Consider the following 144,179-nt stretch of genomic DNA (forward strand, 5'->3'; position numbering starts at 1 on the left):
TGTTCTTTATGTGGATGATCTAATTTTGACAGGTGATGATTAGTTGATCAAGTCTTTCAAGGAGGACCTTGCAAGAGAGTTCGAGATGAAAGACATGGGTCTTATGCACTACTTTCTAGGCATGGAGGTGTGGCAGAAATATGGGGAAGTATTTGTGTCTCAAGGCAAGTATGCCAATGAGATACTCAGGTGCTTCCACATGGAGAAGTGCAAGCCCATGCAGACTCCTCTAGCTGGGAACTGGAGGAAGGAGGATGCTACTTCAGGTGAGGTAGTAGTTGCTACTGTTTATCGGCAGCTTGTGGGTTCACTTATGTATCTAGTGAACACATGACCAGACTTATGCTTTGCAGTGAACCAGCTGAGTCAAGCTATGGTTCAGCCTACCAAGTTGTTTTGGAAGGCAGCGAAGCATGTGCTGAGATACCTCAGAGGCACATCTCAGTATGGATTGTGGTACAAACAGACAGAGGGAGTGAAGCTTCAGGGCTTCACAGATGCGGATTGGGCAGGGAGTCCATCAGATCGGAAGAGCACTTCTAGAGGAATCTTCAACCTTGGTTTAGCTGCAGTTTCCTGGTACAGCAGGAAACAAAGGTCAGTTGCACTTAGCTCAGCAGAGGCTGAATACATGGCTGCTAGTCAGGCAGCATGCGAGGCCATTTGGATGCGGAAGATTCTAGTGGGATTGTTTGGTTAGAGGATGGATCCAACTATGATCTACTGCGATAATCTGAGTTGTATCAAACTCTCTAAGAATTCAGTTTTTCATGACAGGTCCAAGCACATTGATATCCGACATCACCATCTTCGAGACTATGTGGTCAAGAGGATCATGTTGTTGCTGTATGTTTCAACCGAGGACCAGGATGAAGATATTTTGACTAAGGAATTGTCAAAATGCAAGTTCGAGTTCCACAGAGACAGGATTGGGGTTACTGATAATCCCTTTCTTGTTGAGAGGGAGTGTTGAAAATAGCAACAAGAAAATCTAAATATAGAATTGCTAAAAATAGCACTGCCATAAATAGAATTTCGAGATACCTTCCTATTTTAGTTAGTCCCTGAACTAAAATTGAGAAGTAAAATTCGAATTTGTTTTTAGCAGTTGTTTGATTAATAATTAATTAATTCATCTTGATTTAATTAGTTGGAGAAAATCAAACATGAAGTCTATGTGAGGACATGCAACAGTTATCCCATTGATTGAGGGATTTATCCCTTAGTTAAAGAGATAAGGATGAATTGTAATTTGAGTTGTAATTAGTTAGCTCGGTTAACTGAGTTAAGTCCGGTTAGATTAGTTCAAATAGTTTGTTGAACTAATTGTGAGTTTAGTTAGTTAATGCATGCATGCATGTAACTGCTGCACTTCAGATAACTGAATATTCTCTCATAAATAACTCATGCATGTCAGTTCAGACAGAGACCGAGTTGAGATCATATGATGGGACAGTGTACTATCAGTTGCAGGAATATTCCATGGAGGATGTATCTTGCATGCAAAAGGAATTCATTCCTTGGAGATTGTGCAGTTACTTTTGGGTTTGGTGAGTGTGTGATGAGGCCAATTCACACAGGTGGCAACATTGGACCCCAAGGAAAACTACGCAAGGAAATAGGAGGCTTGGAGGGCTGAGGGAAGGCATATCTTGTGTCTATTCAGTCTGTGAGTTGTATTGTTCGATTGTACTGAGAGTAGGATAGCTTGTGAGCTGATTCTTTGTGTAATCTAAACATATTTCCACTTGTATGATAATACAGAGATCAGGGTTTTTAGCTAAGGCTTTCCCCAGAGTATTCTTCTGTGTTCATGTGTGATTGATTTCTCATTCTTAGTTATATGTGTTCTATTTGATCTTTCTCAATTCGATTAAGCTTCCGCAAGTTTTTTGTAGAAGTAGATCTTGTATTTTGCTTTAGTATATTGCATAATCTATTGATCTACAGTAGGAAATTCTACAAATTTTGTCAAATACTTTCGGGCATATGCAAAATGTAGTTTTGTTCCTTCGTTTTTAGGTTAAATAAAATTATGATTTTTTTTGTAAAAAGAAAAGAAAACAAAGATTGATACCTATTGTTTCTCAACAATGAAATATTCCTCTTTCCAATATCTAGTGAGGACACCTATTTATATTGTATACAAATGTATTGCATTATTCCACCCAAAAACACATGGGTAGATCTATGTCATGAACCATAGATTTTGTTGTCTTATTGATGGAATTTTCCTTCCTCTTTGTAACCTCATTTCTCTGCAGGTTGTAACATATTGCCAACTCCATCTTGTTCCCTCTTATGTAAAAGGAATCAAAGTCCTTGGAGGTTACTCTCCTTCATTTTTAGATCTCAACACCTTAATCTTCTTACCTTAGTAGTCCTCCACATGAGCTTTGAACCCTTGAATCCTCTCGAAGAATGCATCCTTGGTCCTCATGAAATATATCTAGGTTTTCCTATATGATTGATCAATAAATGGAACATAATAAATGTTATTTATTAAATAAATTGATTACATAGGTGTTCGAACATATGAAGGGATTAGATAAAAAAAATCCCTCTTAATTTGTGCTCACTACTTAGAAAAGCAAGCTTGGCACCCTTGTTAAGTGCACCTCCCTTGCACACCCATGTTTTCTTAATGTTGAAGTATGGCATTCGTTGCACCATTCACTATATCAAGTCCTTCAAGAGAGATAAAGTTCCATAGTTAAAATGACCTAATTGTTAGGTAAAACTTGACTTGATGAAAGAGTCAAAGTTACTCGGTCTACAATGGTGGTTTTGGGCACATGATTTTGGTTTTCCATGGTTTTGTGCCAGTGGAACACATTTAACGAAGCCTTTAAAGGCTTGGGAAAACTTCATTGTCATGGGATAGGGAGATGAGGGGCGAAGGTTCATTTGGTTGGCTTGGTTGGTTTTGGGAAAGGGGTTAATAGAATTATGTAAGATGGTTTTTCCTTGGAAAGGGTTTTACCAGGATAAAACATTGTGTTTATGTCTTATGAAATGTTGTTGGTTTTTTAAATGTTTCTCTTAGTAAATTTAATTTTCTCTCCAGTAAATTTAACATGGTATTAGAGTTTAAGGTTTATTTATGGCTCAACTACTTGAATTGAATGAGTATACCAGAGCCAAAGAGTTAGCTTTAGAGGGAAGCCTTTGTTGCCAATGGTTTCTTTGGATCGGTGAGTGTGAGAGTGGCACATGAGTATGGAAATAAGAAAGTGAATTCAATAGAAGAACTGAAAGAGAATGAATTCCTAAGAAATGGAAATGTAGAGCATGTGGAGTCTATATCAATGTCTTTTCTCTCACCTTAACACCTCACCAATAGATAAAATAAGAGAAGGAAAGAAAGGAATCTAGAAACACACTTGAGATAACAACTATATCCCAAGATGTGAAATACATAAAGGTGGTATACTAGGAATTCATGATTATATAGGGTAAGAGGCTAACATTCCCTCCAACCATAAGTCTGAACAATAATACTACCAATGCAACATAAATTGATATCATTACAAAATCTTTATGTTGAAACTCTTGAGTTGAGCCTCAATAAAACATTGCCTAAAAGCCGCCAAAAATAGATGTTGAATTCCAATTTGATGAGAGCAAACCAATGTAAGTGAATCAATTGCAATTCTAACACATCCTTAAAGAATTATTGACATCTCAATCAAATTCAAAGATGCAATCCAAAAGGTTCCATCTATTCTTTACTAGGTCAAATGACCACAATTTTTCTCTCAATCAGCATCTCAATCTTATATCTATATATGATTCAATTGTAAAAATTTGATCCATAATTCTTTTAGAGTCTTCTCGTTGGAAATTGTGGTTTCCCATCTGGCAATTTTTTATGACCATCTAGCAATTTGATTTTGTTGCCGAAACTTTCATATTGACAATCATCTTCAATTCCATCATAAGTTCCCCCCTTTGTCAGTTGAAAGGAGAGATCATAGGTTTTTTTTAGTTTACGACTAACTGTCTTTACTTGATTTTTGAACTCCCCCCTCAAGTGCATAAGAGTTTCATCCTTGTAATCCCCCTTTTAGGCACATGAAAGTATCATTTTCTTTTTACTATCAGCTGCAATATTAGCTCGTACATGATATTGAATTATTAGATAAGAATAATATATCCATTTGGCTATTGATGACCACTGCCAAGGATTGATCATCTCAGTGCATATTTAATCTTGCAATTTTTCTTTTTCCTTTGGAACCTCTATCAATTGCATGATTCTTCTTGCCATAATGTTGGCAAGGATGGAAATGAAAACAATGATCTTTCACGTGACCAATGTGATTGCAATGTTTGCAACAATATTTCATATGACTAGTGTGATTGCAATGTTTGCAATGATCTTCCATATGACTAATGTGATTACAATGTTTGCACTTTGATTTTTCTTCATTAGATTTTGATGTCTCTTTATCCAAATATCTTCCACTCATAAACTTTATTGATTTTGAATAATTTGGAATATGCAAGTTGTTGTCATATTTCTTATATCATAATCCATGTCGATTTTTGTGGCATTGGATTTCTTCCAATGGCTTGATAATTGGCTTCGAAAGAGAAGGATGAATTTGATCACATACAACTTCATCATCATGTACAATTGAAGTTATTTTGTTAAGTGGCTCATGAGTGGATTGATGAACTGAATCATCCTTGTATTCTTCCTCTTTATTATCTTCATCGTCATTAATATCCTTAAAAACTTGGTTGTTATGAACGATTACTATTCCAAAATTCTTTTGTTGAAGTTCATCATGAAGAAGCTAAGTTTGAGTTTGGAGAAGATTGACTTGAGCTTGCATTGCTTGCAAACAAGTTATGAATGACCAAAGAGTATTTTTGTGAATGATAATTGTGTGGTCTTTAGCTGTGATTATCAAAGTATTCAATAACTCTAACAATTCAATACTTCACTCCATTAAACTCATTTGATTGAACTTGCCTCCTTGAAAATGCTTGCTTGAACTTATTCAATTGAATTCATTGTCTTGAACTTCACACTTGTTTGTACTCTTGAACTCCCTTGCTTGCATTTGGCACTCGCTTAAATTTTGCTTCAACACATTGTGGGTGTTAGATATCACCAAAAATGCACCCAAACTTGCGATACTTACAATGAGATGAGTTTAAACCTTGCTAATTTTCACTCAACTATTTCAACCACATAATCGTGTCTTGGGTGTCAAGTCCAACCAAGAATACACCCAAAAATTATAGAGTTTAACACCTATAAAAAGAACTATTGTAAGTAGAATTCAAATTGATCAAGTAACCTTACGAAAAACATTATCTGTAAGTTACATTTGAGCTTCAAATGCTACACAATGTGCTGAGTTCATTAAATTATCCTTTCATTATTAGTTTAATTCATCCATTAGTGATGTGGTCAACAACTTAAATGCTTAATTATGTGTTGTAGTTGTGCAATTGCATATACTTGATTGGCATTAATTGTACTTCAATCAACTTACTTTGAACTTTATGTGTTATATTAAATGGTGATAATGTCAAAATAAGACATAAAACAACACACATATATATGAAAAATTTAACATCCCACATTACTTGAGGTGTAGCTAAGATTCCCTTATTCAATTTCATATGGATCTAAAACACAATCACAGAAAAAAAAAATGCTATCTTTATAATAAAATCCTTTATATAATGATATTATAATTTACTTTTCTCATTTCTATACATTGACAAAACTTCAACTAACGTTCTAAACTATATTTACTTTAGAATAAATTGAAATCCAAATATACCTTTCAACATGTGTTGATGCTAAAGTAAAACATGATCATTTTCTCCTCTTTACAAATTAAAGATATACTCCATATACCTTTTACAATCCTATTAAGAATGTTTTACTTTTTCTCAAAATGTAAAAACATATAAGATGTTTTTTTTAATTTTATTATTTTTTGAAAAATTAATAAAATATTAATTCAAATGCTATATCATTGAAGCGAGATTTATAAAATAAAATGGGGAATTTCTTTAATATGCACTATCTGCTTTCAAATTTGAACCAAAGTGAAGTGGGCCATTGATGTAGAAGAAAATAGAAAGAACTGTTGTGCAAATCTTGAACAAGCAATGCAACAACTTTTAGTTTCTCTCCTCTGCTTCGAACACAGATTGCTAGGAATACCGAGATCTACAATTCATTCATATGAACTGCTAATTGTTTGACATGTTGTTTTAGGAATCTAGAAAAATGATCTCTCTCTCCCAGTGGTCCTGTGGGATACATTCACAACTCCACAATTTTTAATCAAAAAATGAAAATGCTACCACTGGAGGCTGTATTACTATTCCAATGAACAAAGCCATGAGAGAAGAAAAAATGTTTCTTCCTTTGCCTTTTGCGACCTGCAATTTTACTTTGAGCCCAATTCATGGCACCGATCTACGAGCAAAACCAGAGATTGAAATCCAGGTGAACAGGGCTTCTTGGACAAACATTTGCGACATTGGGCAGATAGATCCGTAATTGATAGTCAATATCATAGACATTTGATAGCGGGATTTGCATTTTATGAGCTCAAGATGACAAGACCATCAGACAAACAACACAAGGGAAGAGACATTGTAGTGGGTACTTGTGCGAGACTGGTTGCAGCTCTATTAATTACACAAATTTTATGGGCATGAACATCAGACAAACAACACATGGGGAGACACATTGTGGTGGGTAGTTGTGCGATACTGCTTGCAGTTCTATTAATTACACAGATTTTATGGGCATCTCCTTATTCTCTTAGTTGTAATTTAACTAGTCTGTAAATTTGATTGTAAAATTATGGAAATTCTGGTTAGGTTTTGATAAAATTTCACATGGATTTTTGTAAATTTAAGTTATAGCTGTCGAATTTTAAAGCCTCAGGTGCCGAATCTATTTCCAATATCAAAAACATGATTCAAACATTACTGTAAGATTTTTTGGAATTTTTTTAACCTGATTTCAACTCCTCCTTAGACTACCCCATTTTCTTCATTCATATTTACTCATAAAAAAGAAATGTTATTACTCCAAAACTTTTTGATTCAATTAAAAAAACAGTGTTAATGTGGTTGTCCTAATATAAATATAAATAACAAGGTTGAATCAAATATCTCATTGAATATGTACCGTAAAACACACTTGAAGAGATAATGACCTATACTTGAGAAATTACATCATTCCCCTGGTAAGGGAATGAAGTTTTTAACTTTAGATCATTATCATATGAAAGAAGTTAATTAAGATTTTAACTTTAGATCATTATCACATGAAAGAAGTTAATTATTTAGTCGAGTTTTATAAAATTTAAAGTTAATTATCTAGTTGAGTTTTATAAAATTTTAAGCAGTAAGGATTAAGGATTTTGAATTAATGATTAGGTAGTTGTGTGAAAAAGATTTTTTATTTAAAAATTAAAAATATAATATAAATAAATAATTTTTAATTAAATTTAGTTGAAAATTAAATTATTACACAACATTTTTTTAATTTGTGATTATGAATATTGTTTTTCATTGTTCTAATAAATTAGTATACAATAAAGTTGAAGAGATTTGATATGATTGTGGTATTATTTTTTATTTTTTCTAAACTTTTCAAAAGATAAATTAATATTTTTTTATAAACTCAATCATAACTCAATATTATTATTCTTAAGGATGATAAAAGGAATACTATTGTTGTTATGAATACCTCTGGCTCTAAATATAAAATCCTATACTTTGTTTACTCTTCATGGTAATAGACCTCTTTCCAAGAACTTAATTACCACCATCACTAACTCAGCCATTAAAGTGATATCCTCTTCTTTGTACCCCTCAGCTAAAAAACGACTTGTTCTCCATAATCCTCAAACCCTCAAACCAAATTCCCATTCCTAAAGCTTTTGAACTTATCTTCAAATTAGATGAAGCAATAGACTAATCAATATCACTTGAAATGTCATTTTGAAGAAGGGGATTAGGTGTTTCTTTATCTCTAACCATAGAAGAAAATTTCTCTCAAAGCATTAGGGGATTTTTGAGGTCTAAAATGGGCCTCCTAAGGAAATTATAAAATAATAGTGGAAATAATAAAATAAGATTAGATAACATCATCAAATTTTAGAGGGAAAAAAGAAAAAATTATTTTTTCAACTCATATATTCAACTTATCTCCCTATGGGTTTACTCAAATTTCGATTGGAAACACTCGGTCGATGCATAATTTGATTCCTCATCCAAGGAGTACCCATGTTTCATACTTATGATGGACACTGCTACATGAAAACTGATAAATACACGAAAAATGTGATTGCAATCACGTTTTTTCATGTATTTCTCATTTTTTGTGTAGCAGGGTCCATCAAAAGTATGCAACATGGGTACTCTTTAGATGAGGAACTAAAAGTTGCATCCAACGAATACTCCTGCTCGAAATTTGAGTAAAACCTTAGGGAAATAAGTTGAAAATTTGAGTTGAAAAAGTAGTTTTATTATTTTAATATTTTTTAATCTTTTTACTTTTTTACTCCAAAAATGGTGAATCATCCCCATGGTTGACATCATCATCTTGAATCCTATTCGTTCTTATAAAATTTATTTTGGTTGTACATTTTTCTTAGGTGACCCATTTTAGACGTCAAAAGTTCCCTAATGACAATCTCCACTACAAGCTTGCTCCCAAGTTTTATGGCCCCTATAAGGTCATCAAATGTATTGGGCAAATCTTGCTCCCAAGTTTTATGGCCCCTATAAGGTCATCAAATGTATTGGGCAAATGACTAACAAATTAGAACTTCGAAACAACTTCAATATCCATCCCATCTTTTATGCCTCATGCTTGAAGAAAGTGGTTTGATTGAATTACTCTATTCAAACTAGTTTACTTGAATCATATCAAGGTTCTATTTGGTTATACCTAACCATTATCCTTGATTAAATTAAAAATACAACAACAACAACAAAAACTTATCTTGCAACACACTATCCAATAATTTTTAATATAGTAGATGAAGGCACAACCAAAAGATGCCACATGGGAAGTCACGACTATTCTACACCATTTTCAACATCTCCAGTCTTGAGGAAAATGATGCCTTTTAAGGGAGAGGGTATGTTAGGGTCCTAACCTCCCTAACCCCCTAATTAAATAAATTACTATATATCACTATGTATGGAATCCATCATTACAATATGAGGCCCAAGTTGTAGTGTATACACAACTATTGTAAGAAGGATTACTAGTAGGTTCTACCTAGTAGAAACTTCCTTCTATGGAACATTATTTCAAGATAGAAAATATTGTGTAAATATGTAAAAATATTGTAAAAGGTGTCTTCGAAATCATTGTAATCTAAGTTTTTCTCTATTGAAGGTTTCCCTTTAAAGAGGCAAGTGAACATTGATTCCATATCAATAAAGGTATAATGTTTTGGTTCATATTGTCAGTTGTGTTTACTATTCTATTTCTTTTTGTGATATATGTAGGTAATATTTGAAATTTTTGCTATGAATATTTCTATTGGTGCATCACAGAATAAGAGGCATGGGGAATGGTCCCTCTTAGTAGCTTTGTTGATCTCTCTATATTACAAGCATACTCTCTAGTTTCCATTATTTTTAGGTACATAAACCAAGGGTGAGAAGCAAACACTATTAGGAAAAGGTTAAATGAATCTTACATCTAAAATTATTACAATTCTTCTCTGAAAATGTCCTTTAGGGAAAGGTTCATACTCCTTTTAGGTTGCCTAATGGGTTTGTAGTCTTCCTTGATGTATATATGATCTCTATAGATGTTTGGGTGGATTCATTTTATGTGACTATATTCTATGTGACTATTCAGGTTGTTCATTATTATATACAAGAGGGAGTGGCTATTCATTTCATCTCCCGATGACTCTCCATTTTTTCTATTATTTATTTACACTAATTACATTTGTTCACCCAATCCCTATGATTAGGTGTCAACATTCCCCCCCTTAATCTGAAGGGATGTTGGTGAGTCCAAGCATCGTTTTGAATCTTTCAATCTTTTCTCTTCCAAGCGCTTTGGTGAAGATGTTTGCAATCTGCTCATTAGTGGAACAACGGTAAAGATGGATTGTTTTGGCCTCAAAATGATGTCGAATGAGATGATATTTTGTATTGATGTGCTTCGTTCGATAATGGAACTTTGGGTTCTTGGCCAACTTTATTGCCGAGGTATTGTCAATCATGAGTGGAGTCAATTGTACTTGTTTTATGTTAAATTGGCAACTAGGGCAAAAATCCATGTAGGTCAGCTTATTTATGGCAGCTGATAATTTTATTGGATCCCTCTCGTCGAGAGGTGTAGGATTGATCCAAAGATCATCCGATTCCGATAAGTATTTATGGAGATACGAATTTATTTTGTTTATGAAATTATTATCAAGCCAACCAACTATTATGTAGGCTCTAGAAGCCCACCAACGTGTCTATTCATCATCCTCGCTTTAGTATAAATAGAAGATGATTTGATGTCATTTGTAGACGCATTCTTGAGCTGATCTCCTCCTCTCCACGTCTTGGATTTTTGGAATAGGAGAGAGACACCATGAGAATGAACGCTGGCTTATGATGCCTTAGTTCTAACGCATAACAATACACCATAAACATGATGCCATATACTCAGCCTCGAAAGCACCTGTACATATGATATATATATATGTTGCTCTTTATGTGCAAGGTATAGAAGCTGTAGTGGAGCCGCAGTCATTCATGGGCAATGACACAACGCAACATGTAGAGATAATACATACAGGTGGATACACAGCAAATATACGCACAGAATTACATGCAGGTTTTCATGGGCTGTCATAGTTACATATGTATTTACGCTGGAAATGAGCCGCAGTAATAAAGTAGTATTTACACGATGTTCTTGATCAGGACATCTATCCACACGACAGATGGTGACCATATCCACGCAGTCATGAAGTCCTATCACGCAGATCATGGAATCACATAACGCAGTCAATGGAAGAAGTCTCAACGCTGTCAGCATGAGGAGACATATACGCAGCGAAAGGATGATCCACGCAGGCATATGAGGATTCCACGCAGCAGCAAAGGATGATCCACGTAGGCATATCCACGCAGCAGATGAGGCTGTAATATTCTCGGATCTGGCAGCGTACTTATAACGCAGTCAAAGTATATGGAACTACACTGCTCAATGAAGGAGACCTAGCCACAGTCCTAAATGAAGGATCTGGCCGCAATTAAGAGGAGAACTAATACGCAGTCAAGGAGGCATCATACACAGCACTAGGGAAGGTCTAATACGCAGTCCTAAGAAGAGCCCTATACCCTGTCCTAAAGGAGATCTAGCCGCTGTGAAGAGAAGCTCTAATCCGCATCAAAGGGAAGGCTCCATACGCAGTTAAGGTAGGCTCTATATGTTGTTAAGAAGAGCTCTAATCTACACTCAAAGGGAGGCCCTAATCTACCGTCCAAGAGGCCCTTATACACAGTCATAAAGGAGCCCTAATTCACTGTCAAGAGAGCGCTAAATCCGCAGTGATAAAGAAGCCTAAAGCCGGAATCTATGAAGGCCTAATTCGCAGCTAAGGAAGCAGTATAAGCAGCAGATCTGAGGAGCCATAATACACAGTCATCGACTGACCCTAAGCCACTGCAAAAGGGGCCCTAAACGCAGCAAGAACAATTATGTTGATAGCATGAGGTAAGGGACTGTTTAGGCATCATTTTGTGACTGTGTTTTCTTCTTGTAGGAGGGCCGAGTTAGAGAAGCTCTAGATCATATCTGTTGGGGTATCTTTGAAGGATCAAGGATAACGTTCTGCTGCCTGGAAGCTACAGGAAGACTGTGTGTTAGGACACAGGCCATAACACCACAGTCAAGGTTTGTTCATGAGTGTTTAAGGGTTCATATATGCCCATATCATCAGCATAATCTAGGAGTTGTCTTGTGAGTTAATACTACTAAGGCTAAAGGCTGTTTTGATGACTGTTGGAGGACTGGTGTTGTAATGTTTGGTGCCCTAACTGCTGAAGCAGTGACAGCTAGTGCAGCGAAAGACATCAGAGTTCTGGGAGATGTTTTGGGTCAAAGGTTGATCATGATTGGCTTAGTTTGCTGAACATCCTGTTGATACCAGATGTATGATCTTCAGAGGAAAATTTTGTCCTGTACGACTAGCATTGTCTTCTCTGGTCACGTCTTTTCTACTGCTGTCATAAATATCAGTCTTGTAAATGTACTATCTCTCTCACTTTCTCTGCTAAACTTTGAAAAACATAAAAGAAGAATTGATCAAGGGTTTCCCCACACATTGTGGGGTTTGTCCCTGGCTCGCGCCACATCTTGTGTCCTCTTGTCTTGGCTTGTCTTCTGCATATTATATTTATGTTCTATCTGCAGTTTATCGTAATGCTAATGTGATTGCTAACTGTGAAAATTTAAATAAATTTATCTAGCATAGAACATACCAAAAATTTACATGGTATCAGAGTTGAGGTGAAGACAATGCCCAAGCAAGAGTGAAAGAGCAATCACCAAATACAGTTGGGACAAGACAGAAGGATCAATGGGTTCCTCATAATTCACCTAGGGTGAAGTTGAAGCAGAGAATGTTATTAGAATGGTGCAACAAAACTTCTGATGGCATCACTTCATTAGGAAGTTCATATCTAAGGGTAGGAAGGAAAGGTAGATGTGTTGGTTATGAGTTCAGCCCTTATGCGAAGGAGTGCCCGAATGACAAAGATGCGGGTCATCAAAGACAATGGTCGACTCTTCCACAAAAGCAAGGAACCCCAAAATCTATTTTATGTACCTGATCACAAGAAGAACCTGATGTCCATCTCGGAAATGGAAGTCAAAGGTTACAAGATGGAACTTATCAATGGAAAGGTACGTGTTTGAAAATATTTCAAAGATGTTTTTGAGTTCAGGTTTGTATCAAGTTGCAGGAAGTCCACTGGGGACCATGTCCATTGACTCAGCACTGGAGGTCTGTGAGTCAGATGGTGACTTGGATGCCTGAATTCAAAAAGGAGCATGAAGGTACATGTCTGAAATGTACCGAAGGAAAATATTATAAGGGGACCATTCCCCTCATGCAAAAGGTCCACAAGTTTGGAACAACTTGAGGAGTTTGAGAATCATGATTAGGGAATCTCTTGTATACAGGTGGAAGAAATCCCTCTATGGCTTGAAGAAAAACACCTCGGGCATAGTATGAAAGGATTGATAACTGTCTAATGCAGCTGAGATTCACTAGGAGTGAAACCGATCCAAACCATTACTCGAAGGTTGTGGATGATAAAACTCTCGTACCAGCACCTATGTCTGACAAGTGCAAACCCTCTCATTTATAGGAGACAGAGGGAGTTGGATTCGGAATGTGGGAAGATAAGCTGCAAGCTTGTGACTGCCTCGAGGATCTTAACTTTCAGAAGTTATATGGTAATGATGTCGGACCGGATTTGGGAAATGCCTTTGAGTTTCATAAACTCATTCGCATTGATGTTCTTGGAGAACCTCCGTTCGAACATATGTGTTGCAGTTAGCATGGTGAGCTCATATTTGGTTGAGCCTCACTGGATTGGTACCAAGAATCTTCTGAGATATCTTCAAGGGCACAATCTCTCATGGATTGAGATACACTGCCGAAAATATGAAACCACATGATTATTCAAATGATGAGTGGGCAGGCAGTGTAGAGGATCACTAGAGCACTTTTCAGTGTTGGTTCTCTTTGGATTCTGCTTCGATGCAGGAAGCAGGAGTCGGTCATTATAAGCACCGCCAAGACCGAATACATGGCTACGAGTATGATCTTGTATGAAGCTGCATGGTTGCAGAATTTCTTAGCTGTTTTCGATTATTGAGGAATCCTGTATTCAACAATTGCTCCAGCAGACAGACATCAGATATTGCCTTATCTGGGATATGGAAAGTCGATGAGCAAGGAGGCTCCATCGCACTGAGATGATATACAGGTCGCTAAAGCCCCGGGGGAAAGATCAAATTTGTGATTTTCCCGAATGACTTGGAGTCATCAAGAGACCTCTGTAAAAGGGTCCTGCATGTTGCATACATTGAGCTCTAGGAGCTCTGTGGGGCTTACAGGTTCTACTGGAGCAACATACGACCACAGGGTGACTCACCCTCCCCTGGTGGTGCGCACTGGAACAAGATGATTCGCTCTCTTGTGGGACAAGATGATTCGCTCTCTTGTGGAACAGGATGATTTGCTCTCCTGTGTAGCAGGATTGATGTGTTCTCCTGTGAGGCCTGGATTGATGTGTTCTCCATGGCGGCCTGGATTGATGTGTTCTCCATGGCGATTGTAGCAGGATTGATGTGTTCTCCTATGAGGACAAGATTGATTAAGTTCTCCTGTTGAGGCATCATACCCATGCAATATGGGACTCATGGGAAGTACCTCTCATCTGATCAATGAGCAGGGAAATGAAGTTAGGGACCATAGTAGTACCGATGGACGCATCGTTGTATCTACCGTACTCCCTATGCTAGGATGTCCTCCATTGATCTGGGATCAATAGTACTGGTCTGGGACCAGTGGTAGGAGTTGTACATACTATGACGCTGACTTCGGGTCGGCTGAGACTGGTCTGGGACAAGTGGTACATAATCCGAGATTGACTTCGTGTCAGTGAAAGACTGGTCTGGAACCAGTGAGAGTGGTACATACTATGACGCTGACTTCGGGTCGGTTGAGACTGGTCTGGGACCAGTGGTAAGCACTCTGAGTCTGACTTCGGGTCAGTGGAGAATGCTATGAGATATTCTCGATCAATTCTTCTTCTTCATAGTTCAGCAGAGCTGAGCAAAGTAGAGCTAGCAGAACCAGCAGTGCTGAGCTGAGTTGAGCAGAGCAGAGCTAGCAGAGCCAGCAGAGCTGAGCAGAGCTAAGCAAAGCCAGCAGAGTTGAGTAGAGTAGAGCAGAGCAGCAGAGCTGAGCAAAGATGGGCAGAGCAGTGCAGGGCACTGATGGCAGAGATAGTACAGTCGGACATATGGATCAGCAGATGGAGTTCCCCCTAGTTGAGAGGGAGTGTTAAATTGGCAACTAGGGCAAAACTCCATGTGGGTCAGCTTATTTATGGCAGCTGATAATTTTATTGGATCCCTCTCGTCGAGAGGTGTAGGATTGATCCAAAGATCATCCGATTCCGATAAGTATTTATGGAGATACAAATTTATTTTGTTTATGAAATTATTATCAAGCCGACCAACTATTATGTAGGCTCTAGAAGCCCACCGACGTGTCTATTCATCATCCTCGCTTTAGTATAAATAGAAGATGATTTGATGTCATTCGTAGACGCATTCTTGAGGTGATCTCCTCCTCTCCACGTCTTGGGTTTTTGGAACAGGAGAGAGACACCATGAGAATGAACGCTGGCTTATGATGCCCTAGTTCTAACGCATAGCAATACACCATAAACATGATGCCATATTCTCAGCCACGAAAGCACCTGTACATATGATATATACATATGCTGCTCTTTATGTGCAGGGTATAGGGAATGAAGCTGTAGTGGAGCCGCAGTCATTCACGGGCAATGACACAACGCAACATGTAGAGATAATACATGCAGGTGTATACACAACAAATATACACACAGAATTACATGCAGGTTTTCATGGGCTGTCATAGTTACATATGTATTTACGCTGGAAATGAGCCACAATAATAAAGTAGTATTTACACGATGTTCTTGATCAGGACATCTATCCACACGACAGATGGTGACCATATCCATGCAGTCATGAAGTCCTATCATGCAGATCATGGACATAACGCAGTCAATGGAAGAAGTCTCAACGCTGTCAGCATGAGGAGACATATACGCAGCGAAAGGATGATCCACGTAGGCATATCCACGCAGCAGATGAGGCTGTAATATTCTCGGATCTGGCAGCGTACTTATAACGCAGTCAAAGTATATGGAACTACACTACTCAATGAAGGAGACCTAGCCACAGTCCTAAATGAAGGATCTGGCTGCAATTAAGAGGAGAACTAATACGCAGTCAAGGAGGCATCATACACAGCACTAGGGAAGGTCTAATACACAGTCCTAAGAAGATCCCTATGTCCTGTCCTAAAGGAGATCTAGCCGCTGTGAAGAGAAGCTCTAATCCGCATCAAAGGGGAGGCTCCATATGCAGTTAAGGTAGGCTCTATATGTTGTTAAGAAGAGCTCTAATCTACACTCAAAGGGAGGCCCTAATCTACCGTCCAAGAGGCCCTTATACACAGTCATAAAGGAGCCCTAATTCACTGTCAAGAGAGCGCTAAATCCGCAGTGATAAAGAAGCCTAAAGCCAGAATCTATGAAGGCCTAATTTGCAGCTAAGGAAGCAGTATAAGCAGCAGATCTGAGGAGCCATAATACACAGTCATCGACTGACCCTAAGCCGCAGCAAAAGGAGCCCTAAACGCAGCAAGAACAATTTTGTTGACAGCATGAGGTAAGGGACTGTTTAGGCATCATTTTGTGACTGTGTTTTCTTCTTGTAGGAGGGCCGAGTTAGAGAAGCTCTAGATCAGATCTGTTGGGGTATCTTTGAAGGATCAAGGATAACGTTTTGCTGCCTGGAAGCTACAGGAAGACTGTGTGTTAGGCCACAGGCCATAACACCACAGTCAAGGTTTGTTCATGAGTGTTTAAGGGCTCATATATGCCCAGATCATCAGCATAATCTAGGAGTTGTCTTGTGAGTTAATACTACTAAGGTTAAAGGCTGTTTTGATGACTGTTGGAGGACTAGTGCTGTAATGTTTGGTGCCCTAACTGCTGAAGCAGTGACAGCTAGTGTAGCGAAAGACATCAGAGTTCTGGGAGATGTTTTGGGTCAAAGGTTGATCATGATTGGCTTAGTTTGCTGAACATCCTGTTGATACCAGATGTATGATCTTCAGAGGAAAATTCTGTCCTGTACGACCAACATTGTCTTCTCTGGTCACGTCTTTTCTACTACTGTCATAAATATCAGTCTTGTAAATGTACTATCTCTCTCACTTTCTCTGCTGAACTTTGAAGAACATAAAAGAAGAATTGATCAAGGGTTTCCCCACACATTGTGGGGTTTGTCCCTGGCTCGCGCCACATCTTGTGTCCTCTTGTCTTGGCTTGTCTTCTGCATATTATATTTATGTTCTATCTGCAGTTTATCGTAATGCTGATGTGATTGCTAACTGTGAAAATTTAAATAAATTGCTCTAGCATAGAACATACCAAAAATTTACATTTTACCTGCAAATCTTCCAGAATTTTCTTGAGCCACATAATTTCATTTTTTGCCTCAGCTGCTTCCACATATTCTACCTTTGTTGTGGAATATGCTGGAATTGATTGTTTGCGTGATCTCCAGGAGACAGTTCTTGATCCAAGACTCATAGCATAACCCGAAGTAGATATCCCAGTTTATTTGTCTCCATCGATATCTGAATTAGAGTATCCAATCAAGCTGAAGTCGCCCACCTGTGTATACTTGATTCCAAAGTCTTGAGTTCCCTTTAGGTACTTTAGAACTCTTTTTGGAGTAGATCAATGTCCCTGGAGAGGATTCCAACAGCAAACGAAATGTTTGGTCTGGTAGTAGTTAGGTAGTTGAGACTTCCTACAAACTGTCTATACTTTGTTGCATCCTTAAATTCTTTTCCTTCAATGGATGTGAGCTTTAAGTTTTGTTCCATTGGAGTAGTCAGAGGATTGCATTCAGTCATGCCAAACCTATTCAACAGATCTCCAATGTACTTCTTTTGAGAAAGGAATATGGACTTCAGATGTTGAGTTACTTCAATACCAAGATAGTAATGAACATAGCCCAAATCATTCATTTCAAAACCTTTCCTCAATTCCTTCTTTATGGATGCAATGTAGCTCTCCTTGTTCCTTGTCATCAAAAGGTCATCTACATATACCATAAGATATACAACTATTTTGCCGAACTTCTTGACAAACAAAGTTGCATCATCAAGATCATAATGTTTGAAATTGAGTTTCATAAGATTCTCAGTTAGTTTTTCATATTAGGCTCATGGTGCTTGTTTGAGGCCATACAAGGATTTCACAAGTTTGCATACTTTATGTTCATTTCCTTTTATAGCAAATCCTTATGACAAGCTGGGACATAAAAACATTTTCTTTTAGATCTCCATTCAAGAAAGCAGTTTTTACATCCATTTGATGGACTTTCCAACCGTTCTGAGCTGCTATGGAAAAGAGTGTCCGAATGGTAAGCCATTTTGTTGTGGGGGCAAAAGTATCCTCATAATCGACTCCTTCCTTCTGTGCAAAACCTTTTGCCACAAGCCTGCCTTTGTGCTTTTCAAGTAAGCCATCAGCTTTATACTTGTTCTTGTAGACCCACTTGCAGCCAATTGGTTTGGTTCCCAATGGAGGATCAACTAGCTTCCAAGTGTCATTCTTTATCAAGGCATCATACTTCTTTTGCATTGCTTATTTCCATTCATCATGAGAATCAGCTTCTTTGAAGGAAGTTGGTTCAAAATCTGTAGACAAATTCAATTCACAATCATAAGAAACATCCATATCAACAGGTGAATCATAGTCATCTACATCACCTCTATTTTTGCCGGGTTGAATTTCTAGTTCCTGTCTTTCCAACCCCATCAGGATGAAAACTTTCAAGTGTCTTTGTCAACCACTTTGGGGGACCTTTTTGAGATGGTCTAGGCTGCTCCGTTGATTGAGTTGGGACTGAATCAAGATTGAGTCTCCCAATTCTTTCAATCACATCACTCGAAGTATCATCCGTTGTTGGAGTTTCATGCGGGGGAGAGAGTGCTTCGAAAGAAGATTCCACGGGTTGATCTAGTATAGGAATCCCCCCTTCAAGATGTGGAATTTGATTATCAAATTCTTGAAATGATTTTGCATTTGCGAATCTATCCAAGCGATCAAGTTGTCGCTCAACAACACTGTCAGTTTTGGATGATTCAAGAAAGATTACATCTCTAGATACAATAAACTTTTTATTGACTTCATCATAGAGACGGTATGCTTTGGAGGTGTTTGAATACCCCAGGAAGATACACTTACGAATTCTTGCCCCAAGTTTGTTTCTATGTACCTTTGGTATCAAGGCATAACATGTGGAACCAAATACCCTGAGATGCTTTACCGAAGGAATGTTCCCATACCACATTTCATAAGGAGTCTTGTTTCTAATAGCATTACATGGACATCTATTCTCTACATATACATCACATAGAACTGCATCAGCCCAAAACATCATTTTTACGTTTTTGAAAACATCACGGGGCACACCATATTTAAGAATGTCCTATTCATTCTTTCAGCTACTCCATTCTGTTAGGGATTATAAGGCACAATTTTTTTATGTTTGATCCCATGTTGGCGAAGATAGTTTTCAAATTCATTTGAAGTGTATTCTTTTCCATTATCAGTGCGAATAGAGCCAATATGAGATTGTGCATCATTTTAAATCCATGTATGAAAGTTCTTGAATGTTTGAAAAGCATCAGATTTGTCCTTCAATAAATAAACCCAACACATTCTGTTGTAGTCATCAATAAATGTCATCATATATTTATTTCCATTTGCAGATGGAACAGGCATTGGACCACATAAATCTGAATGAATGAGCTCAAGTTTTCTATGTGCTCTAAAATGTGAATCATGAAAAGATTGTTTGCTATGCTTTCCTAGAATGCAAGCATCACATTGCTTAAGTTTCCTAGGAATTGTAGGCAAACCAGTAACACCATTTTTCTTCAACAAGCAGAGGTTGTCATAGTTCAAATGTCCAAATCTAGCATGCCATAATAAACTTGATGGAAATGTACCTTCTTCATAATGAGAATTGTATGAGAAATTTTGTGCACGAGCAGAGGTACCCTGTAGCTTGAGAAGCCTTTCTTCTTCTATCCCCGTCATGACAAGTGAGTGGTCTGATGCTTTTCTCACCTCAAGCTTGCCATCAAACATATGAATGGAGTGTCCTTGCTGGCGGATGTGGACCAAGGACAAAAAGTTTCTCCTCAACTATGGGAGATATAAAACATGATGCAAAAGAAAGTCTGGAAGACCAGGCAATTTAAGCCTAATTGTACCAAGCCCTGATGGCTTGAGTTTTGATTTGTCTACAAAGTATACTGCTCCATCAAAATTTTCAGTAATTTCTTCAAAAAACTCTCTTCTAAAATTCATGTGGCAAGTTGCTCCTGAATCAAGCAACAAATCATTTTTCCAGGAAGCAAGTGAAGCATTAAATAAGTCTTCATTTACTCCAATATTACAGTGTGCCACAACATAGTGAGTGTATTCAGGTGATATACCTTTCTTTTTCATTATTTTTACCTTTGGGTTAGTTTCTTTCATGCTCAATTCTATCCCAAGGAAACTTGCATGTGGATGCATCATGTGATTCATCTCTTTTGCAGCGTATGCAGTGCAAATCTGACTTTTCTCCTTGAGAGTGTCTGCGCCCCCTGCCTTTGGAATTTCTTCCTCTTCGACCACCTCTTCCTCTTGAAGAATCTTGAGCAAGATTCTTCTCTCTATGTGCAAGGCACACAACCTCTTCAGAAAACTGAAGAGTTGTCTTCTTCCCAAAAGCTTTCTCTCTTTCAACAAATTTTTTCACAAGGGAGTCCAAGGTAATATCTTTGAGGTTTCCATTTGCTTGCAATGACTCAAGATAATTTGAGTAAGTGGGATAAAGTGCCTTGAGAAAAGCTATCAGAGGAATGTCCAGTCAACATTAGTGACTTTGATATCATGCATAATAGATTTTACTTATGATGCAAGAGCAAGAGGATCATCATTTTGTAATTCAAGGGTGAACAATTTAATCATGAGTTGAACAACTTCAAGTGCAGAGTGTGAGTCAAAGAGTTCCTTCAATTTTTGTAAGGATTCAAAAGCATTTGAAAATGGAAAAATATGGCGACTCACCTCTTCATTTACTGATGCTGCAATCAATGAATAAGCCTTGCTGTTCTTATTTTCCCAAATGGCGAATTCCTTGTCTGAGGTAGGTTGTTCTAGCTCTTTGTCTATGTTTCCAACACACACTCCTTTCCACAACTCATTAAAAATGAGAGTGTGTTTGATTTTCCGAGACCACTCAGGATAGTTCTCCTTCCCATTGAGAACCACTCCCACAACAGATATCAATGAGTGCATTTTAAAAATATGTATTGTGTAAAAAAATCGCTCTTCTATTGGTAAAAAAAATGATGCAAGAGGTTGGCGAAAATGAGGTGGTAGTCTGTAATTTGACTGCTGGGTAACTTTGTAACCAATCATCTACGCTTAATTTCGGTTTTGTACATGGATTTTCCCCCTGAGGGTCTCGCTTACCTTTTATCAAGCGCTTCAATCCGTGCCATTGATCTCACTTCTCCAGATCTAACGGATATCGCTTCGTCTGCTCACCAACTAACCCAGACGATCTCCATCGTCGATGTGACCCGCCCAATCAAACAGTTGTCGCACAATATCTTGTGAAATCTTGCACGACCGATATCAGGTCGAGAACGCGCAAGAAAAGTGGTTTTCCTGTGCTACATGTCGTCTACTAAGGTTAATAGCATGAATTTTAGGAATACTATTTACAGCCTTTAGGGCGCGCGAGATACCGCTTCCCACTTATCAATACCACCCACGTGTTTAAATCATACTTTTAATAAAGGTGCTTAAGGAAAGGTTTAGCACTCAAAATCAGTATTAACGCTTAACACTAATTGACTGTGATTTATAAATAAAATGTATGAATAGAGAAAAATACCCTATTAGGGTCCAGAACGCAAATACACAGTCATAAGAGAATTTCATTCATCGCACCCATGTTTAACACTATGAAACCAAGAGTGATGAAACCATGAGAGGTATATCGGTAGGCAGCATGCATGCAGGTGTGGGAGTGATACCTCAACTGCACTTGTGGAGCAGTTGCCTCACATAACCAGCCGAACGTCTGCAGCAGTTGCCAAAGAGGGGCAGCAGTTGCCTCACATAACCAGCCGAACGTCTGCAGCAGTTGCCAGAGAGGGGAAAACCTGTAGAACGGTTATCAAATTCTTGAGGCACACCTATGGAGTGGTTGCAAGAATTTAGTTCTGCAAAATAGGAAGAACATAGGCAGAAGGGAGTTACAAAGCAGAGAGGGAAGCCAAACATGGCGTTGGCTTTGATACCATGTCAGACCAAGAGGTAACTCCTCAAATGTAATCGTATTATTCATTCAAATTTTTCATTATTATATACAAGAGGGAGTGACAGTTCAGTTCATCTATCGATGAGTCTCCATTTTCTTTATTATTTATTTACACTAATTACAGTTTTTCACCCAATCCCTATGATTAAATGTCAACAATGAATAATCTCTACTTTTATTCATCAATAAAACTATTGATGATTTTCATAGCTTTTACAACAATAGAGTACAAAGTTTGTATAAAATTAGAAATGAAGGTGTCCTCATTTGAGCTTTTGCTAGGAAAGGCTATCTCAAAGCTTAAGATAATATAAATAAAGGTATAAGGTATATCTTCCTCTTCTTATCCTCTATAAAGTAGGAACTTCTCTTACAACCAATGGCTTGGTAGAGGTGTAGAGGACACGCTACTTTTGAGATTAACCATTAATTATAGTCATGTTTCATACCTTGAAGTTAACATACATATAAAATAACCATCCATACTCAATTTAGTTTGGGCTTGGTTTGAAGGATAATAAAATTAGTTCGATACTCACAAGAATTAATAAAAGCCATTCTATCCTCTAGTACTCCAAGACTCATTCTCTCCTTCGATCATTTTGAAGGTGTCACCTAGCTTTGTTGTGGTTCATGTATTTGTCAATGAATATTTACCTCATTTGTTCCCAACTATTCCTTCTATGATCATGAACCATCTCAAGATTGGTTCCTTTAATGTAAAGGGAAAGAAATTGAGCTTCTATTCATATGAGGCATAATCATAAGTCTTACAAACTCAAATAAAAGGATATTTGGCTCCTCTAACCTACAAACAACTACATGCTCAAATAAAAGAATGTTTGGCTCCTCTATAATAAGACAATGAAGTGAAGAAGGAAAGAGGAGTTAATGTTTTCATCTTTGCTTCTCCATTGGTTCCCAAATGGAGAATTAAAAGGCCTCTAATTTCTCTTCATTATCAATGAGTGTGTGGTGGAATGTGGAACCTACTTCCAAAATATTTCCAAAATCTTTGGTTTCATCTAAGAATTCAAGAAAATATAATCCTCCCTCTTGTTGTGTTGTCTTGGATAACTTACTATTGTTCTTAATCATTTGGAATTGGTTCAGTAGTGAGCATTTTAAATAAAAATTTCAATTTATCTTAAATAAAGACATGTACCATTTAACCCAAAAAAAAAAAAAAAAAATATCTCCAAGAATAAACAAAATATATATAATCTACTTAATTTTTTTTCCATAAAATGATAAAACACATTTTACTCTACATATTTTTTCCGTAGAATGACAAAACACATGCAATCCATTTTTATATTTTTTTAAATAAATCATAACTTCCAAAACCATCCTTTTTTTCGTATCTTAATGCTAAATATTGCAAAGCGATCACTACTTCAAAAAATTTCACACGTTAAGATTCAATTTTGAGAAGCGAAATATCGGAAGCATTTTGGAACGCGGGACTAGTCAAAATCTCCACACCGTAACTTTTAACGCCATCGTTCTTGTTCAGCGTCCAACATCCATACCTTGCCCACAGACCATGCTCAACCACACGAGAGTGCAGAACAACAACGAATATATCGTGATCGTTTATTTCCCAACACTTCATTTTGGTATCCAGACGGATTTTCCGTCCGGGTTTCCCCGGAGGCTCAGGCAATCTGAACGGATGGACTTTTAGGGTGTACGCGCTTTTCCGGCACTGAAGTCGAGTCCACCCAATTTTCAGGTCATCCATGGCATAAATATCCCCCATGGCAATCCGAATGAATGTGCTGTAAGACACTGCATAAAGTGTTCCAGACTTGGAGGAAATTATATTTCTCCTAGCTTTCACCTTACCCATTCTATAAAGATAGTGATGGGAAAAACAATTTTGGGGCAAGTCCTTTAAACGCCGGCCAAAAGCTGCGTTCTCATCGCCTCCCTGAACCCAATTGTTCCTCTGAAAGTCGAAGTGCATTGGAACGACATTAGTGCGCTGTGATTCGAAATTTCTCAGATTCACTACATACAGCTTTTCATTCCAGGGAATCAGTATATGATCTCTCTGCAACCGCGGACACTCTGGAAGAATTGACCAGCTCTCTGTGTTTAAGTCTAGGGACAACATTGGTGCAGCACCTTCTCTAAAAGAACCCAACAACACGATCAGCCGATCCCCCACTATTTCCTTCGAAATCCAAGACACAGAATTGCGCTGGTGTTCTGGAACTTGTGCCGGAAAATCTTCCACAGCCCGGAAAACCCAATCGGAGTTTCTGTTATTTCCCACATTCATGATGTAACAAAAGGGCCGCGAGGGTTCGAACCCTGTCCACAAAATCACTTTATTTCCGATGGCTTCCACAAAGGTTTCTTCCCGGTCGTCTTCGAATTTCACCCACCTGTACGGTACAGTTGACACCCGTCTTTGCAATTCAGGGAAGGGGGGCAACCTCAGGTCTCGGATGGCGCAGTCCACAAATTTGGTGTAGCTCTGGTCTGGATACTTTTCGATCACGCGGAACAGAAGACTGCAATATTTTTTTGGCGACGGGGGCGCAGAGTCCACCAAATCTCGGAGGCTGTTCGCAATTGCTCCCGGGCGAGCGTTGGGAATAAAGGGCCGCAGGCGGCTGTGAAGGGCGGGAATAATTCGACTGCTTATCAGATCTTCGTTGATGAAATTGAAACGCTCGAGGGCCCTTGAATTGGCATTAATTTGTCGAAATCTTGGAGGCAGGACATCAAGAAGCTCTACTGACTCGTAGTCATCATCTTTTGACTCGTGATTTTTGCCTGCTCCCATGTTATCACACAAATTTATTTCCTTCACTTATAAACACATAAATTAATCCCTTCACACATAAATAAATTTTACATCTTAACACATAAATTAATCTTTTCACAGTTTTGCTGTTGAAAGGTTCTTCTCACAAAAATTTCCAAGTTTGTTGTGATCCAGTATTGTGAAATCTGTTTTCAATTTATGTAGGGTTTTAATATGTAGATCAAGCATGGACGCAGAAAGGGTCTGAGTGCGTTGAGAGAGACATGTCGTTTCATTGTTTTTCATGCAATAAATAAATTTAAGTTATTATAACATGATATTTATGCAGCCAACTAGCTTAGTCTTTGACCCTTTTTTTTAAGTAAAAAACATTCATTTTTCACTAACAAAATGAGAAATTACATATTGCGAAGCATCGCAGAAGCCCAAGAGGAAAAGACAAACAAACTAGAACAGTCCAGAACATGATTAAAGAGGCATAGGGAAAGATCACTAAGAACAACATTGACAGCCCATATAAACCAGACAAAGCCTAAACTGAGGAGCAGAGAAGATAGACCAGACAGAAACAGAAACAGGCCCAAATGAAAAACAGGGGATCAGAAACCAAAGGAACCAGATTCCTGCAATATTCCATCAATCCGAAGTTCAAAAAACACAATACTAGGACAGAGAGGGATCCCTCTCTTGGTCTCGGTACACATGCATGAAGGATATTTCATTGGAGGAACAAAAAGCCTCGATGTTGACCATCCAGGGAGTTCTGTCCTTGCAGCCAATTAATGACCACTTTAGAGTCACCAGTGACCCTAATGGAATCTACAGCGAGCCAATCAGTGTTCTGGAATAATCCCCACAACGCCATAGCAATCTCAGCCCGACTGTTAGTACCTCTGCCATTATTCCAAAAGAAATGAAGTTCAAAACCACATGAACCCTCTGCAGAGACCCCATCGAAGAAGCCGAAAGGAAAATGTTGACCCAGATCCCTAAAAAGAGCAGAGCACCCGGAGAGAGGGGAGAACCATGGGCCAGTGTCAAGGAAATGGCCGACAATTTTAATGCTGGTGGAATAGCAATCAAAGAAAATGTTTAAAAAATAGAGCTTTTTCTGTAACGCCAGACAGGCCTGGAATTTCAAATTTTTTCTACCCATCAAATGAAAATTTGATGACGTTTTTGTATTTTTCATGCCTTTCATTTTACGTTTTATTCAAATTTATGAGTGTCAATCTTTTTTATCATTTTTATTTTGGCATTTTTTAATGAAGAATTTATTTAACATACACTTTTTAATAGAAGTTCAATTTTTTTATAATCTTTCATGGTTTGATGAATATAAGACTAGTATCAAATTTTGAAAAGTTTCCCTATTTATTTTCTCATCTAATTTGTCTATGATTCAGTAGAGATTCATTGAAATCACAAATTTGATGGGTGAATTCTTCACAATTGAAGTGCACTAGAAATTTTTAAGTATGTTGAATCTATATAAATAGTTAAAAACACCAATTTAAACGAAGCAAATCAAAATTTAACAACAATGTGTAAATAATATTTATCTTTGTCTCATATGAATTCACTTCTGTAAAGAGTATTATTAAAATTCTATATCAAAAATGTCTGCCTCTCGACCCAATAAACAAAGAACAGAAAATAAAGTAATAAACAGTAGGTTAAGTTAAGAGCAGCAGCTAGTAACTGGACTTACTTGCAGCGTGCAATCTGTATACTAAACCATTGTCTCGATACTTGCTCTACAACAGCAAGCTCTTCCATTCATTCGAATTCTAGGAGAGATTGGGATTTCGCTGATACGCAAATGGTTCCATCTCTAATCCTGCTTCTACAGACTCCTGCACAATGTTGGACTAACCCCACAATCATGCTTCCTACTTCGGATGGACCATGCTTGCTATTTTAGATGATTTATGCTGGGTGAATAGCGCGAATATGCTTTCCCCATTTCAATTTTCAAATTTTGAATTCACCAACTTCAGTTAAATTCTAACCGTGAGTTAACGATACCATAACCGTGAGTTAACGAAATTGGGTTAGGCGCATTGGAATTTGGAACATCAAGTGACTCACCCGTGGTTGTGAACTGGAATATATGTCAAAACATTTGATGGCAGGGTAACCATGTTTTAGGAATAACTATACGCATAGGTTGACAGGGTACTGTCAAGATAGCCTGGTACTGATAGGGTACTGTCTGGAGTTGTATTAAACGCTAGACTGTTGAAAATATTGGTTGCCAATTTAGAGGCGCTTGTAGGTTAAGACAGGTATTATAGATTTTGACGGGTTGAATTTGAAATGGGCCGTCATTTTGACAGGTTATCGATTTCTAACACACGTCAGATTTGACGGGAAAAAATTTCTGATAACAGTCAAATACGTTCTGAAATGCCAAATACGTCCTGTGGGACGTCAAATTCCAGGCCTGACGCCAGACACCCCAAATAACATATAAGGGCAGAGCACAGAAAGATCTCTGATCCATTTTCCAATACATAAAGCATTCCAAGATGGTAGACCACCATTTTTCCAATAAATGAAGCATTCCAAGATGGTAGACCAAACCCTGTCAATTCTAATTTTCCAATACATAAAGCATTCCAAGACGGTAGACCACCATTCTTCCAATGCATGAAGCATTCCAAGATGGTAGACCAAACCCTGTCAATTCTAATGTTCAGCAAAACCGCCTCTTGGTTCCAAATAGACTTTGGCACGAAGGCAATCCAGACATAGATGTGTGATATCCTCCAACGCAGATTAACAAAATGGGCATCAACTCGGTCCATTAAAACACCAAAAACAGGTGGTCTTCCCAACTCCACATAGACACAGTCCACCCCTCGTTAGGGCAGGAAACTGGGGAACCAGAAATATAAATATATAAATATAAACATCACTAGCAGCAAGATTGCCAACCATCCGCAAGTCCACCCAGGGCAGAGAATCTGACCTTTAGTATAGAAAAATCCTTGTCTCTATGAGCTTCAGCCTGTAATACTCCCATTCAACTTCAAATTCAGAGTTGAGCCCCCCAATCTTGAGCCCCCAATCCTAGGGATGAGGCCAGGCAGAGGAGGGAAGTGGATTAGGGAATCAATGCTTCAGATCTCCAAGATGGAGAATACCCTTCTCGTGCAAGGAAAATATGATTTGCGGGGGCAGGTTATGATCTCCATGTATATCCTTGATAGCATCCAATCTAATAAGGATCTTGTCACCTTTGCCAACATGCCACCTGAGATTTCCACAAAACCATAATCCGGCAGACATCAAATTGCTCCGAATATAAGATTTCCACCGCTTATATGGGGCTTTAGCCAGGATCTTGTCACCTTTGCCCACATGCCACCTGAGATTTCCACAAAACCATAATCCGGCAGACAAACTGCTCCAAATATAAGATTTCATAATGGCACTATAGTGTTGGGAGTGAGATTGTTTCTTACATGTGTTGGGAGTGAGATTGTTTCTTACATTTAAAATTACATGATGAAATTAATCAGGGAGGTATTGAATCTAAATTTAAAAAATATATAATTATAATTATGGTATTTAAATTAAAGGGTTAGTAAATGTAAATATACATCAAAATATTTTTTTATAGTATATTTTATAAAATCAACATAGATCTATTTTAAGTATGGATTTAACATGAGCCAATCAAATTTCTTCACGTAGAGTGTAAAATTTCATTATTTAAATTGTATTTTTAAATGCTAAATAGAATATATATAGGATAAAATAAATGTTTTAACCATAAAACATAATTTTTTCATGATATATATACATAATTTTTTTATAATAATACATATTTGACATTAAAATATCTTCTATAACATGTACATCAAAATTAAAATAATTTTTTTATTATTAATATTTTTTTAAGTATATGTCAATATTAATTTGTATTGAAATATTTTATTGATAACCCACATTGAATATTTTTTTATATAACATTAACAAATTTTATTTTAACAATTTTTTTTTCTATATATGAAATTGATATCGACATAAATACTTTTGAAAAGTATAAGATTTAACCATCTTACAAGACACATTTTTGTATTACAATATATTCATTTTATTATTATTATTATAGCCGACATTATTTTTCAATTTAGAACATAATTTTTATTTTTTATTTTTATTTTAAAGGGAACAGACACATCTCTCATATTGGGTTGTAGAATGAGCCTCTAGACTCAATAAGTATAAAATTTAATTATATTTTAATTTTAATTATATTTTTTTTGGGTTGTTTGTATAGTGTAACATATAATGGCACTATGGTGTTAGGAGTCTGTGTGTTTTGTAAATTTAAAATTACATGATGAGATTAAAGGGAGGAGATGATTGAATGCATTGAATCTAAATTCAAAAAATATATAATTATAATTAAAGTATTTAAATTAAATAGTTGGTAAATGTAAATATACATCAAAATACTTCTTTATTGTACATTTCATAAATTAATTATAAAATTGAATTAAATTATAATTGTATTTAAAATTATTATTTTTATTGTTAACTATATCAATAGGTATGTTGATTTTTATGCTTATAAGTATGTTTATTTTGGAATAAGACTTCATTAATTATAAAAAATCAATTTAACTTTCATCATAGTTAACCATATTTGATAATGTATGAGCATGTTACATAATGGTTGACTATGTTAAACATAGTTGGCCATATTTTATTGTGGTTAAGTACGGTTACCTATGAAAGACTGTAGTTGACTATGACTATAATAAAAAACATTTATTGTTGTTGATCAGGTTTCCCTTGTTAACGATGGTTGATAATGGAAAACCATGGTTTTTCATGTTTGACCATGGTTGGTTATTGTTGGTTATGGTTAATTGGGGTAAATCATGCTCAATTATGGCTAACAATGTTGAGCATGCTTCACAATGGTTGACTATGCATGACCATAATTAAATATGGTTGACAATGGCCATCCATATAATTGAATATGATAGATTATGGTTCATTATGGTTGACCATGGTGACCATGTTGTCTATAGTTCACCATGGTTGAGTATAGTTGACTACGAAAGACTATAGTTAACTATGTTTGGATATGGTGGACAATGATTCACCATGCTTGAGTATGATTGACCTTATTGACCATGTTCAGCATGGGAGAGCATGATTTGTTATGGTCCACTTTGGTTGAATATGGTTGAATATGGTTAATGTATGGTTGATACAAGTTTGCTATGATTAAGATATGGATGAGTATGCTTCAATATGTTCAACTACATTTGATGATGCTGATTACGTTCAACCATGTTTGATAATAGTTGAACACTTTTGACGACAAGTGACCACGTTTGAACATGCTGAGCATGATTGTCCATATGTGTCCACATTTAAGCAGGGACCATGGTTCATTATGATTGCCTGTGGATGCCAATGAAGAGTTATAGTGAATTGTGGATAACTGTGGTTGAAAATGTGTGACTATTATGACCATATTGCCCTTCTTGACCATGGATAACTATGGTTAACCATGGATGGCTATAGTTGATTATGGTTGACTAAGGCAGGTCATTGTCAACTTTTAAACAACGTTGACCGTGGTTGAACATTGTTTACTATATATGACCACGTGTGGCTATTTTTTACCATGGTTGGCTATTGTTGACCATACGAGACTATGGTTAACCATGTTTTGCCATGGTTGACTATAGTTTTCTATGGTTGGATTGCATCACAATGTAACATTGGTGAAGGGTTATGTTCGATTGCAATGAAAAGATATGTTTGTCACATTGTGACATGAGGTGTTGTTTATACAACACATGGTAATGTTTGTCAGGTTGCAACATCAAGTAATGTTATTAAATTTAAGGGAATGGGCTATGTTTATCAATGTGACATTGGGTTACAATGTTTGTCAATGTAACATTGGGTTACAATGTTCATAAATTTGACATTAGGTTACAATGTTCATTGATGTTTGATTACAATATGACGTTAAGTTACAATGTGATGTTGGGTTAAAATTTTCAATTACAATGTGGCATTTAGTTATAATGTGACATAGGGTTACAATGTTGACCAATGCGTTGTCAACTGTTGTTTGAGACATTATGATCTCTAGTAATGTTTGCCACATTATAACATTAGGTAATATTTGTCAGATTATAACATTAGGTAATATTTGTCACATTATGATGTTAGGATATGCTCATCACATGGAAACAATGGGTAATTCATGATAATGTGTAGGGTTATGTTGTCACTTTGTGAGGTCAAGATATGTTCATCACATAGGACACCAATAAATGTTTTTGATAAAAGAATGTTTCAACCATACTTTTTGAAATGAAAAAATATGAAAAACAAATGTCACATTACTATGTGCATTAAGGATTTCATTTCAGAAAGTATGAATGTCACATTACGATGTTCATTAAGGGATATGTTACCTTGTGACATTCATTAAGGGTTATCTTTCAATGTGATATTCTTAAATAGTAATGATTTAATGTGATATTCATCTTGGTTATGTTGGATTGTGATGTAAGGTTATATTGGATTATGATTACTGATGTCAGGGGTTTAATGTTACATTATGATGTTAAGGGTTACTTTCATCTAAAACTTAGATATTGGTTTCAATTTTGTGATGATATATATTATTTGGCATCATAACCTTCATTCTTTGAATTTTTTCTAACCATCTTAATAACATTTACCCCCACATCCAATTCATGATGGAAACCCAAATGAAGAAATATATTCCCTTTCTTCATGTCCTTGTCTCCCACCAACCTAAGATTGTTCCTGTCTTCATATGGTTCATGAATTCCATGCCCATATTAATAAAATTTCTTCCCATATTCAATTCACCATGGAAATATAACTAGATAAATCCCTTCCTTTTCTCGATATCCATGTAACTTGCCTCCCGAATGGTTCCCTAACCCACCACATTTATAGGAAGAAGACCCTTAGTAATAGATATATTTATGTCCTTTCTCATCGTCACCCTTCCCAAAAAAAATTTGTCCTTAAGATCCTTATTTCCAGATCCCTTACAGTTTTTGATCCTCAGTTGTTTAATAAAGAAAAATCCCACCCAGTGCAAGCCTTCAAAACCAATGGATACACTGCCTCCCAAATAAATAAAACTTTTCGTAATGTAAAAAACTATAAACCTAAATACTTGGAATCATCTCCCCCTAATGTCATCATTACTTTACCTTATATTAAAGGGACAACAAATCAAATTGCTAAGATTTTATCTTATATATATAAGGTGTTTTTAAACCCTACAAAACCCTTAAACACTTATTCCAGACAACTAAGGATAAATCAGACACCTTTCAATCTCCTGGTTTAGGTTCCTTGTTCTTGTGGTAAATCGTACATCAGTCAAACTGGTTTATCCTTTTGAGCCCACCTTCAAAGAGCACATAGTAGATACTTCCCATAGTCACATATCAAAGTTTGCCTTTGTCAATATCATTTGAAACTCAACATATTATCTGTTTCGATCAAGCTAAGATCTTAGCATATGTTCCTTGTCATAATCCTCATATCATTTAGGAAGCTCTCAAATTTGAAAAACACCCTAACAATTTCAATAGAGAAGATGGTTATAGGTTAAGCCAGTCTGGGAAGCTTGTTGTCCATCACTTATCCCAATAATTCTTCTCCTTGGTTTGTCACCTTTTTGTTTTCCCCTTCTTTGTGTGAACCTAATTATCTTTCTCTTTAATTTTTTTTTTATATCTCGCTGAATCAGCAATGGCGAAGGTATCGTACTTGCGTTACACAAAGTCGAATCCCACCGGCTACCAGCTAGGAGGAACCGTCCAGCCCACAAGGAATGGCCCCTAAGGGTAAGACGAGACTTGAACCCGTGACCTACACAGCGGCATGAACGACTTAGCAGACCGTTCGCTGACCACGAGACCAAACCCTTGCAGGCTATCTTTCTCTTTAATTTCAATTGTTAATCATTATTCGTTTTCCTTTTAACTTTATATTCATTATCTTAATCCTTTTTGTCCTCTTTTATTTTTATTTTTATTTTTTCCATAGAAAAAGACACATAATTTTATTCATTTGAAAGGAAAAATAAAATTACATTTTGCATATGTTAAAATCACTCTTGATAAATTCACCTCACAACAAAGAGCTAGAAAGAGAGTATAACAACTTTGAGAAAACTTACAACATAAGCAGTAATAAGATTAAGACTGACACAGTTAGCTTTTCTTTTTTGCCTTTCTTTTTTTTTCACTTTGTGCCAACCATATGAAGTTGGTTCAACAAGAACCAATGCCAATTCTCGATTTATTTTCATACGAGAGACTTCTTTGTCTGAATCTGAGCTCTATAAGAGCTCTTTTTGTGTCCCCATTCCCATCTTATGCCTAAGAAACTTCATGATTCGTTCCCTTCTGAAGAAGGGTGATTGTTCCTGGCTAAACCAGAGCATCCACATCTGGTTGGTCCCCATGTTGGGCCATAACATTTACTTCTTTGTCAGGTTGACTTTCCTTGATATCTTCTTCTTTATCTTTTGTAAGATGGTGCTCTGAGAATTGCATCCTTTTGGCCTATTAGGCTGTCGCTTCTTTTTTCCTGTGGACATGTATTCTTTAAATTTCTTGTTCGGAAACATACACCACATAGAAATGTTTTATTCTATCTAACACGTGAGACTAGTGAAATTTTTTGTGTCTCAGTATTATGTGATTTGGGAGCCCTTTGCTAAGGTTAATATCCACACATATTATGGCGAAAGTGAAAAGTCATTTCTTTGTTCTATCTAGATCCATTTTTATAATTTGCTCAAAGTGTTTCCAATATCCTCAAGGACTTTGTGGTGCCTGAAAGGAAGGGGGAGATTTGGATAGTTGAGACCACCATGGTTGTGGCATCAAACTCAGGGAACCATGGAGTGATGAAAATCCCAACTCTACCCCATAACCAAGGCCCTTCATTTAGAACAAAATCCAGATCCTTATGTGTTTCAAATTAGACTATGAAGAATCTCTTAGAACATAGGTAAATGTCATAGTTGGGTGTTTGAAAAGAGAAAACTCACTAGAATAAAGCTTCGGGTTTTGGCCAAAATCCATCATATTTGCATATAATTGCTTTGGAATGGAGGAGAGAGAAGAGGGAAGATACCTCAGAAATATTGACTTCCATAGTTGGAGCTTTCTACAGTTGATCTACAATATAGGGGTATGTAATGTTTTGGCTTTATTCTGCGGGGGCCAAAATCTTCCCTTGCACTGCCTTCTTGAAAGAGACAGAAGTTCCTTTTGAAGTCTTGACTCCATTAGCACCCCAACACAACCTTGAGTTTAGGATGATGGTTGATTTTCTTATGATACGATAGCCTTTGAGCTGAAAACAGTCTTAGGATACCTTCCCCATGACCTTCCCTTTGAATTGGAAACATTGGAAATTTGAAGGCAGGCCCCATTTATCTTGAATAGGTTGCTTGACAAAAGAGACCAAGGCTTAATCTCTTCAAAAAGTAGAAGTCTTCCCACTAATATTTTCAATAAATATATGGAAAGAATTCATTAGGGGAATTTTGAGGTATTAAATGGGTCTCCTAAGGAAACTATGAAATAATATTGGAAATAATAAAATAATATTAGATTACATCATCAAATTTTAGAGAGAGAGAGAGAGAAGAAAAAAAAAACAACAACAACTATATTTTCAACTTATCTCTGTAAGATTTTACTCAAATTTCAAGCGGAAACATTTGTTGGATGCAAAATTTAATTCCCCATCCAAGGAGTACCCATGTTGCATACTTTTGAGGGACCCTGCTACACGGAAAATGAGAAATACATGAAACAACGTGATTGCAATCACGTTTTTTCATGTATTTCTCATTTTTTGTGTAGCAAGGTCCATCAAAAGTATGCAACATGGGTACACCTTGGATAAGGAATTAAATTTTGCATCCAACAAATATTCTCACTCGAAATTTGAGTAGAACCTTACGGAGATAAGTTGAAAATACGAGTTAAAAAATAGTTTTATTCTTTTATTATTGTTTAATCTTTTTACCTTTTTACTCCAAAAATGGTGAATCATCCCCCATGGTTGACATAATCATCTTGAATCCTATTGGTTCTTATAAAGTTCATTTTGGTTGTACATTTTTCTTAGGAGGCCCATTTTAGACTTCAAAATTTCCCTAATGTTTCAAGTCTTTCTTTGTCTAAGGGGAAGGGATCTTAGATCGAGGAGGAGAGAAAGGGGCTCTTTGTTGTGAGGCCTTCAGAGAATGCACAAAGGGCAAAGCCACCCCCATCTTCGATGTCCTTAAGTTGAAACATATAGGATAAAATAATTTTAGGAGAACAAGGGCCGAGAAAAGCCCCCCTATTATGCGCTTCCATTCCTCAAACACATACGCCTCATACATCTATAAAAAAAGAGAAAAAAATGAAACAAGGTAACATATGAGTGTTAATAATGATCGAAGAGGACATTGCCAACATTTTAATTGTCTACTTGCTCCCTCGATGGTCATACGAACATCACAATCAATGATAAAACCATTCCCTGAAGACAAACGCAACAAAAGAAACTAGTCCTTGCGCAAGGGATAACCTAGAAACCTTTTGCCGCACCATGGCACTAACACTAGGTTTGAAGTGAAGCCTTGGATCGCAGCGGCCGGAAGAAGAGAGCCACAAAATAAAGAAACCCCAATCTCCATCACATCCCCTATTATCCTACCTTTTTCAATCCTTGTCCCCCTTTTTTATTATTGCTATAATAATTATTATTATTATAATATTTAATTCTAAGTTCCAATTTTATTTGTCATTTAAAAAAAATGTTTGTCAAGTTGTCTGTGATTCTCCAAACTTGACTCGTGGCTTGATGAGTTGCGACCCAGGGGCATCTAATCCATCAAAGTCACCTGGGGATCACACCCGGTCTAGGCCACACTAGCCCTAAGCTGATAGGATTTTTTAGCATGTCTCCTCCCCCCTAGCACAGGGCACAACCAGCCCCCGTGAGGTTTGATCTTGGGTCGCCTTGCTAACAAGATCCATCCTCAATCGGTTGTGCTAATTAAACTTGAGGTCATTTAAAATTTTATTTTAATTCTACATTCTAATTTTAATTATCAATTTAAAATTTCTTAAATTATAAATCTCAATTTCTCTATTTAAATATTATTCACTATTATTCCTGGATTGTTCTCTTTAACTTTTTTATCTTAATTAAATTAAAAGTTTAATTTTTAATGTGTAAAAGTTTTTAAAATTAAATTAAAATTTTATTTTTTAATACTTAAAGTTTCTTTAAAATTTTATCTTTTAGGCCCTTTTACCTTGTTCTATTATATATTCAATATTTTTTTTCTCCAATAAATCTTGACATATAATTTTCTCTTATTTCTTTGATTTTTAGTTTTTTCTCAAGAAATTTGACTTATTTTTAATAATTTTAATAATAAATTAAATTTTTTCATGACTTCTAATTTCCTCCACATTTTATATATTATCCTCACATCATCCATCTATATCATTTCAAAGCTTTTTTGAATTCCAGTTCTCTATTTAAATATTTTAAATTCCCTATTATTTTCTAATTCTTCTTTTCAAATTAATTTATAAATTTTAATTTCAATTTGTATAAGTTTTTTTTAATTAAATTAAAAATTTAATATTTTATAGATCTCTTTAAAATCTTGATTTTAAGACTTTTCATTGTCCTATCATATTTTTAGTATTTTCTTCAATTTCCCTTTTTCATTTTCTTTCTTTTCTTCAAGAAATTTGACTAAATTTAATAATTAATTCAATTTTATTTTATAGCTGCTAGTTTCCTTCCTATTCTATTTATTCTCCTAGTCACACTCATTCACATCATAGTAAAGATTTTATGTTGCAAATGATGGGTGGAGTGTCCACCCTAAATGTAGAACAAACTAAATTCACAAACACAATTCTTTTTCAAAAATTCATTTTACAATATGACTCCTTGTAAAAATATGCATAATAATATCTTTATTTGTTCTATTCTATGCTCTCATTTTATTTTTTCAATTTAATAATTAATCTAATCCATTTCATAACTGATTTATACCTTATCTATTTTTCTTCCTTCTATATTTAATATTCCACATGCTCATGGACATTATACATTATTCAAACCCTAAACATTCTTAATAATTTAAACAAATAAATTTGTTTTTATATTATACTCTCAATGGTTCGTTATTTCAAAAAGTTTTTAAAATTATTTACCAAAGTTTTATATAATTTATTTTCTAAATTTTATTTATTATTTTTAACTTTTACCTATTTATTTATAAATTATTCCTTATAATTATTTTTTATTTGGTTTTTCAATAAATTTCATTTTATCAAATATTATATTATATATTCACATTATAATTTTTTTTGTCCCCCACACATATATATAATCAATATTTATACTATTAAAAAAAAAAAAAATATTACAAATTAATTATAAATATTTTATTTTATAAATAAAATAATTTTATTTTAATATTAAATTTATAAATCAAATTAATTATTATTATTATTAAATTTAATATTTTAATTACGCCGTAAGGCGTTCCCCTCTGAAACCAACTCTCCTCTGAGGTTACGTGTCCATTTGTGAGCGCTTGATTTAATGGTTAGACGATTAAAATTGTTTGAGTTGTCGGATTGTCCACCGAAACGTTATCAACTGCTTCCTTTACTCGCCTGCTTCGTTATAAATTCTAACTTTACTCGCCTGCCATTCCATATTAATTCCTTTGTAAAATCCATTGATGAAACCTGTTGCATGCAGGCATTGAAACGAAAGTGGAATTGGGTGGGGAAAACTAGCTGCCATAGCAGATCTTGAGATCACTGCTTTGGGATTTCGACTTCTTCGGCTACATCTGTACAAAGTAACTCCAGGTATGTTTATATTTAAAGCCATTTTGTTAAATACTAAAACATCATTGAGTATTGAACAAGAGATAAGATAAGAAAGGCTTCCATCCCCTTCATACCTACCCTGAATGCCATCGCCCAATATTAAGCACGTACAAATCTTGTAGGTGCATGGGCATAGATTCTCACTGATTTCAGAGATTATTCTTTTCCCTTTGGCATTATTTTCCATTCACACAGTTTCCTTTGCTTTGTTTGGTTGTGTGTTGTTCATGAAATTGTGTTTTGCAATCAGCAAAAGTCTTGAAAGTTGTCTATCAACTGGAAAAAATATCAGAAACAAACTATCACAACATTCACAGGAATATATAGCGAACAGATCATATATCCGACATTAACTTATCAAGAAATAAGATTCAGAACATATACTGTTTCCACAGAAATGGCAGTACTCTTCTATTACTTTGCTTCAAGGATAGGGCATTGTTTCAGAGAATATCCCTAATGAAATCCATTGAATTAATATATGAATTTAGGGTATCATGGTTCAGAACAACATAATGTTCAAATGTGAAGCCAATGAAATTATATAAGATTGCCCTGCTCCTTTCTTGCTAATTTTCCACCATTCCTTCAAATTTTTCAGTGGCATGTTTATTTCCCAAGTTAATGAAGTTGCCATATTACTCTGCAAATTGTTTTAGCAGATATGGATAATTTAGGCCTTATGATTTGTAAGTCAAAGTTATTTTCACATAAAAAAATCGTTGTTGATATGGCACTGGTTGTCTTCCTTCCCTTTTGTTCTAATGTCTTCTCTCTCAATTTGACAGTCTTCCTTGATTGAAAGAGTTGTGGGTACATCTGATCCCTGACAATCATTCAGTTCAATATTTGATGGCCTTGAAGCTCCTAAACCCCATTTCATGTTGTTCTTGCCTGTACAATAAAAATGGTCCCATACCAGTCACTATTTCTTTGACAACGGCAGTGTAAACACAAGAAGTAGCATAGAGAAAATGACTTAAATTCAAGATATTAAAAGGAATGAATGCAAGGTTTTAGAGACAATTCAGATCGATCCAAAGAAAGATGCAGGAAAATGTAATATTTTATGTTGTTGGAAAAATGACTCTTGAGTTTTCATAGAAATTGGATTGATCAGACACTGATGTCTAATCCTCAAGTAGACCAGTTTCATCTCTGGCTCACGGTGAGACATGTGAAAATTAATATTATGAAGTTACCACCTACTATACAATTTCTAATTATTTTGGCCTCCTAGGTTTACATATATTCCCTCTATATATTTGTTTCAGTTCAATATTTGATGGCCTTGAAGCTCCTAAACCCAATTTCATGTTGTTCTTGCCTGTACAATAAAAATGGTCCCATACCAGTCACTATTTCTTTGACAACGGCAGTGTAAACACATGAAGGAGCACAGAGAAAATGTCTTAAATTCAAGATATTAAAAGGAATGAATGCAAGGTTTTAGAGACAATTCAGATCGATCCAAAGAAAGATGCAGGAAAATGTAATATTTTCAAAGGAAAATGGATCATGGCCCAAAAGGGCCTCTATACAGAGACAAGACCTATCATATATTCAATGGATAGCTGCTCTAACATGGAATACTTGTAATAGAGATGGAAACCAAATGGTTGCACCCTGCGTTGTTTCAATTTTAACATCATTCTTAGAATTCATAAGAAGTTGTGCACTTTTGTGCACAATTCTGCAGCACAACAATTATTTGATAGAATGCCTGAAAGAGATGTGGTGTCATGGACTAATCTTGTAAAGGGATATGGTCAGACTGAGTTGGAAAAGGTTATAAGATATTTTACAATCTTAAGCCCAATGCATGCCTTCTCATATAACAATCACATTGTCTAAGATAAATCAGTTTGTCAGATAAATTTTGTATCTTTTGGGTGAATTATGTTAGGGCAGGTAGAATCTGCCATGCATAGCTTCTCTTGAAATCTTCTACACGCAGCCTTAAATAACTATGCTCTTCTGACATTGTTTTTGTGAATATCCTAGCAAAGGAACATTTGCACATCTTATCTTGATATAGATAGAGTTCCAGTGTTAAATATCTGCTAATTGATCTGATTGCAGGTTGCAGAGATTAAGGATCAAGATATAGTGTGTTGTGTCAAAAACAATGCAACTCTTGTTGGTCCATTGTTTAGAATGCATGCCACTCAAGTTCATATTGATCTTCCGACACTGAGTGATACAGATAAGCACGTAAGTAATTGCAAGCATGGATATTACTGTGTTAGTTGCCAATATAGTTATAATTATTTTAGACAGAGGGTCCATGGTCATGACTGACTGGAATTGTTTTAATGCTGCAATTTCATTTTTAGCACATAGAACTGCAATTGGGTAATGTCGAATGGTTTAGTTTTTTTTGCAGTTGATGGGTCAAAATTCACTGTTTTTTTCTAGGTTTTCAAGTCAGATATTAATGAATACTGGCCAGGGAAGAGTCATCAATGAAGATTTCGGAAATGTAAGAGTTACCTAAATATGGGTTGAGAAAAATGGTCTATGTGAAGCCCAATTGGTGTAGAATTTATGCCAATATTAAGCACGTACAAATCTTGTAGGTTGCATGGGCATAGATTCTCACTGATTTCAGAGATTATTCTTTTCCCTTTGGCATTATTTGCCATTCACACAGTTTGCTTTGCTTTGTTTGGTTGTGTGTTGTTCATGAAATTGTGTTTTGCAGTCAGCAAAAGTCTTGAAAGTTGTCTATCAACTGGAAAAAATATCAGAAGCAAACTGTGACAGCATTTACAGAAATAAATAGCCAACAGATCATATATCCGACATTAACTTATCAAGAAAGAAGGTTCAGAACATATACTGTTTCCACAGAAATGGCAGTACTCTTCTATTACTTTGCTTCAAGGATAGGGCATTGTTTCAAAGAATATCCCTAATGAAATCCATTGAATTAATATATGAATTTAGGGTATCATGGTTCAGAACAACATAATGTTCAAATGTGAAGCCAATGAAATTATATAAGATTACCCTGCTCCTTTCTTCCTTATTTTCCACCGTTCTTTTAATTTTTCAGTGGCATGTTTATTTCCCAAGTTAATGAAGCTGCCATATTGCTCTGCAAATTGCTTTTAATTTTTCAGTGGCATGTTTATTTCCCAAGTTAATGAAGCTGCCATATTACTCTGCAAATTGTTTTAGCAGATATGGATAATTTAGGCCTTATGATTTGTAAGTCAAAGTTATTTTCACATAAAAAAATCGTTGTGGATATGGCACTGGTTATCTTCCTTCCCTTTTGTTCTAATGTCTTCTCTCTCAATTTGACAGTCTTCCTTGATTGAAAGAGTTGTGGGTACATCTGATCCCTGAAAATCATTCAGTTCAATATTTGATGGCCTTGAAGCTCCTAAACCCAATTTCATGTTGTTCTTGCCTGTACAATAAAAATGGTCCCATACCAGTCACTATTTCTTTGACAACGACAGTGTAAACACAAGAAGTAGCATAGAGAAAATGACTTAAATTCAAGATATTAAAAGGAATGAATGCAAGGTTTTAGAGACAATTCAGATCGATCCAAAGAAAGATGCAGGAAAATGTAATATTTTATGTTGTTGGAAAAATGACTCTTGAGTTTTCATAGAAATTGGATCGATCAGACATTGATGTCTAATCCTCAAGTATACCAGTTTCGTCTCTAGCTCACAGTGAGACATGTGAAAATTAATATTATGAAGCTACCACCTACTATACAATTTCTAATGATTTTGGCCTCCTAGGTTTACATATATTCCCTCTATATATTTGTGTTACCCAAATTGGGTAGCCCTGCACAAATTTTCTTCTCCTGCAATTTTACCCATGTTCGAGAGATCTTTCAATCTTTGTTGCAACCCTTATGTAACTTTAAGACTCTTGTAGATCATCTGTGTACTTGCTTGAACTCTATACTTTTGAACAGTGACTTTTGTATGATTTTGTAGAAAGTTAAGATCTTGATGAACACTTGGATATGTTATTTTCTCTTATTGATAAAGGAAAGTGTTTGATGAAAATGGGGGTTTCATGCTAAGTCAGTCCCTCTATCTTCAGGTAGACAGAGTATTTTCTCAATAATGTGTAAAGCTTCCCTTGTTTCAAAATCAGAAGTCAACATGAAGGCATTGTCCATTCCTTTAATTTTTCAGTGGCATGTTTATTTCCCAAGTTAATGAAGCTGCCATATTACTCTGCAAATTGTTTTAGCAGATATGTATAATTTAGGCCTTATGATTTGTAAGTCAAAGTTATTTTCACATAAAGAAATCGTTGTTGATATGGCACTAGTTGTCTTCCTTCCCTTTTGTTCTAATGTCTTCTCTCTCAATTTAACAGTCTTCCTTGATTGAAAGAGTTGTGGGTACATATGATCCCTGACGATCATTCAATTCAATATTTGATGGCCTTGAAGCTCCTAAACCCAATTTCATGTTGTTCTTGCCTGTACAATAAAAATGGTCCCATACCAGTCACTATTTCTTTGACAACGGTAGTGTAAACACAAGAAGTAGCATAGAGAAAATGTCTTAAATTCAAGATATTAAAAGGAATGAATGCAAGGTTTTAGAGACAATTCAGATCGATCCAAAGAAAGATGCAGGAAAATGTAATATTTTCAAAGGAAAATGGATCATGGCCCAAAAGGGCCTCTATACAGAGGCAAGACCTATCATATATTCAATGGATAGCTGCTCTGACATGGAATACTTGTAACAGAGATGGAAACCAAATGGTTGCACCCTGCCTTGTTTCAATTTTAACATCATTCTTAGAATTCGTAAGAATTTGTGCACTTTTGTGCACAATTCTGCAGCACAACAATTATTCGATAGAATGCCTGAAAGAGATGTGGTGTCATGGACTAATCTTGTAAAGGGATATGGTCAGACTGAGTTGGAAAAGGTTATAAGATATTTTACAATCTTAAGCCCAATGCATGCCTTCTCATATAACAATCACATTGTCTAAGATAATTCAGTTTGTCAGATAAATTTTGTATCTTTTGGGTGAAATGGCAGTACTCTTCTATTACTTTGCTTCAAGGATAGGGCATTGTTTAATGAAATCCATTGAATTAATATATGAATTTAGGGTATCATGGTTCAGAACAACATAATGTTCAAATGTGAAGCCAATGAAACTATATAAGATTACCCTGCTCCTTTCTTACTAATTTTCTCTTTATAAACTAGCCATTTGGAACTTTGATGTTACACATTCAAATTCTAGTATCATCCACCTGTTTAGTTTGTCTATGCTCATTATGGTAAATTCGATCTTACACCTTGAATAGGATTTACTTGTAGTTTACTAAATCCAATGGCTGATTTTTTGGGTATCCGACACTTGATTAATTCTCACCTCGGGCAATCTTTGACAACATAATGCCCTCTAGAAGCTTATAGAATCCAATTTTTAACATATTTTCACTCTTTTTATCACTAGGAGTGCTTAATTCAAACAATGGTGAGACCATTTGGATGTTAGAAACCTAATGCTAATTTTATATTTGTCCCTAACCTAATGAATATTAATATTGGTGATAGCATATCTTTAAAATGAACATATTGAGTTAATTTCCCTTATATAAAGGTCTTCCTTATTTATTCATAATCTTTGAATTTCAATTACATCATTGTTCTCATCCTTTGTCAAATGTTCATCAAGCAATGTCAGAAGACAGTATTGGCATCCATCAAGGACCTTAGGATAAACCTTATAAACTGAAAGCATGCAGTCTGTAACTAACATGAAATCAAAGTGTCAAATAAATTAATTTGTGCATTTGCTAATTGTGGTAACCCTCGCTCTTCAAATATTAGATAGTTCAAGCTTTGATCTCATGAAATAAATGTAACCTTACAAATTGCAGGGCACTAGTCTATTTTTGTGCTAAAGTTTATTGTGCATCATGTGATTTGATTATGACAAGGTTTGTAATTTGATTTATTTCTGTTGTTTGTACTTTGAAGGTTATTGCATCTTGGGGAGTTCGCAACAACATTGACTTTCTTTCTTTGTCTTATACACGACATGCTGAAGACATTATACAAGTAAGAAATATGACATAAAATCTACATTCTTGCTCATGTTCTGAGCTTGTGATGTTACTTCTAGCAACTATGATGGATCTCACATAAAATTTTCTGTCAAGCTGTTTTTCTGGAAACAAGTTATAGCAACACTGTCCATGCTTTTCAACAGATTGTGCGCCAAGAGGGCATCCATGCCCTCTTCAGAGGAGTAACAACTAATATTATGTTAAGAGTAGTAAGGGTTGGAGTTCTTGCACTATATGATCAACTTCAGTGACTAGTTCTGAGTAAGTCGAACAAGTCAATATTGATATGTAGCGGATGCATGGACAGTGTTTGACAAAATGCCTGAACAGGATGTGGTGTCATGGAATACTATGATTGTTGGATATACTAAAAATGGGTATTGTCAGGAGGCATTAAGGCTTTATGGCTGGATGCAATGGATAGCTATAGAGGCGGATCATGTTACCTTTTCTAGTGTACTTGGTGTGTGTGCTGGCCTAGAAGCTCCGCAACAAGGAAACGAGGTGCATGGCCATGTAATTAGAAATGGGTTTGACCTAGAGGACCCCATAGGGAATGCTCTTCTTACTATGTTATGAATGTCCTAGCTTCTACGCATGTTTATCATTCCCTACATTAGTGTTCCTTGGCCTTGATTTATAGTATATTGGAAAAGGTTATGAGATATTTTACAATCTTAAGCCCAATGCACGCCTTCTCATGTAACAATCACATTGTCCAAGATAAATCAGTTTGTCAGATAAATTTTGTATCTTTTGGGTGAATTATGTTAGGGCAGTTAGAACCTGCCATGCATATCTTCTCTTGAAATCTTCTACACGTAACCTTAAATAATTATGCTCGAAATACCATCTATATCAATGAAATATGATCACATGACGTGTCACCATTGGCATACCACCCAACAACACTGCATTATGCAAATTTCTAGCAATACTATACTCAATGTAACCCCTATTCGACATTTTTTGTAAAATTATGGCCGATATGAAGAAATGAATCAGGTAGAAATTCAATCTGTCTTATGAAAATGTCACTAACTATCCAGGTATGTTTTTGCTATGTATGCACCCTAGATTACACCGATGCTATGTATGCACCCTAGATTAGACATCAAATATTTTACTAATCCCCTCTGCTTTTGCATTTTTCCATTTTTCTCTATCAAACATATGCTTGTCACAAAAGGCAAGTAATTGCTTATGCTTGCAGTCACACTATTTTTTATGAGACGATTTGCAATTAGCATTACAATAATCAGTGCAAGAACAGAGTCCATTCGAGAAACAATGGAAACAATTTGCATCTCTCACAACAATTCCCTTCCCGGTAATCATCAGAATGAGCTTTGTGGCATTGCGGCAATGCCCTCAAACGTGAAGGTTCTTGGTAATATGAATAGATGATCTAGTCATTTGTTGATGATAAAAAATAAACACCGGTAAAGAAACAAAATTGCATAAAATTTGACTTCTTTCTTCTATGCTGTTGTTTCTTATGTCATTTGCATAAAATTTTGACTTCTTTCTTCTATGTTGTTGTTTTTTATATCATTGCCTTACGGCGTTTCCTTTGCAACATGTGGTGCAAATACTAGTATAAACCTTTTAAATACCAACTCAGAATAAGAGAGATTTAAACGAAAAAATATATTTGTAAACATTTAGCTTTGTTAATTTTTTAGTATACGTATATTACTTATATATTTTTTTAAATGAAATTAAAAATAAATAAATTATAATATATTTATTAAAAAAAATCATACTATATTTATTTATTTAATAATTTATTAGTTTTAAAAGTCTTTCCCTGCCATTTAAATATAGATATAGATTAACCGCTTCATTTCACCACATTTTATTTTTATTTCAATGTAACATGAGGGAAATGTAACCAGGGAGAAATATTCTTCAATGATATCCTAACTTACTTGAGAAATCTAATTCAGGTAAATCTTTCAACTTCATGAATAAATCAAGCCTAACATACGAAAAGAATTGGGTGTCATGATTAAGAAAATTTCTCAACTTCTTACATTTTTTTTATTCCTTTAAGAGCCTTTCTTCCTTTGTTCTACTTCCTGAAACTTTGATTTGTTTAATTTTTTTTTAACTGCGTTTTCTCTTTGTTCAGTTCCTAAAATTTTGATTCATCTTGATTACAGGATTCACATAGCTGCAACTCCTCAATACGGATAATGAAGGTGTTAAAGAACTATACAACAACCACATGTGATAAGTGGTCACCATGAATGTCAAAGTGACCTTGTCAGAATTGACAATAAGTACTCAAAGGGCAATTTACAACCTAGTAATAGTAATAAGGTGATTCGTGACCCTTTTAAAATTAAAATTAAATATATTTTAAATATAAATAATAATATTTTTTTATAAAAGTAAAGGGATATATTTGATTAGTTTTAATTAAAAATGTTATAAAACAAAAATAATCTTATTTTCATTGTGTTTGTGTTTCTTATAATTTATTTGGTTATTAATATTACAACTCTATTATGAATAAGATGGGATAAAAAGAAAATCAGTTTCACTCTCGGAGCTACAAATAAAATATTTAGATGTCTATATTAAGTAATATAATTTAAAAATATATATATATTCCAATACAAGATTTACCAACTAATTGAATATGCACTCTAACAAATATATTTCAATATAAACTTCATATATGTGTATATATAGGGAAAAAGAATGTGTGTAAATGTGTTGAACATGTTAAAATATTTCAATGCCAAGAAAGAAGAAATAATTAAAAGTAATAAAATTTAGTTAGTTCTTAATAAGAAGGAGATGTGTAATTCATTCAATTCTTTATAGATATATATATATATATATATATATATATATATATATATATATATATATATTCCACTATGGAAGAATAAGTAATATTTAAAAATAAAAATAAAAACCATTTTAATATATAAATGTAAGGCATAAATAAAACATTTCAATGGTCATATTGAGTCAAAAATTAGTTTTTATGGTTAAGATATTTTAAAACATTTCAAGTACTCTTATTATAATCTACACAAATGCTAGAGGGGACTTTCAAGGCATTGCCTCTATTTATGCATTTAAAAATACAATTTAAATAATGAAAAAATACACATGGTGCATGGGCATTTAAAAATGCAATTTAAATAACGAAAAATCACACATGGTGTATGTCTCTAATGGATTTATCATCATCCAAGAAATATTAAATTTGTTGAGGCACAAATCTTTTTCAAATTTTCAACTTGAAAAAAAAAAGTTTAAGAAATTTAGTCCATCCATAATTAAGATAGATCTTTATGTCATCTTCGTATTTCAACAATATCTTCGGATGGACTGGTCCTATTCAGAATGGCAGTGGCAATTATATATATTGGTATACACAGGACTACAATAACAAATAGCACTGTGATTGGGACAGCAGGGAGACTCCTGGACTCAGAAAAATTGGAAATGGGATATCCGGTATCCCCAACAAAATGAAGTGTTTCAATTAGCTGGCTATAAAGCACAGAGTATTAACATGGAATAACTTACTAAACAGAGGATTCATAGGGCTGGGGATATGCCTCCTCTATAAGGTAAGTAGTGAGGATAATGCACATTTATTTCTGCATTGCCCATATGCGATGGTTGTTTGGGAAGGAGTAATGGACTCATTTGGCATCAAGCCGATGGAGCAATTCACTACATTAAGAAGCTGCATTAGGAAGTGGTTTAAAACTCATGACAAATTTCGTTTTCTCTCTCTATACCTCATATGGATCATTTGGAGGAGAAGAAATGCATTCATATTTGAGAACAGGAATCCCACTGTTAGGGAGGACATAATCAAAACTGACATATTTCTTGGAGATAGGACCAGCCCAAATTGCAAGCAAACACAGAAGAATCATCTGGAAAAACATATGGGATACACTCCCAATGGGATTCTTCGATGGTGCTTGCAGTGGGCGGAAATGTGGATGTGGGGTGTACATAGTCACAGAGCCGGGAAAAAGCTATCATTTTTTGTGACGAGGACAGGGCACGAACAGTAAGGCAGAGATTATGGCACTATGGGGAGTGCTGATAGCAGGGAAATGGTTGGGATTGGAGAACCTACAAGGCTATGGGGATGCAAAAGGCATTATCGACTGGACTAAGGCACTGAACAATTTCAACCCTCCAATCTTGAACAATTGGATGAAGCACATCAAGACTATGGTGAGTACATATCAAATCATCAACATCGATCACATATATAGAAAACAGAACTGGAGAGCAGATTTACTGTCCAAAAGAGGTATTGGGAAAGATGGGAAAGATTCTGGTAAGTTTTATTTTACAGCACTTGAACATGGGGTTAAGGTAAATTCTGGAAATATCAACTTCTCAAAGAGTTAGATGCCAATCCCACGGGGTAAGAAAGGACAAAAGGGATTTTAGACACTGTAAGAAGATGAGTTTTCTTTTTATCATAAAAGATTTGTGGACGAAGTATGTTGGATAGTGAACTAAGGAGATTAGGATTATAGAACTAGGGGTTAAGACTAGCAAGAAAAAGACCTCACTGTTTTTTTTAATGAATACTGTGGAAGCAAGCTGTAATCAAGAAATTTGTTATATGTGCTATCTGTTTTTTTTATTAATACAGAAGCGTTTTTTTCATTAAAAAAAATATACTGGTAGCGTGTGATAATGCTAAGCTCCATAAGGTTCCAAGGGCATTGGTCAGATCAAGTTTCCATTTCAAAATACAAGGCCAGTTCTGTAATTGTGGACTCCATTAATAGCCTTATTTATTCGCCTATGGTTAAAGCCTCGGATGTTTTCAGTTCCAGATCTATTATTTCAGAACTGAAAAACCTAGAAAGCAACTTGTGAAAATGGAAAATAGAAAAGCAAAAAGTCTATGTAACTTGCATCACCGTCTATTCTAATCTGCAAACAGAAACATTAATTGTGAGCTACAGGGAAATGTCTACTATTCAATCCATTCAATTTGACATTTATGAGATGTATGTGCTAAATACCAGAGAATCAATAAAATCAAATTCATCGTGCTAAATACCAGAGAATGAATACAACCAAATTCAAGATGAAGATGGATACTGAGTGAAACAATCTCCTATCTAAACTATGAGTTGTTGAAAGAAAGATTATATTAGTTACCTACATGCAAATCAAGAGTCTTTTCCATCCGTAAGGAAGTTGCAGAGAGATCTCTCGTTATTGGGTCAGCCTTCTGGCTATCAAAAAAAGCAGCCATTCAAATTTTCAGAGAAAGCCCAGCGACATCAGCGTTTTAGTGATGAAGAATTTAAAATTTTCTATTGAGATTGTAAAATCCATCTTGAGGATTGTGCTTGAACTATATCACTTTATTATTTTTTATTTAGATATATTTTCAGAGTTCTTTTCAAATGTTTAAGAAGTCTTATAAGAAAGGTGTGAAACTGATATACTTATTTTTTTGGTAATGTGGTCTTGGTATGAGTGTAATTTGATGGTAGGCTTTGAAATATTTTAAAAATTTAATGGCCAGGAGAGATCAAATATTTGATTCGGCTTATATTCAGCAGAATTTTTGAAATATTTCAAATTTACAATAAATATAAAGGTTTTTTTTTGAGTTAATGTGAAACCCTGTGGTTCATTATAATATGTGATATATATCGATTATAAATAGATGTAGATGACATATATATTTAAGTAGCACAATCATATAAATGATTAGTAAATGCCAATGAGCATTAATCCATCATATGCATCAAAACAATTATCTCGTAATACATCTCACATTGCCAAGATTAAAAAAATCAAATCCTCAAGTACAAAATGCAGCCACAATAGAGGAGCCCCTTCAATCCAAAAACTATTATGAGGTACATCCCAAAGAAGAGCAGAAAATGTCATATTGGGTACATCCTCAAGAAAAGGATCAAGAGAAGGGCAATGAAAAACTAGAGGTGGAAGCTCATAAGAGAAAAGTACCAAAGGAATTCACAAAGAACACACAAATAGAGGAACTGTACAAAGAACAGGGAATGCTTATGGGTTGGAGGACATGTTTATGGATGAAATCACACTTTCAAACTTCATTGAAGAATTGACAGGTAAGGACCTGGAAAAAATACCAAATTAGCAAAAATGTCGTTTAGATAGATATATCTATAGCTAAAAAATCAAAGGAATGTGACTTAGAAGGGAGCAAGCTCATCCCAACAAGTCTTGCCATCTAAATGCAAACCTTCAAAGATACTCCCAAACACGCGAAGGAACAAAAAAAAAAAGAGGAACAAAAAGCAAAAAATAGTTAATATAGGAGATGTGGGAGGCACTTGACAATTCTAGACGAGTGGATCTCTTATCGGAGGTGTTTTCTTCTACTCAACATCATTTTTGTTGGAAATAATTTTAGTGATTTTTTTATTTCACTTGGAATTCACCAAAACTGTGGTATAATGTATTGTATAATGAAGTATTGGTATATATATATAGAAAGAGAGATATCTTAGCCATCATGTGTGAAGTCCCTAGAGGAATGCAATCTTTGGATGTGCAATTTTGTTTTACATGTTGCACTATAAAAAGAATTTTAACCTCAAATAATGTGATCTCTGTGTCTCTTGCTAGATCCGTGATTAAGATGAATCTATAATATTAATTTAACAAAGAAAACAAAAAACAAAAACATTTATATAATTAAATATAAAATGTATATCTTCTACTTAACTAGCTGTTGGGTATGGATTTGATCTAAGTCATCATTCGCCATTCAAATTTTTATTTTAAAATCTGTAATAATGTTTCTTCAACTTTCTAGATCGATGGATTGAAATTCAAGCAGAAAATAAACCGTCAAAACTCATCCCAATAAAAATGGAGGTTAACCATCAATTAGATTAAGAATAAAATAAACTAGTTCAAAGGGATTATTGGATACTAGAGAGTAAGAAGTCATTACTGAAGCAACTCGATAGAATCAGAGTAACATCAAGGTTGTACTAAGTGTCTGAAAGAAAAGAAAAAAAGATTGCTTATAGAGATGGAACTTGAAGCTCTAAATTCAAGAAAAGTTGCAGCAATGGACTAAAATGAAATGGGAAAAGGAATGAGATTTGTGTTTCCAGCTGTTTCTGAAGCAAGACTGAAACAAGTCTTATATCCCATGCCTTGGAAAATTCTTCTGGAGAAACAAGGCTTATATCCTATAGCATATGGTAATAAATGTGTGTCAGCATATGTTATTCGGTATTACCATCTCACTTTCAACTTAACCCAAACACATTGTAGGGCGTTGACTAAATTCACAGCATCCCATCATTCAAAAGGATTAGCACATAAAAGATAATACATAATGCAACAAACATTGATACTATTATTTAATTGCAAACTTACTAAAAATCAAAGTGACATAGCATTTTGTTCTACATTAATGTGACTATTTCCTGTTTAAATTACGACTTTCTAAATCAAACAAATCAACTGAGCGTATTATTTAGTCACAAATGTGGAAGGAAAGAATATATCATTTAATCACTGATGCCGAAGTCCAGGCTAGCCATTTGCCAGAGATCCCAGATTCTCAATATATGTATAGAAAATTTTAGTTACAATTTCTGAGTTAGACAATCATTTGACATATAATTATTATATTTCAGACTGCATCTCTTCAAGTTCATTAATCTCGTTACCATTACACCCCACGGTAAAGCTAGATAGTTTAATTTTGATTTTGAGCCGAGTCTCTCCCAAACATAACCCTGTACCGTGTCCATGCTCTCTCTATGGATTGAGAGGTCCACACTGATAAGCCAGCAGTGAGAACAGAGGAACACATGCTTGCACAAAGAAGAGGAAGATGATGAAACTGACAAGCCTTAAATTACATACAGTCATTCGTTATTCAAACATTCCTTTTCCAACCAATTTATTCATGAACCAAACTCTCTATGTTTCATCCTGCTTGGGAATAATAGTAGTTGAAAACACAATCAGCTCAGAGTATCTTCCTGTCACAGATTTTTGATTCTTATACCACCTCCAATGAGGATTACTTTTCATCAGATAGGTACATATTGACCTGATTGAATGAGAAATATTATCACATGACATGACATTTGAGAAAGGTATCGATTAATATTAGTGCATTCACTACACTGAGCTAAACCAAGATTTCTGGAAAGAGGAGGAAGAATTATTGCAAGCATTTAACTTGAATGTATTTGCCCCTCAGAATTGCAAGGAATTTTATAGGACATTTCACTTTGATTTTATGGGCCATCGTCCCCATCTTTAATCAAGTTACAGATATCAGAGCATTCTACCAGACTGCCAAAAGAAAGGTAAAGTCATCAGTTCAGTATGAAACTGCAGATGCATAAAAATAAATTATTAAGATGAAAATTTACTTGTGTAAAATTTCCATCCTTAAAATTGTAACCAAAGTCAATATTCATTCAAGACAGCCATGTAGCTATATTTATATTAATCAGTAATAAAACCATACCATACCAGTATTGCCGACTGCGAAAACCATTCTTGAAAACAACCAGAGGTCTGCATTCCATTGCAATGAATTTCCATTAGATCGAGCAACACACATTTTAGCTCTAAATATACTAAGGAACAACTTGTGGCTTTCCTCGAGGGTACATTGTGCCATTGTCGCTATGCAAGCCAGTAGACAGAATGTTTTTTTGGTAGCTGATGGGAATTATTCAACATTTATTAGGAGTTGTTCCATGAAGTTCGCAAATATTGTGCACAGTCCAAACAAGGATGGTTCCAATGGAAGTTAAATTGATATCTGATTTTTTATCCTACAGCATAGGAATAACTTGTAACGAAGATGAAAAAAGACACAATACCATATCTATTACTGAGAAAAAGTAAAAGGAAAATGGACTAAACTAATAGTGGACTACAAATAAATGGTTGACCAAATGAGAAAAAGCAGATTATCATCATGGTGATTAAACTAAAAATAATGTCTAGGGATAGAAGTAGAGAATGTTTGTAATGGTTAGGGTTAGAAAAAGAGAGTTTTTGGAGCCCCAAGGTGAAATGCAGGGCTGTAATTCCACACTTATTGGCCACCTACATTTTCAGCATGGTTTGTATTCTGGAAGGACCAGTGTGAAAAAGTATGGTGGCTGGTCCCAATAGCCTAGTGCATACTCTAAATTGAATCCTCCAAGAGGAGGTGATAAAATCTATTACTATGCTTTTCATGCCCTATAGAGAGGACAAGGCCTATCCATATGGGTACAAACAATCAAAGGTCATATTACAATAAGACTTACAAAATCCAGAATATTAACCACACCTCGAACCATTCTCAAATGGAACAGAAAAACATTAAAAGACCGACAAATGTGCACAACCTACAAGGTGGAATAGGAAGATGAATAAACTCAAAGACATCATTAGAAGAGCATATATGAAAAAAGTATGCACTACAAAGCTTAATTGAAAATGAAGGATGTAAACAACTCAAATTCCCTGCTTATGAAAATATACACACAAAATATTCTACAAACTTTTAACTCTTAACAATTATAACCCTGGGTTGGCAGGGGCAGGAGGGGTAATCTTACACCCCAACACTCAAAAAGAGTTACAATTTGCGTGGAGGTTGGGTATTACAACCAACAACCAAAGAGAATACTTGGCTTTATGGCAAGGACTAGAAATAGCTATAGCGAGAAAAAATTGCAGGCTAATGGTCTCTGGTTGTTAATTTTCCACCAAATTCTGCAACTACTTAGTGAATAGCTGAAAACTAATGCAACTGCAAACTTTTCTTTCACAAAGAGACCAAATTTATTGACGGATAAGAAGTGGAATAAAACACAATCACACCAATTCAACACAATTATTTTTTTGGGAAATCAACTGGGAAAACCCTCTTCTTTGTTGTAGTATTTTATTGATAGAGTTTGAGCAATAAAATCTCTTACAAAGCAAACTGTCACCCTGAGAACAATCTTGTCCTCCCATTGTACTAGCTGGACTCAGCCTGCAAACACACAGACCCTGCTATTTCCTATCGCAAAGGACTCCCTATTCTTTAGGGCTTGGCTCCTATTTCCTAGTGCAGAATTTCCCTATTTCCGAGCGCAATTCTGCCACAATAAAGGCTCCCTTCAATGCTGCGTATTGGATCCTCTAAGATACACACTCACAACAAAGATCTCTCACACAACCTTGTGCTCTCTCTCACAATCCCGTGAGCTGTGTCTTGTCACAGTGCTTTGTGCACAAAATAACTACTAAACTTGGTGCCCTCGTCCTCCTTTTATTGATTTGATCCATGCCAAAATTGGCATGTTACAAATTTAGAACATGAGTTGTGATTGACTAGTTAAATGAGTCTAATTGGTTCTCTATGTTGAAATATGTAACTAGGTTCGGTCTTCATAAATATGAATTGTACTCTTGATTCTTATATATTGTAAAAAGAAAGAAAAATTATTATTATTATTATTGTAGCATGGGTTTCATCCTCAAGGTCAATTTTATTTGTAGGTCAATCATCCATTGAATGCTTCTAGGGTTTGTCATAAAGTCAAGAAGTCAATTGAGTCATTGTCATATATGAAAGACCCCAATGGGTACTTTGTATCATGTAAAAGAAATTTGTTTGAGTCAAAGTATGTCAAAGATCCCTCCAGGGCAAGTCAGCCTGCAAGCTGTGACAAGTCAGCCTATTAGGGCTCCCAAGAAGCCTATAAATAGGAGGCACTCGACCTCATTTGAGACCCATCCAAGAAGTTCGTTCAAGAGGAGAAAGACCTAGAAGGTGAGTGAAAAAGAGAACGAAAAGGAGAGCGAAACCGAACTTTTGAAGGACTGTTTTCGGCTATATCTTCCCACACATGCAAGATTTAGGGCATCATCATTATTGCAGCAAGACGAAATTTCAGACCTGCCAAAGTGAAGCCGAAGTTTGGAGCCAAAGAATCAAGGAAAGAAGCCGAGTTGCTAAGGAAGTGGAAGCACCCCAAGCAAAGGAGGAAAATATTCAAATTCTGCCCTAAAACAGTCACACGTGCAAAATTACAGTGAGTGCAGAAGGGCCAAAAATTGCAGACCTGTTGCAGTGACCGAAATCCTGAAGTGAGGCTGAAATCAGAAAGTTTGAAGTAGCATTGACTTGGGTTGACTTTGTAAAGGACAAGTTGATCAAAGAAGAGATTGACTTGGTCTTGGAGGGGTCTTTGACACGTCAGAAGAGAAGAATTCTTGTGGGTTTTCCTCTCAAGAGGAGAGGTTTTGGCCCTGGCTTGCAGCCTACATTTTGTGTCCTCGTGTCATTGACCTTCATTGTTTGGTAGTTGTTCGATGACTAAAGAACAATATAACAATCAAATAAAGAAGAACTAACTACAAGTACATCAAGTTAAGTAAAAGAACATCACAAGCAATCATCAAAGTAAGAGAAATCACCCTAATCTAGCTGCCCTAGATTTCTCAACACTCTAACTCGTCCTTGCTTCAATCAAGGACTATATCTCCCAACTTATCTTCTTCTAAATTTATAACTGCTTGTCAAACCTGAATTCAAACCAAAGAAGGTCCACATTGTTATACGAGATTTCACTCCTGCGGACAAAAATGAATTCCCTTGATCTAGTGGTCTGATCTAGAACAACAGAGGACAACAGAATCAATGCTTTCCTTAAAGAAATTGAAGTATGGAAAAGAAGCCTACCTGGAATCTATAGCAAGCCCTTCTCTCTTCTTCACTTGTAAGTTCCAATCCTAGCTCCACGCACTATAAATGGAACCTACAACAATGGCTAAAACAAGCAGAGAAACTACAGCATCCACATAGCATAATCCAATATCTTCATTCAATGAGTCAACATGGCATTGAAATATAAGAGCATAAGCATAACACAAGTATAGGAAACAGGGCACCTTTTGTATTAATAATAAAGAAGAGAGTTACAACCATAAATAGAAGTTGACTTTGTAAATTTGTCTCCCTACTTGACTTGTCCTTCTTTCTCACAAAACGCATCTTCACACTCAACTCTAATGCAAATGAATGATGACTCCTTAAGCTCATAGCAGCAGCATGAGGGCCCTAGCAATATCCAAAAGCCAACCTAGACTCCATGGGAGGCAATAAATTTATAGGGTGAACATGGTAGTTTAGGATTTACCAATCTAGGCTTGAGATCCACTTATGAGGGAGGATAAGCTCAAGGGATAAGAGATAAGGTCTCCAAGATAGGATCAAAGAGGAATTCAAGATCTCTATCTGTTGTAAATAGTTAAAACCACCTTAGAAGCTTCTACAAGAGGAAGCTTCGAAAGTAATTTTTAATTTTCCCGAATTTCTAGAATCAACACACCTGCAAAAGGGAGCACTAATACTTAGGTATGCAGCTTGCACCCAATGTTGGTAAACAAAAAGACAGGGTACACTGGCCCTAAAAAGATGGTTTTTTAGCATATAGACCTAGAAACTCAGACTGTTTGGAGAATTGACGCTTAAGGCTTTGTAAAGGGATTATGACAAAGTGTCCAAGGATATTGATTGATCCAGCTTGTAGGCCTTTTGGGTTGATGTGACAAAATGGTCTGTAACAGATTGCCCCCTAAAGTACAAAGTCAGAAGCAGTGGCTAAGGACTGAAGTGCTTTACAATGTGACAAGTTCAGATCAAGAACAAATTGGTCGAGATCGTCATCTGTTATAATACATATTGTCATCATGATATCATTGTTGAGGGAGGCATACCTATGCTCAACACATAAGCCAATATTACATGTACAACGATCAAGAAGTCTTGTCTACTGATGACAGAGAGTGGACCCATGCTTGGATGACTATCTAGATGATCATAGCCATCATACTTCATAAACTTGTATGAATCCTGAAATCGCACCCCGGATGGATGGAACTAGATCTGGGGCCTTCTATCTCGTTCACTCAATCGTTCAAGGTACGAGTCTAACCATGCAAATAAATGAGCTGGAGTCGAACATGTTAGACACAATCTGATTATCGGCCAATGATGTAAGTCATTAACAGATGCGAGAGAAACCATCAATAATGTTAATGGCTCTCAAGGTACCATAGTACAATCTATGCGGTGTGAATGAATGAGCTAGTGTCGAACACCACACAAAATCTTTTGGTCGAAGGCCAATGATGAGGACTTGTCACCGAGAGCGAGAAAACTTGCCATTGATGTATGCAAGCTCCAAGGTACCAAAGGGAGTTTCTAAGTCAACTCCCTGCATCATGAGCTGTTGTCAACAAAAAGCGACCCGTCGCAACAGGGCCTTGATGTATCCCCCATCAAGGACACGAAATGGGCATCAAGAGTTGAGACAGAATGAAGCTAATGAAGAATTGGTTCGGAACAACATACATGAATGAAGGCTTAAGAGTATCGTTGCAAATATCAACTGAAGGACTTCTCTTGAACATATCGATGACACTTTATGGAGTTGGCAGCATTGACCCAAAACCGAATGCGGAGGCTTTTGGTATGGTGTGACCATAGTTTTTAAAACCGTTTTTGAAAATCGGTTACCGGTCAAACCAGCCGGTTAGCAAGGCTGCCGGTTTGAACCGGCCAAAAAACCCGGTTTGACTGGGCCTTTCGCCATTTTTCAGCCCTAACCGGTGAAAATCGGCCGGTTTAGGACAAAACCGGCCGGTTTGTATCAAACCGACCGGTTTTGTCCTAAACCGGCCGGTTTTAGGCATGCCCACCGAAACATGGAAAAAGGCAGATTTTTTACTGTGGTTTAGGGATTTTTGACTGTGGTTTAGGGTTTTTTGACTGTGGTTGAGGCTGATTTTGATTCTGATTTGATAAGAAGAGAATGATCTTGTAAATAGTATGTCCAAGAAGGAAAAACATCAGTGTGGAAGAGAACGATCCACACAAAAAGCTAATCCAGTTCAACAAAAGGTCAGTCTTTGTGAAGACTTCAAGAGAGCCTGGTAAAAGGGCCAGAAAGAGGGTTTGAAACCCTACAATAAAGACAATCTAGAAAGCCTAGTTGCACAACCATTAGGGAAAATGCCATTAGTCAATAGTGTCTTGGGTCAATTGTATAACACAAAAAATTATGCTGCCAAACAATCCATCAGATCAAATATCAGAGGTGGACCCACCTAGTGGCTCTAAAGAAGAAATTTTAGCTGTGACTGTTGGCTTAAACAGAAAGAAAGATATGGTGCACCTTAGAAGAGCAGCAAAAGAATACTTGTAGATTCCAACAGTACCCATAACTGTATAGACATCAACTAAGCTAAGCAACTGAACCTAATTGTGTACCCCACTCCATAGTTAAAATCATTGATCGATAAAAGGTCAAGACAGTAAAAAGATTCCATAAAGTCATGGTTCAAATACAAGAATTGGAACATTTAACACAACTCTATGCTCTTCAGCTCAATGATATGGGTAGGGTACTAGCCTCTAGGTGTTGAATAGTTGATGCAGTGGGGTGCTTATAACATTAACCTTGAAGAATAGTTCAAGTAATTTAACTAGAAAAGACAACATTATGAACTATATGGGTTGAAACTTGAAAGTTCCCATCACAAATGATCTACAACTAATAGAAAGGGGGCAAGAAACACAGACAAACATATAACCGCAATGAAAGTATGTTACCATGGATTATCAAGGTTTCACATTGAATATATAGGCCAAAAGACTTTAGAATAGTAATAGACAATAGAATACTCTATCAATCTTAGTAATAGACAAGGACTATTTATTCCAGTCTCCATCCATGAGGTGGTTATGGGACCCCAAATCAGTGCTTACAGCAACCTTAGTCACCTAAACTAATTTAAAATAATGGTCAGCTCTTAAACCATAGCAATACAAGTAATGACGGTGCAAAAAGGCGGATTTTGACTGTGGTTTAGGGGTTTTGGGGGGGAAGTAAAGGTGTTTTGATATATTCACCTTTACATGGTATATAAATGAGCAAACTTTGCATATTTTGTCTCTATTGGCTTGGAATCATGGTTTTACATCTTAAAAATAGTTTTGTTTCATTAAAAATTAATTATTTAATGTATTTTTTTAAAACCGGTTCATTTAGACCAAACCAGTCCCGGTTAGACCGGTTCCGGTCGGTAAACCGATTCATTAGGTGGACCGGTCCGGTCGCCGGTTCCGGTTTTAAAAACATTGGGTGTGACTAACCAAAGAGACAAGCAGATTTCCAACCCAATAGTCACGGAGATGAAGTGGAATGTCATGTTCAAGAGCAACTCGTTGCCATTAAAAGGTTAAGTACCTTGTTTTCCCAATTTCCCCAACCATTTCTGGTCAGTACCTCTTTATTTTTGACAAGCTTGAGGAGGATAACATATGCTTGATCTATAAGTTCATCCTTCGCATGAATCCTTCTAAGTATTTTTAACGAACCCTAAGGAGTGGTTCGGTCCCGTCATGTTCGACGAGCCCAATGTTGTTTGATGTTTTTACGAGTCTAGCGAAGGTGTAGCTCGACTTCTTTTTCATGTTTAGAGAGTTTGAAAAGGAGGCAAAAAAGAAAACTCCAAAGGTTCATTTTCGTAAATTTAGTTTCCAATCAAAATCAAAGCCCTATATGCAATGCAAATAATTATTTTTCTTTTTTTTTATCTTAATCTTCAAATGCAATGAAAACTAGGATGGAGCTAGATCACTGATAAGAGAAATCACACAAAATATGACTGTAATATAAATTTCTTCAAGCAATCAACGATCAAGCAAAAAGTTTGCAAAATACCCAATTGATAAGAACAAAGAAAAAATCCAAAGAAATTCTCACCAAATGCTAATAAAATCAAAAGCAAACATAATGAAAGCTTTCAGAGACAAGGACAAAATCAGAGACACAAGGAAAACATGTTGGACCAAAGCAAATCAAAGAGCAAGGCAAAGGAATGCAATTTTTTGCATCCTACAAGATGAACGCAGGTGCAGAACAGGAACCAGTGCTCTACAATGCAGGTACAGAGAAGGAGCATATGCGCTTGGCGCTCTGTCTCAGAACATGGAAAGCGCTGAAGCTATTTTGGTCAAAATACAACACAAAAACCAAACCAAGCTCGAAAAAATGTTTTCCTAAGCTCAATCACAGTTTGAATGAGTCGATCAAGGTCACTTTAAAAGGTGCAAAGGTGCTAAGGTCAAGAAAACCACTAAGGGAAAATATTGTTCCCCAGTGGAGTCGCCAATTTGTTATATGGAATTTCACTTCTGCAGACAAAAACGAATTCCCTAGATCTAGTGGTCTTATCTAGAACGATAGAGGACAAAAGAATCAATGCTTTTCTTAAAGAAATTGGAGTATGGAAAAGAAGCCTACCTGGAATCTGTAACAAGCCCTTCTCTCTTCTTCGCTTGAAGTTCCAATCCTAACTCCACGCGCTACAAATGGAACTTGCAACAATGACTAAAACAACCAAATTAACTACAACATCCACATAGCATAATCCAATATCTTCATTCAATGAGTCAACATGGCATTGAAATACAAGAGCATAAGCATAACACAAGTATAGGAAAACAGGATGCCTTTTGTATTAATAATAAATGAGAGAGTTACAACCATAAATAGAAGCTAAATTTGTAGATGTGTCTCCCCACTTGACTTGTCCTTCCTTGTCACAAAGCACACCTTCACACTCAACCCTAATGCAAATGAATGATGACTCCTTAAGCTCACAGCGATAGCATGAGGGCACTAGCAATCTCCAAAAGACAACCTAGACTCCATGGGAGGCAGTAAATTTATAGGGTGAACATGGTAATTTAGGATTTACCAATCTAGGTTTGAGATCCACTTATGAGGGAGGATAAGCTTGAGGGATAAGAGATAAGGTCACCATCAAATAGGAATTCGAGATCTCTATCTGTGGTAAATAGTTAAAACCACCTTAGAAGCTTATGGAAGAGGAAGCTTCAGAAATATTTTTTAATTTTCCCAAAGTGCTAGAATCGGTGCACTTGCAGAAGGGCACACCATGCACTAGTCAGCGCTAATGGTCAAGTATGCAACTTGCACCCAACACTGGTAAAAAAAATACAGGGTGCACTAGCCCTAAAAATATGGTTTTTTAGCAGATAGACCAAGAAACTCAAGCTTTTCGGAGAATTGATGCTTAGGGCTTTGTAAAGGGATTATGACAAAGTGTCCAAGGATGTTAATTAATTCAGTTTGTAGGCCTTTTGGGCTGATGTGACAAAATGGCCTATAACACACGTAATTGATCCTCCAACACTATGCATGAATTCACCATCTCCACGAACTTGTCCATGGTCAAAGGAAGACAAATAGTGGTCTTTCTGGCAAGGCATGCACTAAAGAAGACCTTCTCTCGCTACATTTTTCAACACTCCCTCTTAGCGAGGAAGGTACTTCTAGAACTTTGTCCACCTGGATTTGTCTTCAACACTACCACATTCTCTGTTGTTGCAACTAGTCCCTTTGAACTAGAATACTTCCCTGCTTCCTGCTGCGAAATCTGATCTGAAGACCTATTCTTTCCAACCATGCTCTGTGAGTCTATCACTTTAGTCATAAGTGCCATGTACTCCAATACCTATGTGGTTGCTTCCTTTGGCTAAAGGTGATACTAGAAGATCCAACTCTCTCATGATCTCCCTTAAAAAACACTTTTTCCCACTTGGCTCGAACTTTCCCTATACTAGCAGTCACTGACTGAGTCCTTGCCTCCACTCGCCATGGGCTAAGTTCCTCATCATCCTTTAAGATAGAGGAGGAATGACCTATTATAGAGTTTTATGAACCTAACGTTTCGGACTACCAAGTGAGTCCATCATCAGGGGTGCTTCAATAGATATTCTAAAGATATTAATGATGTATCCATGAGCTATATTTAGGGTATATATATAGGTTATGAAATAGTTAATCTAGGAAATTAGGTCGGCCCTCATCCTGTTATTTTGTTAAAATTCAATTTTTTTTTTAATTATTTATTATTATATAATTTGTTTAGTTAATTTTCTTAATTAAGTTTTTTAATTAATTAATTAATTTGTTTAATTGATTAATTAATTATCTACTTAATAATTTAATTTGTTTAATTAATTAATTCTCTAATTAATTAATTAATTAGTTTAATCTATTGATTTGTTTGATTAATTAATTAATTTGTTTAAGATAGAGGAGGAATGACCTGTTATAGAGTTTTATGAACCCAACATTTCGGACTACCAAGTGAGTCCATCATCAGGGGTGCTTCAATAGATATTCTAAAGATATTAATGATGTATCCATGAGATATATTTAGGGTATATATAGGTTATGAAATAGTTAATCTAGGAAATTAGGTCAGCCCTCATCCTGTTATTTTGTTAAAATTCAGTTTTTTTTTTAATTACTTAATTATTTATTATTATATAATTAATTTGTTTAGTTAATTTTCTTAATTAATTAATTAAGTTTTTTAATTAATTAATTAATTTGTTTAATTGATTAATTAATTATCTACTTAATTATTTAATTTGTTTAATTAATTCCTTAATTATCAAGACTCAAACTGAGATACTGGCTGAGGCTCCATCTTGAGAGCTTTATCTTGCTCTTGCTAAACCATCACTTCTCTACTCTAAGAGCTTCCTGCCTTGCTGCTCAAGGCTGAACCTGTTTCAACCTGTAGTAAGTACAAATTCTTCTTCTTCCTTACACCTATCTACCTCTTACATCTAGAAGCTAAGTGCTAGAGGTAAGCCTAACCTCTGTTGAAGATGACATCATAGCCCTTTGTCCTCAAGGGTAGCTACCGAAACAAGATTTTTCTTAAGGTCTGGAACATAGAGGACATCTCTGAGATGGAGAGGATTACCTAAATCCCTCTAAAAACTGACAGTACCAACTCCTCTAGCTGCATAAATACCATCATCTCCTGGCTCAATCTGAAACTGCATGTCGTTCTCCTTCAAGTGGTTGAAATACTTCTTGTTCCTGGTCATGTGGAAGGATGCTCTTGAATCAATATACCATACACTGTTATCTACTAAGCTTGCCATGCAAGCAATCAATGAGAAATATTTCTCGAACTAGGTAGAAAATGCATCTAGTGTTGGAAAATCAAGGATCTTGTATATTACAGTTGACTTTCCTTGATAATTACTTGTGATGTTAGTTGGCCTTTTATTACTTTTTATTTCTTGTTCATCAAGCAATTACCAAAATAATGAAGATCACAAAGAGACAAAGTACACAAGATATAGGCTCCAAGCCAGGGCAAAACCCCTCCAAGGGGAAAACCAAGAAAGAATACTTCTCTTCTTATATGATCAATTCAAAATGAGAATTCCAAGCCCCAAAGACAAAAACCAAAGTTCCTCCCAAGCATGAAGTCGGCCCACCAACAAGATCTCTTCCAAACGATCCAAATTCTTCCAAGGTCAGCGAGAGTCAAACTTGGTCCAAGCATCTTCAACTTAGAATCTCGGCCATGCAACTTGAGTCTGCAATTTCAGCCTGCAACTTTGGCCCTTGCAACTTGCACAGAAACCCTAGACAGCTTCGCACGTGCGGACAAAAGAAGGTTTTCTCCAAGAGGTCTTCCTTCGTTCGACTCCTTCTTGTCTTCATCGCTCTTCTTCCTTCTTCTCTATTGCAGAGCGAACTTGATTGATTGTGTACTTCAAGTGAGTTGAAGTCCCTCTTATTTATAGCCTTCTTGAGAGGTCGAATAGCCCTTCTTAAGACCGAATTTGTCATAATTGGGGCGACTTGTTCTTGGAGGGTAAATTAGCTTTCGTGACTCAAAAATAATTATTTTGTCTTGTTACAATGAGTCCAAATCGGATTGCAATACATGACAAAAATTCTTCTTTGACCTAGAAAGCCCTGGAGGCATGAAGAACATGCTTTGACCTAGAATTGAGCATGAAACCCATTCTTTGACAAATAAAATTTAAATTTCTCTTTTTATAAAAAACATACAATGACATGTTTACAAAGGTCATTATGAAGACCGAATCTAGTTACATTCTCCAACACCCCTTCTTAACTAGGGAGTTATTCATAATCCCATCATGAAGTACAAGGAATCTCAAATTTGAAGTCTTCTCATAAGAAGAGTTGGCTTGATAAGCCATATTTTAAGCATCTATATTATAACCAGCATTGTCAACAAGGTCTTAACTTGACAAGCTCAACTTATATGAGAGCATCATGTTGGGAGGCTTTACATGAGATACCACACTACCTCTAAAGGCACATACTATGAAAAATTGGTAACCCAATTCCTACTACAGCAAAATAATAGTATTTCTCCTACTTGTTAAATTACTTGAACAAGTTACTTGCAGTTTTCTACGGAAAATAATGAAATACATACACTGCAGCCTACACTAAATAAAATATTGCGGAAACTAAATACTGCACTGGAGAGAAATAAACACATATATACACTATTGTTTTTGGAGAAATATCCCCGGAAAAAACCAATGTGGGAAAATCGGTGCAACAGTTGACGGTTTTATTTTATTATGCAGTAGTAATCTGAGTACAAATCATTTAGATGCTCAACTGGAAATTTGATACAGAGAAATACTGACAAGGAGATAGTGAGAAAAATCTCACACTGTCTGGTGATCCAAATCTAATCCAAGTTCTGGATGGCTGGCCCCACGCTAGCTCTGTGCAACTTCTACATCAACCTATCTGGAGTTTGCATCACCTCCTCCTCTAATCTCTTGTTGTCTGGAACTTCACTCCTCAGGCCCTCCGGACTCACACCCCGACTTCTGGCTCAGGAATTCGACTTCCCAGCTAAATCTCAGACTCCCTCTTAAGCTCTGTGTGGCACTACACTACCTCTTTGAACCTCTCTGTCTTCTTTGCCTTGCACTCCCCGAATCTGGAAAAACTCTCCTCCGATCTACTATCCCTGCCCCCCTCTCACTGCTTCGATTTTACTAAGTCACTTCTGGAAACTCACCATTGTTACTTAGGAAATCGACCTCCCAACAAAATCGAACTACACAAGTGTGCTCACCAAGTGCCCATCGAACTCCTTATAATCTTTCGTTGGAGCACCAACGACCAAAATTAAAAACATAATCAATGACTAAGATTAACTGGGAATTGATCCTCGTCTTCTTCTAGAAGATTCACACCAGATTTAATTAATACCCTTTAATTAACCAAATTTCCTAAGTTTAGACTTAGGGAACCATTAAAAAAAGATAATTATTTTAATTAAATCATCTCTAGGTGGAATTTTCCCAAACAATTTATGGGTATTGGAGAATGCATGTGTCTTAGCCTCTCTGCAAAATCTTGAGGCTAGAGGACATCTGATGCTACAGAAAACAACACTCCCTCTTAGCGAGTAATGTGCTCTAGCGCTGCAACCCACTGAAGCATCACTTTGTCTCTGCTCCATCTCCTGCTATGTTGCTGATGTCTGCTACTGTTGCCCACCAACCACTGCATAGCTTTGATTGTTGCATCTGTGTTGTTGTTGGCCTTGCTGAACTGCTGCCAACACTGCAACCTTCTCCATTTGTTGTTGCTACAACTGCAACAACTACAATGGAAAAGCATCCAATATACTGAACCAACTATGGTCAGTATGATGCATCTATCGTTTGAGTTATGATTGTTGCTAGCCTCTGCATTGTCACTGAAGCCTCTACGCTGCTATTGACTCTACACTGTGCCAACTGCACTGCTACCAACTCTGCTCTGCGTTGCTCAGTCTCTGACTTGCTACTAGCTACTGCATCTGTCACTTTGGCACCTGATTGCACCAACTACCATTGATCCATCCTTATTGCATGTCTTGGGCTCCCGTGTCAAGGTACTGATTCATGAGGTGGGCCTCCCCAAGAATCATGCCCATCCTATAGCTCTTTGGGGCTACAACTCCATATCGGCCCACCTCACCCCTGGAGACATCTCGTAAATCATGGCAAACTCTTCCTCCAGCTTGGAGTATAGCATGTCAATCTCTGCAAATGCAGCTTGTTGATCTTGCATCTCCTCCTTGTCCTTTTTTCTAAGAGGAAACTGAGTGTTGTAGTGGCCCATCTCACCACAACTGAAGCACTTGATCTTAGAAATATCCTCTCTTTTGCGTTGCTCCTGCTACCCCTTTGATGCAAGGGCCACATCCTCCTCTTCCTTCACTGCTTTCATCCCACTGCCGCTACTGCCACTGATGGTGACCTTCACCAAATCACACTTCATTTCCTCTTGTTGCAGATCATCCCATACACATTCCCAATCTCGCAGTTTTTCTTTGCCCGGGATGCTCTGGACGAAGACTTGCCAATCTTCAGAAACGCTAATCGTACAGACTCTGAGAGTTGGGGTGTTGATCCTATTGAAGCCAACTGGTCCCGGACATCCTGAAGCCTCGTAAGGAAGGGATCTACACGCTCCCCTTTCTGCATCCTTGTGCATCTCAGCTTCTCCTCTAAGTACATCTTCCACTGCTCGGAAGATCCTTCGTACAACGTAGCTAATGCTTCCCACATCTATCGAGCAGTGTCCTTGCCAGCTATATGGGATACCACATGATCTCGAACTCCGTCAAGAATGATCCTCTTAGCTCTCGCCATCTCAACCTTGTACTTCTTGAGCGGATCTGCATCGGCGGGTACAACTACCACACTATCGACATAAGTTTTGAGATCATGCTCATCTAGAAGGTAGGAGATCCTAGCCTTCCAGATCACATAGTTGGAGGCTCCATCCAACCGATCTTGATCTCTCAACCCAGCTGATGCCATCTCTCCTGAAAAAGTCGAACTGCTTCCTCTTCTCCTCTACGCAGTTGCTGCCCAGCTATTCGCACTCCCTTCTGGAGTGAGAAATCCCGCACACAGCTACTGCTTCTCTGCTAAGAAAAGTTGAACTTCTTGCCTAGACATCCTCTTAGGAAGGAATTCCTTCAGTATGTGCTCTTCTCTCCCTCTAATGCTATTCTGCCAGCAACTGCTGCAAAATATCTGCGTCCCAGCTGAAGATCTTCTCTACAAGGAAAAATACGCAGCTCCCTTTTGCCTCTGGAAAGCTTCAATCTAGAGATCGAATTTCTCTGTCGACTCACTCAGAGAAATCGATTTCTCCTCAAAACTTCGATCTCCTTGGCCCAAGGATTGCACTGCCTCTGCAGTAATTTTGAACTCCCTCTTCCTTTTTGCAACTGATCTCTTCTACTCATGATATGTGCTCTGAAACCATGTGAAAAATCGGTAACCCAATTCCTACTGCAGCAAACTGATAATATTTCTCCTACTTGTTAAATTACATGAACAAGTTACTTGTAGTTTTCTACAACAAATATTGAAATACATACACTACAGCCTACACAAAATAAAATACTACAGAAACTAAATACTGCACTGGAGAGAAATAAACATACACATATACGTTGTTGTTTTTGGACAAATGTCCCCGAAAAAACCCAATGTGGGAAAACCGTGTAGCAACTGAGGGTTTTATTTTATTATGCAGTAGTAATCTGAGTACAAATCATTAGATGCCCAACTGGAAATCTGATACAGAGAAATACTAACAAGGAGATAGTGAGAAAAATCTCATACTGTCTGGCGATCTAAATCTGATCCAGGCTTTGGATGGTTGGCCCCATGTTGGCTTTGTGCAGCCTCTACGTCAACCTACAAAGATCTGCATCAACCTCTCTAGGGTTTGCATCACCTCCTCCTCTATTCTCCTGTTGCCTGGAACTTCGCTCCTCTGGCCCTCTGGTCTCACACCCCGTCTTCTGGCTCAGGAATTCGACTTCCCAGCTGAATCTCAAACTCCCTCTGAAGCTCTGCGCTGCCTCTCTGAACATCTCTTTGTCTTCTCTGCCTTGCACTCCTCAGATCTGGAAAAACTCTCCTCCGATCTACTATCCCTGCCCCTCTCTCACTACTTTGACTTTACTAAGTCACTTCCGGCACTCACAACTGTTACTTAGGAAATCAACCTCCCAACAAAATCGAACTGCACAAGTGTGTTCTCCAAGTGCCCATCGAACTCCTTATAATCTCAAGTTGGAGCACCAACGGCCAAGATTAAAAACATAATCAATGGCTACGACTAAATGGGAGTTGATTCTCGTCTTCTTCTAGAAGATTCACAACAGATTTAATTAATAGCCTTTAATTAACCAAATTTCCTAAGTTTAGACTTAGGGAACCATTTAAAAAAGTTAATTATTTAATTAAATCATCTCTAGGTGGAATTTTCCCAAACAATTTCTAGGTATTGGAGAATGCATGTGTCTTAGCCTCTGTGCAAAATCTCGAGGTTAGAGCACATTTGATGCTACAGAAATCAACACATACCCCATCCGAATGTTCACTAGGTATGTCCTTTTAGGACTATTCTTATCTTGGATTCCCAATCCTCAAAGAATATCAATCCTCTTCGACTACTCTTATTTTGGATGCCCTACCTCATCCTCAAAGAGTATCGGTCTATAGGTTCACTTCTATCTTGGATTTTCTAATCCTAAAGAAGTTCCAATCTCATATGATTATCCAATCCTCTGGACACCATTCTTTATTTATGGCCTTCACTAAGACTTACGACTGTTAGTCCTGGTCTAGTGCATGACACATAAAGAAAAGAATATATTGTCCATCATCACTCCCTCTCAATCAAGGAAGAGATATCTACCAAACCAAGCTTGCTTCTTAAGTACTCAAGCTTCTTGTTTGGTAATGCCTTTGTCAGAATATCAACTACCTGTTCATCTGTAGGAATATAATGTAGCTCCACGACCCCATCTCGTACCAGGCTTCTGATGTAGTGGTACTTGTTATTTATATTCTTTTTCCTAACATGAAACACTGGGTCCTCTGTCAATCTTATACAACTTTCATTGTCACAATGTATACATGTAGGGCTTAGTGGTCCTTCAAATAAATCTGATAGCAACTTTCTAAGCCAAAAAACTTCTTTGTAAACTTCACTTGCAACAACATACTTGGCTTCAGCACTACTCAAAGCAATTGTATCTTGCTTCTTTCTCATCCATGAGATCATGGAAGATCCCAAACTAAAGCATCCACCTATAGTGCTTCTTCCATCTGTCTCACTGCCACCACAATCAGAATTTGTATATCCCACGAGTTGGATTTCATTACCAGCATATCGAAGGCAGTGATGTATGGTTCCACATAAATATCTGAGTGGTTGCTATCCAATGGTCATGCTTTGGCTCCATCTAAAAATTGACTAAGGACATTTACTGCAAAACAAATGTTAGGCCTAGTATTCACGAGATAAATTAAGGATCCAATCAACTATCTATAGCAAGTAGGATCCAACGGACTAGAATCTAAACTCATCAACTTCTTTAGGTTAGTGATCATAGGAGTTGTCATTGGCTTGCTATCCATCATGCCAATTTTCTGTAGAATCTTGATCACATATTTTCCTTGACCAAGATATATTTCACCTGGTTTCTGCCAAACTTCTAGTCCCAAATAGTAATGCATAATCCCAAGATCCTTCATGTCAAATTTGGCTGCTAACTACTTCTTGCATTCTTGAATTCGATGTTCCACACCTGTAACAAGTAGATCATCCACATAAAAAAGTATGATGACTGGTTCATCCTTGACCACTTTGATGTAGATGTTGGGATCTGTAGAACTCTTGACAAATCCAAGTCTCGATAGATATGCATCCATCCTAGCATACCATGCTTTAGGTGTCTGCTTTAAGCCATATAGAGCTTCTTCAATTTGCAAACATGTGTCTTCACCTGATGGACTTCAAATCCTTGAGGTTGCTCAATGTAAACCTCCTCATCAATGGTCCCATTCAGAAAAGTTGCTTTAACATCCATTTGATAGATGTTCCATCCCATAGTAGTAGCCAAAGAGACAAGTGATCTGATTGTTGTATATCTAGTTATAAGAGCAAAGGTGTCTTCATAATCAATACCTTCCTTCTGTGAGAAGCCTTTGTTGGAAAACACTGAGAAGGGGGGGTGAATCAGTATTCCTTAGCAATTAGCACTTTTAAATCTTTTCAAAGCATTAGTTAATCTTCAATTATTATTAATGTTTATGCAGTAATAAAAGTAAATAAAAGAACCCAAGAGACACAAAGATTTTAGGTGGAAAACCCCCTCCAGGTCAAAAACCAATGAACGCTTTTCTAATAAATTCTTTAATCTTTAGTGTCAACTGAAATGAAAGCAACAACTTCCTAGAATGCTAAAAAAGCATTCTTCTCCAGCTCCCACTAGATGGATGCTCCAATGCCCGAGATTCTTTAGTAGTCAACGGAATGGATGCCCCAACACCCAATGAGCTACAACTCACCCTAGCACCACCCTACCGCCCTAAAGTTTTTACAGGCTTGAACCTGTTGGTGACTTCATGCACTAGCCTAGCACCACCCTACCACCCTATAGAAGAATAAAAGGAGAATGGACTCCCGTACCAGGAAAAATGGTCCACTTTAGAATGATATAGAATGATGTAGAAGAAGATGACACACTAGACCACAACCCCAACTATGACACAACCACCTAATGATGATCCTAGACCTCCCGACACTACCTCTTCGACTCTTGGCAGATAGACACTTGTACAACTTTTACAAAGATGCTTTTAGAATGACTCTGTACAATGATACTTTTACAATGTCTGTATGTAGTGCTGCCCACTTGAAGACTTCATGTGGTGAATTTCTTGTTGTTGTTTTGCACCTTGATTGCTGCTCTTGTCATGCTACCCTTTCTCATTCTTCAGAACATTAGATTATGCATTGAGTCTTCAAGGAAATGCCCATGACATGATAATAGCAAAACTTACCTCATCCTATAGAGCATATGTCAGTGTTAAACAAAACAACAAATTAGAATACAAAGAACCTAATGCAATTAAGAGATGAACATGCATATATAGAAAATACTTACCTGTAGCTTACCTCTGTTGCATCATTTTGCTGCACCTTTGTTAAAATTGGCAACCAGGGCAAAACTTTATGTGGGTCATCTTATTCATGGCTAATAATATTTTTATTATATTCCTCTCGTCGAGAGGTGTAGAATTGATATAAAGATCATCCAATTCCGATAAGTATTCATGGAGATATGAATTTATTTTGATTATGGAATTATTATCAAACCGACCTACAACTCATGTAGGCTCAGAAGCCCAACAGTCGCATCTATTCACCCACCAAAGTTGTGTATAAATATAAGAGGACTTTTCCTCATTTGGACCCATCTCATCACATCTCTCTCTCTCTACTGCGCAGATATGAGTCTCTTCTCTACTGCGCTGAAATGGGTCTCTCTCTCTCACACATGTGAAGCCGGAAGCTGTTGAATTTGACGCTGCAACTGCAGAAGTAAAGATTGACTTGCGTGGCCTAGAAGAACTCCTCTTTGGAACTGCGTTGTAGGTTCATCTGAACCTCCTTTGAAAGCCGCAACTTTTGGTAGTGGAATGAAGTCAATCCGACGAACGGTTTGCAAGATATCGACTGCCCTAGTTTGAAGCCGGAAACTGCTGAAACTGAAGCTGCAACTGCAAAAGTAAAGATTGCCTTGCGTGGCCTAGAAGATCTCCTCTTTGGAACTGTGTTGTAGGTTCATCTGAACCTCCTTTGAAAGCCGCAACTTTTGGTGGTGGAATGAAGTCAATCCGACAAACGGTTTGCAAGATATCGACTGCCCTAGTTTGAAACCGGAAACTGCTGAAACTGAAACTGCAACTACAAAAGTAAAGATTGACTTGCGTGGCCTAGAAGATATCCTCATCTGAACTGCGTTGTAGGTTCATCTGAACCTCCTCTGGAAGCCGAAACTTTTGGTGGTGGAATGAAGTCAATCTGACTGTCGGTTTGTGAGATATGGTCTGCCCTAGTTTGATAATGAAGCCGCTAATGCTGATGCTACTGATCTAGGGTTTGCTACTGCTGATATGAATCAGATTTATTGTAATATTTCTCTTTGCTGAATTATTGAAGATAAAAGAAGATTTGATCAAAGGGTTTCCCCACACATTGTGGGGTTTGTCCCTGGCTAGCCGCCACATCTTGTGTCTCTTGTCTTGGCTTGTTTTCTGTCGATCATTTAATGTTCTATCTGCACTTTACTTTATGTACATGTGATTGCTAATCGGTGGAATATAATAAGAAAAAGAAGTAAACTGTTATAAGTATAGAACATACAATAACTTAACATGGTATTGGAGCTGAGGTGAAGACAAAGCCCGAGCAAGAGCAAGAGCAATCATCGAAGAGAATATTGGCAAGGCTATCCTAAAAGAACTATGGGGTCCTCAACACTCTTTCCTGCTGAAGACAAGCTCCGTGAGAAAGCTGACTATCACGGATGGAAGATGTCTATCGATCTAACCCTTGAGAATCAAGGAGTGTTGGATCATGTGAGAGGCAATATTGTTGAGCCTCCATCAAATGCATCCGCTGCTGCCTGGAACAAATGGAAAAATGGAGAAGTCAAAACAAAGAAGATCATCTGGGACTCTATCGACAAGCGCTTGGTGGCCTACATCTCTGATCTAGACACCTCCAAGGAAATCTACGACAGACTGGTGAGTTTATTTAAAGTTAATGATGCAAATCAAGTTTTGTTTCTTAGAAATAAGTTGAGGGAAATCAAGAAGGGTAAAGATGAAAGTATGCAAGCATACTTCTTAAGAATCACCGAGATCAAGAACGATCTCCTATCTATTGGGGAAACTATTACTGACAGAGAAATGACACTCACAACTCTTGGAGGATTGCCATTTGAATGGTACGTGTTCAAGACTACTCTTCTGAACTATAATGTAATTCCTGGTTTCAAGGAATTAATGGCTAGATGCATTCGAGAAGAAACAAGGGAAGAAGTGCAAGAAATGCCCATGCCTAAAGGTCCTCCTGCTGCCTTTTCTTCTCATGCAAAGAGAAGAAAGGACTCACACCGAGACGATGATCAAAATCCCTCTGATGGCAAATCAAAGGAATGACAAATTCAACAGCAAAGGTAAGAGGAGAGCTGGAGATCGAGGAAGAGGACTACCATTCAAGAAGGCTAGAAAGTCCAGGATGTATTAAATGCACCTGACCTCAAAAGGAACCTAGTGTCCATCTTGGCAATGGAAGACAGAGGCTACAAAGTAACCTTCAGCAATGGCAAGGTATGTATATGGAAAAATAATGTTAAAGATGCCTTTACTCTTGGGTTTAGTGTTGATTCATTATATCAGGTCGATGGAAGTCCGCTAGGTGTCATGTCTTGTGACACAACTCTTTAGTCCGAACTTTGGCATCGGAGGTTTGCCCACCTTCATTACAAAGCTCTACCCGATGTAAGACAGATGGTAACAGGGATGCCCAAATTCCAAGTAGAGAAAGAATGTGTATGTCCGGGATGTGCCAAAGGAAAGCTCAAAAGGGGACCATTCCCCTCAAGCCAAAGCAAGACCTCCGATATATTACAATTGGTTTACTCAGGCATACCTGAGGTTGGCATTAAGAGGGAGACTACTACACCACATACTCCTGAGCAGAATGGTGTGGTGGGAAGGAATAACCACACGATGATGGAAGTTGTCCGGGCCATGCTACATGATCAAAGACTTCCAAAGTTTCTATGGGCTGAAACTACAATCACCGCCGTATACGTACAAAATCGATGCCCTCATCAAGCATTGGGCTCCTAAACTCCTGAAGAAATGTTCACCACCGGTCAAAGGGAAGTCGTGATTAGTCATGATGTCACCTTTGACAAAGATATGGCTCTCAGCAAGGTGGACAATCTGCTGACTTTGAGTAGCTCTCAAGAAGCCGACACCAGGGAACCGAAAGAAAAGGATGATGAATCAATTCCTGATGTAGAAGAACCCATGGATCCGATTGATCCGCATCCACATGAGCCTTCCTCTTCTAGGAAGAGGCCTTCATGGCTTAGGGGGATACTTGATGATGCTGAAGGACATGCTGCACCCTGAGGAACCTTCCATCAAAGTAAGAAACTTAACAGGTATCAGGGATACCTGACCATCATGAGCACGATCATACAAAATGAACCTTCATCATTCTCAGATGTCATCAAGCATTAACTATGGAAGTATGCTATGACCATAGAATATGAGTCTATTATGGAGAATGATGTCTGGGAAGTAGTTCCCAGACCCTGGACAAGACAGTTGTTACTTCAAAATGGCTTTACAAGATAAAGCATGCAGCAAATGGAAGTATGGAAAAGTATAAGGTTCATTTTGTTGCTCGTGGTTTATCCCAGAAGGGAGGTATAGACTATGATATTTGCACCTGTTGCCAGATATACGACCATCTGCTTGATCATAGCCCTTCTGGCTTCACAAGGATGGAACCTACATTAGATGGATGTTAAGACCACGTTCTTGCATGGTTCTATCAAAGAAGAGGTCTATGTGGAGCAACCTGAAGGATTTGAGATTTATGATTGAAAATCTCATGTATGCAGGTTGAAGAAGGCTCTCTATGGGCTGAAGCAAGCACCCCGAGCATGGTATGAGAGGATCGTAGCTACTTGATGAAGCTGGGATTCACTAGGAGTGAAGCTGATCCTAACCTTTACTTTAAGGTTGAAAATGACAAGCCTCTCATACTAGTGTTGTATGTGGATGACCTCTTTCTAACAGGTGCAAACCCTCTCATTCACAAATGTAAGAGGGAGATGGCTTCTGAATTTTAAATGAAGGACCAAGGACTTGAAGTGTGGTAGAAGCCAAGGGAAATTTTCCTATCTCTAGGAAAATATGTGGTAAATATATTGGAAAGATTCGGTATGATGGACTGCAAGCCTGTGACTACCTCGAGGATCTTAACTTTTAGAAGTTATATGGTAGTGATGTCGGACCAGACTTGGGAAATGCCTCTGAGGTTCAAAAACTCATTCGCATTGATGTTCTTGGTGAACCTCCGTCCGAACATATGTTTTGCAGTTAGCATTGTGAGCTCATATTTGGTTGAGCCTCACTGGATTGATGCCACGAATCTTCTGAGATGTCTTCAGGACACAATCTCTCATGGATTAAGATACACTGTCGGAGTTGTGAGACTACTTGGATATACTGATGTTGATTGGGCAGGCAGTGTGGTGGACCGTAAGAGCACTTCTAGGTACTGTTTCACCTTGGGATCTGCTTCGATATCCTGGATGAGCAGGAAACAAAAGTCGGTGGCTTTGAGCACCGCCGAAGCAGAGTATATTGCTGCTAGCATGGCTTCTTGTGAGGCAGTTTGGTTGCGAAAGTTGTTCAGTGAGTTGTTTGGATTCACATTGGATACCATTGTGATCCTTTGTGACAACCAAAGTGGGATTCGTTTGTCAGAGAATCCCGTATTCAATGATCGCTCCAAGCATATTGATATCAGATACCATTATATTCGAGATATGGTGCAACGGGGAGCTATAAGGCTCCATCATATCGGTACAGATGAACAGGTCGCCGACATTCTGACAAAACCCCTTGGGAAAGTAAAATTTCTGACTTTCCGTGAACAACTTGGAGTTGTTCAAAGACCCTCCAATGAGGGTCATGTATGATGCATTGAGCTCTGAGAGCTCCAGGGGGGTGCGGGGTGCTTCTTGGAGCAGCATATGACCACAGGATTATTCACTATCCCCTGGTGGTATACATGTACACCCCGTGGCGACATTGTAGCAGGATTGATGTGTTCTCCTGTGAGGCCTGGATTGATGTGTTCTCCATGGCAGCCTGGATTAATGTGTTCTCCATGGAAATTGTAGCAGGATTGATGTGTTCTCCTGTGAGGCCTGGATTGATGTGTTCTCCATGGCAATTGTAGCAGGATTAATGTGTTCTCCTGTGAGGACAGGATTGATTAGTTCTCCTGTCGAGGCATCCTACCCATGCAGTCTGGGACTCATGGGAAGTACCTCTCATCTGATCAATGAGCAGGGAAATGAAATTAGGGACCATAGTAGTACCGATGGACGCATCGTTGTAACTACCGTACTCCCTACGCTAGGATGACCTCCATTGATCTGGGATCAATGATACTGGTCTGGGACCAGTGGTAGGAGTTGTACCATACTATGACGCTGACTTCGGGTCAGTTGAGACTGGTCTGGGATCAGTGGTACATACTCTGAGACTGACTTTGAGTCAGTGGAGGATGATATTGGTCTGGGACCATTGGAGTTGTACTCACTATGACGCTGACTTTGGGTTGGTTGAGACTGGTCTGGGACTAGTGGTACATACTCTGAGACTGACTTTGAGTCAGTATGATACATCCTTGATCATTTCTTCTTCTTCATAATTCAGACAAAAGCAGAGTAGAACAGAACAATGCAAGAGCAGAGCAGAACAGAACAAAACAGTACAGATTAGTGCAGGGCAGAACAAGACAAAGCAGAACAGGAAAAATAGAGCAGAGCAGGGCAATGGTCAGGCTGTACAAGGCAGTGCATTTGATGGATGAATAGTAACGACCGATAAACAGATTGCAGATGAAGTTCTCCATGGTTGAGAGGGAGTGTTAAAATTGGCAACCAGGGCAAAACTTCATGTGGGTCATCTTATTCATGGCTAATAATATTTTTATTAGATTCCTCTCGTCGAGAGGTGTAGGATTGATATAAAGATCATCCAATTCCAATAAGTATTCATGGAGATATGAATTTATTTTGATTATGGAATTATTATCAAACCGACCTACAACTCATGTAGGCTCAGAAGCCCAACAGTCGCATCTATTCACCCACCAACGTTGCGTATAAATATAAGAGGACTTTTCCTCATTTGGACTCATCTCATCACATCTCTCTCTCTCTCTACTGCGCAGATATGAGTCTCTTCTCTACTGCGCTGAAATGGGTCTCTCTCTCTCACATGTGAAGCCGGAAGCTGTTGAATTTGAAGCTGCAACTACAAAAGTAAAGATTGACTTGCGTGGCCTAGAAGATCTCCTCTTTGGAACTACGCTGTAGGTTCATCTGAACCTCCTTTGAAAGCCGCAACTTTTGGTGGTGGAATGAAGTCAATCCGACGAACGGTTTGCAAGATATCGACTGCCCTAGTTTGAAGCCGGAAACTGCTGAAACTGAAGCTGCAACTGCAGAAGTAAAGATTGACTTGCATGGCCTAGAAGATCTCCTCTTTGGAACTGTGCTGTAGGTTCATCTGAACCTCCTTTGAAAGCCGCAACTTTTGGTGGTGGAATGAAGTCAATCCGACGAACGGTTTGCAAGATATCGACTGCCCTAGTTTGAAGCCGGAAACCGCTGAAACTGAAGCTGCAACTGCAGAAGTAAAGATTGATTTGCGTGGCCTAGAAGATCTCCTCATCTGAACTGCGTTGTAGGTTCATCTGAACCTCTTCTGGAAGCCGAAACTTTTGGTGGTGGAATGAAGTCAATCCGACTGTCGGTTTGTGAGATATGGTCTGCCCTAGTTTGATAATGAAGCCGCTAATGCTGATGCTACTGATCTAGGGTTTGCTACTGCTGATACAAATCAGATTTATTGTACTATTTCTCTATGCTGAATTATTGAAGATAAAAGAAGATTTGATCAAAGGGTTTCCCCACACATTGTGGGGTTTGTCCCTAGCTAGCCGCCACATCTTGTGTCTCTTGTCTTGGCTTGTTTTCTGTCAATCGTTTAATGTTCTATCTGCACTTTACTTTATGTACATGTGATTGCTAATCGGTGGAATATAATAAGAAAAAGAAGTAAACTGTTATAAGTATAGAACATACAATAACTTAACAACCTTGCTCTTTGCTGCCCTAGAAAGTGTAGTCCTTTGCACCCCTCGACAACACTTGATCTAGTTTTTCTTGCCTTCTAGGAGCACGATATTTAATCTGATGTATCTATATGATTTCAGATCCCCAACATGTGATCTTCGATCCTGTAGAATCCCTCTGAGTCTTCTTTCCAATGCCACAGGTCTGACCCGATTTGGACTCTTCAAGACAAAGTTATGCCCAATCTCTCACAATGACCTAATTATGGACTAGTTCAGTAGAGCGAACTTGTACGACGTACCACGTGTCACTGTTTCCTCCTTCGGCTCTGAAATTGATACACAAAAAACTACAGTCCATGCATTGTCTGCCACTTTTTACAGAATTCCAATCCTCTTCTCTGAGAGAGAGTTATGACGTTTTTCCAAAAGTCACTTCTTTGAGATGAAATTCAGTAGCCTGCCAAAACCCTAACTTCCACAGATCATATCTCCAAAAATATAGCGAACCAAGATCTGAAATTCAATCACGACATTCATCAGGATTGCGAATCAAATGGGTTTTAATTTCAGAATCTAAGACTTCGCAGAAATGAAGTTATAGCGAAAATTCCACAATCACTACATTTGGAGGATATATGAGATTTCATTTTATAGAGTTGAGAGGGGCTTCTATAGAGAATGTTAGAGGGATTTTAGGAGCTTAAAAAATTATTAATTAATGACTATTCAATGACCAAAACCAATTATTAGTGCCATGCCACAACCCCATAAGGTTTTAGCCCACTAACTGGGGTTACTAACTTCAAACAGGAATATCTCTCAAACCGTGAAGAATTACTTGGTGTGCCATATATCAATGGAAACATCTCGACGAGTAGAATCTATCTAGTAGATCCCTGACTCAAAATAGAGTAAGATGTCAAGTCAAAATTCCCTTGCAAGATCAGGGTAGCCCCTGGTGCTGCTTGGGTTGACATCAATGACAACCTCAGATCATCTTTAGATCAACAACCTCTAAATACCAATCTTGCTTTGTATGTATCAATGCTCCCATCCACAACATGCTTTATCTTATATATCCATTTTGAAGTGACTATCGACTTGTCACTTGGTCTCGGAACAATTTCCCAGACATCATTCTTCATGATTGACTGGTATTCTTCCTTCATTGCATTCCTCTACTCTTGATGTTTAGTTGCATCTTCATAGGAGGAGGGTTCAACTTCAATGAGTTTGGTCATATAAGTTGCATAACCAAAATACATTTTAGGTCTTTTACTTTCTCTAAAGGTTCGTTTTGCTATGTATCTTTCTGCTTCTTGTAGAGTTGTTCTCAACCAAGCAAGCCTCTTACAAATTTCAGGAGCAACAACTTGTTGCACAAGCTCACTAGGACCTTCAACATCTTCTTGAATTGATGTAGGATCTTGATCATTGTTGTCCCTTGACATATCATCAAAAATGGTTACCTCTTCTTCATCAGAATCAACTAGAATATCTTCGGGTCTCTTGTAGCTACATTTTCATCAAAGATGACATTGTTGCTTACTTCAATACGAAAATCCTCTTTAATGTAGATTTTGTAAGCCTTTGATCAAGCATTATAACCAACAAAGATGCCTTTTGTACTGGTAGGATCCAACTTCTTCCTTTTTTCCTTTAGAATATGGATGTAAACAGCACATCCAAATATTCGAAGATGATCCACATTGGGCTTCTTTCCTGTAAATGCTTCTTCTGGAATCATGTTGTTGAGAACCTTATAAGGACTTCGATTCTACAAGTAGACAGTTGTTACACATGCTTCTCCCCATAAGCATTGAGGGAGATCTTGATAATGCAGCATGGCTCTAACACATTCTTAAATTGTTTTGTTCTTCCTTTCAGCCACACCATTCTATTCAGGGTTATAAGGAACAATTGGCTCCCTTTTAATCCCTTCTTCCTTGCAAAATGCTATAAGCTCTTTGGAGGTATATTCTCCACGATTATCAAACCTTAGGGTTTTGATCTTCCTTTCTGTTAGATTTTCCACTTCATTCTTGAATTCTTGAAACTTCTCAAACACCTCATCTTCGCTCTTGAGGAGGTATAACCATGATTTCCTTGAGAAATCATCAATGAATGTCACATAATATTGATGACCTCCAAGAGATTTTATTGCCATAGGTCCACACACATCAGTGTGTGAGATCTAAGATTTCCTTTGACTTGGTATCACTTCTTGGAAAAGGCTTTTTCACATTCTTTCCTAGAGTACATCCCTTATAGATTCCTCCATGTTCTTCCTTTAATTCGGGGATGACATTGACCATTTGATTAAGAGATGGCAAAACCTTGTAGTGAAGGTGTCCATACCTTCTATGCCATAATTCAGAAGGGCTCACATTAAGTGTACTAGGGCTCGAGGGAGAGGTGTAAGAATTCTATACAATGTTCCATCACAAATCCCAATTATCTTAGCATGATCAATACTAGAGCCCTTTCTCCAAACCAAAACTTTGCCATCAACAAAAGCAATCCTATCACCTTTATCATCTAGACATGAAATAGAAAGTAAATTTTTCTTCAAACATGAAACATATAGTATATTGTTGAGGTGAATACTTCCACCGATTTCTAGCTCCAATGAAGTAGACCCAATTACTTTCACTGGATAGCTCTTCTTGTCTCCAAGTTCGGCTGAATGAGAAGAGGTTCATTTTGACAATGTTTCAAGTTCACTGCATTCGCCTGTCATATGTCTTGAAGCTCCGTTGTCAATAACCCATACATTATCATCCTTGAAAGTGCCAGTGAGAGTCGAAAAGAAACTTCCATCCATTACTTCTTTTGTAAGCTTGAAGATGTACTTCAAGATGTGTCCTTTGATAGTTACAATGAGGTTCCCAAGAAACTTGAAACCCTTCTTCATAAACCTTGCCATTGAGAAGAAAGTGCCAACTAAGATGTGATCTTCAATCTCCTTCTTGCACCTTAGCTTTGATACCATGTTGGAAAATCAAGGTTCTTGTATATTATAGTTGACTTTCCTTACTTGATAATTACTTGTGATGTTAGTTGGCCTTTTATTACTTTTTATTTCTTGTTCATCAAGCAATTACCAAAACAATGAAGATCACAAAGAGACAAAGTACACAAGATATAGGCTCCAAGACAGGGGAAACCCCTCCAAGGGGAAAACCCAGAAAGAATACTTATCTTCTTATAGAATCAATCCAAAATGAGACTTCCAAGACCCAAAGACCAAAGTCAAAGTTCCTCCCAAGCACCAAGTCATCCCACCAGCAAGATCTCTTTCAAATGATCCAAATTCTTCCAAGATCAGTGAGAGTCAAACTTGGTCCAAGCAGCATCAACTTAGAATCTCAGCTCTGCAACTTGAGTCTGCAATTTCGGCCTGCAACTTCGGCCCCTGCAACTTGCATAGAAATTGGTTTTCTCCAAGAGATCTTCTTTCCTTCGATTTCTTCCTCTTCTTCTTGTCTTCCTCATTGTTCTTCCTTCTTTGCTATTGCAGATCGAACTTGAGTCGAAGTCCCTCTTATTTATAGCCTTCTTGAGCGGTCAAATAGCCCTCTTTAGGCCGACTTCATCATGATTGGGCCGACTTGGTCTTGGAGGATAAATTAGCTTTCTTGACTCAAAAATAATTATTTTCTTTTGTTACAATGAGTCCAAATTGGACTATAATATATGATAAAAATTCTTCTTTGACATGGAAATCCCTAGAAGTAGAAGAACATGCTTTGACCTAGACTTGCGCATGAAACCCATGCTTTGACAAATAAAAATTATTTTTCTCTTTTTATGTAAAACATACAATGTCATTTTTACAGAGGTCATTATGAAGACCAGATCTTGTTGCATTCTCCAACACCCCTTCTTAACTAGGGAGTTATTCATAATCTCATAATGAAGTACAAGGAACCTCAAATTTGAAGTATTCTCATAAAAAGAGTCGGATTGATAAGCCATCTTTTAAACATCTATATTACAACCAACACTGTCAACAAGGCCTTAACTTGACAATCTCAACTTATATGAGAGCATCATGGTGGGAGGCTTTACGTGAGATACCACACTATCTCTAAAGGCACATACCCCATCTAAATGTTCACTAGGTATGTCCTTTTAGGACTATTCTTGTCTTGGATTCCCAATCCTCAAAGAATATCAATCATCTTCGACTACTCTTATCTTGGATGCCCTACCTCATCCTCAAAGAGAATCAGCCTATAGGTTCACTTCTATCTTGGATTTTCTATTCCCCAAGAAGTTCCAATCTCAGACGCTTATCCAATCCTCTGGACCGCATTCCTTATTTAGGGGCTTCACTAAGACTTACAGTTGTCAGTCCTGGTCTAGTGCATGACACATAAAGAAAAGAATATATTGTCCATCATCACTCTCTCTCAATCAAGGAAGAGATATCTAACAAACCAAGCTTGCTTCTTAAGTACTCAAGCTTCTTGTTTGGTAATGTCTTTGTCATAATATCAACTACCTATTCATTTGTAGGAATATAATGTAGCTCCACGACCCCATCTCGTACCAAGCTTCTGATGTAGTGGTACTTATTATTTATATGCTTTGTCCTAGCATGGAACACTGGATCCTCTGTCAATCTTATACAACTTCCATTGTCACAATGTATACATGTAGGGCTTAGCGGTCCTTCAAATAAATCTGATAGCAACTTTCTAAGCCCAAAAACTTCTCTGTAAACTTCACTTGCAATTGTATCTTGCTTCTTGCTCATCCACGAGATCATGGAAGATCCCAAACTAAAGCATCCCCCTATAGTGCTTCGTCCATTTGTCCCACTGCCATCCCAATCAGAATTTGTACATCAAAGGCAATGATGTATGGTTCCACGTTGTTAAACATACACATGATCGTGGACTCTAGATTAAGATAAGCGTTAGTTGCATTTATTATACAAATGATATGCATTTATAATACATTCTAATGACCTTTGGTTTCCATATTCCAAGTGGTTTCTTGGACTCCCTTTGATTGTTTACATTCCACACCAACCCTTAGCGGATTAGGTGTCCAACATCCCCCCCCCCTAATTTGAAGGGGTATATACGAGTCGAAAAAGAGAGCTATAATAGAAATACAACGATGCATGACATCAATAAGCTAAATGTGCTCCCTGAGATGATGGCATAAGGTGGGAGAACTCAAGGTCTCAACCGGCGGTGATTTAAGGATGACCACCAGCACTGGAACGCTTAGTGCAGTTCCTGGAACTCTTCCAAATCTAGCAAGAAGTTGAAATCTTCTACCAGTTGGATTTCATTACCAGCATATCGAAGGCAATGATGTATGGTTCCACGTTGTTAAACGTACACATGATCGTGGACTCTAGATTAAGATAAGCGTTAGTTGCATTTATTATACAAATGATATGCATTTATAATACATTCTAATGACCTTTGGTTTCCATATTCCAAGTGGTTTCTTGGACTCCCTTTGATTGTTTACATTACACACCAACCCTTAGCGGATTAGGTGTCCAACATCCCCCCCCCCTAATTTGAAGGGGTATATACGAGTCGAAAAAGAGAGCTATAATAGAAATACAACGATGCATGACATCAATAAGCTAAATGTGCTCTCTGAGATGATGGCATAAGGTGGGAGAACTCAAGGTCTCAACCGACGGTGATTTAAGGATGACCACCAGCACTGGAATGCTTAGTGCAATTCCTGGAACTCTTCTGAATCTGGCAAGAAGCTGAAATCTTCTACTAGAGGAAGTGTCCCTAATGCTTTGAAGAGGGAGACCTTCAACTTGGAAAAAGGGAGGTCTACAACCTGTGGTGGTTTAAGGAAGGCCACGAACCAAAGGAACGCTTAGTACGATTCCCGGAACTCTTCCAAATCTGGAAAGAAGCTGAAGTCTTCTGCTAGAGGTAGTGCTCCTTAATGCTTTGAAGAGGGAGACCTTCATCCTGGAAAAAGGCATGTTTGCAAGCTACGGTGGTTTAAGGAATGCCACCAACCAAAGGCATGCTTAGAGGCTTCGGTGTCTCTAGGTACAACTCTGAATCTGGATATGGTTGTCTTTGGTTGTAGGCTGAGGAAGCAAGTTTAGGTTGTGACTCGGGTTCACTTGATTTATCTTTGAAACTTGTAGATTACCATCAATTTCCCCCCTGTCAGATACAAGGTGAGAAGACGAGGAAAACTCAACTGCAAGACTTTTTAATACTCTAGAAGAAATTTTGACATATGATTGAAATATCTTCTTTCCTGTTGAAGCCCATTGCCAATAAGCAATACATCCAAGGTGAATATTTGTTCTTGCAAAAGGCTCGTTTTTGAAGCATTTGTTTGAAGAATGAGTGTGCTGACCACAATGCTTACACGGATGGAGATCAATACAATGATCTTTCACATGGCCATCTCTGTCACAATGTTGGCATTTAACAATCGATTGCTATGAATGTGGAGGAGCAGAATCTAGAACATGTGAATGTGAACTGTCATGAAGAAATCTAGCACTATGAAATTTGATGGGTTTTGAATAATATGGAGTATGAAATGATGCCTCCTTATCATATCCAAGACCTATTCTATTTTTGTTGTTGACAATCTCTTCCCAAGGCCTGATAATGGGCTTGCGAAGTGCATGCATAATTTCTGCATCTGCATGCAAATATGCTCTTTTACTGATTTGATTAGTTTCTGGCAGCCAATGGGAGTCTATCTCAATCTCAAATAAAGGATTATTCAGAAGAAAAACAAGTTCAGAATGATGCCTTTTCTATTGTAACTCATCTTGTTGTAGTTGAGATTCGAGTTACAGAAACTCAACCTTTTCATGTGCATCTTGTAAACAACTATGAATATCAAAGAGAAAATCCTTGATTTTGATTGTATTATCCATAGTAGAGAGTATGAGATTGTTCAGTAACTCTAATATTTCGTCAACTACAGTCATTTTCTCCAGTTCAATTAGATGAAGGGTTAACGGAGAAGCAAAGCAGCTAATAAATATGTGATTCTTAGAGAAAGAAAACCAAATGTCTTTTCACAATATCTGGGCAATAAAAACATATGCAACTATAGCTTTCCTGGGTCAAAAGGATGAACATAACCTTTGAAAATTTTGTTTCGAGCTCCAATTTGTAGCTAGATTTGATCAAGAAACAACAACAACAATGTGTGGAATGACTTCCTCTCAAACCCTAGATTGAAGTATTTGGCTCCTCTGGTTTATTATGTTTATTAACAAATGGAATACTTTATTAATAGCTCCCTCGAAATTTGTATTTCGTCCACTATTGATGACAATCTGGAAAAGTCTATGGTGAATGCAAGAGACTCAAAAGTATGTATCCAAATACCATATGAGAATATAGAATATGCATTAAAAGAAAAATCAGAGCGTAAGACAATTTTATGCTCCAAATATTCAACGCTTTACAGACCTCCTCATTTGTCAACACATCCCACAGTCCATCACTTGCAAGTATCAAGAATTCATCATCTTCTGTTCGTTGTGTGAATGTCACTTCAGAGACAGGAATGACATATGGCTTCAGATAATAGTCACCAAGGGCCCTTGACATGGCAAGCACTCCAAAATACGATAGCCATTCCAGTTTATAACCTTTCCTACTGCACCCTCAATCCTTGCCAATTCATCCTCCCTATCAAGTTTATGATCAACTGAAAGTGCAATAGCCCTGCCTCGACGAGATAAAACAACTCTTGAATCTCCACAGTTGGAAACAATAATCTGGCAGGCCCCCACAACTGCAACTATGGTTATAGATCCAACAGTTTCAGGAGCTATTCGGTCTACAATCAAAGTGTAATTTCAACAGATTCTTTTACACAACAAATGTCCTCCAAAAATAGGCCAAAATCGACACTACTATCTCTTGGCAGTTGCCACCAGACAAATCAGAATTATACAAATGACTCAATGATCTCTGCAACACTGGGAGATCTGTGAGCAACCTAACATGTAGAAGATAGTGCTATCGTTGCCAACTTTCAACGACTTATATGTGCCGTAGGTTTAGTTCCTCACAGTGACAATTATCTTGCAATCTCACACACTTCAATCCTCATAACATCCAATTAAAGCCAATAGAACATCCCTGGTTCCAGGCTCCACGTATAAAGGCCAGCTAACCCTCAAATATTGAAGTCAATGCTTCATGAGTCAACCAAACAAGGTACTCAACTAATGCAACTTATTCACAACCACCAGGTTGTCAAGATGCGAACGAGCCACATAAAAAATGTTACTACACAGGAGAATAGACTGATTGTTTCTGTAAGCACATCAATATATTTTTTTCAGAGGTAGAGAGGCATTAGCATTAAAATTAGAGCTAGAAATTTGAACAAGATGAGGATAACCTAAAGTAGAAATGGTAGGTGCAAATTTGCAAACAAGGAAGGCAGAGTGAATAGGAACAAGAATCTTAGGCACCGTTGGACACTATTACAAGAGGGAGAAGCATTGAGGTCTCACCGCAAGTTGGAAAATAACGCACACTAAAAGAGATTATGTCAGACTGGTAACACAATAATGAGACACTATGAGAGAGAGGGTAGTGCAGACTGGAAATTAACGCAGACTGAGCGAGGGACCACGCGAAGCATTTCAATGGTAGGAGGAGATACAAAGGTTTACAATGTGGCAGGGGTGGCAGAGAACAATTTTGAGCAATGTGAGGACTGTGACAAATACAAGCCGATGGGCAGAGAACGGCCACAAAACACCAGTGGCTCAAACAAGACTGAGCAAGTTAGGAACGCACCAACTCTGATACTGTGTTAAACACACACATGATAGTCTAGATTAAGATAAGCATTAGTTGCATTTATTATACTAATGATATACATTTATAATACATTCTAATGACCCTTGGTATCCATATTCCAAGTGGTCTCTTGGACTCCCTTTGACTATTCACATTCCACACCAACCCTTACCAGTATAGGTGTCCAACACACATAAATATATGAGAGTGTGTTTGGTTTCTATCCAATGGTCATGCTTTGGCTCCATCTGGAATTAACTACGGACATTTATTGCAAAACAAATGGAAGGCCTAGTATTCACAAGATACATTAAGGAGCCAATCAAATGTCTATAACAATTAGGATCCACTAGACTAGAATCTGAAATCCTTAACCTCTTTAGGTTAGTGATCATAGGAGTTTTCATTGACTTTCTATCCATCATGCCAATTTTTTGTAGAATCTTGATCACATATTTTCCTTGACCAAGATATATTTCACCTAGTTTCTGCCAAACTTCTAGTCCCAAATAGTAATGCATAATCCCAAGATCCTTCATGTCAAATTTGGCTGCTAACTGCTTCTTGCATTCTTGAATTCGATGTTCCACACCTGTAACAAGTAGATCATCCACATATAAAAGTATGATGACTGGTTCATCCTTGACCACTTTGATGTAGAGGTTAGGATCTGCAGAACTCTTGACAAATCCAAGTCTCAATAGGTATGCATCCATCCTAGCATACCATGCTCTAGGTACTTACTTTAAGCCATATAGAGCCTTCTTCAATTTGCAGATATGTGTCTCCCTCTGATGGACTTCAAATCCTTGAGGTTGCTCAATGTAAGCCTCCTCATCAATGGTCCCATTCATAAAAGTTGTTTTAACATCCATTTGATGGATGTTCCATCCCATAGCAGTAGCCAAAGAGACAAGTGATCTGATTGTTGTATATCTAGATGTAGGAGCAAAGGCTTCTTCATAATTGATACCTTCTTTCTGTGAGAAGCCTCTAGCTACAAATCTTGCTTTGTACCTATCAATGCTCCCATCCACAACATGCTTTATCTTATATATCCATTTTGAAGTGACTATAGATTTGTCACTTGGTCTAGGAACAATTTCCCATACATCATTCTTCATGATTGACTAGTATTCTTCCTTCATTGCATTCCTCCACTCTCGATGTTTAGTTGCATCTTCATAGGAGGGTTCAGCTTCAATGAGTTTGGTCAGTAAAGTTGCATAATCAAAATACCTTTTAGATCTTTTACTTTCTCTAAAGGTTCCTTTTGTTGTGTATCCTTCTGCTTCTTGTAGATTTGTTCTCAACCAAGAAATCCTCTTACGAATTTCAGGAACAACAACTTGTTGCACAAGCTCACTAGGACCTTCAACATCTTCTTGAATTGATGTAGGATATTGACCATTGCTTTCCCTTGAGATATCGTCAAAAATGGTTACCTCTTCTTCATCAGAATCAACTGGAATATCTTCGGATCTCTTGTAAGCTACATTTTAATCAAAGATGACATCCCTGCTTCAATACTACGATCCTCTTTAATGTAGATTTTGTATGCCTTTGATGAAGCACTATAACCAACAAATATTACTTTTGTACTGGTAGGATCCAACTTCTTCCTTTTGTCCTTTAGAATGTGTATGTAAACAGTACATCCAAATATTCGAAGATGATCCACACTGGGCTTCTTTCCTGTAAATGCTTCTTTTGGAGTCATGTTGTTGAGAATCTTATGAGGACTTCGATTCTACAAGTAGAGAGTTGTTACACATGCTTCTCCCCATAAGAATTGAGGGAGATCTTGATCATGTAGCATGGCTCTGACACATTCTTCAATTGTTTTGTTCTTCCTTTCAACCACACCATTCTGCTCAGGGTTATAAGGAACAATTAACTCCCTTTTAATCCTTGCTTCCTTGCAAAATGCTATAAGCTCTTTGGAGGTATATTATCCACCATTATCAAACCTTAGGGTTTTGATCTTCCTTTCTGTTAGATTTTCCACTTCATTCTTGAATTCTTGAAACTTCTCAAATACCTCATCTTTGCTCTTGAGGAGGTATAACCATGCTTTCTTTGAGAAATCATCAATGAATGTCACATAATATTGATGACCGCCAAGAGATTTTACTGTCATAGGTCCACATACATCAAATTGTATGAGATCTAAGATTTCCTTTGATCCGATATCACTTCTTGCAAAAGGATTTTTCACATTCTTTCCAAGAGCACATCCCTTACGGATTCCTTCATGTTCTTCCTTTAATTCGGGGATGACATTGACCATTTGATTTAGAGATGGAAAAACCTTGTGGTGAAGGTGTCCATGCCTTCTATGCCATAATTCAGAAGGGCTCACATCTAAGTGTACTAGGGCTTGAGGGAGAGGTGTAAGAAGTCTATACAATGTTCCCTCATGAATCCCAATTATCTTAGCATAATCAATACTAGGGCCCTTTCCCCAAACTAAAATTTGCCATCAACAAAAGAAATCCTATCACCTTTATCCTCTAAACAAGAAATAGAAAGTAATTTTTTCTTCAAACTTGAAACATATAGTATATTGTTGAGGTGAATACTTCCATTGGTTTCTAGCTCCAATGAAGTAGATGTTGGAATTTCTAAGTCTATCTGTTAGAAACCCTTCATGTACTTTTCTGATTTATTTCTACCTACTTGTTCTGATTAATTAACAAGTTATTTACCATGTAAATACTGAAAATAAATACAAGTACATGCTCAACACATTATAGATCATCAACTGAAGGAAACAAAACAAGCACACAAGTGACACCGTTGTTTTTGGACCAATGTCCCCAAAAAAACCCAATGCGGGAAAACCGGTGCAGCTATCTGAGGGTTTTAATTATTAAGCAGTTTTAGAATACAATTTGGGTGCCAAAACTGGCTCACCCAACAGAGAATAATCTCGGCAGTAGTACCTCTCAATCGAAGGCAGATGTTTCGGCTGAAACCCCGGATAAACACTCCGACAGTTCCCAACTCCAATCTGCCCCACGAAAACCCCAGCATCTGCCTTTAGGGACTGTGTCAGCCCTGCCTGGCCCAGCGTCAGCCCAAAATCAGCCCAATAACCCCTGCGTCAACCTTTGGAGGCACTGCGTCAGTCTAGAGCCTCTACGTCACCCACTCTAACTCTGAGGCACTGCGTAACTTCTAGCTGCCTCTGTGTGGGCCCTAGCTGGCTCTGCATGGTCTCTGGTTGGCTCTGCGTCCCTCTCTCCCGACTTCTGCGCTGATTCTCCTGATACCCTCTCTGCCTCTCTACTTATGTATTACTACCCCTCAACTGCAACTCTGATCACTCTTTCGACTTCCTCAGCAAACCCTGCCCCAAAAAATTGAAATCTTGATCAAGTTGATGTATTCTCTAAGTGACCCTCAAGCCTCCTCTTATACTTTTCTCGTTGACAAATCAACGACCGAGATTAAGTCCCTAATCAACAACTAAGATTAACTTTGGCTTAATCCATGACTTTTGGACCCTTTTAACACAGTTTTATATTAATTCACATTAATATTTTATTTTCCATTAAAAATATTAATTATTTTAATACCTCTCAAACTATTTAGAATCTGCCCAAACCATTTCTGGGTATTGGAAATCTCATGTGCTTTAGCCTCTCCAATTTTCGTGGCTATAACCCATCTGATGCTACCTTAAATCAACACTCCCTCTTCGCGAGGACTGTGCTCTAGTAATACTCCTCACTAAGCATCACTCTGATCATCCGCCATCAGTGCCTGTGTTGATGCTAGGCCTGCTGCCCAACATCTTCTGCACTGCTACCCATGGCCCTGCCACTACCACTGCTGCATCTGTACGACAACTCCCTCTGCATCTGTGTTGTTGCCCATGGCCCTACCACTGCCACTGCTGCATCTGCACTGCAACCCCTCTCATCATGCTGCATTGTGCTGCCCATAGCACTGCCACTGCTAACTGTTGCACTGCAACTCAATTACTCAGAAGTAAGTAACTGATCTCCCAACTCTGACATCTCCATCAGGCTAGAAACACTCCTGATGCTGAAGCTCCCTCTGGCACTGGCAAGTGCTCCCTCTTTGATCTCTGCGCTACTGCAACAACTCTTTGCATCTCGCACTGTTGCCTCACGTTGCCTTAGGACTCCTGCACTGTAGCTCCCTCTATCGCTCCATCTGCATCCGTCTCTACCGACATCCGCCAGTCCTGCTACTCTTCTTCGGGGCTCCCGTAGCAAGGTACAATCCAAGAGGTTGGGTACCTCGAGGATCCTGCCCCTCATCGCCTGTAGTCCATCTGACTACAGCTCTATGTCTCCCCACTTCCGCTCAAGTGGCGTGTGAGCACTCGTGGCACAGTCATCATCTGTCTCCAATTCCTTCTCCGCCCTCGCTGGCACAGCCTTGGTCTCAAAAACCTCTCCCTTGCTCTTCTTCCTTGGACACTGGCTCGCATAGTGACCCAGTTCCCCACAGTTGAAGCATTTGACCTTGGAGAGGTCCTTCTTCTTCCATTTCTCCTGGTTACCCTCAGATGCTAGGACAACATCCTCCTCTTCCTCCTTGATTCTGATCCCCTTGTCGCTGCTTCCCGCCTTGCTTAGCCTTCTAATCTCTTCTTAACGAAGATCCGCCCACATTTCCTCCCAATCTGGAAGGGTCGCACTGCACAGTATGATTTGGACAAATACCTCCCAGTCTTCTGAGACTGCGTTCAGGGCTATTCTCACCATCGATTCTTGATCTGGCATGGCTCCTATGGAAGTCAGTTGATCCCGGATCTCCTTCAATCGACTAAGGAAGGGGTCAATCTATTCTCCCTTCTGCATCTGGTATGACCGCAGCTGATTTTCTAGTAGCATCTTCCTCTGGACAGAAGTATGTTGATACAACTTCTTTAGGGCCTCCCACATCTCATTTGCCGTATTCTTCTCGGCAACGTGTGGTACTACATGGTCCTTGACCCCGTCAAGGATGATGCTCTTGGCCCTCGCCATTGCATCCTCATACTTATCGTTATCAGCCGGGTCAACTGGGACCGCTATTGTCCTCAAGGCGAATTTCTTGAGACAGTTCCTGTCTAAAATGGATAAGATTCTGGCCTTCCAGACTACAAAATTTGAGGCTCCATCCAGTCTGTCCTGGTCTCTTACCCCGTTCACTGCCATCTCACTACTCCTTTACTTCCTTTCTGGAAGTTCTCGATGTGACTCCCTCTGAGCCTTGATTTCCCTCCTTGTAACCCCTCTACCAATGTCGAGATGCCCCCACTCCGATGCTTAGTGCAGCTGCACCACTAATCCGGATTTCTTGGCTAGAAATCCTCAGTAGCAACTCCCTCAACTCCCTCCTCCTTGGTCTTGCCCTGTTAGGTATTGTTCTGACTACAATACTCCACCAACTTCACTCTGCAGCTTACCCACAGCCTCCTAAGCCCCAACAAACTAAAGGTTAGAGCTTCTAGGCTCTGCACAATCATGGCACCAACAAAATCCGCACCTCATGGCCATGCGCGTCAATCCTTCCTCACTGAGAAAGATGACCGGGCACTGCGTAGGTCGAGTCTGCTCCCCTCTACCACTGCGTTGGTCCTCTTCCTAGCTCCAACTTCATAACGCAAGCATTGTGTAACCCCTTCCTTGCTGCTTCTCTGCTAGGAACAACTTTTGTCACTCGGGATAATTGTTTTTTGTTGTTGATGCTCTACTTGGATGATGTCCTTAGTTGTCCTGTGATCTGCAACCACCCTCTGATACCATGTTGGAATTTCGAAGTCTATCTGTTAGAAACTCTTCATGTACTTTTCTGATTTATTTCTGCCTACTTGTTTTGATTAATTAACAGTTATTTACCATGTAAATACTGAAAATAAATACAAGTACATGCTCAACACATTACAGATCATCAATTGAAGGAGACAAACCAAGAACACAAGTGACACCATTGTTTTTGGACCAATGTCCCCAGAAAAACCCAATGCGGGAAAACCGGTGCAACAATCTGAGGGTTTTAATTATTAAGAAGTTTCAGAATACAATCTGGGTGCCAAAATGGGCTCACCCAACAAAGAATAATCTCATTACCTCTCAGTCGAGACAGATGTTCTAGATGAAACCTCGGACAAACACTCCGATAGTTCCCAATTCCAATCTGCCCCACAAAAAACCCCAGCATCTACCTTTAGGGACTGCGTCAGCCCTTCCTGGCCCAGTGTCAGCCCAACGTTAGCCCAATAACCCCTGCGTCAACCTCTAGAGGCATTGTGTTAGCCTCTAGAGCCTCTGCGTCGAACATGCTGGCTCTCTGAGGCACTGCGTAGCTACTAGCTGCCTCTGTGTGGGCCCTAGATGGCTCTGCGTGGCCTCTGGCTGGCTTTGCGTCTCTCTCTCCTGGCTTCTGCATTGATTCTCCTGGTACCCTCTCTGCCTCTTTGCTTCTATATTCACTGCCCCTCAGCTGCAACTCTGATCACTCTTTCGACTTCCTCAGCAAACCCTACCCCAGAAAATCGAAATCTTGATCAACTCGGTGTATTCTCCAAGTGACCCTCAAGCCTCCTCTTATACTTTTCTCGTTGACAAATCAACGGCCAAGATTAAGTCCCTAATCAACAGCTAAGATTAACTTTGGCTTGATCCATGACTTTTGGACCCTTCTAACACAGTTTTATATTAATTCACATTAATATTTTATTTTCCCTAAGTTTAGACTTAGGGACTCCATTAAAAATATTAATTATTTTAATATCTCTCAAACTGTTTAGAATCTGCCCAAACCATTTCTCGGTATTGGAGATCTCATGTGCTTTAGTCTCTCCACCAATTTTCGTGGTTGTAGCACATCCGATGCTACCTCAAATCAATAGTAGACCCAATTCCTTTCATTGGATAACTCTTGTTGTCTCCAAGTTCGACTGAATGAGAGGAGGTTCCTTTTGACAACGTTTGAAGTCGACTGCATTCCTCTATCATGTCTCAAAGCTCCATTGTCAACAACCCATACATTATCATCCTTGAAAGTAATTGTGAGAGCCGAAAAGAAACTTCCATCCATTACTTCTTTTGTAAGCTTGGAGATGTATTTCAAGATGTGTCCTTTGATAGATACAACGAGGTTACAAAGAAACTTGAAACCCTTCTTCATAAACCTTGCCATTGAGAAGAAAGTGCCAACCAAGATCTGGTATTCAGTCTCCTTGCACCATAGCTCTGATACCCTGTTGGAAAATTTAGGATCTTGTATATTATAGTTGAATTTCTTTACTTGATTATTACTTGTGATGTTAGTTGGCCTTTTATTTCTTTTTTTCTTGTTCATCAAGCAATTATCAAAACAATGAAAATCACAAAGACATAAAGTACACAAGATATAGGCTCCAAGCTAGGGAAAAACCCCTGCAAGGGGAAAACCCAGAAAGAATACTTCTCTTCTTATAGAATCAGTTCAAAATGAGACTTCCAAGACCTAAAGACCAAATCCAAAGTTCTTCCCAAGCACCAAGTCAGCCCACCAGCAAGATCCCTTCCCAACGATCCACATTCTTCCAAGGTCAGCAAGAGTCAAATTTTGTTCAAGCAGCTTCCAACTTAGAATATTGACCCTGCGATTTGAGTCTGCAATTTCGACCTGCAACTTCAGCCCCTACAACTCGCACAAAAACCCTAGACAGCTTTGCACGTGTGGGCAGAAAAAGGTTTTCTCCAAGAGTTCTTCCTTCCTTTGACTTCTTCCTCTTCTTATTGTCTTCCTCGCTCTTCTTCCTTCTTTGCTATTGAAGATCGAACTTGATTGATTATGTACTTCAAGTGAGTCGAAGTCCCTCTTATTTATAGCCTTCCTAAGGGATCGAATAGCCCTCTTTAGGCCGACATCACCATGATTGGGCCAACTTGGTCTTGGAGGATAGATTAGCTTTCTTAACTCAAAAATTATTATTTTCTTTTGTTACAATGAGTCTAAATCAAACTATAGTACATGACAAAAATTCTTCTTTGACCTAGAAATCCCTAGAAGCATGAAGAATATGCTTTGACCTAGACTTGAGCATGAAACCCATGCTTTGACAAATAAAATTTATTTTTCTCTTTTTATATAAAACATACAATGTCATGTTTACAACGATCATTATGAAGACCGAATCTAGTGACATTCTCCAACACGTTGATGCAGCAACATGATTCTTACTGGAATTCTTCTTCCAATTAGGACACTTCGTGGCATAGTGCTCAAACTCATGGCAATGGAAGCACCTGATCTTACTTAAATCCCTCTTCTTCTTCTCACCCTTCTGACTGGACTCAGCCTCTCCTTGGCCCTTCATGCCCTTAGCTCTGCTACCTTTTCCTGCCAAGGTAATTTTCTCCTCGTCCTCTATCTTCATTGATCTACCATCTCTCATCCCTCTCCGAATTTCCTCTTGAACACAGTCACTCCAAAACATTTCCCAACTGGGGAAATTTTCTCTGCCAGTCACTGCATCCTGGAATCCATACCAAGACTTATGGAGTCCCAAAAGCGCAAGACTCACAAGGTCTTTTTCTGCTACTGTCTCGCCCACACCACCTAGCTCATACCGAACTTGAGTGAACTTTGAAAGATATGTGACGATGGGCTCATCTTTGCTCATTCAGATACTTCTTAGCTTCTCTTTGAGAACTAGCTTCTTGACATCACTGGAACCCTGATACAGATCTAAGATGGCCTTGAACATCTCATATGTTGTCTTCTTCTCATGGAGATGAGGAATAATATGGTCTCTGACCCCCTCTAGAATGATCCTCCTCGCCTTGGTGTCATTCTTAGTATGTTGGGCCAATTGTTGGGGATCTTGAGGTGGCACTATTGCCTGCTTGATAAACTCCCCCACCCCATTATCTTCCAACACTACTGTGATTTGTTGCTTCCATGCACAGAAATTCGAGGGTCCCTCTAAACTGTAATCTAACCTTAGCCCTAGGAACAACATACTGCTATCCAAGGAACTGCTCTGATCTTTCTTCAAACTCTAGCATTATCCTTCCTAGCTAATTTGCATTCTAACCTAACTGATCAACTCAGTGTTGGTCTTTATATTGATCTCTGCTCTGATACCATGTTAAGGTTCAAAGAAATTCTGCAACTACTTAGTGAGTAACTGAAAACTAATGCAACTGCAAACTTTCCTTCCACAAAGATACATAATTTATTAACTGATAAGCAATGAATAAAATACAGAGATAAAAACACAATCACACCATTCAACGCAATTATTTTTCTTGGGAAACCCAACTGGGAAAACCCTCCTTTTCTGTAGTATTTTATTGATAGAGAGTAATAGAATCTCTTACAAGGCAAATTGTCACCCTGAGAACAATCTTGTCGTCACGCTGTACTAGCTGGACTCATCCTGCAAACACACAGACCTTGCTCCTACTTTCTTGTGCTCAAACAGTCCCTATTTCCTTGTGCACAGGCTTCCTATTTCCTAGCAAAAAGGACTCCCTATTCTTTAGGGCTTGACTCCTATTTCCTAGCACAATTTTGCCACAAGAAAGGCTCTCTTCAATATTGTGTATTGGCTCCTCCAAGATATGCACTCAAAACAAAGATCTCTCACACAACCTTCTGCTCTCTCTCTCACAATCTTGTGAGTTGTGTCTTGTCACAGTCATTTATGCACAAAACAACAATGAAATTTTGTGCCTTTTTCCTCCTTTTATTGATTTGATCCATGCTAAAATTGGAAAATTACAAATTTAGAACATGAGTTATGATTGAATAGCTAACTGAGTCTAACCGATTCTTTAACTTGTCCTTGCTTCAATCAAGGACCGAAGCTCCCAACTCGTCCGCTTCTAAATTTATAACTGCCACTCGAACCTATAATCAAACTGAAGAAGGTCCATGTAACTGCCAAAAATAGTAAATTGTGCTACAATTAAGGAAACTAAAAAAATGAAAGAGACAGTGTTGGGGGTCCAAGTGGAATAGGCAGGTGGCCACCAATATCCACCTGGATCAATCCTCCCCACTTAGGAAGCAATGGTCCCCATTGCATTGAGTGCCTCCATGAGATGGGGAAACTTCTGCTGAACTTGGTCCCTGGTGAGCCACTTGCCTTGGTGCAGAAGTTGGCTAGCTTTGACAACCCAATATAGTTGGAACTTCTGCTGACGAGTGTTCTTGATCTGTGTGTCCATGATCCGATCAGTTGTGGCATGCTCCATGTATTCTGGGTTTAACTATGTTGGTGTGAGCTGTTCTGTAATGTCAAATGTGTCCAACAATGGTGGAAAGTATGGTTGAAGGCAGTCTACATTGAACACTGGGTGTAGACCAAGGAACAATGGAATGTTGAACTCGAAGGCATTGTCCCCTATAGCCTTGGTGATTGTTTATGGCCCATATCGGAGCAGGCGAAGCTTTGGGTGGGGTCCAGCGAGGCGCTTCTGCAAATGTAGGAACTTGTGCGGCACCCGATGTTGATCATGGCGTTGCTTGTACTTAGCATTGGTTTTGTCCAATATATCATGGACCTGTTGGCAGATGTGTTGAATGTGCTCAATGAAGCTGTTAGCCTTGTCGGCTTCGGACTAGACATGAGCCGAATCTGCCTGAGTAGCTGCAAATGGTATGCCCACATCAATGGGACATAACAACTGAAATCTCAACCCTACCTGAAAGGGGTTGTGGCCCGTTGAGTTGTGGAGAGCTCTGTTGTAGCTGTGTTGGACATAGGGGAGGCTTTCATCCCATGCATGTGGATGCTTCGAGTTGTACATGCGCAGAATGTGTACGATCATCCTGTTGACGACCTTTGTTTGGCCATCAGTTTGGGGATGGAAAGTCGTGGACTTAGAGAGTTTAGTATCCAGCATCGACTTAGGAATTTGTTGTCCCAATCTGAGACAATGGACTGTGGGATCCCAAAGTGTACCCACACTCGCTCAAAGAAGAGCTTAATAGTGGCCTCTACTGTGATACTCTTCTTGCAGGCCACCATAATGGCCATCTTAGAGAATCTGTTGACGACCACAAAAACGCAGTCGTTCCTGTGCTTAGTAGAAGGAAGGCCCGACATGTAATCCATGGAAATGGATTCCCAAGGTCGACTAGGAGTAGGAAGAGGAGTATATAGGCCTTGCTTCATGATGGTTGGTTTGGCAATGGCGCCGGCAATGCGGGATTTAATGTACCTCCCAGCATCGTGACGAAAGTTCAGCCAATAAAAATACTTCTGTAGTATTGCCACTGTTTTCTCTACTCCGAAATGTCTAGCGACCCGACTCTCGTAAAGATGCGGCCACCCCGAAGTCTCGTGCCCACAAGATTCGAGCATAGTGATCAGCACCATGACTGGTGGTCAGCTGAGAAATTCTACAACATTATTGGTGTTGTCCTTCTTGTACTTAATGTTCAAATGGAATTGTTGCAAGTATGTGGACCATTTCTGATGGCGATCGTTCTGAAATATCCCTTGTGTCTGTAGGAACTGCAGGGGTCGTTGGTCTATGTGGATGACCGTTTCCTTCCCCAGAATGTAATGCTTCCATTGATGGCAGGCCTGCACAATGGAATACATTTCTTAGTCATAAGTGGGATGCTTTTGGAATGTGTCTGAAAGTGTCTCATTGTGGTAAGCCAGTGGATGTCCCTAGTGGATAAGAACTGCACCAATAGCATAGTCAGAGGCATTTGTCTCAATCTCAAATGGTTGCTACAGGTCTAGTAATGTGAGCATCGGTGCAGAGCAAAGGCGTTGCTTTAACTCAACAAACACCTTTTGTTGGGTTTTGGACCAAAAGAACTTTGCTTTCACTCCGCCCTTGGTGACTTGACTTAAAGGCCAAGCGATATGAGAGAACCCCAACACGAACCTGCAGTAGAAATTGGCAAGGCCCAAAACACTACGAAGCTCTGTTAGAGTGGTTGGGGCTAGCCAATCCCAAATGATTTTTATCTTGGTTGGGTCCATGTGCACACCCAGCTCATTAATGATGTACCCTAGATATTGAACCTGGGTCATGCCAAAAGTGCATTTCTCCAGATTGGCACACAACTCGTATTGTCGCAAGGTTTGGAGGACCTGTCGAATATAGTGCAGATGCTCTTCCCAACTCTAGCTAAAGATCAAAATGTCATCTAAATACACCACCACGAATGCATTGGTGAAGGGTTGCAAGATGTCGTCCATTAATCTCATGAAGGTTGCGGGGGCATTCGTCATCCCGAAAGGCATGACCAACGATTCAAAAAGGCCCTCCTTGGATTTGAAGGCAGTCTTCCACACATCGGAGGGTTCAATAGGCACCTGGTGATAACCGGACTTCAAAGCCCCCTTGAGTTGGTCCAGAAGGTCATCAATCCATGGGATTGGGTACCTATTCTAGATAATGATCTTGTTTAACACCCAATAGTCAATATAGAGTCTCCAGGGCTTGTCCTTCTTCTATACCAATACAATCAGGGTCCCATAGGGTGATGAGCTTGGCCTGATGTGCCCTTTCTACAATAGCTCCTAAATCTGCCTCTTGATCTCATCGTTCTCCATAATAGAGCATCAATAGATTGGTCCATTGGGTAGAGGCGCGCCCGAGGTCAGATCAATGGAGTGCTTGACCTAACAGTGCGAAGGTACCCTCATAGGTGAGGCGAAAATGTACTTGTACTCCTCCACGACCATATCCATCTGTTGTTGTTGTGCGAAGGAGCCCTGTTGGGAAGTCATGGCCACAATCTTCTTCTTTCCCTGAGGGAAAATCATAAGGAAAACAAATTTCTTGGTCTGTGAAATGATCTTACTATACTTCTTTGCAAATATCAAAGAGATGGCGGTAGGCGGGGCTACCTCTGGTATCCTGTACAACTTATTGCCCAAAGTAATAATCACAGAGCGAGGTATAGACTCATATACAACATATCGTTTCCACAAGTATGGCTTCCCTAATTACATCACAAACTTCAAGAGGAGCAACATAACACAATACCTCATCCATGAAGGGCTTGACGCTGTAGGGAAGGTGGCACTATTGGCTGACGTGAAGATCTCATCCTTGGTGAAGCCACCTGATGGTGTACGGTTGTGGATGTGTTGTAGTTGGTAGACCCAGCCGCTTCACGACCTTTGCTAAAATGAAGCTCTTTTGGCTCCCGTTGTCGACAATGAACTGCAGCGGAGAACCCTTCACCCACATCTGAGTGGAAGAGGCGTTCCCTCTCCTCCGGATCTTCAGGCTCATTCTTCTGGATCTTGCTAGTGGCCACAGTGGCACTAGGCTCCGCGTCAATGATCTACTTCCCTTTGTCATTCCCCTTGTCGGGTTCTGACTCAGAGTCAAAACATGCATCTGATTCGAAAGCCTTCAGCTTGGCCACCAGTTACTGCTTTGGCTCGACACTCACTTGTGTTGTGAGTGGAGCTCTTATGGAACTCACACCATTTTCCCGTGTTCTTCTCTGTCTTCGAGGTGTTGTTCTTTGCTTGTAGCTTCGGCAGGCTCTCCTAGGTCGCCCCGCCTTGGATTTGTCCTTTGCTCTGTAGTTTGGGGGCGTCTTTCCCTTGCTTCAGATTCGCAAATCCAAAGTCTTGCTTCTTCCGTTTAAACTTCTGCTCAATCTTGACAGTGTATCGGTACGTCGTGCCAAGCGAGGAGATGTGCAAGAACTCCATTTCGTCGTGGATGTATTTGTGTAGACAGTCGTGGTAGTTGAGTACCAAATGTCGCTCAGAAACTTTGATACCCAACTTCGTGCGAAGGGTATGAAAAACATTGGTAAACTCCGGCACGTCTTGGTCCCTTCCCTGTCGCAGCGCAGTCCACTTTATGTATTTATCCTCATAGCTCCCGACAGGGTAGTACTCCTCCTTGATGGCATCTTGAAACGAATTCCAAGTGGGTGCGGGTGAAAATACTGAGGGTGCACTTTCGTCCTTCTTCTCACAGTAGGTTTCCCGCCAGTCCTTGACATGGGGGCGGCTTTGAGAAGTGCAAAAGTAATCTTTTCCTCGCTGGAAAAATCATGAACAGAAAAATATCCTTCTAGCAGATTTAACCATTTATCTATGGCATTCGCATATGACCTTCAAATATGGGGATGTCAAAGTTAACTTGTACCTTAAAGGGTGTGGCGCTTCCAGAGTAGCTTCTGGAAGAAGATGTGTCATCTTTGGGTAGCCACTGAAGGATCTGGGCAAAGTTGTCCATCATCGCATTCCTCTATCGCTCGAGGGATTCTTCGAGCAAGATTTTGAAAGGATCTCTTACCCCCTCATCTTTCTTCTCTTCTGCCATGGGAAGTCGTTGGGATTTGCGAGGTTGGTCTTGCAAAGGTTTTACCAGTTCAAGCCCTAACTCCTTAAATCCCAACCTCGTTGGGGACATGCAAAGAAAAACAGAGAAAGAGCAGACCGCTCTGATACCACTGATCCGAACTTAAACAGGAATGCAACAAATCACATATATAACCATAAATACAGAGATGCAGCAGAAATAACACTTCATTTCATTAATATCAAATACTGAAATATGCTTACAAACAGAATGGAAATAAACTAACTCAGGCGATGGTAGCTCATCTCTAAGAAGAGATGTGGCAGCTACATTCCTCTGAACTGTGTTACAATGAGGCTCCCTGGCCTATTTATTATTGAGAAACATTAGAAAACCCTAGACATCCAAAAACCTAACCCTAGGAGAAGAAGCGCCAAAATTGTGGGCCTTGTTTGGGTAAATTGGTACATCAACTTCCCGGGGTCGTAACTTTGGCATACAATCTTCGTTTGATGCGCACAATACCTCGTTAGAAAAATCTATCAGAGGACTACAACTTTCGAATGAAAACATAGTCAAAGACTTGTGTTTGCCCCGTTTTCCCAAAAAACATCGTTTAAGGCCTCAAAATGGCTTTGAAGTTCAGGACCCAAAAAACTACCAAAAATAGTAGATTGTGCTACAATTAAGGAAACTGAAAAATTGAAAGAGACAGTGTTGGGGGTGCAAGTGGAATAGGTGGGTAGCAACCAATATCCACCTGGATAATAGGGGGACAAAGGGCCCTCCGAATGACTCAGACACCAACGAGTGTTGAAAATAGTAACGAGAAAGGGTTCCTTGATTTGTGCCTTAATTCAAGGAGCCACAACTAGTTTCTCCTTAGCATGCTCAAGTTTCCTATAAGTTAAGAACTAATTCCTATAAGTTAGGATGAATTCCTAAGATTTAGGACGAGTCCCTACAAATTAGGAAGAGTTCCTATAATTTAGGATAATTTCCTAAAAGTGAGGAGGAGTTACAAAGCAATTAACTGATGTGTTAAAGTGGAAGGCCAAGTTATTAGTCTTCTAGTGCGAGTTAATTGAGGAAAAAAATGTGTGTTTGAGTCTCAAATCCTTGATTTGAGATAGCATGAGTTGCATGAGTAGTTAACTTGTGCTAACTCAATCAATCACAAAAGCAAACTCCTTAATTAGAAACTCACTAAACTTACCCATTCGAATTGCTTTAAAAGGAAGAATGAAGGCACAATTTGATCATTATCTTGTGAGCATGAGTTGGTAAAACAAGATAATAGAGCTCACGGGTTTGTGAGCAGGTTGAACAGGTTTGTGTGTGTGAGTTTGTGAGAGAAAGAGTGTGCAAGAGAAGCTTGTGCATAGGTTGGTAGAGGGCAGCATAGATCAGCAGTCTTGCAACAGTTTCACGCTTAGATCAAGCAAGAAAGACAAGTGTGTTTTTCAGATTTAAACAATTGTATTTTTGTAAGAGATCAATTACTCGGTTTTTTTCTATCAATAAAATTCTAGAACAAGCAGAGGGTTTTCCTAGTTGGGTTCCCTAGAAAAACATTGTGTTTTTATTGTGAAATTGTGTTTATTTTTGTTCCTATTTAGCTACAAATTTTAAGAAGAGAAACTTTGTGTTTTGGTGAAAAGAAACTAGTTTTTAGATTGTTCACTATAGCATATCAAAATTTCATGGATTTTCTACACGGTATCTGTAATATCTCGTTTCAGAGATATTCCCCAAAACCCCAGTAAACTCCAACTAAATACGCACAAATGATATAATAACCGGGAAGCTCAAAATGATAAAAATAACAGCGGTGCAACATATAATAATGGAAACATGAAATATAAGCAGAGACTCGAGAAATGCAGAGAGAAATGCTAAGCCATTTTATTATACTGAGTAATGGAATGAGTACAGGAGGTGATCAGAAAAGATGGCACCTCGACTTGCACCAGGCAAGTGAAGAAATACACTCAGAATAGCAAAGGAATGGCCTCTCTCTGAACTGCGTGGATGCTGCTGGGAAACTGTCGTGCTGCTGCTGCTGCTGGAAATCAAATGAGGATTTGGGGTTGTTCCCCTCCTCAGAAAATGTTGAAACTCTGGAATCAACCTCTACTCAGAAAACCCAGAAAGCGTTTCTGAAATGGCCGACCCCCGAAAATCGCCCCTTGGGGAATCACGCAATCCCTCAAGGCTCTGCACTGCCACTGAGTAGAATCCTCCAAAATACTGCCTGAAACTCTGCCAAACTCCTCCAATATGCAAGAGTTGATCTCTTGCTCAATCTCCCAGCTCAACTCCTCCACAAACCCCTAATCTGGAACTGCTCCTAGAAAAACTACGTCCCTCTCTCTCAAGACTGCGCAGTCCTCCAACGCTCAGCTCCACCTCAATGCCAAAAATAAAAACTACTGCGAAAAGGTTGTTGAAACTACCTTGCCCAAGTAGGCACTTGAAGTCCCCCGGGGCTAAGGGTGAGATCTCCAAACAGAAACACTTAGTGCACTAAACAATGCTGCAGACAAGCTAAATAGCCAGCGTGCTCCAAGTCGAAGTAACTAGCTCAAATGCTCATAACTGAATGACAAAATGAGGGGGCTCCTCTCTCCTTTATAGCCTTTGCCTCTCCCAATCCCAAGGCCCACCTCCTCCAACGTAATTCCTCTCTTGCCACGTGTTTCTTCCCTTCTGCGCAGTCCCTCCAAGTGTCTGCGTGGGCTCCATCTCTGCGTGCCCCTTTGGCCCCCTTGGCTCCCCTTTAAGTCACAACGTTGTGCTACTAGGAAGTAACTTTTATTCTAAAAGTGAGTTATGTCCCCTTTCCCTCACCTTTTTATTTATAAATAACTATAGCAGGCAAAATTGGGCAAAATCGAATATTCCAATTAGCCATGGCTAATTAGGAATATTACAGTATCAGAGCAGTGAACAAAATGGATCACCACACAAGACCTCAAGTACAATGTTCATGGAGGGAGTCATGGGCTATTAGGAGGCAAATTAGAATGGGAGCCCTAGTTCAGCTGATGAAAGGAGCCATATGGTTGTTAAGAGGGCAGTTCCAGAGGTCCCTAAGAGCAGTGATGATGGAGCAGCCATATCAGTGCTAGTGGAAAGATTGTTGAAGTCCCTAAGAGCTGACGATCCTGAAGGAGCAGGAGAGCAACTAGTGGGAAGTTTGAGTAGCCTATGTTCAGTGTTCTTGGAGCAACCAAAAGAGATTGATAGTGGTAGATTTGACGGCTAGAGATGCAAGCACTCTGAAGTAGCAGAAGTTGCAGTGATCAACAAAAGAGGAGGCAAAGCACCTACCAGATGTGTTCAAGGAGCATCCTTCCACATGACTGGGAACCAGAAGAGTTTTAGCCTCCTGAAAAAGGACATGCAATTTCAAATTGAGCCAGGAGATGATGATCAGTATACAGCTAGAGGAGTTTGTATTGTCAGTTTTCAGAGGGAGTTAGGTAATCCTCTTCATCTCAAAGATGCTCTCTATGTTCCATGATTAAGGCAGAATCTTGTTTTGGTAGCTACCCTTGAGGACAAGGGATATGATGACATTTTCAGTAGAGGTAAGGCTTACCTCCAACACTTACCTTCTGGATGTAAAAAGCAAATAGGTGTGAAGGTGAAGAATCTCTACAAGTTGCAGGTAGAGATAGGAGCATCCTTGAGCAGCAAGGCAAGGAGTTCCCAGAGTAGAGAAGTGGTGGTTGAGCGAGAGCAAGATAGAGATCTCAAGATGGGGCCTCAACCAGTATCTCAATTTTAGGTTAAGCTAGTTGGCAGTTGGGTTGACCAGTAGGATGATGATGATGAGGACCATAGCCTAGGGCAAGTGGAGGTAGCCACTCAGTCAGAGACTTCTAGTATAGGGAAATTTCGATCCAAGTGGGCAAACGAGTTGGTTAAGGGATTTTAGAAGAGAGTTGAGTCTTCCAGCATCAAGAAGCAGCCATAGAGGTACACAAGGTACATGGCACTTATGAATGAGGTGATAGACTCATAGAGCATGTTGGGAAAGAACGGGTCTTTAGATCGGGTTCCACAAAAGAAAGCAGGGAAATCTTCTGGTTCAGAGGGAGCAACTGTAGCAGCAAAAACATGGTAGTGTTGGAGACAGATCTAGGTGGATGAGGTTCTTCCAAGAACACCTTTCTCGCTAAGAGGGATTGTTGAAAATAGTAGTGAGAAAGGGTTCCTTGATTTGTGCCTTAATTCAAGGAGCCATAACAAGTTTCTCCTTAGCATGCTCAAGTTTCTTATAATTTAGGAGTCGATTCCTATAAGTTAGGACAAATTCCTAAGATTTAGGATGAGTCCCTACAAATCAGGATGAGTTCCTATAATTTGAGTTCCTAGGAGGGGTTATAGCAGTTAACTGATGTGTTATAGTGGAAGGCCAAGTTATTAGTCTTTTAGTGCGAGTTAATTGAGGAAAAGAACATGTGTTTGAGTCTCAAGTCCTTGATTTGAGATAGGACAAGTTGCATGAGTAGTTAACTCATGCTAACTCAATCATTCACAAAAGCAAACTCCTTAATTAGAAACTCACTAAACCTAGCCATTCAAATTGCTTTAAAAGGAAGAACAAAGGCACAATTTGATCATTATCTTGTGAGCACAAGTTGGTGAGACAAGATAATACAGCTCACAGTTTTGTGAGCATGTTGCACAGGTTTGTGTGTGTGAGTTTGTGAGAGAGTGTGCAAGAGAAGCTTGTGCATAGGTTGGTAGAGAGCAGCAGAGATCAACAGTCTTGCAAGGGTTTCAAGCTTAGATCAAGCACAAAAGGCAAGTGTGTTTTTCAGATTGAAACAGTTGTCTTTTTGTAAGAGATCAATTGCTCAGTTTTTTTTCTATCAATAAAATTCTAGAACAAGCAGAGGGTTTTTCCAGTTGGGTTCCCTAGAAAAACAGTGTGTTTTTATTGTGTGATTGTGTTTATTTCTATTCCTATTCCACTGCAAATTTGAAATAAAGAAATTCTGTGTTTTAGTGAAAAGAAACTAGTTTTCAGATTGTTCACTATAGCAGATCAGAAGTTCATGGATTTTCTACAGCGAGGAACCACCAAGGAAGAAGATCAAAAGTGCAGTTGAACGAGAACTGAAGGCTAAGGACGATGTTGCCAAACAGATGTAGATCATGATGTTGGACCTTCAGTACCTAGATAATTTGAACTACTCTATCTTTTGTTGATGTATTGCAAATTTACGTTGTTGTTAGGAGTCTATTACAAGGTATATGGTAGATATCTGTATAGGATAGTGGGTAATAGAGGTCATAGGCACAGAAAATAAATCTTCTGGACATATATAAAAAGTGCAACATCAAAGAAAGCTGAATTTTGTAAAGGTTCTGGCCTAGAATCCAGATTTTTCTTATAATATAAAGCTGTTACCCATTAATTAAAAAAAAACAATTATAAACCATAATAGGTCCAGAAAATATATAACATAAATTATGCGTTCCAGATTCGAAGGTTGTTTCATATAAATGATATGATATGTTTTCTTTTCTTCATGGTCCAACAAAAGATTTGAGTGGATGTCAAAAAATAGAAAAGATATACAAGTATATCAAAGTCAAACAATAGTGTAGTAAATAAATTTATGTCATAGTCTAGTTTTCTCTATCGTTGTTGAGGTCTGCCTTCTGTTAAAGATGTGGAGACAGATTAATGGGTTTTTACTGTTCATCTTCTATGTGTTTCAAACAGTTGTTTGAATATTTTTGGAACGGTGATTTGGAGACTACACGTCACCAACTGCTACTATGCTGCTATGGCAAACTCATGGACAGAAATTTGAAAATTTGTTAAGTGGCCAATTCTGAAAGCCACCATGAAAACATCGATGCCTAATAAGCATAAATTTTCCTTTTAGCTTAATTCGATTCAGAATCAAAAGCATATTAATTGGCATGGAATTTTATTTATTTTATACAGTATTTTCTTCAGATGCATTACAATTGTCGTGAATAACTCAAGCAGCACATTTTTCGTCCAGTTTGATGAGCAAGATATCCCTGAAAACCACTAATCACAAATTTGACAAGATATCCCTGAAAACCACCACTAATCACAAATTTCACAAGATATCCCTGAAAACTGCTAACCACAAATTTCAGATGCATTACAATTGTCATACGTAAGTCAAAAATCAGAAGTAACTCATTTTTCGTCCGGTTTTATAAGCAAGATATCCCTGGAAATCACTAATAACAATCACTCAATGGCTAACATGTACTCTGCACCCACCCAATCTGGTGAATTGAACCTTGGTGGGCCACCTAACGCATCCCTAAAAACCACCACTAATAACAAATTTCACAACATATCCTTGAAAACCACTAATCACAATTTTCATACGCATTACAATTGTCATAGATAAGTCAAGCATCGCAAGTAAACCATTTTTCATCCGGTTTTATGGGCAAGATATTCCTGGAAACCACTAATAACAATCACTCTATGTCTAACAGGTACTCTGCACCTACACAACCTGGTCAATTGAACCTTGGTGGGTGGCCTAACACATCGCAACGTGAGTTTTTTGGACTACGCACACATGTACATGTGCATTACATTGAATTTCAGGAAAACCAGGTCCATTTTAAACATTTCATCGTCGGAACGTGAAATCTTTTTGGATTAGGCATACATCTAAAAGGGCTTTTTCAATCAACATTATTACCTTGAATTTCAGGAAAACCAAGTCCATTTTAAACATTCATACTCTATTTCCTGTCACAGAACAGTTTCCACTGCATGTCATGGATATGCATAGATATATTATAGGTGGTGCGAGCATAAACGTATTATCTGTGTATTCTGAAGTGGGTAGTGTACCTTCTGATATTGAGGGGACCTTCACCAGGAGAACCTGCACCACCTCTGATACAAGTTCCTACACACTTACTCGTACAGGATTCAGCTTTTCTTGATTTTGGCTTCTGGATCCTCTCAATTTTATCTGCACCTGCAATCTCAACAGCGAAGTTTATTCATTGAACAGTGAAAAAACTTCAAAAAAATCATGAGATACCCATAAACTAAAATTACTCACCAGACAGAGTCTGGGGCACGTCAGAGAAGGCATCAGGTGATGATGGAACATTGGCAGTTAGTACGATGGCAATCAGAGCAGAGGCGAGGCTCTGAGGCCTCGATCTTTGGACCCGGCACTGAATAGCTCTGCGAGATGAGCAAGGAGGGACGAAGGAATGTGAGAGAAATGCAGATTGTGGTGGATTGAATTGCGCGTAATGGGAATGTGGCATTGCGGCCAGGAGTGAAATATGCATTTTGAATTTAGTTAGTGTGAAAATCCCGTCCTTTCACAAAGTGAGCATAGCGTTAGCTAAGGATAATAGCATCGACGAGTCCTTGACAAAGGATTTTGCCACGCAATTAACATTATCGTATAAAAACATTTATACATTAATATTTCTTTAAAACTTATTTAACCATTAAATAATATATGTAGGAATACAAGGATGTTTCTTTATTTTGATAAAGACATGTTTTCCGGAAAGTATTTTAATAAACACAAATTTTCGCCTTCGTGAAAAAAAATTCAAGAAACCCAATCTCACAACTTACAAGTGTTTGAATTGTTTTTGTAATGGAAATGGATTTAACCATTAGAATTTTCAAAAATTTCAATCATATCCAAAATTTCTATTGTTTATTGAGCTAAATTGTGACTTAGTTAAAATGCTATTAAATATAGAATTGGTTAAATATTTTAACAATACTTTGATACTCAACTTTGCTTATCACATGTCTTTTATGCATGCAAAAAGTAATTGATAGCAATTATTGAATGTTTGAACAAATTATAAATTTTCTAATAATGAAACTCATTTGAATACCACTCAGGAAAGTAAAATGAAAGTAATTAATAGACTAGATAACATTGAAGCAAAAATAGAGATAGGTGTAGAGATAATTTTGGATTAAACATTAACCTCAACATCATAGTTTGTTACAAAATATAAGAGTTTATTGAAATGTGTTCGTACACATGTGATTCCATTTTTTGCTTATAAGACCAAATAATGAAGAGAAATTACTAGTATTTTTATATTAAATAATATATATATATTCGATATAAATAAAATAAATATTTTTTTTAAAACTAGTTATTGTAACAAACTATTTATTTAACCTTCAATTTATACTTATCCTAATCCACTGGAAAATAAATTATTTATAGTAGAATTTCTATGCCAAAAAAATCAAATTAATATAAAGTATCACTTGTCCTCTTAATCATCTAACAAAAAATTCATATGTAATAAAACATATAATATAAATAATTAGAATGTCTACTATATTAAAATAAAAAAAAATTAGTTAAATAGACTTAAGTGAGAGTGCAAAGATTCCAAGAAGTTATTTTTATTTTATTTTATATTTTTAAGTTATGATTAAATTGTGAGACAAAAGACAATCTTATTTATTGTAGTGTTGACTTAAATTTTATGATTAAAATTGTAAAAAAAAAGAAGAGAAAATCTTATTTACTGTAGTGTTGACTTAAATTTTATTTTTTATACTCCATAGTGATTTAAAATTGAAATGTGAAAATAAATAATATAGATAAGGTTTATTGAGCAAAATGATTGAACCAAGTTCATTCAATAATTAAAAAACAACGCCAAAAAATATGAAGCAGGAGAAAATTCATGTACTATGAGTTGTTGCTTTTGTTTTTTAAATTAACCAGTTTCTATGGTCGGTAAAAATTAACAATGGAATTTTTTTTTTGGAAAATAAACTTTTCTTCAAGTTTTGCACTCAAAAAAGACGTTTGCACCTCAAGATATTTGATCCCTCTAGCCTCTTGATAGATATCAAGTTAAGATAGATCTAGGCTAGTTTATTTTTATTTTTTTAAACAATTTTTAATTTTGAAAATTTGATTTTAAACCAAATAAAATTACTCATCCATCAATCAAAAATTAAAAATTCAAACAATTTTCAATTCCTAACAAATAAGTTTAATATTTAATTTTACCAAAACATTAATAAATTTTGGAAATAGTTTCTAAAATTTTGCAAATTAAAAATAAAAATAAAAAATTACATAAACAAAAATTAGAAATTCAAATTTTAAAAGTTCAAAAAATAATTTTCAATGTTAAAAAAAATAAGTTTAATATTTTATTTTACCAAATTTTTAATAAACTTTAAAATTGTTTCAAAAAATTTACAAATTAATTCAAAGTCAAAAAAGTTGACGCAAACTAATTACAATCTATTTTGCTTTTAACAAATATAATAATCACTTATTTAACTAATTCTTTAAATTTTAACTAATCCATAAAAAGGTTTATGAATCCTCTCGCTCAAATAAAGTATTCAAAAATTATTAACAAAATAGTTAATTACAATTACTTCTCGTGAAATTGATCATAGATTTATTTTTTCAACACTGAAATTAGTCATAGATAAATAACTTTTTTAACACAATTGAATTTCAAAAAATAATATCTAACCTAAGATTTTATTACTTCACAATTTGAAATAAGTTTTTTTCTCATTTATTTTGAATTTCGAAATACTCTTATAACCAATATTTTAACAAATATTTTATTTGAGAAAATTTCAACATTAATCAATTTTAAGCATGAACACAGTTCTCTCCTGCTATGATTTAAGATTAATGCCCTGATCAAAGTTCTGAATCGATATTGACTTTAATGTTTCGTACTGTCATATTCACAACCAGAAAAATGTGTGTTATAACATTTAAATGGCTCTTTGAATTATTGCCAGAACTTAACACTATTTCATTATGTTCATCTCTGGGGTTATTTGAATTATTGCCCGAACTTAACACTATTTCTGACATTTTATTATTTATTATTAAAATAAAAATATCATTAATAAAATATATTAAACATAAATATTTATTTAAAATATAAAACATTTAATACCAGCATTTAATTGAGCAATAAAATATATCAAACATATGTATTTATTATATAAAACATTTAATTGAGCAGACGTGTGGAAGGGATTCATATAAACCTTAAAGGAATAATAGAATCAGAATGTGATTGGGGTTTTGCTGCCTCCACCAAAAACCATGTTAAAGTATAGGTCCTTTCAAAAGAATGAGAAAGGCCTCTTCTTTTCAAATTCGAAATGTGATCATAATTAGTGATTTTAAAAGCATCATTATATATTAGGGATTAAATACTTTTATTATACTTTCTCGTTAGTGTTTAGCAGGATTGGAATTTGACGTTTTACAGGACGTATTTTGAGTTGTAAGACGTATTTGACAGTGATTATAAAATTTCCCACGTTAAGTTTGACATGTCTTATGTCCCTGTAATTTGTCATTTTGATGTTCAATTTGAAATGTAAATCGTCAAGAACTATGATACCTCTATCATACCTAAAATTACAAGCGCTTTGAAATTATGGGTGGATGGAGTGGTGGACCCGTACACAAAAGAGTTCGAATTTAATCTGCAATCTATTTAAATGCTCTTAGTGTTAGTCGTGACTGCCTAGTGCCTACCACTCCTTCCTTCTGACGGTTGGGAGTAACTCCTCCTTGCACGGAGTTTCCAACCATTATCCATACCAATGATGTTATTTATGACCAAATTTAATCGAGAGCTACCATGGTCCATCGCAGTATCTACCCTTCAAATTATAATGTGTAACATCAGGTCAACCACTGATTCGAAAATGCGGTGACTAGGAAATTGCTAAAACTTCGCTTTCACTGTTCAGTTTACGACATTAGTTCCTTTAATCCACCTATCAAAACATAATTTAATAGTAATAAAAATGAATTATATATCATTGTTTCAGTTTCTTCAACGAAACAAGAATTTCAAAAATTAACGAGATCTCGTTGTTATTTTGTTGAATGCTAAAACTTCGCTTTCACTGTTCAGTTCATGACATTAGTTCCTTTAATCCACCTATCAAAACATAATTTAATAGTAAGAAAAAATGAATTATATATCATTGTCTCAGTTTCTTCAATGAAACAAGAATTTCAAAAATCAGCCAGATCTCGTTGTTATTTTATTTTCAATCGATTGGCGTATTATCTTCTACGATGGCAAAGCCTTCAGAGCTTCGCTGACGCAAGGTAAAAATGGAGTCTATGCTCAATCTCTCTGTGTGCTCAAAGAGAAGAAAACATCTGGTTGTCGACTCCATAAGACTCTGGCATTATAGAAAGATCTGGGAATGAAGCTGCAGAAATAAAAGGTTTTGACAGAGAGACTTATAACCGGTGAGAAACCTACCCTTACTCTTATATTTGTTGGATTGGATCTGGGAATGAAGCTGCAGAAATAAAAGGTTTTGACAGAGAGACTTATAACGGGTGAGAAACCTACCCTTACTCTTATATTTGTTGGATTGAAGATATATGACATTTATGTAGGCATTTCTACTTAGTGAAAGAGGCTACCCTATCACCATTTACTATTGGTTGTAAGTTTATTTTAAATGGAGTGAAAGTGGTGAAGATGAACTTCATATGTGTGGTAGCATTTTTGAAATGTGGTCAATAAAACCTTTTTTCTCTTGGGAAAATAATCGAGAATAAACAAAGATTCTGGAATAGTAGAAGTTAGCATAGAGCAACAACAAGTGAAATTAATAGATTTGTCATAGTTAAAAACAACTGCTGATAAACTAACGAAAGCAAAGTTGGATAGTGATAACTTGAAAAACCAAAAATGCATAATTTATGGCTTCAATCCAACAAATGTTTGTGCAGTCTTTATTATGGTGTTTTGTTCAAAGACATCTAACTAATTTCAACAAGTGTTTACCCTGGACTAAACGCTGATTTATGTTGTAATGTTGGTGTTTTACTTGTTAAAATTCTGGTTTTTCCTCTTAACGTTGGATCTCTCTAGAATGTTTTAAGGAAAGAGAAATTCTTATCCTTATAATCGTTTGCTTGTGTTAATAAAGGGTTACCTCTTGCAGTGAAAATTTTGTATAATACAAATATAAAATATAAAAGAGACACTTAGTTGTTTGAATAATGTTTAGATAGATAGTTATTTAAATAAAAGTTATGTTAAATTTGTTGTGTATTATATTTATTATAAAATGGAGAAAATAAAATAAATTTTAGCTTCTTTTTTTTTAATGCCTCATTTCTAGTTCAGTATGGGACTTTCATTAATTATTGACATAAAATATATTTATTGTTTTTGTTATTTATTTAGTGCTATGTGATTTTATAAAAAAGGTTAATGTTGATTTTTTCTTCTATCATCAAGTAGGCTATTTTTCTGAGTTTTTCTTTTTTTTTGGCAATTCTTTTTTTGGTTAATTTTGGCTTAAATTGGACAGGGATATCTTGAAATTGTAATTTCCAAATGTAAAATCTAAAAAATATTGAGTGTAGTGGGATGCTTTAGATAATTTTCAACTGTAAAATCTAAAAAATATTGAGTGTTGTGGGATGTTAGATAATTTTCAACTACAAAATCTAAAAAATATTGAATGTAGTGGGATGCTTTAGACCACAGCGTTCAGATTAAGACTGGTTTTAATTTTATTTGGAAGGGCATATATTCATCTAACTCTTCAAAAATGAATGGTTATAAAGAAAATGTAGCGTTATTGACAAGTGTATATTAAATAAATGCTTAATTAAAAAATGTCAAACGAAAATGATAAGGGATGTAGACACTCTCAAATTTGCCTAAAATGTAAAATGAAAGGCATGAAAAATGCACAAACGTCATCAAATTTTCATTTGACGGGCAGAGAGGATTTGAAATTCCACCCCTGATGTTTAGTTTTTCATTAATTTGTTATTAGTTTTTATTTGACTACAAAAATTCAAAATCTATCAAAAATTTAACATTATGAAATTAAATTTATTATTTTTAAATAAAATTTATTTCTATTTATGTCTAATATGATTGGTTGAAATGTCTCCCCTCTTATTGCCTAATGATGCCAATAATTGACTTTTTTGTACTCTAATATTAATTACTATGTACTATCTCCCGATCAGGATGAGGGACAGGGTAGTTGAGGATGGCAGGAGCGATTATTATAAGGGAAGGACAGCTGGAAGTGACCAAAGGAAGGAGGCCACCCTCCCATCAAAAACAATGAGTAATCGGCCAGCACACGTTTCAAGGAACCGGAGTGGGGAAGGTGGAATGAGAATGATTAGCAATAGTGGCAGCGGTGATGGCAGAGCGAGCAGGGTGGCGAAGAGGAATTATATGAAGTTGGCGGAGGGTGAAGGAAAGGGTAGTGCAGTCGGGTCGAAGGAGGTGTTGAACGAGGAGCAGCTAGGAGGAGCCATCAGGGAGGTCTGCGTTTTCGGGTATGTGCAACCTGTGACCTCTGTCTTCTTAATATCTATCATTATAGGTAGAATGGATAAGTTTTATTATTGCGAAGACCCTGCTGATGAAGAGGGCCTGAGTGAGCTAAGTCGCCCCTCCATAAGGCACAGTGAGGAGCTCCGGGGCTTGTCTCTGGGTGAGAATCTTGAGGAAATCCGTAGCCGGGAGCACGGTTTAAGGATTAATGTGGAGAACCAAGAAGAGAACTCCATGGTAGGAATAGAGGGGTGGTCTGGTAGGAGGGAGCCGAAGATTTTACCCTTATTCCATCAGCTGATACACATGACAGAGGGTCTAATTCATCTTTTGTACCCGGGGAATTATTATCAGTGCCAGTTTCAAACAAACGAAGGGGAATGCAGTAGAAGTAGAGAAACAACCACATGGAAATTGGTAAGCGAAGATGACGAGAAGAACCTCAAAAATCTGACACCTGTGATTAATGATTGTTTACAGGAGAGGATAGAAGAAAGGATGGCGCGGTCGGGTCGTGGAAGAGGTCGCGGAGGCAGAGCCCATCCAAGACAAGGGAACTCGGGAGGCAGACCAACTAAAACCCTAGGCAATCAGTGCAGAGGGAGAAGGACCACCATGACAGTGGTTCAGGAGGCGGCTCGAGCTTACCAGGAAGGAACAGATGAGGATATCCGTCTTATTATTCAAAATATGGAATCTAGTGTGCTGGAAGAACAATCAAAACCAGAGTCAGAAGAATGGGTAGAAATGGTTAGCGACCTACGAAATACGAGGGGAAGGAAGACTCTGTTCAGATAGTCCCTGCACATTTACCGGGTCCTAAAACGCCTCCTAGCAAAGGCTTTAGAACAGGTAGCAAAGTAAATGGCGGAATTAGCGAACGAGACGCCAAATTTATAGAAGGAAATGAAGAACTTCTAGGTAATCATGATCAAACAAAACAACAAATTGGAGGAAATGTCTCAGCTTCTGTCCAGGTTGGTTGGCATGCACACAAGGCAGGGGGAACAAGTGAATATCCCCATGGACATGGACCCCAATACTGGAACTAGATAGGAATGATCTTCGTGAGACTTTGCTGTGATTTTTTGACACTCTCCTTCTTATAGTTTTTATGCAAATTAGTAGCTTAATAGGTAGTTTTAGTTGTATAGTGCATATAGCTAGTATGGATAGACTTGTCAAATTTTGTTTTTGGAACGCTTATAGTAAACGCAGGTGGCCAACAGACCCGGTTTCCCCTCGGGGCAGGGTGAGGCCACCAAAATGTTGTATCTGGTCTCTATGTTTATTATAAATAGAAAAGAATGGTACCACCTCCACTTACAAAAATAAATAAATTACTATGTACTATATCACTAATTACTATGCATAATAAATATAAATAATTTGAAAAATAACATTATATATTAATTACTATGTACCATAAACACAAATAGTTTGTAATTAAGTTTAAAAATTCCATATTTTCATTGGTGTAAAGTATTAAATAGATAATTTTTATGGGTTATATTTTTTAATTTATAAAAAATAATTTAAAAAATATATGTAAAAATAACATATGTACAATTTGTATAACTCTCATTATATCAATCTATACTCTAATAACATGACATATGTACTATAATATGAGCATTATATAAAATAAATTGTCATCATTCGATATTAAATAAATAATTATTAACTTGTTATCATTTTCTTCAATGTCAATTATATATATAATCTTTATTTACAAAAAAAATGTTTAATTATATTAAAAAAAATTAAACAAATATATATAAAACTCAATTTACAATTTTATTATTATTTAAAATACATACCTTACATTAGAATATTTTATTAAACTAAATAATAATAAAAATTAGCTACACCGCTTTATTTAAATTCCTTTTTAATATCTATAATAAAATAAATTAACAATATCATAGAATCTTCTACGAAAATCCAATATTATCATGTCAGGGCCCAAAAATGCTTTATCCCACATGTAAGCAAATTAAAGAAAACATTGTTAAGCATCGCTTCCAACCTATGCCTTAATATGACGACAGACAAGACATTTAATATGTATTTGATTTGGTACATTAACTATTATATGACAACAACCCTTTCGAATGGTGATTTGGTACATTAACTCGGATGAAATTCAGAGGGAGCAATATAAGACACTCAAGAGTGTAATATTTTGAAATAAACTTCATTATATTTTTGTTGCAAATTAAAAATAACTTTTATTGGACATAAATTTCTTCCATTTTTTATTCTTTAATTAAGATAAGATAAAAAGAGTATATATATATTTTTATTTTTATTTTTTTAAATAAAAAATATTTTTTTTTTTTTAATTTTTATTAGTTAATTATATTTATATTAAAAAATTGTGATTTGTTTTTTTATTTTTTTGTGATATTTTTTTTATAAAAAATAAATTACATTGTTGTATTAGTTGTTCATGTAAAAGCTTTGATAGACTATGGATTTGACTAACTCAAAAGAAGAGACTACTATAGATTTGCTAGGCTCAATAGAAGCACCTAACTTAGGGATAGTCTTCAAAGCGACTCATCTTTCCTCTCTTTCTCACAACCTTAGTCCACCACGCAGAAGGCAGATCAACCAAAGTAATTTGCAAATTATTGTTGAGATCCGGAGGAGATTCCTTACCATGTCAGAAGAAGCCAAGTCATGAGCACGCTTCAAAATACTCGAAGAGACCTCTTGAATTTCCAGTTGTCTATTTGCAAGGGGTATTGAGATCCCTATTGAAATCCCATAATTCTGATGAGAAGTGATAACTTGATCCTGATCCCCCGAAATCATATCATCGTCAGCACCATCCTCCTCTTGATTTGAAAAGGAAGAAGTTGTGTCCTCCACTGGGGGTGGAGTACAAGGTTTCCAACTTTTAGATTTTGAAGATTTGAAGTGTCCTTTTTTGATGGAATTTGACAGAGGGAAAGAATTCTATAAATGTCCAGTTTGAAGACAAACATAGCACCGAAACACAGTGTTCTTGTAATCCTAAGGTCAGGTCCAATGGCAACCCTTTGTTAATGTGGATTTCCACAAATATTTGTTTGTAGGTGTACAAGCCACACTTCGCTTGAGAAGGATTTGTGGTAAGATAATGACCCAAGGAATTTCCTATACCTTGAAAAACGGAAAGGTGCCAAAGATGGGTGGGAAAATTTGGAAGCTGAACCCAAATTGGCGGTTTTGTAATGACTATTGTAGAGGGATCGAAATCCAAAAACCAGGGTTATGAATAAACCAGCTTTACCCCAGAACCAATGCCCACCAGCTAGGGCCTTCTGGTAATCTTCTGGTTCAGTAAACATCACTATAATAAAAAATTTAGAGCAAAATATGACCTTTCACTTCTTAATTTAGGTCATATGAATCCACTTGTATAGATCCTCTAAACGTGGCCATAAGCCATTGAAATGGAAAATAAGGCTTTATTTAGTATAGAGATGAAGCTAGTCCTCCAAATTTGGGTGTGAAATTTCAATAGAGGGCACCTCCTCTACTTTGTCCACTTGGAACACCCTAGCAGTTACCTGGGGCTGCTAACAACAAGGTCTTGTTTTGAGGGCCTCCTTGAAGGACAAAGGATTTGAAGACGAAGATGCCTCGCCCCATCAAGCACCTCCAAAAAAGAATGCCACTATATAGATAGTGGCATCCCTCTTAATTCCATAATCTCTATGGCCTTTTTCCTTCTTCGGTTTCCTCCCTTCGTAAAGAGGCCTCATCTCACCCATAGGGATACTTGTCTGTTGTTGAACACTGACAACTAGCTCTTTGATTCCATGTAACTTTGTGGCCATTAAACAGAGGGACCTACTAGACATGGACTGAACAAAGATTGGAAATTTTTGCAGGTTCCCAACACCTTCCATTACGGATCCAACTCTGGTTGGAGACTTTCGACAAACACTTTGCATGCATTGTCATATTCTAAGTGAGTACCCGTTTCTGAGATTTCAGCAAACACTTTGTTGACAATCTTACCACTATTGCAAATTTTATGTCCAAGATCCTTGTTGAACTTTAAGATTTGTGTAGTGTGCAAAATACCTCTAATGGCCACACCTACATGAGCTACTTCGCCCAATCCACATAAATCCATGAAGTCCACCAACACTAGCTGGAAAAAAGGGGACAAACCCCACTTTGACAACCAATTTACTAGCCAAGGGGCAATGAGAACACAAATTTTTTCATCGCGGGTTAGTTTCACATTCATGGAATCGCCTATGGCCATGCCAGGTCTGCTCCTAGCTCCCGCATTGACTTTATAAATGGGGTTTTGTCCATTCACATTCTCCTATCCCAAGGGTTGGTCATTTACAATCCTGTTATTGCAACCTGCAACTAAAGCACTCAAAAACTTCAAATCTCAGAGAAGTTGGTCTCCAAGATTGTATACAAACGAGGCCTACACGACCTACTTATGGATGGAATACATATGACACCGTGACACTTAGATTTCAAACTAAATGAGTTTGTTAAAGGTAATTTAAGTGATTTTTTAAAGAGTAATTTAAGTGGTTTTTTCATATTCATTCAAATTTCTAAGAAACCTAGATTCAAATTTTTAATTAACCTAGATAGGTTATCGTGGATTTTATATAAAGAAAGGATATCATTATTTTTTTATTTTTTAGATTAATAATTATCTAATTTAAATTTGTTTGTTAAAGGGTAATTTAAGTGGTTTTTCCATTTTCATTAAAATTTCTAAGTAACTTAGATTTAAATTTTTAATTAGACTACACACGTGATTGTGGATTTTATATAACTAGCTTAGATACATCTTAAACTCGGCTCTAGCGTCGAGAGGGATCAAATGTCTCTAGGTGTAAACCTCTTTTTTTAGTGCAAAACTTGAGGAAAGGTTTACACCTCGACATATTTGATCCATCTCCGTGCTTGATGAATCCAGGGTTAAGATGGATCTAGGTTGGTTTCAATCGTGTGCGGCCATGGAAAACTTGTTAAACGTCTAATTATTTTGATCATTGTGCCCAATATAGGAGAGACGTGTAGATGTAATGTAAAAAAGTCTGTAAACATGTTTAAATGACGACTCAACATATCAAATTTATATTAATATGTTGAATTTATATTTGAGAGTTACATAATCAAAACCAATTTACGTTGATTTATTTAAAGATTACAAACCTAAATTTTATCATTGTTACTTTGCGCAAGGGTATTAATCAACACAGATAAAAAATTATAGCTCACTTTTTAGTTCTTGCGGAATCGTTGTTGGGCTTGATCCGCTTGTACAATGCAAGGGATAAATGCTTGGTCAGCTAGCACAATAGAATATGACTTAAGTGTCCAATCATCAGTGGGTAAAATCGACCGTAGTTATTGATCTACAATGAGTTTCAAGAGTGTGTGAGATTTCAATGAATGGTCATGGAAAGAAATACAATTTGGAAGTGTATTCTTTTACACTAATATGGTAAAGAGAAATTTACATGTTGTCCACCGCATTGTCAAAGAATATGCAAGTATAAACTTAAATATAATGAATAAGATCAACCTAGATAAAGAAAGAGCCACACAACAATATTGAAAATTAAAACCCTAAAGTTTAAAGTCATAGCATGGTCATGCACACTAAAAATGCATGAAAATTAATAAAATTAAAATTAAAAAAAGAGAATCAATTAATTTTCCCATGTTATCACAAAATTTTAAACAAATTAAATGGTACTGAAAAATATGAAAAATCTTAATTTTTCATCCCATGGCTTGTTTTTGGGCTTAACATTTTCTTTCACTCATCATTTTCTTTCATCACAAGGAAATAAATTGATTCTATTAAAATAATCATTTATGTTGTTTTAATGGAGGATGGTTAAATGACATTGTTGTATGATCAATATCCAATAATGAACGATCAATACATGTTTGTTACTCATCTCAATAAATGCCTTGTTAAGTAATGCATGCCTATTACATGTTGAATCTTATTTTCTAATCATATTTTTTTTGTTTTTGTAGTGAACACTTGTAAAAAAACATTTACACGCCATTTTTTCAAGTGTCACTTACATTTAAAATGCCCTTTTACAAGTGTGCACTGCAAAAAAAAAATTGATTAGAAAATCAGATTCAATATATAATAGACCTACACTACTCAACAACGTGTTTATTGAGATGAGTAACAAGCATGTATTGATTGTTCATTATTGGATGTCGATCATACAACGAAGACATTTAACCATCCTCCTTTACCACAACATAATACCATTATAGGGAATGATTATTTGATAGAATAGATTTATTTCCCTATGATCAAAGAAAATGTTGAGTAATGCTAAACTCAACAAGAAGCCATGTGATGGAAAAATTAAGATTTTTCATATTTTCTAGTACCATTTAAATTGTTTAAAATTTTGAGATATTATGGGAAAATTAATCCATTTTTTCTTTTTAATTTAATTTAATTTTATTATCTTATATTTTTAATGTGCGTGAGCATGCTATGACTTTAGACTTCAAAGTTTTAGTTTTTTATATTGTTGTACGGTTCATTATTTATGTAAGTCAATCATTATATTTAAGTTTTATATTTATATATTCTTTGACAATGAGGTGAGAAGCATGTACATTTCTCTTTACCATATTGATGTGAAAGAAGACACTTCCAAAATGTATTTTTCTACATGGGCATTCACCGCACACTCTTCAAACCCATTGTAGATAGATAATCAAAGTTGGTTTCACCCACTGATGACCAAACACTTAAGTTTTATTCTATTGTGTTGACCGACCAAGTGTTTGTCCCTTGCATTGTGTAGGCTGATTTAGCCGAACAATGAATCTACCAAAACCAAAAAGTAAGTTGGATTTTTTTATCCATACCCTTACACAAAATAACAATAATATCCATTAAATTTGCAATCTTTAAAAAAATCAACATAAATATATTTTGATTACCTAACTCACAAGCTTTTTTACATTACATCTACACTCTCTCTTATACTAAACCTTTTTTTTTTTTTCCTTCTTTTTTTTTTTCGAAGGTGGCAAAACCTATCAAACTTAGGTGTCAAACCAACAGTGAGGACAGCCATCTCTGGCTGCTATCCGCGAATGTCAGTTTGACTTATCACTGTTATCAAGAAAACCACACCACCTGTAATAACCCGTTGGTGGTCCGTAAGGGAGCAGGCTTTCACTCCTGCCAGATGCCTCTAGGTCTTGGGCCGTTAACCTGTTTCCTTACGTCCCAGGAAGACAAGCTCTTAGCCAAACAAAAGCAGTTTTACGGCATACTCCAAACCAAGTCTCTTATACTAAACTATTTCTTAATACAATTATTTTCAACAAATAATTTATAATTTATTTAATTTAATTATTAATTTTATAAACTTAAAGATATTTATTTTTAATAATTCATAATCCCTTTACATTTATTATATATCAATTCAAATATAGTATAATTATTTTTAAATACGGCTTTGTATATGTTTTATCATCTTTTATGATTAGCTATTAATGTTACTAAATTGTAAATGCCTTTTCATTTTCCATCTTCCCATCTCAGTTATTAAAGATATGAAATTGTGAATGTCTCATCATTCTCCCTGTTTAGTTGTTAATGTTATATTCACACAAAAGTTATAAATATGTGAATATTTATCTTAGTATTTCATAATCCCTTTACATTTATTATACATCAATTTAAATATAATAGAATTATTTTTAAATAGGGTTGTGTATATGTTTTACCATCTTTCATGCTTAGTTATTAATGTTGTGAAACTGTAAATGCCTTATCATTTTCCAGCTTCAAACTTAGTTATTAAAATTATGAATATCTCATCATTCTCCGTGATTAGTTATTAATGTTATATTCATACTCAGGTTATAAATCTGTGAATATGAAATTATGTTTATTTTATTTTAATAACGTTCAATGAATTTGGTTGGTTTCCGGATCAATGAAATCTAATCTTTTTCAATCATGATATTATTTTATTTATTTATTTACTTGTTAATAATGTGGTATTGTTATTCTCTATCCTAGCAAATTAAGTAAGGTAATAATGTTATTTTTTTTTTAACAGGAACGGTTATGAGTTGTATTAATGAGCTGGTCTAAATACCAGTCTTCTGAATACAATAGATATGGGCACTATCCAGTTGGATTCTTCTTTCTGAGAATCTTTTAGTCTTGCTGTCCACTTCCATTTGGATTCAACAATTGTGCTTTTATTTCCTATTTGCCCCAATTTAAATATACATACAAACATCTTTAAAATTAAGCAAAAAAACATCTTCTGAAATGCTTTAGGGAATTGGAACCCATGCTTCTTCTCCATCTCTTTTCAAAATTCCGGCCAATAGCAGAGCAGCTTTATTGGCTTCAAGATCTGCCTCCTTGGTGTTGTCTCTCAACACGTGAAAGAATTTCAGTTTTTGAAACATCTTTGCCATTCCTCTGATTCTATGGATCAGTCTTGCTAGTCTTAAATCTCGTGGAATGGAGCCAGTCACCATCAGTTTGATGATCACTTCAGAGTCCCCCAGGATATTGGCCTCTTTGATTTCCAGATTCTGAAGATGTTTGAGTCCTTGGAAGAGGGCAAATGCTTCAGCTTGGATGCTGGAGTTGATTCCTAATCCCCAGGCAAAATGGAGGATCTCTGCACCATCTATGTTTTTAATTACTCCCCCTGCTCCAGCGCTGCCCGGATTACCTTTTGCTGCACCATCGAAGAAGAGGGAGTGCATCCTCTGGTTGAGAATCCAGTCTTGAAAGTCCTCTCTGCCTTTTCCCCTTATTTGCCATTCCTCTGGAGAAGCCAAGCTTCTGATATTTTGCTAAAATTTTAGGTTCAAGGAGGACCCCCAATCTTTGTCTAACTGGGTGAGGTTGGAGTCGTCTATGTGACCTCCCAAACATTCTTTTATTTGGGACTTTACCTTGATCGCCACTATCTTGGCGTTGTGATGGAGACTCCTGAAGATTCTGCTGTTGCGCTCAAGCCATAGCTGCCAGCAGCAAATTTTTAGCAGTGATGCCCAGGCCGCTTTGATCCCTTTGTTTTTGGGAGGGGGTCCAGGAAAGCAAGTTTTCCAGGTGGCAAATAGATCTAATATGGTCGCTGGAAGCTCGAATTTGGGATTCCAATGCTCCATCAGTTCTCTCCAGACCTGAATTGAGAATTTACAATTTAGAATCAGGTGAGTGGCGCTTTCCTCAGAATCATGGCACAGCGAGCACTTGGATGGTCCATAGAAACCACGCCTCTGAAGCTTATCTTTTGTTAAAATTTTCCTGTGGCACAGTATCCAACAAAAGATATCGATTTTTGGCAGCGTGGGGTTGCCCCATACTGCTTTCCACGGGGCCAGGTCGATGGGCGCGTTTGGGATTGCGTCTAGGAACACATATCCTTGGGCGACTGTGTAACCCGTCGAATGAACGCCACATCCTCGCCTGTCCTTCTTGTTAACGCGCACAGGTGCAATTCCATTCAGAAGATCACAGAAGTGTGCGACTTCTTGGTGCAGGTCTGAGGGCAGATCCGGCAGGCTCCAACCCGCCCACTGCGCACCATTCCAAGTGGAGATGTCCCACAGATTGTTCTTCCCTGCAGCCACCAATCGATCCTTCAGCGATTTCAGATTTGGACTATCTCCGATAGGATCTCAATCCATGATCCGGTCCCTCCATAAATTAATTTTTTTACCGTTATCGGGAATCCAATAGGCTTTTGATTGGATCAAGGGGGCCGCTTTGGAGCAAAGTTTGGCGAAGGGCGTATTTCCTTGAGGCAGGGGACCGTCTAAGCATCTCAGCCTTGCTCCTTTGAGATATTTTCGCCAGAGAGCTGTCTGTGCCCAGCCTGGCTTAGGCGCAATTATTCTCCATAGAAGTTTAGCTCCCATTGCTATGTTCTGGTAAAGGAGTTTTTTGAAGTTGAGCCCTCCCTCCATCTTAGGCTTGAGGACAGTCTCCCAATTGACAAGCTGGAATCTTCTCTCATTGTGTTTACCCCCTTTCCAAAAGAAATTTCTGATATATTGTTCCATTTTCTGGAGTATACCCTTAGGCGCCAGAAGCACAACAAACTGGAATAACGGGAGACTGCTAAGGACAGCCTTGATGAGGATTGTCTTACCTGCCATATTTAACCAATTAACTCCCCATGCCTGGAGTTTACATTTAAACTTTTCTGCCTAAGGCATCTAGTCTCTACTGTGGGCACGTTTGAGGAAGACGGGCAACCCCAGATACTTAAACGATGTCCATTGTGAGGAAGCTGCGAATCCTAGGCATCTGGAGATAGAGCTGATCAAAGAGGGCGAGGTGTTCCAGCAGTAAGTGTGGCACTTACCCTTGTTGAGGCTGCTACCAGACTCCGTGCAGTACTCATCGAGCACCTCTTTAAATTTTCTGGCCGAGTGGATCGAGGCTGTCCCAAGCAGCAGGGTATCGTCTGCAAATAATGCATGATTTATGTTTTGGACCCCCCTTGCTATGGATATCCCTGTTATCTCCTGCTCTTGCATTTGATTGTTTAGGTGAAAGCTGAGCACTGAAGCTTGGATTACAAACAGCAGGGGAGACATGGGGCAACCCTGTCTTAACCCTCTTGTAGCTTTGAAGAAACCTGCAGATCTACCATTGATTAATGGGGCGATCCATGGTTCCGAGATGCAGGCCCGGATCCAATTGATGAATCTCTCCCCAAATCCAAATTTTTTCAACACATTCAACAGAAAACTATGATTAACTCGATCAAAGGCATTTGCAAGGTCTAGTTTGATTGCCATACCTTGTTCCTTGCGTTGCTGACTTGAAAGAATTGCCTCTTGGACAAGTATGAAATTGTCTACTAAGTGTCTTCCGTGGATGAAGCCTCCTTGGTTCTCCGGGATGACTTTAGGAAGAATATGCCTCAGCCTATTAGCAATGACTTTTGTGATCAGTTTGTAGCCAATGTTGCACAGCGATATGGGCCGAAACCTGTTAAAGGAGTTGGCTCCCTTTTCCTTGGGGATGAGAGCTAGGAAGGAAGAATTTGTGCTTCCTCCTAGTTTCTGGCAAGCCTGCGATTTTAGGACCATTTTATATAAGTCTTTCCCCACTATGTGCCAGCAGGTTTGGAGGAAAGAGGCGGAAAAGCCATCGGGGCCAGGGGATTTGTCAGGTTTCATGGCATAGAGGGCTCTTTTGACTTCATCCATAGTGACTTTACTTTCTAAGTGTTGGTTCATATCAACAGATATTGAGGAGGGGATCCCGTCCAACAAACTAAAGTTCTGGTTCGAATTGTTATCTTTACTATACAACCCTTTGAAATGGAGATGAGCTGCCTGTTTGATACTTGCAAAGTCCTTATGAGTGATATCCTCTTCCTTAATTTCTTTGATGGAGTTGAAACCTTTTCTTGCTTCCGCATACTTATGAAAGAATGATGTATTTCTGTCACCTGCCTTTAGCCAGAGGCATCGCGATTTAATCCTCCACGTTTCCTCTTCAGTCAGGCAAGCTTGATGATAGCATTGCTGAAGATGAGCTTCCTTGTCTAAAGTCTCTCTGGTTATATGCTCCTCTTCTGCGTTCAGCTGAAATGCTTCGAGCTGGCTTTGGATATTTTTCCTATCAGATGCTGGGTTTGCAATAGTTTTGGCCCAGCTCTTCAGGGCTGTTTTCAGTCTCCTGAGTTTTTCTTCCCAGATATAAAATGGGGATCCAGTGACTGGTTGAGACCAGCTTTCTTTCACAATCTGCAAGAAGTTTGGTTCCTTGATCCATAATGGGCTAAACTTGAAGGGAATGGGACCTAGATCCGCGTGGGCTCGGAATGTGAGCTTGATTGGCTTGTGATCTGAGATGCTACAAGGAAGAATATGCATACTGGCATCTAGTCCAAGCATAAGATAAGAGCTATGCACCAAGAATCTGTCCAGCCTTGCTGCAATATGGCCTGGACCTATTCTTTTATTGGACCAAGTGTACATACCTGAGACGGGCTTGATATCTAGCAGATCCCAGTCTTGGAGGAGATCCTCGACCCATTCCCTTGCCGGATCTCGTACAATGGAGCCCCCTCTCTTTTCGGTAGAATGCAAAGTGATGTTCAGGTCGCCTGCTATGATGACATTTTCTAAAGTAATCAGATCTGCTTGCTGCCTTAAGGAGTCCCAACAGCTCTTTTTTTCTCCAGCATTTACCGGAACATAAACATTGAAAAGACAGAGGGTTTCTTTTGTAATAACATGTTGCATCTTTACCATCGCCCAGTGGGTGTTTGATGCCTCCGCCACCAGCGAAAATCTGTTTTCATTCCAAAGAGTTCCCAACCCTCCAGAAGCTCCTCGGGCTGAGACAGCTGAAGCATTACTGTTTTTCCATAGTTTTTTACTTACCTGGAGAAAATCTGATTCCTCCATCTTAGTTTCCTAGAGAAGGAGTATGTCCGGGGCCTCTATTCTTATTAAGTTTCTTATCGCTTCTTCTTTTATTTTGCTGCCCATACCCCTACAATTCCAGGAGATGATCTTCATTATTTACCTTTGTTTGGATGGGCTCCCTTGGAGCCTTGTTGCTGGTTTCTTATCATCTTCGGTTTTTTTGCTAACAGCTTCTCCAATGTTGGTTGGCTGCCCTGGAGTTTTTCTTTGTATGTTTCATGCTCTCTTTTCTCCCGGTCCATTTTTCATCCTCTTGTAGATCTCCTTACCGAGGATAGGGATTCTCCTATTTCCCCTTCCTCCTCTGATTCTTGATCCTCCTCCTCGACAACTTCAGGGGTACCTTTTGAGCTTTCTGCAGCTCCCTTGTCCTTATTGCTGGGTGGTTGGAAATCTTTGTCTGGGGCCTCTGGCTTCTGAGCTGCTTCTTCATGAGAGCCCTCTGGTTGGGAGCTGAGAGGGCCGAACCTGTTCTCTAGATTGAACGAGGGCTGGGACTGCTGGGTCTGTTGGACAGGGTCCTTCGGAAGGTCTTTACCTGTAACTCCTCCCGGCTTCTGATTCTTAGGTGCCGTTCTAGATCGTTTTACCTGGTTCCAACCGGCCTCCTTCCCTTGAGCTGCTTCGTTGGCCGATGGGCAGTATCTGGCGAAGTGACCATAGACCTGGCATTTCTGGCATTTGAAAGGCAACTGTTCATAGTCTAGCTTTTGCACATGTGTCCAGTTCCCTACTTTGAGTTTGATGGCCTCCGGAAGCCCCTCCTCCAGATCCACCTCTACGCAGATCCTTGCACAGTCGTATTGATCCTTGCTATTCGCTCGGTCTATGAATTTCCCTAGGGCATTTCCAATATGCATCAGGGAGTCCCAGTTCCAGCAATGAACCGGGAGATTGGGGAGCCTTACCCAAACCGGAACAGCTTTGGGTACATCTACTGCTGGATCAAAGTCGGGAGTCCATTTGTTCAGGTACAGACCCTGGGGGCCCATAAAGTAAGGGCCATTTCGAAAGATCAGCTCCTTATCTTCTTTGGAGGTAAACTCAAAGAGGAAGAATCCTCGACCCAGGAAATAAGATGTCACACTTTCGCTGATCAGCGGCGACCAATTTCTTTTAACCCAACTCTCTGTCGACTTGGGAGAAGGCCATAAACCAGTAAACTGGCCTATGAGGGCCCTCTCAGACAGGGATAGAGCAATCTGGATCGGGGTTTCCGGAGGTAATGAAATCTCGGGGATATCATCGAGTTTCTTGACGAATCTCGCTGCTTCTGCATTTTTCTTCTTGGGCAACCCTTCAAGAAGGCGACTAAACGCTTCAGCTGGGGAGCTTGCCGACGGAGGAGGGGAGGAAGGGGCCTGGGGGGTACCCAGCACCTCCATGGGCCCAAGATCTGATTGGCAGATCAAGGCTCCATGATCCTCAAAAGGCACAACCACAAAGGAAGCGCGGGCGGATCCTCAGATGGATCAACCGCAGGAAGCGCGCAGGGGACAAACGGCTGGGGATTAGCGATCTGGTCAACGGATCCGAGCACGTTCTGGAAAGCGCTGGGGCGGAGGCCGAAGGCCGAGCAGGCGGTAGCTCTCAGATGGCAGCTCTCAGACCGAGCCCGATGCCCAGTTCTGAAATGATGTTACAAAGAGTAAGGTAATAATGTATTTAAAATATATTGATATTGATATTAATTTTAAATGATCTTATCTAATGTTTATTTTTGAAAATTTTTAATTTTTTTAAATCTATTTTTTTCTAATTTTGATTGGTTAGAATCTTATTCTATAATGATAATATGTACTTTGACAAATTAATGGCAATGTATATAAAATTTTAATATAACTATGCTTTGATTGTGCATGTAGTTATGATGATGTTTGTTGAACTCTTATTTTGTAATTGATTACAAAAATCTGACATACTTCTTCCAGGCAATTAAAGCCCATGGTACTTACTGCCAAAGAAAAATATATATATATATATATATTTTTTATTCACTGACAACATCATGATCTCTGTGATAACTCCCGACAGCTTTGGTGTAACTGCCCACTGCCCCTTGGTGTGACAACATCATGATCTCTGTGCCTCTTGGTGTGACAACATCATGATCTCTGTGATAACTCCCGACAACTTTGGTGTAACTGCCCACTGCCTCTTGGTGTGGCTATACACCTGAGGAGCATGCCACGTCCTCCTAAAAGAAAATAAATAATATATTTCGGGTGTTCTATGCAAAAAAAAACCATTTTAATCACCCCTCCGAAAAATACTACTAATTTGGCGGTTGCTTCCATGCTAACTTATCCTCTCTTTATTTAATGCTTTCCGACTTCCACAATATCTTACTGCTAAAGTAACTTCGTGGCTATTTATATTCCAAATCTCAATATTGTGTGTAATTTGGCCAAATATTCCAATCCCATACCACGTCTTTTCACAATTTCCAAGTGTTTGTTGTTTTTTTTTTTTCCGTCTTTACTATGAGAGGTAACTTAATTTAATTTTATCCACTTTAATTGGTACGTGGAATTTTGACAATGATATTATTATTATTCCCAGCAACAGGATTCAAGAAATATTGGTGTTGACATTAATTTCAAGAAATATTGATGTTGACATTAATTTTAAATTTACGAAAAATTAAATGATCTTATCTAATGTTTACTTTTGAAATTTTTATTTTTATTTTTTTAAATCTATTTTTTCTACATTCTGATTGGTTAGAGTCTTATTCTGTAATGATAATATGTACTTTGACAAATTAATGGCAGTGTACAGAAAATCTTAATATAACTATGCTTTGATTGTGCATGTGGTTGTGATGACATTTAAAATAAAATTAAAAAACAAACCATTGCCTTTTCCAACGATTGCAATGAGGGTTGGCCTTTCACATAAACAAAATATAAAATATTAAATTAGACACAAAGATAATCATTAATTTACAACTTGGTAGTGAAGCATCAAAGGGGTTCTAAAAAATAGTACGATATAAATAATATATAAGCAACAGGGACATGAGTTTGGAAAGTGGCAGGAGTTATGACTCTGCATGTACCATGTAAAATATTTTTTAATATAAAAGAAAGATTTTTTTTTTTTTTAATTTGATGGTAAAGTGTAATAAAAAGTTTGTACAAATATTATAATTAGATTACAGATGTCATTTTTATATTTTTTTTTCAAATTAATGTTTTATATATTATTTTTTATTTCTGACAAATAGAAATTAAACTCCATAAAATTTGTCTTTTTAATATTCTAGATCAATCACAAAATAAAGTTTTTGAATTTCAAATATTTTATAAATAATTTTAATTTTGAAAAAAAATATTTTAATATGATAATTTTTTAAGAAGTTTAATAAACTTTATAAATTGTTTCAAAAATTTAAGATGAGAGTTCAAAGCTTTTTTGACTATAAACTGATTTTAATATAACTTGCCTAAAAGCATGTATAATAATGCAACTTTTGTTTTACATGGATTTGTACTTTAAATTCCATTTATTGTTGGTGGTAAAAAAACACTAAGGATAATAATGGAAGAATGTGTAAAATTAATGTGAAGTAAAATTATATTATATTATATTTTTATTGTATTCACTGGCTATTTGGAATAATTTATATTAGCAAGAAATAAAATGTTATATATGGCTATGTTCTTGTGAAGTAAAGTGAAGGAATTAATGGCTGAAGTGATCTAGCTTTTTAATAAATATCAAATATCATAAATCTGGTTAGACAGGGAAGTCACGATAAAATGTTTTGTACTGGTGATGTTACAAATGGTTTCAACAATTTTTCAAGCCAACAATACAAGTTTCTTTAAATGGTGGATTTGGTGAATTTTGTCTATTGTCAAGCATAGGTTTTCAACTAAAAGTAAAAGTAAGAAGGTGCAATGGGCTTAAGTGTCTCCCCAAATTCATGTTAAATATTTTGGAAATTATTTTTTTTTAACTGAAAATTTTAATATGCCTTATATTTTTAGTTTTTGTTGTATTTAATTATTTTGTATCTTTGAATCTTTATTTAATTGTTTTTCATTTTAAAATTTATATTAAATTTCAATTTCTAGAATGATACAATTATAAAATTGTCATATATACTATCAAATAACATATTACATCATATAAAATAACAAATTACATCATATAAATAACAAATTATTTAATAATAAATAATACATTTCATTTTGAGAAATATAGAAATTATTAAAAAATGTAATAATTAGCTAAATTATTATTTTACAATGCTTAGATTACATAACTTTTAATCTACTTGTTCTTGAAATACACCTTGAAATATCCATTTTTCACCGAGAAAGATTTCAATCATATTTATTTTCAAAGTCTTTGATATAATGGTTAGTTAAATTATAATTTTATATTGTTTAAATGTCTTTGAAATATCCATTTTTCACTGTGAAATATTTCAATCATATTTATTTTCAAAGTCTTTGATATAATGGTTAGTTAAACTATAATTTTATATTGTTTAAATGGCATTTTTAATATCAGCTTTGCCAAATACTTTATTCATTTTGAAATGTCATAAGATAATTAATGCAAATGTATTTTTTTAATATTTTTTACAATACATTGGAATCTAGTTATGTAAGTCATGGTCAAATTGTCACTAGTGAATTTTGCCTAAAATCAAATAAAAATTAATAAAAATATCTTTAAATTATTATGCATTCAAAAACAAATTATTGAAAAACTATATATCATAATTTTGTCAAAAATTATATCACCTAAAATTAACAAGGTAATTGTGTCTTTATTACATAAAATATTACAATGTCAATATTTTCTTAATTTTTTAGTTCGTTTATTGTGTTTGATAAAAATCTCTACTTGAGTGTTCATTTCACTTGTCTAGAACATATACTTTTTGTTCATATTTAGTATATTCATATATATATTTGTAATGTTCATCTTGAGCATATTCTATTGTGTTTGATAAAAATCTCTACTTGAGTGTTCGTTTCACTTGTGTAGAACATATACTTTTTGTTCATATTTAGTGTATTCATATATATATATATATATATATATATATATATATATTTGTGATGTTCATCTTGAGCATATTCATATGTATTCAAACAAATGTAATATTGTGTAAAAATAAAATTCAATGAGAAGTTATATATATATATATATATATATATATATATATATATATATATATATATATATATATATATATATATATATATATATATATATTTATTTTTTTTATTTTTATTTTTATTTTTATTTTTTCAGAGTGAAAATCATCATATTTTATATTAAGGAAATATAAAGCAGATACATAAGAGCCAAAAACATATCGGCAGACAGATGGCCGGCAGTTCTGTACATTCAGGAGATATTAGCAGGGCCACGCAGTGCCAGAAGAGCTGAATTAAGTCCAAGAGAAAACCCAATATGTCATTACATATCCTGAAAAATCCGAAGATATAAGCATAGGCCAAGCAAAACATTTGCTGGACATCTTCCATCAAAAGAGAGGGAGATTCTGTGGAATAAGAGCTGCATGGACATGAAAACATGAAAAGAGAAAAAGACATGAAAAGAAAAACATCATTGACATGTTGGATTGAGCATCGCAGATATGTAAATGAGAGAAGAGAGAATAGGTTCCTTGGAGTCCTGGAAAATGCAGGCATTCCTCCACTTCCAGAGACACCAACAGGTAATGATGAATAAAGATCGCCATTCTGGACATTGAGCAGACCACCACTTAAATCCCTCCTGCACAGAAGCGAAAACCTGCTGAGCAAAACCGTGAGATAATGAAAGTTCATACCAGATTTGGGCCGATGCTGGGCACTGAAAAAACATGTGGACATTCGTTTCCGGCGCTTGACGACACATAACACATCTGCTAGGACCCGACCATCCCTTTCGCTGAAGGACCTCCCATGAGAGGTTTCGATTAGAAAAAAGCAGCCAAGAGAATAAAATTGCCTTGAGCGGGCAATGAGCTTTCCAAAATTTGAAAGGGAAGATTGGAGATGGCCGCAGCTGAAGATATGTCGAGGCAGCATCATATAAATCTTTTACACGTACTGGCTGTGTTGAATTCGGCTTAGACCATATCAGTTCATCTGTATCACCTGTCTGAATGATTCCTTTGTCTGCAAAAAACTTTTTCGCCAGCTCCCAAGACTGTTGCAACGAAGGAGGTAGACCAAGATCCTCAGCACCCTTCCAGATCGGCGAGGAGGATGACCATGACAGAATCAATTTGTCCCAAGTGAACAAACCCCGAGTGTGTAGAAATGATATCAAATCAGGAGAGAGCGTTTTTTCCAGACCATAAACAGTTGCATCTACGCCAATAATGATATTGGAGCCGGAGGAAAAGCGCCACCTGAGAAAATCGAAGAAGAGGTCCTGTACCTTTTTGAACCCAAGCCAAATAGCGGATCCTCTCTTTGAACCAAGAGTCTTATTCCTGTACCAATAAACCATTGACCTGCCTTTCAAGTATTTTTGATTGATAATGGCACTCCATATGCCGTTACCAAAGACGCCCCTGTGAAGAGAATTGCAAAGGAGTGCCCTGCCAAATGACCGCATATGTAGGAGACCCCAACCGCCTGACCGCTTGGGCCTGGAAATGATATCCATCTTTACCAGGTGGATCTTAGAATGATGAGAACGCCCTCCCCAAAGAAAATTTGCTGATAAAGAGACCATTTTCCTAACAATAGCAGCAGGCAAATAAAAGAGGTGAGCCCAATAAACCGCAAGCTGGGAAAGAACAGATTGAACGAGAATTAATCTGCCTCCAAGGGATAAAAATCGCATCTCCCATCTAGAAATCTTCCTGTAAAAACGGTCAATCAGCCAAGCCCAGTCCTGATTTCGATACGCCTTTGGCTTGAGGAAGAAGCCCAAGTATTTGAATCCGTCATTGATTGATGCCAAATTGACACCAAATAGTGCAGCAATCCATTGCGCAAGCTCCAGATTTGAGCCACTGTGATATAAAGTGGATTTGGCTCTGTTAATGACCAAGCCCGTTGCGGATTGGAATTTCTGAAAGATGCCTGAAAGACATAACCAACTGGATTTGCAGAGCATAGCAAAAGTAAGAATGTCGTCAACAAACAGATTATGTGAAAGAAAGATGTTCTTGCAAATCTTTATCGGGGCATATCGATGCTCTGCAACAGCTTTGTTGATCTGCGAACTGAGAGTGCTCATGACTAGGATAAAAAGGAGAGGAGAGAGAGGACATCCTTGACGAAGTCCTCTTTCCGCCTTAAAGGGAGCTGATGGGGAACCATTAATGATGACTGAGTATTGAACGTTCTCAACGCAGGCCATCACCCAATTAATTCCTTGAGACCTCAGACCAATTTTTGCAAGGAGGATGCGGAGGAAACCCCAGTCCACACAGTCATAAGCCTTTTCCAAATCAATCTTTAGAATAGCAGCATCAATATTTTTTGATAAGACAGAAAACAGACACTCTTGAGTCGAGGCGACAGCATCCAGGATATTTCTGTGTTTTAAAAACGCATGTTGATCCTTGGAAATGAAGGAGTTTAGGATCGGCTTCATTCTCTCAGCAATTATCTTTGAAATGATTTTGAAGAGGATGTTGCATAATGCTATTGGCCTGTAGTCAGCAAATGAATCGGTCTGCTCCTTTTTAGGGATAAGTGCTATAAATGTTGCAGTGAGGGCGCTATTGATATTCCCCGACATACGGGACGCATCTACCATGCTCAGCAAATCGACTTTGAACAAGTCATAGAAGTGTGAGAAGAATTCGATCGGCCATCCATCTGGCCCAGGACTTTTGTCCTTTTGAAACTTTTTTATGACTTCATAAAGTTCCTCTTCCGTGATGGCCTTAAGAAATTCTGTATTGGCAGCTTCATCAAACATAACAGGAACCTGTTCAATCATCCAAAATACGTCATTAATCTCATTAGGCCGCCTCTTATATTGCTTCTGGAAAAACTTCGATGCCTCCATCTCGATATCCTGTTGGGAATGAACGAAGGTTCCATTTTCATCCTTGATCCTCCAGATCGAGTTCCTTATCCTCCGCGCGTTTGCAAAATTGTGGAAGAATCTTGTGTTACGATCGCCCTCCTTGAGCCAAATCGCTCTACTTTTGAGCCTCCAGGATGATTCTTCTTTGAGTAACAACGCCTGTTTCATTTTCTCCAGGGATCTGAAATGGATTTTTTGATCAAAAGACAAAGACTCGAAGGGGACCGAGTCCGTTAAAATCCTCAATTCTTTCTTTATGTCTTCAAGCGCCTTTTTATCCATCCTCTTCTTTTTAATTAGCCAGTCCTTAGCCGCCTCCCTCAGCGTTTGGATCTTATCACGAAAGGTGGAGAAGGATGTCCTCTCCGACTGTTTTAATTCCTCCCATTTTTTGGTGATAAGAGCGCTGAATGACTCGTCTTTAAGATAGATCCTGTTAAACTTGAACGAGTAACCCAGCTTACGTTCCAAATCCCTCCATTCAAGGAAGATGGGGCGGTGATCAGACGTATAATCATAACCTGTACATGCGACTGGCATTCCCCATTGCTCGATTATACAGGCATTGATGATAAAACGATCAAGACGTTTGGCAATGTACCCCGAGCCGGTTCTGCAATTATTCCACGTCGGAGCCATCTTTTGAGGGATAACATCGACCAGGTTCCTATTGAGGAATTCCGCACGAAGCCTATCAGCAAAAGGATCAGATTTCCTGCAGTTGCCCCAACACTCGTTAGAGTTCAAAGCAATATTAAGGTCCCCAGCTATCAATAGAGATTGGATATCTAGAATTTCCGATGCAAACAATAGATCCCAAAAGGATGATTTGTTCCTATACGGCGCATAGATGTTCAAAATATTTAAGATCTTGGGCCGGCCCCTGACCAAAGCAGACAGAAGGATGCCCGCACAACATTTATAGGCTTTTGCTTTGACCCGAGTCGGATCCCACATGACTGCCAGTCCTCCCGACAGTCCGTCAGCATCTGAAGCAACGATATACCAGGTTGGAAACATTCTTCGGAAGAAAGCTATGGAAGCCTTGCTTGAGTGCATTGTTTCCTGGATAAAAATGATATGAGAGTGAGCAGATACGAATATCTCTTTTAGCGCCTGGAATTTAGGGGCGGCACCCAATCCCCTGATATTCAGAGAAGTCAGGAAGGTCATTTGGATGGCTGTCCAGCCATACATGCTCTAAGAGGCTGAGGCGCAGGAGAATCAGAGATTGGTACTTCAACAAGGGAGAGGTTAGTAATGCCATAGTCTGAAACAATAGTTCTGCCTCTAAAATGGCGAGAATCCCCTTTCTTCTTTTTCCGGACAGTAATATTCTTAGCTGAGTTGGGGCTGATGGAGGGAAAGGAGGGTTTATGGATGGTTAAAGGCTCGAGGATTGAAGGATTCCTGTGGAGGAGGAAGTCAATATCACTATCCGATTTATTAATCGGAGATTCTGACGGGGAATTTGCAGGCGTCGGAGAAGGCATTGGTTTCTTGCCTCTGGAGGGACGAGCGGAGGGCGTGGCCGATGTAGGGGACGTTGAACTAATCATTATGGGGTGCGTGCCAACCACAAAATCACCTTTATCCATAGGAGAAGGAGAGGGCACCGGATTATCTTCAATAGGCTCCGGAATGGGGGGGCATTCCAATACCGGTGAGGGCAGATCTTGAGAGCGGTCATGAGAAAGGGACTGAGAAGAGGATTTAGCCTGGGAAGGCTGTTGAAAGAGAAGGGCATCTGCATCTTCGGACAGAGATTCTGTTGCATTGATTCTTCCCCTATGGCGAGGAAAACGCTTGGATTTCCGCTTGAGATGATACCTGCAATTGTTTATGAGATGACCTGTGCGGTGGCAGAGAGAGCACCGGAAAGGAATTCCCCAATAGTCGAGTCGTTGGCATATCGTGGAGCCTTCCCAATTGATCTGAATATGTTCCGGATATCCACCTTTATAGGGTTTTTCGATCAGCACCCATGCAATCCTTTTATCTTTCTCCCCTCTGACCCCAGGATCAACTTAAATAAATTTACCCATTGAATTTCCAATCTCCATAAGAGTTTCAACAGACCATAATTCCAGCGGTAAATTGGGAAGCTTTACCCAAATCATGCAATTAGATGGAGTGTTTTTGAGGGGGTCGAAACCCACAAACCATCGAGATAAAAACAAAAATCTCCTGCCAACGACCCAAGGTTTATTAAGGATCATTTCTAGGTCAGCTATATTTAAGAATTGAAAGGACATCAACCTAGAAATGACTGGAGTATAACCAATCAGAGGGAGCCATTTTGAAGATAGCCATGTTCTCATTTCATTCTCGGACATCTCCGGAAAGTGCCATTTCCCGACGAGAGTGAGCTTCTGAAGACTTTCAATACGATCAGACAACGTCGCACTGGAGACAGAAACTGCCTTTGGAGGTGGAATAGTTTTGACCGGATTCCATGTTTTCTTTAGGCAATTCCCCTTTTCGTGGTCTGTACTAAATTTAGGGGAGACAGGATCCTTTTTGTCCGCTTCCAAATCCGGGCAAAAAGGTGGAGAAATGGCCTGACAGGAAGGGAGAAGCATCTCATCCACCGTGGCATGCCATTTCGGATTTTGAATAGAGGATTCACGTGCATCCTCAGCCTCAATGGCAGCCGAAAAAAGAGCCCTCGTGGTCGGAGAGTCACTGTCAACCGACATTAATAAAACAGATAGAATGTTGTGAAAAAGCCTGACAAGAGGTACTAACGTTCTCCAAATAATCCTGGATGACAAGATCACTAGATAGTAGAGCCTATAGGAGAACGAGCCACCAGAAGGATTCCCATAGATTTTGTCAGGTCGGCCAGGTCTGAATTTAATGAAATTCCTTTGCGGAAGTACCCTAACCCCAGAAAAGAAACTACAAGGACAGGGGGCATATAATCCTAAGATCGGCTTGAATTAAGAAGTTGGCAGAAGAGAGCCGATACCACCGTCAATATGTCATGTTGCCTAGCATCGAGAACCTTCAGTGCAGGGAAGGATGGCAGAATTGCAGGCGAAGTATTAATGATCCATACCAGTGGTCGGAAAATCACATTTGAAAAGAAAAACCAGTGACATACCGGTAAGGGATTCCGGCAATAGGTCCCTTACCGAGAGAAGAGAGCCAAAGGGATTCGAACTCGAGTTCGAGACCAGCAATTCTCAATGCCTAAACTATAGACTACCTGAACAAAAGACCAATAGATCTATGCCTCTGTCTGGCTGTTGCAGTCAAAACAACAACAATAGACATGAATAATACACCAACACCTCCCAATGCGGAACCGAAGGTCTGTGCAGGGGCTATAGATGTAAAAAGAAGCTTTAAATCTATTCAGAAAGGATTTTAGCATGATTATCAATAGAGCAAGAGCATTAGTCATCCAATGTCTGAGAAAAATCTAACTTCTATATGAAGGTCGTCGTAAAGATTTAACGATAAGCTTTACATGCAAAAGCAGAGATGAGAAATGATACCTGACCTTGTCTGGAGAGACCGCGAGCGCGTAGAAACCGGAGAGCCGAGAAAGAGAACTAGCCGAGAGACGTTGCCGGCCTCCGAAGGCAGAAAAGAGTATAGTTGGTAGACTGAGAAGGCGGCAGCACCTCTAGCCCGAGAGGCCAGAGGAGGAGAAAAACGCAATAGGTAGCAAGAGACAGTATTTAACGGAGAGGATCTCAGGCCAAGTAAAAACCTTGCATGGCTGAAAAGAGGAGGTTAAACCACGTACCACGACGAACCCATACCTTCATGCATGGAGCTGCATGCATCGGTGCATCCCTTGGCAATGGAGGATTGGTTGTTGCAGTGATTGGAGGAGAGATATGGCTTGCGACACCTGTTCAAACGACATCGGCTCCCCGTCTACCGCACTCCCGGCTCCCTTTTTTTCCAAAAATTAACGACCAAAGCAGCAAATGCTTATGGATAACGTTATATGCTGCCAGTAATCTTTAGTCTTTTCTGTAAATACATTCTGATAAAGAGTTAGCTCTATAAAGAATTTGTAAGAGATGGACTTCACCCTACAACTGTTTGCATTCTGGATAGCTCCATATATATATATATATATATATATATATATATATGTTAGCAGTTTTAGGTAGCAGATTTCCAATGCAAGATAACAATATTTTTTTTACTACTTTTGGTAGAAACATTTTTTGGTTTGGAAATATGGTTCTAGAATTTTGGTTTCAACATCAATATTTTTTTACCACTTTTGGTAGAAACATTTTTTTGTTTGGAAGTATGGTTCTAGAAAGTCATATATATATATATATATATATATATATATATATATGTATGTATGTTAGCAGTTTTAGGTAACAGATTTCCAATGCAAGATAACAATATTTTTTTTTTACTACTTTTGGTAGAAATATTTTTTGGTTTGGAAGTATGGTTCTAGAATTTTGGTTTCAAGTACTAAGTCTCAGGTCATTAGCAGTATTTTATGGCTACTAAAAACACTTTATTCATTCATTCATGTATGTTTTATTTGTTTCTTACTCTAATTTAAGGATACTTAAAATAAGCAAGAATATCTACAAAGCAGCCCTTGTTCAAATATAATGGTTAGTTCATACATTTCAAAATTCAATAATTGAACTAAGCTGCAGGAACTAGCCATGGGTCCTTGTTAATACAAAAGTATAGTTATTTTATTTTTGAAGGTGATGTGTATGTATGTTTGTGTCTCTCTTGAAAATAAAAATAAAATATTCCATTAATAGAAAAGAAATGTCCAATATAATAAAAAAGAAAGAAAAAAATGTTATGCATATTTAATTAGTTGTCTATATGACCTAATATAATTTCATGTAAAGTAATTAAAAGTTAAAAAATATGTGAGTAAAATGTTTAAACCTTATATTTTTCAAAAATATTTAACACATGATATCAACTTCATATATATATATATATATATATATATATATATATGTTAAACGAAAACATTTTAATGTTGTATAAAATAAAATATTGAATGTGAGTTATGAATAAAATATTTTAATATGAAATAATATTGATGTATACTTAAAAATATATTAATAACAAAAAACACAGTTTAATGTGGGTTGATAAAATGGCTCAATACACATGTTATGTAATTTCTATAGCATTCAAAAATACAATTTAAACAATAAAAAATTACACATTGTTTTTTTCACTCTAAAATAAGTTTGCGCCTAAAGAAATTTGATCCCTCTAGGCTCATGTTAGATTTGTGGTTAAGATGGATCTATGCTGGTAATGATAGTTCATTTATGTGCTGCATTAAAGAAATCAAGCTTTTACAACGAGGCTTTAATAATGTGCTTAAAAAATTTAGTTATAATATTTTTCCATTTTCTAAAATAATGATTTATTTATTTTATTGAGTCTTTTATCAACCAAGTTATTTTGATGTTTACTAGTGCAATTATATTAGTAGATGTGATTGATATATATGCCTCGATCTTATTTTTATATGTTGGTTGGCATATAAAAGATAGAAATGACGTCAATAGACATATATAAACAATATTTACCGATATGGTTGTGCTAGTTGATGATCAGTGTGTGTGTGGGAAGGATTAGTAGATCATGCTTGATTATGGTTAAATATGTTCAAGTTTTAGTTGAGGGGGGTTTATTAGGAAACATATAGTTGACTATGAATAACCAAGGTTGTCCACATTTAACAAAGTTGAATATGGTTGACCACGTTGTCCATGTTTAATCATGGTTGCCCTTGGTTGACTATGGCTGGGCATGTTAAATAGGGTTTGACCATGTTGACCATAATCTTTTGTGATAGATTATAGTTATCCATGTTGACAACAGATGCCCATGGTTGACCATGGTGACCTTCGTTGACCTCATTTGACCATTATAACCATAGTTGACCATGTTGAACATGGTTAAGCATGAGTTGACCATAGTTTTCTAAGGTTGATTATAGCAACTATGGTTGACTAGAGATAACCATGGTTGACCAAGCTTGACTATAGTTGACTATGGCTAATGTAACAACCCAGGGTTAAAAAATCATGTAATAAAGTTAATAAAGGCAAAACAATAACCAAGGTCATGTGACACGTATTCCAAGCTGAATGTTGGGAAAAAACATAGTGATAGGGATCACTTGTAATTCATTAATGTCTATGTAAATTGACAAAGGCAATGGAAAAGGCTTTGGAAGGAAAAGTGGCATTAATTGACATTTTATTTATGAAAATAATGGAAAATAAGAGAAAAGGGAGGTGAAAGGTTACAAGTTGCATGTGAGGACGAATTGAAGAAAAAATAATGGAAAATGGAGAAAATAGAGGTCTCAATGATAAAAAGGCTTATGAGGATCGATTTATGGCTTTTGTCAGTTTTAGCTTGGAGCTCTCTCTTCTATTATCTCTCTCATACTCTTGTACACTTAGAGTTTTCTTGGAGCACTCTTGGAGGAGTGTGACATACTTGGGATTTGGAGCAAGAAGGTAAAGGAAAATTAGGAAAGCGCAAGAGGACAACGGGATCAATGGCTACAGTGGGTTTTTCTTGTAGGTACCGAGTTGCATGTATGATTTTCTTGTTATTTTCGGCATGCATGGCACATGCATGTGGTTTCTTGGTTATGATTTGTCATTGGGATAGAGGATTGCTTGGATTGAAAATGGTTTTGCCTAGCCTTGCCATTTCTTAGATAACCATGGTGTTGTGGGTTTTATCTTTATTGGTGCTCATGTTCCTTTGGTTGTGGGTTGAGTTACTAGTTCTTGGAGCCTTAGTTGGATAAACACTTTAGAATCCATGTAACAGCTTGGGTTGAGTTACTAGTCTGAGAAGCCTTGGTTGGAAAAACTCTCTGTAGCCCTTGATGGGTTGAGTTACTAGTCTTAGAAGCCTTGGTTGGACAAACTATTTGGAGCTTGATAGAAGTTATGGGTTGAGTTACTAGTCCTGGAAGTTGGGTTGGAACAAACGCTATGAAGCCCTGGACAACTTGGATGGAGACCGGTCTGGTGATTGTTAGTGATGTCAGACCGTGAGGTGGAATCACTGGTTGAGGGTTGAGGTGGTTTTGCCTCTGGAAGCCTTGATTTGGTTTTTCTCTGTTTATTCCATGAGATCCCACATTCATGATTGGAATATTGCATAGGGGTGATTAGTTGAAAAAGAGATTTGGTTCAACCCAATCTATGGTCGAGTGGTACGTGGAAGTCCCTAACTTGGTTGGATTTTTCATATGTTAATATGAGATCTTTCATCTTGTATTTTATGGGTAAATGTACTTATTATAATGTAGTTTTAATTGTTTCTCTATCATTGATATTTATCTGGTTGTATGTTGTTTATAAGCATGTTTTATGACATATTTGAATTATGGCTCTCATCATATTTTGGTTAGTAAATGAATTATTAATGAATGCATGACCTAATATATGATATTGCAACTATTATGAGAGGGCATTAGACCTTCTTGATGATTCCCATATATGTATGAGATCCATATATTCATATGTGTTTATTTGACCTGTACATTACATGTTTATGATGTATTTGACAAAATTCCTATCATGGTTAGGATGAGTCAAGTCATGTCCTTGTTCAATTTTTGTATTTGAGGCATTGTCTTCTTATTATTTATCATTATTGAGAGTTTCATCAAGTTTTTGGTAGAGGCCTGAGTCCTAGCCTAAAAAAGTGGTTCGGAATCCGAGGTAGCTGACACATAACTGCCTGAATGAGTCTGTAGTCGCATGGATGCCTTGTTGTGGTAGCAACTGGAGCGTTTCATTCGCATGGAAGGCTTGTCATGGGAGAGACTAGGGGTCTAGCTTAGTAAAAAATCAGGTTAACTCAAGGTTTGAGCGCCTAGAGTGGTTGGTTAGCCCTTGGGGGTCTTGTAACTCATGAGGAAGGTCAATTTTGTTTTGGTTTGTCGATTCCACTTCCTTAACTGTACTTGGGGAGTTGAATCATATCATAGTAACTCTTCATCACATGTTTACCCTGGTGGATCGGTTAGCTTGGGTACATGTGGGAGGAGGGTGTTACAACTAATTATGTTGGCTATCATCAACAATGACAACCAAAGTCAATTATGGTTGACCATAATGATCATAGTTAACTATGATCAACCATAGTCAACCATGGTTACCATAGATGAATACGGTTGCCCACATTGACTATGGATAATCATGGTTTACCACATTGACTATGGTTGATCATGGTTGACTATGATTAACTAAGATTGACATGGTTGACTATGATTAACTAAGATTGACATGGTTGAATATGACTGACTATGGTCAACATTAGTGAACATTGATCAACTTTGGTCAACCATGGTAATCTTTCATCAACCATAGTCACCCATAGACAACATGGTCAACAACATTGGTAAACCATGTTCACCATATTCATATTATCAATTTTGTATTCATATTAGTAAATGTTACATGTGCATCTAGAATATAAACCTTAGTCACCCATATACATGATGGTCAACCATGTTCACCATGAGAAAACCATGCTCAAACCATATTCAACCATGTTAAGTTTAACCAACCATAGTTAACCTTGGGCAACCATGCTAATAATGGGTGAATGTGTTTTGATCAATTTGAACATAGTTTTCTATGATAGATTAGTCAGACATGATCAACAAGGGTTAACCATGATCAACCATGGCTATCTTTGGTTAACCATAGTCACCCATGAACATCAACCATGGCCATCTTTCATTAACCATAGCCACCCATAAACATCATCGTCAACCATGGTCAAACCTAGTAAACCATGTTCACCATATTCATATTTCCAATTCTATATTCATATTAGTAAATGTTACATGTTTATCATCCTAGTATATCAATCTTAGTCACCCATAGACAACATGGTCAACCATGGTCAAATGTAGTAAACCATGTTCACTATGTTCAAATGAAGCTCAATTATAGTCAACCATGTCAACCATGAGTGAGCATGGTTTGACCAATTTGACCATGATAACCATGGTTGGCCATCTTGCCCATGGTTGACGATGGTCAACCATGTTGATCATTGTTGAACATTGTTTGGCTATTTGTTTACCTTGGTTGAACATGGTTAACAATCTTGACCATGTTGACTGCATTTCACAACAATCAACAAAGGTACAATCACAATTGATTTGGCTAAACATGGTTGACCATGGTTAACAATGATTTTTTTTCATAATGCAACACTTTTTGTGTCCAATTGAAATGACATTTGATGTTCGTCACATTGTGATGTTATTCACTATTCATTACATTGTGAAAATGTCTATTGCTCGTCCATTGTCAGATCACGTTCGTCATCTTGTAATGATGCTTATTATTTGTCAAATTACAAGATGGATTATTGTTTTTCACTTTGCACTTATTTGTTCTTTGGCACTTTGTCATGTTGTTTGTTGTTCATGTCTCACGACCTTGC

General features: G+C 37.5%; 2 protein-coding genes across 3 annotated transcripts; both read right to left on the bottom strand.

Moving 5' to 3' along the window:
- Positions 1 to 51,958: 51,958 nt before the first annotated feature.
- Positions 51,959 to 108,253, bottom strand: LOC149216050 (uncharacterized). 2 transcript variants are annotated; one of them, XR_016251084.1, is made up of 5 exons: positions 107,957 to 108,253; positions 107,740 to 107,869; positions 55,813 to 55,900; positions 52,611 to 52,655; positions 51,959 to 52,427 (listed from the first exon to the last, which is right to left on the bottom strand). XR_016251084.1 is itself a non-coding variant. In XM_089392686.1 (4 exons), the coding sequence occupies exons 1-4, from the start codon at positions 108,192 to 108,194 to the stop codon at positions 52,370 to 52,372; spliced, it is 471 nt and encodes a 156-aa protein (XP_089248812.1). In that variant the 5' UTR covers positions 108,195 to 108,247; the 3' UTR covers positions 51,959 to 52,369. The 2 variants fall into 2 exon arrangements, 1 of the variants encoding a protein (XP_089248812.1); XM_089392686.1 differs by lacking the exon at positions 55,813 to 55,900 and having other exon boundaries at positions 107,957 to 108,247.
- A 14,296-nt stretch (positions 108,254 to 122,549) lies between these two features.
- On the bottom strand, positions 122,550 to 126,665 carry LOC149216051 (uncharacterized). Its single transcript, XM_089389803.1, has 4 exons — positions 124,604 to 126,665; positions 123,956 to 124,387; positions 123,186 to 123,856; positions 122,550 to 123,083 (listed from the first exon to the last, which is right to left on the bottom strand). Exons 1-4 carry the CDS (start codon positions 126,663 to 126,665, stop codon positions 122,550 to 122,552), a joined length of 3,699 nt encoding a protein of 1,232 aa, XP_089245929.1.
- Between the last annotated feature and the right edge of the window lie 17,514 nt (positions 126,666 to 144,179).

This window comes from Pinus tabuliformis, chromosome 1_1 (genome assembly GCF_031772625.1).
Source record: "Pinus tabuliformis cultivar Carrire ecotype Pingquan chromosome 1_1, CPIR1, whole genome shotgun sequence".
NCBI lineage: Eukaryota > Viridiplantae > Streptophyta > Pinopsida > Pinales > Pinaceae > Pinus > Pinus tabuliformis.

Excerpts from the sequence above, each read along its gene's own strand:
- LOC149216050 (XM_089392686.1), bottom strand. The coding sequence starts at position 108,194 with ATGCATATTTCACTCCTGGCCGCAATGCCACATTCCCATTACGCGCAA. Across the intron at positions 52,656-107,739 it reads GGTCCCCTCAATATCAGAAG|ACCTCTGGTTGTTTTCAAGA; the intron begins GTACACTACCCA and ends AATGGAATGCAG. Across the intron at positions 52,428-52,610 it reads TTTCGCAGTCGGCAATACTG|TCTGGTAGAATGCTCTGATA; the intron begins GTATGGTATGGT and ends TTCTTTTGGCAG.
- LOC149216051 (XM_089389803.1), bottom strand. The coding sequence starts at position 126,665 with ATGGAGGAATCAGATTTTCTCCAGGTAAGTAAAAAACTATGGAAAAAC. Across the intron at positions 123,857-123,955 it reads CTATTGGATTCCCGATAACG|GGAAGAACAATCTGTGGGAC; the intron begins GTAAAAAAATTA and ends TGGTGGCTGCAG. Across the intron at positions 123,084-123,185 it reads CCAAGATAGTGGCGATCAAG|CAAAATATCAGAAGCTTGGC; the intron begins GTAAAGTCCCAA and ends CTAAAATTTTAG.